Genomic DNA, 144,179 nt, shown 5'->3' on the forward strand with positions numbered 1-144,179 from the left:
ATAGTATTGCGATTGCCATGGTGATTAACAGCACATAGGGCCAATGGGGAACAAGGTACATAGGTTCATAGGTTCATAGCTTCATACTAGGCTATCTGCCCTAGGGCATTTAAGAACCTAGCCAGAATGTGTTTGGCTGTCGCCATCCATTGTAAATATATCTTGCCATGCCCTTTTCCGAGGTTAGTATACTGTGCCTCTGTCTAACAGTGACACAGAAGTGATACCCGGGGTAGACCGACAATGTCCCATCCACTCATCAAGATTCCTCTTGAAGAGAGTCAATGAGGGACTCTGCCTAACCTGGACTGGGATTTTATTCCAGAGTGAAGTGAGCCTCTGGGTTATGAATCTGTCCCTCCAGCATGTCCTATTTATTTCAGTGCTGAGGTTCAGGTCTCTCAAGCGTGTAGCCCGATGGGATTTGGATATTCTCAGGTGCAGCATGCCCATTAATTCCGGGTTTGACATGGCGTTATACATTAGGCACAGATCACCTCTGAACAGGCGGTATGCCACTGAGTAGAGCGGGGGTTTCTTTAACCGGTCAGCATATGGGATTGTACTCAATTATGGGCCTGATGAGGGATGAGTAAAGAGGCATGATGTCCTCCCCTGATGTAGATGTGAATCCCTTCATGATGGGGTGGGCTATATACAATGCCTTTCTAACCACTTTGGCCACGTGGTTGTCAAATGAGAGATTGCTATCAACTTGGGTCCCCAGGTCCCTAATTACTTCTTCTGTACGTAATGGAGTACCACCTATGTGGTACATTGTGGGCACTTTGTTTTTGCCAAAGGGGATGACTATACACATTTTGCATTCAGCTGGAGGCCATGGCTCTGGCACAAGTTGTCTGTTTCTATGAGGCCCCTTTGGAAGATGCTTGTGTCGGCTGGAGAGTCGATTATGGCGGCCAGTTTGCAGTCATCTGCATATTTGGTCAGCCACAGTCCTTCCGTGTTGGCCTGTACCTCCGATAAATATATACCAAACAAGAGAGGTCCCAGGACTGAGCCTTGTGGGACACCACTTGTAACTGGTTTGGAGTCTGGCATGGCTCCAGAAGTTCTAACCATGTGGGTTCTGTCCTTGAGCCAGTGTGCAATCCATCTAGTGACATAGGGGCTCATATTTAAGCTGGTGAGCTTCTCTAGAATTCCCGAGTGGGGTATTGTTTTGAAGGCTTTTGCGAGGTCCAGGTAGGCTGTGTGGACTACCTTCCCCTCATCAATGGCCTTGGTGACTGTTTCAAAGAAATCAACCAGGTTTGAGAGGCAGGACCTGCCCTTAACAAAGCCAAACTGGGTATGAACCAGTGTCTGTAGGTCCCCAATATCTGTATTTATGTGGTCCATGATGATCCTTTCCATAGCTCTGCAGACCAAGCTAGTGTGGCTTATGGGGCGATAGTGTCCAGGATCCATTGAGGCACCACCTTTCTGTAGAGGGACCACTGTTGCAATACGACGCACTTTGGACACATATCCTGTAGTAAGGCTGGGATTGAACAGTAGTTTTATGTTTGGTTGTAGCACGTCTTGGAGGTCATGTAGGACACAGCCCGGGACACTGTCTGGTCCCATTGATGCAGTGTGTATTGCTTTGGAGAGGGCGGCTCTTACCTGAGCATCTGAGATGTCAGGGGGGCAGCACTCTGCTGGGATACATATTTGCCCTTTCGGTGTGGAGGGGGGTGAGAAGTTTGCACTGAACCTGTCAGCTAGAATGTTGGCAATGTCTGTGGGTTTGGTGTTTCTATTGACATTTTGTACTACCTCTGAGCATATCTGGGAATTCCCACCTAGGTTCCTAACATAACTATAGAAAGCCTTGTGATTATCCTTTGTGTCCTGTGCAATTTCTCTCGAAGCTGGCCTTAGACAATCTTATGAGTGCCTGTAGTTATTTGCTAATACTGATCAGTGATGCCTTTCCTTTTTGGGATTTTGCTGTATCATTTAGTAGCTTCCTCCTTCTATTGTGTAGTTTGTTTATGGCTGGGGTCCACCAGACAGGACGTCTGCCTTTGGAGGATTGGGTCTTGGTTTTATTCGGGATCACATGACCCATGCATTCCTGAAGGTGTCCATAGAATGCATTTATAGAGGAATCCGCGGTCTGGTCTGTAGTTTCCACAGGCCTGGGGGCTTTGAAGGTTTCCACCTCAGTTTTGAGGAGTGTGAATTTGCTTTAGAGAAGTTGTTCACTGTGGTGTTCTGGGCAGGGGGTGGGGTCGGGATGTAAATATCCAGTGAGATTAGTTCATGGTCCGATCTTACCAGTGAGGGATACACTTCTAGTCTGGAGCATAGAGTCCCCATGTTGGTGATGATCAGGTCCAGTATGTTTCACCTTCTTGTGGGAGTGGTAACAAGTTGTTCCATAGCATTTGAGCTCATATATTCTAGGAATCTTTGGCCTAGGGTGTTGGAGCTAGAGTCATGCTCCCAGTCCATGTTTGGGTAGTTGACGTCGCCCAGTATAATGGTGTTTGGAGAGACCTTTATATTTCCACTGTTCACAGGACAGCTGGGTGCAGTTCTTGGGTTTGGGAGGGTGGTCTGTAGCAGGCTATAACCTGGAAGGCAGTTTCACCCATTGTTAGTTGCACATGGATAGTCTCTGATGCTTGGTGCTTTGCCACCAACCTGGAGGTGTGGGTATCTTTGATGAATATCAATACTCCCCCCTCCATTTGTGGTTCTTCCAAGATTTGGGGCTGAAAAGCATGGTATGAGGTATAACCTGGTAGTGCTGGGGTGCTCTCGGTAGCCCTGAACCAGGCATCCGTTACTGCACAGATATCGATGTTCTCCATGACAAGGAGAGTTTCGGGTGCATGCATCTTGAGGTGTAGACTTCTGGGGTTGGGTGGCATTACTCTTAGTTTCTTATCCCTTGTGATACCTGTGAAGGTGGGTTTGTCATTTGAGCCTTGCCTAACATAGGCACTATGGGGGTAGCAAGAGCCTTTGACAATATCTGAAAGCCCAGGGGTGACAGGTGCAAGCCGTCCCTAGCAAAGCAGGTGGTTCAACAGAAGATGAATATGTGAGGGTGTAGTGCCTGTGATTAGTTAGCAGTAGCATATATGACTGCTCACATGGACAAATGCCAGGTAAGTCATATGCAATGTGTCAAAGGCAACGTACATGTGAACAGGACAAACAGTGACATTCTGTCAAGTGAGACATGGACATACATATAGTAAGCTATGCAGATGTCACTAGGAGTCCACAAAAGCTCTGTAACTATGCATTGCAGGTGGGATCAGTATTCCAGGGTAATTGCAAGCAAACATGCATGCAAACAAAGCTACAGTAAGCAGTGCTGCATGTAGTCCATTGTACAACAAGCAAGCTGTACCACTTCCAGTAGGTAACACTGCAAATATGCAGGCACTATGCACATGTACATGGAAATACACAGGTCAGATGGCTAGGGTCCAGTCTCAGCACACAAGTGTACAGACCATGTACTGTCAGGATGTACAATAACTGGATGGAAACCCATGTGCTCATACCTGCAGTAATACACATGTCAAATAACAGACACTGAGCCTTCACTCAGTGGTTCCATACGTAGTAGGATGTGTGCTACCTGGCCTGCCACCACAGTATCCCTGACATGTATGGGGACTCTCCCTCCTGTGACAGTTAGTTTTGTGTGTTGGGGCTGTCTAGCATGGTATGAGATGTGAGCTTGCAGTGCTAGGGTGCTCCTGTGTGTCCTGTACCAGTCGTGTAGTACTGCACACATATCAACATCCTCAAACATCCGCATTGCAGAGTCCAGTGTGGGCAACATGCCACTTGCAGTTTACATGTCCATCATTGCGTATTAATACATTCATTACCTTATCCCCTGTGCTACCTATGTATGTAGCCTTCTGTTGGCATCCTTACCACCAGTATGCCAACATGTGTAGATGATACACTATGGTACTTACCATGGGTGTAGACAACAGTACATGACAATCACACCCTTACTGCATCAGGCATGCTGTGATATACCCACAATTATTCCAGCACACAGTACTGTTAACAACATGATACTATTACTACACGTCTATGTAGTCACCCTGTGCATCAGCAACATGTTAACCTGTACCTGCACTGATGTTACAGATTGCAGGAGGTGGCACAGTTTCATCATATGCACAGGGTGTGAACTTGGTATGCCTGAGTCAGCCACCGATACCACCGATTGACATGTATGTGTATGTGTGTTGGTGAGGGACAGCAGTACAAGGTGGGGCAATGTTGATGCAGTGTGTGCGTGTATGCAGTAGCCCTAGGTGTTGTCAATTCGCATGTGTGTATGGCTGCACACAGTTCCACCTCATGGCTGCCATATAGTGGTGTTTGTGGACAACCACAGACTGTACCTGCCAGGTCATACAGATCAGTGTCTCTGGCCATGGACACGGTACCTGTGCCTTGCAGGGGTGCTACAGACCGTATCCGGTACCAACCCAGACTGGGTACTGTCATCAGAAGCAGGTGTTTGTTGACTGGACACAGATCCCTGTTGGGCATGGCCAGAGCCATGTGCACGTGGTCTCCTGGGGCGGTCTGATGACAGCACAGACCCAGCATTGCTGGGGCTGCTGCTGACACTATGGGGGCGGCCACGTCCCTGTTGTCATCCGTGATGACTGCAAGCTGCTGCTGTTGCTGGCATACGCCCACGTCGATGCCTCAACCGTCCACCATCACCCTGGCTCATGGACATGTAGTTGTGGAACCGGTCTAATATGTCCCCACAACGTCTGTCTATGACATCGGTGAAATTACGGATGGCAGCTGCAATGTCACGCATACTGTCAGTCATGGCTGTGCGACATGCTGTCAGCTCCCTCAGACCCTGTCTGGTGTACCGTTCCATATGTGACTGTGCCTGCATGACAGCCCGAAACATAGCTGAGGTTGTAAGACGTCTGTGGGCACGTCTGACAGGGGCAGTACACCCACGGATGCTCCCACGAGAACCCCTGGACATCTGTCTGTGTGGTACCATCTCTGGGCCATGCCCATGGCTGCTGTGTGGGGAGGCATGTGCCACAGATACCACATTACCCTGGTTAATGCCCACTGTATGCTGCCCATCGCCTAGGGATATTGGTGACAAAGGGTGTATTGGCAGGATAACCGTGTGCATTGATGGGGTCGACAGCTGTGTACTGTCAATCGGCTGACCAATGGCGGACCCTGGCATACCTTCCTGTGCCATTACACAGATGTCATCATTATCAGTACCCATGGCACCTGATTCAGGTTCCCTACTACATGAAACCAGAGCAGCACCAGAACCTGTGGGAGGGAAACAGGAAACACAGTTTACAATGTCTACACATTACCAGTGATGCACACATCCACACATGCACAGGTCTAGACATGCACACGTGCACACATGCACAGGTGCACACATGCACACATGCACACATGCACAGGTGCACACATGCACACATGCACAGGTGCACACATGCACAGGTGCACACATGCACACATGCACACATGCACAGGTGCACAGGTGCACACATGCACAGGTGCACACATGCACACATGCACACATGCACAGGTGCACATATGCACAGGTGCACACATGCACACATGCACACATGCACACATGCACACATACACATGCACACAGTTGCACACAATTGTATTATACTCAGTATGCATGATATCAACACACAGACACAGACACACCTACATGCATACAAAGAGCACTACTAAGTGAGCCTAATATTACTATTACTATCAAGACTATTACAGGTATTGTTAATACACACTCACCAGCATGGATAGGCTGCATTGCTGTTACACCGGAGGGACCTGCAGACGTGAAGAAACTAATGTCAGTGGGCACAACTGTGCCATTGTTACTGAGTATGATACAGGTCAGTAGTACAACAGTCGCCTTTCACAGGTCAGCTGCTAATATTGAGGATATCACACTTGCACATTAAATACTATGGTGACAGCTACAAACCAAGGACACACCTCACACATGCATTAACTACCAGTGTACACAACAGTCAACTATACATATGGCATATTACCTGCACCTGTCTTGCTGCTGCGTGGCTCCAGCCTCCATCATAATGCATGTCTGCTGCTGTTGTTGTTGCTGGCGGACTGGAGCCACTACACTCATGAGTAGTCCCTCCAGTCTGGTGAGTGGGGGATGTGTAGCCACCCCACCACCTGTGGCGACCTGTTGCCTGTGGATATCCGACGCACGCTGATGGACATTTCTGATTAAATCACTGCAGTGATGTTGTACCTGCTCATATGTCCTATTATGCGTGCCTATGTCATTTACCCGACGGACCAGGTCTTGCCACAGTGCAGCCCTCTCATGCTGATTCTGGCTGGTGCAGGAAAAGAGTATTGCATAATCCCGTCCCAGGTTCTGGTGTATCTCCTCATCCTCAGCTGTGGAGTAAGCGGGATTCCGCGGGTGAGCCATGTACCTGAAAAAGAAAATAACCTGATATCAGCAATATATGTCAGCAGAATTTGGCACACATACTACACATGCTACGCGACTGTTATGATACAACATATCTCACATATATAGCATCTGTCTGTCTATTGGTGGATACACATGTAAATGGCCAGGTATCAGTGCTCAGCCAGCAACTGTGCAACAGTACCTGGCACACTCCATGCAACATACTACCAAACCCCAGCAGTCAGAACACTGATTCAGGTCCAGAGCACCTCTTCACTCTGGGGGGTTTGTATCTAGGTGCTGTATGGCCTACATCAACTACTGTGAGCTGACCACACACTAATTGCCCTGGATATACATATCCCACCTCCACCACCAGCACAAACGACTATAGTGAATAACATTGCAGATGCAAACTTTACACTTTGTAACAGTGACATGGTATCCTTTCAGCCCACTGGGCCAGTGGCAGATACAACCCAGAATGCTGACCCCTACACAAATGCTTTCTACAGACATCTCTGAGAATGCATGGATCATGCAATCCCATATATGACCAAGACACTCTCCACAAAGGGACAGCATCCTGTCTGGTGGACCCCAGCCATAGACAGATTGTATTACAAAAGATGGAAGCTACTGCAAGACAGAGCATAATTCCATAAAGGGAAGGCATGTCTGAGCAGCACTAGCAAGGGTCTACTTTCCATCATACAAACATCCATGGGCAGCTTTGAGAGGGAAATCAAGAGGGACACTGCAGATAACCAGAAGGCCTTCTTCAGTTATGTTAGCAACCTGGTCAGAATCCATCCTCTATGCCCATAGTTAGTACACAACAACAAATATTTCACTGAAACCACAGATATTGACAACATTGTGGCAGACAGGTTCAGTGCAGGTGTCACCCCGCCCTCTCCCCCAAAATAAGACATAGTTATCCCAGCTGACTGTAACCTCCCTGTCATCACAGATGTACAGGTGAGAGCTGCCCTCATGAAAGCAGAATACACAACATGACTGGGACCTGATGGTATCCCCAGTTGCATGCTACATAAACTCTGACAGGAGCTAAACACACATATAGAAGTGCTATGTAACACTAGCCTGACTACAGGATATGTACCTGTACACTGGCGCACAGCAGCAGCAGTTCCACTCCACGAAGGAGGACCTCAACATACCAATACAATACAACACAATACATTACATTACAATACAATACTATACAATATGCTATTGCCCCTGGGACTACAGCAGCATACTGTTCTGCTACCCTGACCATTGTGCACATGTGGTGTGATGGTACCTGCTGCTGTCACACAGTTACACAGGGTGACTCATATGGCATATTACCTATCTGACTAACATTCAGCAGGGGTATGTGTGACATGTACTCATGGGGAGTCTTGCTTCTTAACACTGTGTGGTTTACTGCAGGGTATGTCTTATCTGTGGGAAGGAACTTTTACCTACACATGTGCTCTCTATTGCAGTGGCATGGACGACACACAACAGTCATTTAGGTTGTGGATGGTGTGAGGTGTTACTATGGTTGTTGGACATCTGTCATGGGTGTGACTTACATATGTAAATCCGGGAGTGGTAACCTCTATGTGGGTAGTATGTGTGTACTCTGTGGTGTTGTCAGTCACTGTGCATTGGTAATGTGTTTGTGTGCATTGTCACAGTGTTGTACATGTCACTGTATCCTTCTCCATATCTGTAGCTGTCATATGAGGTCCATACCATGGCATCCATTATGTGGTGTGGAGGGGTACACCGACATACATGTCCATAGCTGACACGCCATGTCTGCTGACACATACCATGTGCAGGTATTCCAGGAATAGTGTGCCACTGTGAATATCATTGGGGGCATTATTGTACACATTTATGACCCTGTTCACCCCTGACACATGCAGTGGTGGGCAGCCAATCACATATCTGGTGGTTACTGGTTTAGGTGATTTGAAATGGGGTATGGTACTCCAGTTTTGACACTGGTGTTCACTCCATGCCTTTGTCACCAGGCACCTGTTGCAATACATCTGTACACATGTGCCTCACTCAGAATATATATACATCTCTCTCTCTCTCTATTTATATATATATAGATATGTATATAGATATATCTATATGTATATATATATATATATATATATATATATATATATATATATATATATATATATGTCTGTATACATATACACATATATATATTGATGTACATATATTGCTATAGATATGGAGAGGGGGGCACAGAGGGGGTGAGAGTGACAGAGAGGGTGGGACAGGGGGTGTTGAGGTCATCATATACAGTCATACCTGTAGATAGTCAGATCAGTCTGTCTATGTATATGTATCTATATATTTCTATATCTGTATGTGTGCATTACATATATATGTTTGTACATATTCTATCTATCTACATCTGTCTATGTATTCCTACATCTCTCTCTATGTATGTATACATATATGCATATCATATATATATATATATATATATATATATATATATATATATATATATATATACATACATACATATTTTGACATACATATGTATCCATATGATAGACAGGTATATCAACATGTTTGTCCACCATACTGTATACACACATTAACATACTGCTAAACATACATAACTGTGAAACTTACTTTGTACATTGCACTACAACCTACAGTCAACCTACATTGATATGTGCACATAGATGCTCTCACATACAGATGTATGTACAGCCTTCACTGATAGTTGCTGTATGTCCCCTGCCCTTTACACATCTTCATATACATATGGATACAGACCAATGACACATATGGAGGGTTCACAGTATGTAGACCTTTATAGTATTACTTTACATTACCTGTGTTTGTCACAGCTGCTTGTGTTGCCATCTGGTTTTCTGTCATGCTGCTCCACTTGCCAGTTGTCAGCTTTCAGGTGGCTGTTGCTGAACAGTTTTGTTTGTGTCTGCTTAATTTCAATCTTCTCTCTCTCTCTCTCTCTCTCTCTCTCTCTCTCTGTCTGTCTGTCTCTCACGTCCTCCTCAGGGTGCAATGAAAGTATTGCATGTGTGGACTGGGAGTACAGCATACTTTTGTAGGTATCTGTATATGTCCATGTGATGGCCTCTGCACCAATTGTTAGCCAGCATTTGCTAATTGCATGCAGCCAGTTGTGTACTGATTGCAGTTCTCACTGTGATTTCAGAACAGTGCTATAAAAAGGTATGTGAGATAGGCGTAGCCCTTTCAGATTTTAAGGGCAGGGACCATGCTGGTATGCTGTGGACAATGTTCTGTGATTGTAAAGGTTGGTATCTCTCTCATATTTCCAGCTGTGTTGTAGATTAACATTCCTCCATTCATTTCTCCAGTTTCCTGTACTAACTGTGTATGTACACTGACACCTGCAACTACTACTGCTGTTAATGTGTGTGTGTGTGTGTGTGTGTGTGTGTGCTTTCCTTTCACTTTTGCTTGCACTTTGTTGCTAAGGCTTCAATATTTGCCCTTTACAGTCACTACTTGTATGCCTGCTAGGTGTCCTGACTGTAGTGTGCTGCTGTGGCTTTCCTATTTTCCATGTACATTCACACCTTGGAATGCTTGCTATATCTGCTAGGGTGTTACAACATGCAGTGTGGTCTGGCCATGGTGTTGGCCTTGACATCTATTGGGGTATTTGAGTATGCTGCTGAGCAGGCCCCAGAGACTCTCAGGTTCATCTGTTATCTGCCTCATGGAATGGTACATATCAGTGGGGTACACCCATTAAGTTGTCTGGTATGCTGCAGTTGTGACTGTGGGTTAGCATGAGCATATGTATTACTACACTTATTCTGCCATGCAAGTGGTGAATACTTTCAGGACTCCATAGTTACCATTGCATGTGTTGTTACACCTTTCTGCCTACTGTTTGTACATTTCACATGGAGTCTGTGGGGCATCCCTGTAAGTCATTCACTGTTGCTATGTCTAGGCTCTTAACTATTCAAATATGGTGGTGTCAGACCTCTCATGTGTACAAATATTTGCAGGTTGTCCACATTTCCGCCTCATATTTTGGTCAATATCTCATGCACAGCTTTTTCTGGCAAATCACTCTGGGCTCAAGTCAGAATATAGTGACAAACATTCAAGTTTCAGACTTCATACCCTTCCAAACATCCCACAAAATGCAGACCCTGTTACTCTCTGAACTGTCTGCATTTGTTGTAACATTATTTGTAATGTGTCCCTGGGTTTGGGCCTTTGCTCCACATATTTTATTACTTGGTCCGGATGTGTTCCTGTAAGAGGTTGTGGGGTATGGGCAGTGATTATCCTGCTGTGGGGATGTGTGTGGCTTGCAAGGTGCTACAGTGACATTATTACCTACTAGCTACCAACTAGCATGGCTGTTTCTGTTCACACACTACTATTATGGAAATCCACTAGTTTTGACAATAATTCTAAATGACATGCTTTGTGTACTACACATCCTATATTCCCTTTACATTCATTCCTACTATTACATGATAGATTTATTTTAGCACAATGTTCTTGTATAACTGTCATGGCTTAGTGGTAAATCATGCAGACTACTGTTTCCAAGGTCCTGGGTTCAGGACTGCCAGTGGGATTTTATTTTGCTTCTGAACTGACTACAGGACCTGTCAATCAAAGTGACTAAGGCACTTTTAAGCAGTTGTAACCAGGTTAGCGCTGGTTTGCGCGGAGATCATGCATACGCACTGGCGTTAGCTCACAAGACACACGCCAAGACACCACTTACAACCGCTTAAACGTGCTTACTCTTCTTGACACCCGCTATTTTCTTTGAAAGAAATGAAAATGGGGAGACAGGAAAGTGGTGAAAAAGGGGTCACAAAGAGGGTAAGACAGTAGGGAAACAAGCTTGGGTTTTGCAGGAGGGATGTAGGTAAGGACCATAGCTGCCCATTTCTTCATCAGCAACAGCTGTGCATATGCTTGTAATTGGTGTGACATTTGATACCTTCCACCCCTGAGAGAGGTGTAAGGACAACAATAATACTTGTACAGCCAATTGTAATTGATAGTTTCCATGTCTGGTAGACATATGTGCGGAATGGGCAGCTATGTATGGGGCGTAATTTTTTGGTGGGTACAGAGTGCCCTTTTTTTTTTTTTTTTTCAGGTGAGAGTGGTATGTCAGGTGAAGGAAGTCGGTATAGCTGGGGAGGTAGGTTGGGTAGGTCAACAGACAAGACAAACAAGACGCATACAGGGGCGGTGTATGACACGTGTGGGGGGGGTTACACAATTGACGGGGATGGAGGTTTGGATATCCAGAGCCCATGAGCCCACAGAGGGCAACAGTGGAACTGATATCCCCACCCATGGGCAGTTGCCACTGTTCCTTCACTGCCCAGGACGGGGCTGTGCTGGGGGCTGTGTAGGCCGGGCAACAGGCATGCCCATAAGTTGTGCCACCTGTGCCTCAAGCTGGTGTAGGGGCTCAAGAACAGAGTCCGGGATCTCCCTACGCACAACAGTCCGGACGCTACGGAGGGTGAGTGGTGGTTCTCCTCTGGCCACACTTGCAGAGGGGGGATGGGCCCCATCCCCTGCAGCGCTTCCACCTGCAGGTGGCACAGGGCCCCCGGAGGAGGGTCCAGACTGGGCACCAGTGCCAGGTGCACTCGCCAGCTGAGGTGGGAGAGGTGGGTCCGCTAGAACCCGCCTTCCCTGTCATCCTATGTTTTGCATTATGTCATGACAGTTTGGGTTAGTAACATACAATACCATTCGCAATTAGTTGTAACGGCATGCATTAGTATTCCCATTAACCAAACACCCAGATATTCACACCATTGAACAGCGAGCATAACACATGCATAATTTGAACAGCAATACACAGTCCAACAACATGCAGGGTTGATTGATGGCAACAGGCCATCAGGTTTGGATGTATGAACAGGGCAGATGCATCAACAGACATGCAAATATTTATGACCCATCAGGACAAATGTCCAGTGGTGTTAATTGTGATTGCACATACCATTTTCACGTGGAATGGATTATATGTGGTTATAGGGTGGGGTGAAGAAAATATTATTAACACCTTCGAATACCAATACATATGCTGTACATTTCTAATAGCTACAGATATATACACACTACTGTTCTAACTACAGTTTCCTATATGATAACTACTTCAATTTGGTGATAGGACTGTTACTGCTACATCAATATACATTTTATTGTTATTAATACACGTTCATATCTGGCTTTGTTCAGCTACATCATCCTGCTACATTTGCTTTATATAGCTATAGACAACTGTGGATGTTTGATATTTCAGACAATCATACTATCTGCATATTGCAGACTGAGAGCAACATATCCAGATTTTGGGATACACATTCCAGCTGCAGCAACACTTTGGACACATTTCACAGTTTGGTTCTACTTGTCACATTCATTTAATTCAGTACTGACTGCAGTATACTTTATACAGGGGTTATTACTACTTTATTGGTGGATTCATAACTCTTTCTCACACCCTCTCACTTGTTTTCATTTTACTATTCAGGATGGTACTTACTTCTAGGCTTTATTGACATGTTTTACCTGTAGTTATTACAATCCTTTCCAGCAGTCTCACTTCTGTCATGTTTCAGTATTTCAACAGGGATATATTTCACACATGTGAGTTGCTCATCTTCTGCAGCTGTACTTTTCAGCCTGCTGCAGGTTGTGCACTATGATATTATAGGTGGGGCATCTTTTTTTCAGACTTTATTTCAGACATTTTCATTTTTCTGTTTGGATTTCAGACTGCAACACACTTTTGTAATCAAGCAATACTTGCAAACACTTTTACACTGTTACTTGCACATTTTATTACTTAGTGACTACACTGCACTCTTTTGCTAACTGTCATACTTTTATATTTCTTTACAGTTACTGGGAGTGGATTACTGACCTGCCTGGTGGCGCAACCGCACCAGCCTATCGCCATAGGCTCTGCGGTTCGCAGAACAGACACCTGCAGCTGTAATATAAATGAAGTAATATTGGAATACACATCTCCATAATATCAGCTAATTTAATTTCTTACATACATAATAAAATGTAACTTACTCAGTAGTGGGGCATTGGGCATTTGCCGGGCCTCCTGGATCCAAAGGTTCAATTGGTCCTGCTTGCATCTCTTCAGGTCCGCATGGTGGTGACGGACCTGCTCACCAGTCCTTGGAGTACCTGTGGCACTGGTAAGATCATGAGCCAACCAGTCCCATGCCTCAGCCCTATATGCTCCCCACAGGACCTGGCCCTGCATGAGTTGGGCCTCATGATTGTGGACTAGGAGCCAGACCATGTATCTGGACTCCTCAATGCCCCACCTCTATGCTCGAATGCAACTACCCTCACCTACACCTGACATTCTGGCTGCAAGTCAGTTCTACAATCGTTTATGCTGCGTATTCCCACCTATGGGGCTTATATATGCCGTTTTTCCCACACTTATCTGTGATTGGCCATTTTGGAATTGTATCCACGTCACAAAACCTGCTTTGTCATGCTCCACTTTCTATTCATTCCTATATATTTGCTATTACTGCATTTCTGAGTACAGCTGTCGTAGCTTAGTGGTTCAGTACCTTGACTATGGTGCATGGTATCCTGGGTTCAAACCTGGCCACTGTTTTTTATATTTTATGACTGTGTAGACGGGCTAGGGGGTGTGTCTGTGTAAAGGCAGTTTTGTTACAGCTTGCTCAACGTTGCCCGTCGGTTAGCTTGTTGGCGCGGTGTGCAGCTCCGCTCAAACAGGTTGCGCTGGCTTAGGCCTCATTTGGCTGTTAGCATGCATAGTACGCTCAGCTCAGCTAGGGGCACACAGTTTCAGCATGTGAAACCACTGCTCACCTACAGGCACTCATTTTGCACCTGTTAAACCACTGCTCACCTACAGGCAGATGCACTCACCTTGTTAAACTGTAGCTCAGCTATAGGCACATCTGGCACTTTTTTATTGTTTTGTTACCTCACATTTCTTCAAAATAAATGGACTAGTTCATTACATTTTACATAAAATGTGATTTTATATGTGTACATGTTTGTCAGGGACTTGTTTCGTGCTTATTTTTCTAAAAATAAAAGTTGGTGTTGTGGGGGCTCGGACCATGAATGCCTGCTCTTCAGCTGACGTCTCTACCGCTACGCTATTGCTTCTTGGCTTACTTTGCATATTTAGTTCTTATATGCTTTCCCACTGTCTGCTAACTGTAGCTGCGCTACGGGCACGCCCGCGCAAACGAGCGCACTCACAGGCAAACATCTTTACAATTTAAAAAAAATATATAACGTGTTCATTTACATATTTTCTGTTCATAGTCTGTGGGGGCATGTGTTGAGTTGTGTTTATTCACATTTCCGTGGACTCTGTCGTGGGTGTTTACTTTGGGCACTTTTACTCTTTTGGGGTGTGTCCGCTTGCAGGGCTCGGCCTATGGACACGCCCCCTACTGTCTTACATGGACCGTGTTAGCCTTAGGTGTGATTCAGCATGCTCTCATGAATATGCAGAGCATGCTAACATCACTCCGTTTAACTGCAGCCTCCGTGTAAGTGTTATAACTCTTACACGGAGGCTTCACGAATCCTGCCGAATATGTTATGGTATACTTTCAGTAAACAAGGGTTGGAGTTTGTGTATATTGCATTTATCCAATTGTGTTTTTAACAGATCACTCTTGTTTTGTCCTTGTGATTTAACTCCAGCACTCTTGGATAAATACTCTGTATTACCCAAATCACGTGACTGATTTTTGCTTAAATATTAAATGGCACTTATTCAATGAAATATATAAAACATATCTTATAAGTCAAATCAAAAGTATGAGGGTTCACAGATTGAAAACAATGAAAATAACTCATCTGTACAAAATGGTAAGAAATACCTCATCACTCAATAGCAAACCATTCTTTACTAAGATAAGAGGCATGTTGTTACTCCGCCTCTTATTGAAGTCTAATAGTACTTTATATCAATGTTACATAAATATATTTTGTTATTTAGGTAGAAAACATATTTAAGTTCCAGAATACACACTTAATAATGGCAACTGTTACATCATACATACATAATGCAGTATTTTAGAGAAGGAAATTATAAACCGCATAAACTTACATTTCACAGAATAGTAAATCAGGTATCATGAGTCATGGATCACTGACAATACCTCCAAAATTGAAGCAAAGGGACAAGAAATATAAACAAATTTCTTGTTTTCAAACACTGTAACATACAGAAAGTAAAGGAATTTTAGGAATGAAAAAAACAGAAACATATCCAGACAACTGAAAACAGCCCCTCGAAACCACAATAAAAGTTTAGTGGTTTTGTTCCTTTTAATACAAGAACTTTATCAAAACAAATGACAAACCCAATGATACAGCTTTCCTATAAAATACTCCAAGTTAATTAACCAATAAAATGTTTATCCAAGATTAAGTAATTAGTAAAACTATCACTCATTATTTAAAAGGGCAGGCTACAATAATGTATTTTTAATAAACATTTGATGTTAATAACATTTATTTATTTATTTATTTATTTTACATTTGTTGACCGGGCTAGTCCAGCTGGATATATGTCCATTTTCAGCAGAGGCCTGGGGAGAAAAGCTCCTCGAAAACACAGTAAAATTTATATATAAAAATAACAATATTTAACAGGTACAGGTACAATACAAAATTAAGCCATTTTATACATGATAGATTTTACAGATGTGGGTACATTAATATATAAGCAAATATTTTCACTTCAAAACATGTCTGATTACAGAATCATATGACTTCATCATTCAAACATCATTCAAACCTTGCAACTTATTAGCTTTTAATGCAACCTGCCAATTTACTTCTTTAATTTCTAACACATTGTTTAAACTAAAAGTAAAATAACTTTGAATCATACCATCTAATACAAAAAAATTCTTAAAATTACTGCATTCATATGCATGCTTTGCTAATGCATTTGTAAAATCCTTTCTCCTAATAGCAGCACAGTATTCATAAATCCTTTGTGAAAGAGTTTTAACCATTTTTTCCAACATAAAAACTTTCACAACTGCAACAGTTAGCTAAATAGACTAATCCAGTTCTCTTGCAAGTGTGTAGAGTTTACATGTCTTCCCTGCATTTGTGTGGGTTTCCTCTGGGTGCTCTAGTTTCCTCCCACATTCCTAAGACATGCATCTGGTCCATTTCACCTTGGGCCTCTGCTGAAAATTGGCTCTGTCCCAGTTGGACTTTCCAGGTAAACAAATGTTAAATAAATAAATAAATAAAATTTACATTAAGATTATATAGCTTTACCAATATATGCCAATGGGATAGTGTGTCAAAAGCTTTCAACAAATATAAACTTACAACAGCATAGCCTATACCTTTCTTCATTAGACTAGATATTCTATCATAAAATCATACTTAGCATTTCAAATTTGACTGCTTTGTTATAAACCAATGCTGAGTTTCATCAGAATGAGACCTGAATTTATTACTTCTAATTAACTGTAATAATAAGCAACATTCAAAACACTTGCCTATTATTAAGGTTAGACTAAAAAGATGACAACTAGTAGTACTGTGTCTGTCACCACCCTTATAAATAAATACAATACAGGACTTAGCCCATACTTTGGATGCAAGTCCTCTGATAAGCAAATTATTAAAAATTATTGTTAAGTGGGAAACTAAGACATCAGTAATTTTATTAATTAATAGTCCAGATATACTATCAGGGCCCAAAGAGCAGGTCTTGTTAACTTATCTTAGCGATTCCTTAACATCCTTTTCCAAGATACAAGGACAGACTCCTAACGGACAGTGGAGGACATGTTTAGTTATCATCTTGAAATCCTTTCCAGTATTTGAGAAGATTAAACATATTAGTAATCCAAGAATGGGATATTTTTCTGAAAACTGATATACCTGAAGAAGGCCTTGTTATCCTGTGCAAAGGTCAATTTCCTTTAAAAATTCTTATTTTTCTCAAATGTGATTTTTCTTGTAATACTTTTTAATTTATTTTTATTGTTCTTTTTGTTAAACCAAGGTTTTTTATTTGTTTCATGATTGACTTTGACCTTTGTAATACTCTATCCAAATACTCTACAAGTGTTAGGTGCATGTTCCCAATCTTTGTGGGGTTTTCTTAGGTCATTCTTCCCTTCCCAGGAAAAAGTTTTTAGGTCACTTATCAAGCCTGTAGTGTTAAGTTTATTCATTTTGTACTGTGTTATTTTACTTATGTTTGCCTTATACTGTGTTAGATTGAAAGGAATGGAATTATAATCAGAGGAACCCAGGAGACGTGTATTCACTAAGTTACTAATCATTTTCAGGTTATTAACCTGTATTAAGCCCAGGAGATTACCACCTTTTATAGGAATCTAAGCCAATTGTTTCATTCAATGTGAGTTAACAATATCCAAGAAGCTTACCTCATAATGATTTTGAACTTGGCTGTGTTCCACTTTATGTTAGGATAGTTATAATCACTTATGACAATTGCATATGCTGTCCAGATTTTCTAGGAATATTACATGCTCTGAAGTAATAAGGCTTGGACTCCTGCATGCTACTGCAAGTCTGCACTCTGTCCTGGGGTAAATATTGCTTATAACCACACTTATGATTTCTTAGTGTTAATATTTTTCTTCAAACAGGAATTTATCAATTCATGCACTAATAATAGTACATCTCCACCACTCTCACATTGCCTTGGATTTTTAGTATGTTTTAAATCCTTTAAGAATTAAGTTAAACAAGTCCAAGTTTCAACGGTAGCAATAATGTTATACTTATTATGTGCAATTACAAAATCTAACTCATCTTTCTTCTTTCTGAGACAATGGATTTTAGCGTCGTAAAACTTAACTTCCACTACATTATTTAATGTTTCTACAAAGGATTTTTTTGCTTTCTGCCTGAAAGTCAGGTAAAAAATATTAATTTGCTTTTAATTTTCTTTCAGAAAAAATATTTATCTCTTTTGCTTAACTTAAACCTATCTTTGCAAAAAAAAGTCTCTACCCACAATTAGCTCCTTCCATATTGCAAAACAAGGAAGCCTTTCAAACATCCATGTCTTCTTAACCACATGTTAAATAATTTGGCTTTAGTACAAGTATAGTCATTGTAGTTCTGGATTAAGAGGAATTTCACAGAAGGACATTTTGATGTTTTTTTTTCCTTACAGAATTTTAATATGTTAGATGTTGCATTATTCATGTGTTGTAGAGGGATACTAGTCATACAGAAATGTGAGAATAGTTATATGAGTCTGATATCACATTTCTAAAACATTTCACTAACTCCAATGCTTTTATATCACTCACATGTGAGACTGTAATCTTTTCTTTAACTATTACTGTGAGTCTCCAGTTATAAATATATTTGAACATATCTTGGAAGTTTTGTTCAAACTGGTTCCAGGTGGACCTACATCATTAGTAGCTTCACTCACGGGTTGACATCTATTATGTTTGTTCTTATCAAATGGTTTGTCGATCCTGCATCATCTTTTGTTTATTACCTGTTATAAACTGAGATCTCTTGTTCCCATATTAGCTCTACTATTTTATATACTGAGATAGATGAGGTCACAAGTAATAGGGTCCCTGCAGGCATAGAATGCAAGTCACAAGTCTCCCCTCAGGAGCCTACATGGCACTGACTACATAGACAGTGATTCCAACCTTTCCTGATAAGTAACATTTTTGAGGCCTAAGATTATTTTTGTTCGAGAACTCTGCAGCGTTTTGAGTTTTTTAATGTGCCTAGTGAGATACCTGTCAAAGGGGGCATTATTTTCTAGAATGGGTCTAAACAGGGCAGAGCACTGGGGAACAATAACTTCCCATAGTTTAGATGAGATGTCCTTTGTCATTAACAGTGATTAATAAGGAGCTATAGAAGAATGTTTAGACTACAGTTGCCACATTGAGTTCAAAGGAGAAGGAGTCATCAACCAAGCTGCCCATGTCCATAATCACAGGCTCATGCCAGATTGGGGTATCATTGATACAGTAGATGGCAGGAATTTGTTGTTTTCTGAAGGATATAAAATACTGCATTTCTTAACATTTATTTTGTGCCCTTTTTGGTGCAGCAGAAGTTAATGCATATTAGTTCCATCTGAAGGGTATTAGTATCATTGGTTGATTTAAGTACTACACTTAGACATCTTGTTGACAGTGTATAAGTCAGAGAAACGCCAACAAGAAGGGGCCTAGTACATAATCCCAGGGAATGCAATTGGTCAACTTTTTCCTAACTGAAAACATCACCATCCTGGGCAAAATGTGTTCTGTCCTTAAGCCAGTTAGCAATCTGTTTTACCATGTAGAGATCATTGTAGCTTATCAACATTTCCTTTAGGTGGTATATTGTCAAGTGGCCTTGCCAGAACTGTATGACCAATGTCCAGTATCTGTGTCACCTTTTTAAAGAAAGACACAAAATTTCGCAGGCATGGCTTATCCTTAAGACAGGTAAAACTTAAGTTACCTACTTTCACATCTAACTCCTCTAGTGCACACTGCAGTGTTTAGGATAAACCATTTTTTTCATCTTACCTTTAAGCATCCTTGTGACTGGCACTTGCTTTAAAACCTGCCGGAAAGCACTAGGAAGTCTTAAACTGATACAAGCACTCAACTCTCCTTGTTAACAAGGAGAAATTAATTGTAGGCACTAAACAGCCTATAATTGCCAAGTACCTTACTAAGGTAAGGGAAAACAGCTCTTGCACTTTACGAAAAAAAAGCACCAAACAGGCATGTCCAAGGGTCAGCTTCCGGTGATTTCTCCTGTCCACCTGGTGAATTTGGGCATACTGGGGCAATGCAGCAATTGCTTCATGTTCACGGACAACCCTCTCCTCCTACCTTCAACACTACAACCTGTGAGAGATGCACTTACATAGCCAAACTGGAAGCAAAGCTCTCTCCACCCAAGATTGTGCTAGACAGTCAAGAGGAGAAGGTTAACAACCACACTACACCTCAAGCAACACATAGCCCTTCAAAACCCACACCACCAACACCCACACATAGCAACACTAAACCCACATATGTGGAGGCCCTTAACAGTAACCTGTCCAAGCAACAAGGACTTCCGAAGCTGAAATGTAAACAAACACCAATCACAACCAAAGTGTCACATAGCTCACAACACCAGTGTGCCACGCAACAAGAGACCCTAAGGCAAGACAATGTACCCAACACTTTAGTCATAGGTGACTCTATAGTCAGGCACACTGATGTCCTACTCACCAGGCTGAACAAGGAGAAAATTACATTCAGCTGCCTGTCGGGTGCCAGGATCCGCCACATAACGCATGCACTCAAGTCACTCCACAACAAGTAAAAATATGACTCTGTCATTGTCCATGTTGGAGTGAATGACTTGAGACGTACCTCCCTGGACTACATGAAAAGAGACATGGAATCGGATCATGTGGCCCAGGCAGGTATGACCCTAGGAAAAGGAGAAATACCGCTGATGCACAGAGCTGGAACCAAACCTTTATTGCAGCATGATGAAAAAGACAAATTTACCTAGATTTCATCCTGTTACAAATAAGACTTCTTCAGAACTAATCTTGAATGACTACATACTCCTTTTATATCACTTACATCTCCACCCATTTGTAATTAATTACCTACTTACTTAAAAGACTAGTACACTACATTTTTCACACTAAAGGACCTAACCTAGGTAAACTTATCTTTTTCATCATGCTGCAATAAAGGTTTGGTTCCAACTCTGTGCATCAGTGGTATTTCTTTTTTTCCTTGGTGGAATTTGTTATTTGTTATTTAGTTGTAGGTATGACCCTAGCCCTGAGTAGCATCCTGCCTTCACCCATAATGACACCACAGTATAAGGACAAAATGATTGACTTCAACAATTGGCTAAGCTTCTGGTGTCATTCAAAGGGGATCCAGTATCTGTCTGCCTGGGAAGACATGAACGACAGACCACGATGCTTTGCCAGAGATGGTCTGCACCTGTCGCCCCTAGGATTCAGGTTACTGGCTAAGGCTCCTGCCACCCCTATAGTGCTTTTTTTAGGCAAAGTTCAAAGGACAAAACCACCACCATAACAGGTACAAGCATGCAAAATTTGAAGGTAATGCTACTCAATGCTTGAAGTCTAAACCTCAAAATGCACTCTCTCTAGGCACTCCTAAAAATGGAGAACATTGATATCTGTGCAGTAACTGAGATATTGTTCAAGGCTCCAGAGAGCACCCCTGCAATACTAGGCTACAACTCGTACCACACTTTTCCGCCACCAAACTAGGACAGAAATACTAAAGGTGCAGGAGTGCCCATATTCATCAAGGATATTCACAACACCAGGCTATTTGCCCAACACAATGCATCTGAAATTCTCCAGGTGCAACTAACACTAGGTAAGATTTCAATCCAAACTGTAGCTTGCTACAGATTCCCCACCATGCCCCAAGATTCTAACTACACCTTTCTAAACATACTGGAAAATATTAAGATACAAACAAACACCCTAATACTGGGTGATTTCAACTACCCTGCCATTAACTGGGAAAACTACTCGTGTACCAACACCTTTGCCCAACGGTTCTTGGAATTCATAAATTCCAATGCCCTGGATCAACTAATCCTTAGTCCCACCAGGGGCTCCAATATCCTAGACCTGGTCATTACCAACATGGGAAATTGATGCTCCACAGCTATGGTCACCCCTCGTTGGTCAGGTCTGACCATAAGCTAATCACCTTTGACATCCACATCCCACCCCACCCCCCAGTAAGGAAACCTCCGTAATAAACTTCTCCAAAGCCAACTTCATGCTACTCAAGTCAGAAGTGACAAACTTCATGACACCCATGTACACGGGAACTGAAAGTTCGACTGCTGAGTCCTACACTAAGGCACTATATGAGCACATCCACTCGTGCATGAATCGTGCCATCCCCAATAGAACCAAGATGCTCTCCTCCAAAAAAAGGAAGCCAATCTGGTGGTCCCTTGCCATAAACAAACATTACAACAAAAGGAAGAAACTGTTGCAGAAAAGAGGAAAATCCCAGGATGCAAAGAAACTCCCTTACCAGTCTCAGTAAGAAGCTGAGATCCCTCAAAATATCCTCCAAAGCTAGTTACGAAAATAAAATTTCCAAAGATTCCAAAGACAACCACAAGGCATTCTATAGCTATGTCAAGAATCTAAATGGCAATGCACAGATCTGCTCTGAGCTACAACAGAATGGCATTAAATATACTGATCCCAAGAATATTGCCAATATCCTGGCAGATTGATTCAGTGCAAACCCCCCCCCCCCTCACCCCCTAAAGGGCCCTTCTCAATACCGAAAGATTGCCAAATCCCGGTAATAATGGCCACACAGGTAAAAAACACACTCTCTAAAGCTAAGAATACAGCATCCATGCGACCAGATGACATCTCAGGCTGTGCACTACATGAACTACAAAATGAACTGGCACCTCACCTAAGTGTCATGTTTAGTCATGCCATCACATCAGGCTTCATGCCCACTGAGTGGTGCATGGCTACAGTTATCCCACTCCACAAAGGGGGATCCACCTTGGATCCCAGGAACTACCACCCCATCAGTCTGACGAGCCTGATCTGCAAGGCCATGGAATGTATTATCACGGAACTTATAAACAAAGACATTGGCAACCTTCAAACACTGGACCCCACGCAGTTTGGGTTCGTGAAGGGCTGATCTTGTCTCCTGAACCTGATTGACTTCTTCGAATCAGTCTTTAGAGACATGGACAGGGGTAAGGTGGTCCACACAGCCTATTTGGACTTTGCCAAGTCCTTCAACACCATCCCCCACTCTGGAATCATAGATAAACTTGATAAGCTGGGCATTAATTCCTATGTCACTTGATGGGTTCCCAACTGGCTTACTGACAGATCCCATACTGTAAAAGTAGCTGACTCCAAATCCAGCTCCAGGCAAGTGACAAGTGGAGTACCTCAGGGTTCAGTCCTGGGACTGCTCTTGTTTGGCATCTACTTCTCTGAAGTACAGGCCAACACTAAAGGACTCTGGCTAACAAAATTCGCAGATGACTGCAAACTGTGAGCCATTATTGAATCCCCAAATGATGTGGATATTCTACAAAAGGGCCTTACAAAAACAGATGCTGGGTGCCAGAGCCATGGGTTCAAGCTCAATGCCAAGAAATGTATAGTTATCCCCTTTGGGAAAAAACATGTACCCATGAATTACCACATAGGTGTCAGTACACTAAACACCGAAAGTGTGATAAGAGACTTAGGGATACAGGTGGTCAGTGGTCTCACCTTTGATAATCACATCACCACAACAGTCAGGAAATCCTTCTATGTGGCACACCTCATCACTAAGGGCTTTTCATTCAGAAAAAAAGAGGTCATTGCCCCACTGTACTCATCCCTCATTAGACCCATTATAGAATACAATGACCCGTTTGGTATGTACCTCTCAAGACATCTGCAACAACTGGAAAGGCCGCAGAAATACCTCACTAAAAGAATCACAGGCCTAAAGCAGATGCCTTATGCTGACTGTCTAAAAAAAACTCCAACTATATTCTGTCGCATATCGTCTACTCAGAGGTGATCTTTGCTTAACATACAAGGCCATGTCAGACCCAGAGCTGTTGGACATGCTACACGTAAAGAAATCTCAATCCCTCAGAGACACACAGTCCAGGGGTCTAAACCTTGTCATCACAATGAACAAAATATGCTGGAGGGATAGGTTCCTGACCCAGTGACTCCCCAGACTCTGGAATAGACTGCCCATACATGTCAAACAGACCACCTCTTTGGTCCTCTTTAAAAGGAACCTTGATGATTGGATGGGAGATAGGAAATTCACTCCGGGGATCATGTCACTCATCCTGCTAGACATGGGGTCCAGGGAAGTAAATACTGTGGGAAGAAATAGCCAGGGAATTGTTATGGCTAGGCTTGTATAGGCCCTAGGGCCGATAGCCTAGTACCAGCCTATGAACTTATGAATTGTTGTGAGTTGAACCTGATCAAATTTTTAATGTCTTTGTTTGTGTGGTCAATCATGATCAATTCTATGGCTTTACAGACAAGACTAGTAAGGCTAATTGGTTTGTAGTTTCCAAGATCAATGGTAGGATCACATTTCAGGAGGGGATTCATGATTGCAGTGCACAATGAATTGGGAACACATCCTGTAACAAGGTCTTATGATGAACAACTTAAAAGAAGGGATCAGCAAAGACCCACCTGACACTATTTATTAGATAACCTGGTGTATTGTTGGCACTCACTGGGGAGGTGTTTTTGGTGTAGGAGAATACCTTAAGGATATGATCCTTTAAGATGGTAGGGAGAAAAGTGACTCAGAGGTGTCTCTCTACCATTTCCCTTTCCCTGTTTACATCTGACTCATGTCCCCTTCAATGCCTTTGTGAATTCTCACTCAGCCATGCATTCTGGTACTCTCTTATTTGGGTCCATAACACTTTCTCTAAAAAAAAGTATTTTTGGAGATCTTTGGAATACGTACTCTCTGCAATCTGCTGTTTGTTCTTCCTTCTTCACTTTCTGTCCTTCCTGTTAAGAGTAACCCCTTTGCATCTCCCTGACATAACTGCCAGCACAAATATCATGTCCTCTTGTCTTTTCGGGTTTCAGGTAAGAAAAAGTCTAACTCCCCTTGTCTCTGGTACTATTCATTATACACCATTCTATGGATCATTATGATAGACTTTTTTTTTATTTTTTTTCCAGTAGCCTGATATCATTTTCCATATAAGGCCCCCAGAATTGTATGCAGTAGACAGAATGTGGTCTGAAAAAGGTCCTGCAGAGTAGAAACATTACTCTTTTGATTCTGGAATGTATTCCCCAAATGATACATTGCAGTTTTCTGTTTGCCTGTGATATTGTCCTCTCATGTTGCTCCTGGTATTCCAGCCATGGTGTAATCAATACAACCATATCCTGTTTCTTCTGAGTAGTCATCCGTTCTACTCTCCCACTGATATTTCACATGATGTTCACTGTGGCCTATCAAAGGTTTAGCTAGATAATCCAGTTCTCAATGCCATCCTCTGATTTGCTGACCCCTCACCTCAACTTAAAGTTGAGCAGCAAAAAAAAAAAAAGTCAGTTTGCTACAGTTCATGCCATACCTGGAGCTCTAAAGCACTTAATTTCAAACTGCAAATGCAAATGGAAAAACAAATAAAAAATCCACAGCATTTATAAATGCTGATAATGCACTGCAAATTGGAGCGTCCCCTAGCACTCTGCCCTTCGCCATACCCTGGCTGTGTTTCTGTGGCCTAAGTCCAGTACCTTGAATTTATTTGCACTGAAATGTAAATGTTTGCATTGAACTATAAATGATACCATTCTGCCCACTTTTTCAATGTTTTTGGTAATAAAGATCCCTCGGACAGCTGTACGTGGTGCCTTTGAGTTTGGATTTTAGAGTATCAGCATTTTTCAGTGTTTCCAAATACTTCACTACATTCTTCCATCTCTGCCATTCACTGCTGTAACTATCTTTGTGCCATCAGTCTGAGCAAAATCACTGAAGTATACCATACCTAGGAAAGACCCCTGTGGTACTCTGTTAATCATGTTTTTAATTCCTCCCAGTATTCTTCTCACCACATTCCCTGTAGCTCTCTGTATCTTACCATTCTACCATCCACTATTCAGATCTTCAGTCTTGGTTCTGCCCCCCCCCCCAACCCCTCCAGTTTTTCTATCAGCATCCGTATTGTGGCAAAATCAAAGACCTTTACAAATTCAAGGTAGACTGCTGGTACTCTCCTCTCAAGTTTTCTATAACCTGGTCATAAAACTGGATCAGGTTTGACTGACACCTCTTTCTGTCCATGATCCATGTTGGCTACTCTCCTGGAGTTTACTGTTCTCTAGAAATGTTACCAGCTTCCCTTCAGAATTCTCTCCTTAACTTGGCCTACCACTATTGTTAAGCTAACAGGATGTACCCAAATTAAACTTCAGTTTCATTCACTGTGTAATGTATTAAATACTCACCTTTCATTTTTTGTCTCCCAAATCTCTTATGGATTTTTTCTCTTCTGCCTTGTAAACGGTTTCATGCACATTATTTTTGGATCCAATGGCACTTCTGCAGTAGTCATTGATCTGCTGATGTTCTCCACCAGGAAGTCTATGAACACACTGGCCAGATTTCTGAGGACTCTGGGAGGCAGTTCATGTGGTGCTACTGATTTATCCTGTCTAAGGGTAGCAATTTTTCTCTGAACCTTCTTCCTGTCTATTTGGGTACCAGACGACTACTTTTACCATTCTGCTATGCCTATGAACCTCCTTCCTGTCTGTCTAGGTGCCAAACCACTATTTTTACCATTCTGCCATGCCTCCATCCTTATTACCATGTCAACTTCCTCTTGCTTTCTTTTCTGAAGACTAAAGCTAAATATTCATTCAGTACTTTCAATTTTTCCAAATATCGTGTGATCTTCACTCACCTTTGCTCAGTCTGGCCAATTCTGTCCCTTCCATATTTTTGCTGCATACATAAAAGTTTTGCTTCCATTCTTGATCCATTCCGCTAACTTTAGCCTTTGCTGTCCTTGCCATCTCTATTGCACTTTTGCTAGCCTCCTGTACTGTGTGTTGTGCACATCTTCAATCCGCCTTTTTACTTCATGTAGGCTCTATCATTTGCTCTAATTGCTAGACTCATATTCCTTGTAGCCACCTTGGTTTTCTTCTTTTATTTTTCCTTTTTGCCTCTTCCTTGAACCCTACTCTACATTTCTGAGTAATTCTTTCTTAACTCAAGTAGAGTCTCAAGATCAGGAACTTTGTTGTTAGGTTTACTGGTACTGAGAACAGCAACCCTGATGTAGACAGAAATAGGATGCAGTGTCTCTAATTACTCTGTTGGAAAGTCCAGTGGTCAGACATGGCCTAAAAAGGCACTAAGGAAGGAGCAAAAGCTTTTGGCCATTAAACCAATGTCATCTAGTGAAAGTTGTAGGACGTCTCTAGTGAATCAGCTTGATCTAACTGTCATTTCCTTCCAAGCTGACATTTACTGACCCCCCCCCCCACAAATGATTGCAGCAACCTATCCAATTATTGAAGTCAATTACCTTGCATTTGTATTTAGACAGCATTCTGGATGAAAATAGGATTCCACTCAATGCCAGCGCCTTGCCTGTATCTTACACGTTCATGGTGACATTCAGCATGCTTCTCTACATATCCATCAGGGTTCAGACAAACTCTAATTTATGCTGTAGCAGGGACAAAGGATGTGATCGTAGTTCAACAAATGTGAAACTTACATACACAAACACATCAGAGAGAGCAATACATAGAGAACTCAGATGCATACCTCACAATTTATTTCCTCAAAAATCAATGAAAAAGCTAAGAATAATGAAGAACAAAGGCCACAAATCAGGGACAATTTCAACTACTTCTCTAATTCAGCTCCCTATTGAAATGTCTGGGCTTGCATTATAGAGTCCAACATGCCAAAAAAGACCAAAAATGCAGGAGATGAAAGAGTATTGAACATTGCTCTTCTCCTGAGAACTTTGTTTTAGGGAGGGTTGCACTTCTTGATATGGGAACAAGCCTCCACCACCATATATATGTCATCCTCATCATTTTCTTTTGGCTGTTCCCGTTAGGGGTCGCCAGAGCGGAATATCTGTTTCCATTTCTTCCTGTCCTCTGCATCTTGCTCTGTCACACCAAACACTTGCATGTCCCCTCTCACCACATCCATAAATCTTATCTTAGGCCTTTCTCTTTTCCTGTTACCTGGTAGCTTTATCCTTAGCATCTTTTTCCCAATATACTCAGCATCCCTCCTCAGCACATGTCCAAACCAATGTAATCTTGCCTCTCTGGCTTTGTCTCCAAACCTTCCAACCTGGGCTGACCCTCTAATATACTTATTCCTAATCCTGTCTACCCTCGTCACACCCAGTGCAAATCCTAACATCTTTAACTCTGCCACATCCAGCTCAAACTCCTGCCTTTTTATCAATGTCACTGTGTCCAACCCATATAACATAGCTGGTCTTACTACCCCCTTGTAGACCTTCCCTTTCACTCTTACTGGTACTTGTCTGTCACAAATCACTCCTGACACTCTTCTCCACCCACTCCATCCTGTCTGTACTCTCTTCTTCACCTCTCTTCCACACTCAACATTACTCTGAACTATTGATCCCAAGTATTTAAACACATCCATCTTTGCCACCTCTACTCTTTGCAACCTATCAACCTTCCTTCTGTCCATCATATCGGCTAGCTCTCTCCTTATACCAGTCATACTGCCAACATTCAAAGTTCTGACCTTCACTACCACAGTCCTAGCCTTTCTCCTCTCTTCCTGCCTTCAGCCATGCCTTCCGCCTCTTCTCCTCCTTTGGCCAACAGTAGCCCAATTTCTGCCAGCACCCTGTTGGCATACAGTACTGGTGGCGGTCATTATTAACCCGGGCCTTGACTGATCTGGTATGGAAATATTTACCGGTGTCCACATGAAGTATTTGTCGAAGTTTTATGCCGGATGCCCTTCCTGACTCAACCTTCCTCATTTATCCGGGCTTGGGACTGGCACAAAGAAATGCACTGGCTTGTGCATCCCCAGTGGCTGGGTTACCACCATATATATGTATATATGTGTGTGTATGTATATATATATATATATATATATATATATATATATATATATATATATATATGTGTGTGTGTGTGTGTGTGTGTGTGTATATATATATATATATATATATATATGTATACGTTTCCTATTATATAATTGAAGACTCAATCCTTGAACTGTAAACTTGAAAGCACGAAAAGCAAAATAGTGAAATGGCATATAAGCGATTTCTTTCCCTCCCTCCATTACTTTGCCGTTTTCTTCACTGTAGTGTGATCTCGGAGTTGGTATATTTAAGTAGGGGGGGTGTGGGGGGGGGGCAAAGCCCCCAATTTTTTGTAATGTTTTGATGTTTTTATTTTTATTTATTTATTTTTTTTGTGGAACAGCGATTTTTTTCCCTTACATGGGGGTCGATAAATCAGCCTTCGCTTTTTTAAGCATTCGCTGATTTAATATAGACCCTATATATATATATATATATATATATATATATATATATATATATATATGTATATATATATATTCAAACAGGAACAAAAGAAACCATGAAATCCAAGTAAATCTACACAGTTTATTTAGAGGAATAAGTGCTTTCATCTCAAACAGTTAATTTATCAGTAACTTCATCAGGAACTGTATAGATTCATCCTACAACAAATTTATGTAAGTAAAAGATGACATAATATCCCATCTTGGAGCCCAAATGTATAAATACACCCCCTAATATAACTATATGAATATACATGTAAACACTATATATTAGTATCAAGAAACTAAGACTGTATGAATAAAAAACAATTATACACAAAAGGCATACAAGCAATATAAAATATGAAAGAATTAGAAAATTTTAAAAAATGCAAACATAATTACAACAAAAAACTATCTTTTAAGAGATTTCAGTTTTAAAAGACTAGAGATAGAGAGACTTTCATTTAAACCTTGCCAGTATATGGAATTCAGGCTCATTTGCCATATTAATTCCAATTTTTACAAAAGATAGGGCCATGCACCACCTCTTTCTGATACAGATGCAACTTCTAAAACAATAAATTTAAACATGTGTCCGGGATTTAATGTGACATGCTTTGCTAGTGCATTCACTTCACAACAATCTCTAATATTTCTCAGATGTTCCCCAATCCTGTTTTTGAGTTTATGTTCTATCTTCCCCACATAAAAACATAAAGCACAATACACTAATTTCTCACTGTTACAACAACATTGAATGGGTATCTTCACCTTCATATTATTTATTGTAAATGTATTTCCTTCAAAGATACATGAGCAAAATGTACACCTATCACATTTATACATGTATCCACCAGTAAACGGAAGGTGCTGATGCTCAAAGAGGTTTTTTTAAATTAGAGCCTCTTCTAAATACACACGTGGGTCTATCTCCCACAAGCTCCTTAAGATCTCTGTCACCACTTAATAACTTCCAGTATTTTTGCGAGATGTTCTTAATATGAAATGCATAATTTGAAAATGTGGTGGTGAAACTGGAATGGAAGTTCTCTTGTGGCACATGTGTTAGGGTATTCAAATCCAATCCACTTATAGCTGTTGAGCACTGTACAGAACTGGCAATGGTAGTTTCTGTAACAGTAGACCTGGTTATATTCTGATTAGAAGTAGGATTTAAGATCGGTAGAATCTTAAATCCATTACATGCATATGCTTATTGACCCCACCATGAGCTTTAAGAAGGATATTGACTTGTTCCTCAAGCAGGCGGTTGTAGAGGGATGGTGGGCAACCCTAAAAAGCAGTATCTATATTTATTACCTAAGACACATAAAAGTCTGGATAAACCTCCAGGCAGGCCTATTGTTTCAGGTATAGGATCTTTGATAGAACCATCGTCTGCTTTCTTGACACAATATTTGAAACCACTATTGAAATTAATAAGAGCTAGGATACAGGACACTACACAATTCTTAAAAATTATATCTGATACAAAATTGGAACCGATCTGGCTACTTTGTACACTGGATGTGAAGACTCTTTACATAAATACACCCCATTGGGTGGGCCTACAGGCACTTGAATATTGGTTAGAGAGGGCTGACATATATCCGGCAGGTTTTAACACACTATTGGTGTGCATGGCTGAACATGTCTTATCCAAAAATGTTTTCTATTTTCAAGGGGAGTGTTACTGGCAGACACAAGGTACAGCAATGGGTGCATCATTTGCCCCCATATATGCTGAACTTTTTATGGGATATTTGGAGGAACACTTGATATATAATTACACCCAAAACATTTATTTGAATGAGATAGATATTTGGTGGAGATTTTTAGATGATTGTTGGATGGTGTGGCGAGTGGACAGGCATTACTTGTTGGAGTTTGTACAGTATCTAAATGACAACAAGTGGGGGATAGAATTCACATTGAGTTGTGAAGTTCAACAAATTAATTTTTTAGATGTCATGACCATAAGGAAGCCTGATGATACTTTAAGAACTCAGGTTTTTAGAAAATACCCCCAGTATAACAACTTACTGTTTGCCTCTAGTCTGCACCCATACCATATCATCAAAAATATTCCTGAATCTCAATTTCTATGCATAAAAAGAATATGTTCAATGCAGGAAGATTTTGTCTCATTTCAGCAAGACCTGACTCATAGGTTTCAGGTCAGGAGTTACAAACAGTAGGATATTATGTCTGCCAGTGACTGGGCTTCTAAACAAGAAAGATCACAGTTGTTGGATTATAAAAATAAAACATATAAGGATGATTCAGATGCTATCAGGTTTGTGATGACTTACAGGTGTAACCAGTGGAGGTTATGAAGTCTAAAACTCAATGTCTGTCATTATTTAGTGACATCATTCCTAAATGATTTGCCAGAAAACCACAAATTTTATGAGGAGCAGACCAAAAATAAGAAGCAAAAATCTATTCATTCTGCAAAAATCTGGACAGTTGAGAAGTATAGTTTAGCCGGGGCTGTCTTTGAGTTTGCCACCCTTCCCTCTCACAAAATCATGGTTGAATGGAGCCTCCCCCTGCAGCCATTACTTGGCTATTTCACCTCATTTACCATATACACTGTAATGTGCATACTGATTTACTTCAGCGATGATTTGGATTTCATTTGAAAGTTTTATTTTGCATTTTACAGCACAACACTAATAGACATCTGCTAAACAAAACAATGCAGTCTCACAATGAAAATAGACTTAACATTAAAACTTCTCTGCCCTTGAAACTCACATTCATTGAAACAGCATTGAAACCCACATTCAAAGAAAATACATTTTGCCAGTGGCAGATAGATTAACTTTGGGCTGTTATCAAATCATAGGCCCCTTGCACACAAAATGTACATGTGTTCTTTGATACACCTTCCTGACTGCATTAAATTATATTCCTTGTATAATACAGTACAGTTGTTAGAGGGCATTTTAAATGTATTGTTTTGAACATTTTTCCACTAAACAATGAAACAAAATGCATGCATCAATAATGATAAAACTGCCCAATTCAGAACATTTCCATCATAAAAGTCTACTTAAACGTTTACAATCCACCAGTATCAGTAAATATGCACAATCTCTGAAGAAGTAAAAGTCATCCAAATAATTCCACATTAAAGAGATCTGTAACTAATGAAGAGGTTACTGCTAGCAAACAACTTTATATTTCATTGTTTCATCTACAAATAAAGTGTCTGTTGCCCTTGAGGAATAAATTGCCTATGTTACATTAAAAAATGATAAGCTAGTAATACTGCAATAGGAAATGGATGGCAAACTGATAACAAGTTCATAGTTACTAGGTATCTTTGCCACATAGGACTGCAGCAGCCATCTCCTTTACAACACAGTACAGTATCAGCAATACATCTACATACTGTGGGGGTAGAACCCTCAGCCTTCTGTATCAAAAGTAAGCACACTACCTGTTGTGCTATTAACAATGAAAGTCGATTCAGTATGAGCAGCACTAAACTTCTCTTCCCCTGCAGCTTTCAGCTTTTTGTAAAATCTACTTGACACTCAACTGTATCTCTCAACTTTGTAGCACAAGAAATCTGGAAAAAGCCAACATTTATTGGGGGGTGGACAAAAGCCCCAAAACCTGGGACACATTTTAAACATTGCTTGTATAATCTTGGAAAGTTGCTAGAATAAAATGCTGTGTTACCGCAATACATTTCACTGCCAAGTCTTGAACCCAGGACCCTGTGCAAAACAGTCAAAGCAACATACTACTATGCCAAATCATCTGTTTTGTGAAAGAAAGGAAGACTGAAACTTAAATGGCTACCATTTAGTGAATTCAGTTCTCACCATAGCTGTCAACCTCAGCACAAAACACCTGGACAAAGCCAATAATGGGGGAATACTTCCCCCAAACATATTCAGTGAATTCAGTTCTCACCATAGCTCTAAACCTCTTAGCACAAAAAACCTGGACAAAGCCAATAATGGGGGAATACAGTCCCAAAAATAGGGACACATTTCAAATATTCATCTTATAAACTTAGAACATTGCTAGAATAAAAGGGTTTGGGTTACCATGTACTTTCTGAAGAATATGAAATCTGAAATTCAAATGCCTGTAATTTTAATTTGTTTAACATTTGTTAACCAGGAAAGTCTGACTTGGAACAAAAGTGAATTTTCAGCAGAGGCCCAGGGAGAAACACTCAGACATATCTTTGTAACATGGGAGGACACCAGAGCACCCAGAGGAAACCCACAAAAACACAGGGAGGACATACAGACTCCTCATAGAAGGCACGCTAGCTACGAATCAAACCAGAGAACCTCCAGCTGTGAGGCAACAATGCTACCACTGCACCACTAACTGTTTAATGAATTAAAATCCCAGAAACCACAGATTTTATGAGGAGCAGAAAAGAACAAAAATATGAGGCAAAAATATTCAAAGCTTTCACAAATGGTGGTGGTAGGGAATTCATGCTCATGCTACCTGCACTCAAGGTACAGGGTTCAAGCCTGAGGTATTTTCTAATCACCACCAGGTATCCTGCATTCTCTCTAGTCACCAATGTATATCAACTGGGGCATTACACATACACACACACACACACACACACACACACACACACACACACACACACATTTTTAAAAAACTAAAATTCTTAAAAGCTATTCTGGCTGAAGTGCAGCGGTATAAGGTGTGTTTACTATCTTAACAGTCTGTAACTCCAAATGAATTGCTACTAATCACAGTTAGCATTGCAATAAAAATAAATACTTAATTAAAGAAGAAAAAAGACAAGAAAGAAAGAAAGAAAGAAAGAAAGAAAGAAAGAAAGAAAGAAAGAAAGAAAGAAAAAAAAAAGTATGTCTTTAAAATTAGATGTACTTCTTGTTTTGGATGTCTGGTCTTATCAGAAAAATGCCTGTGTGTGTATACTACAGAATCAGTTGATGCAAGCTGTTTAGTTGCAATAATTTGACCAAACCTATAGTAGGACATCAAATATCCGTCCCATGGTTCCAGCTAAATTTTAAGTATATATATATATATATATATATATATATATACATATGTGTGTGTGTATGTAGTTGTATATTTATTTTGAAAAATTACAACTGCCCACCTCGAGCAAGTCTTTTCCAAATTTAACATACTTGTAATTTATGGTTTTAGAGTTCTACATGTTGCATTTCATTCAATAGTATTTTTTTTTCAAGTAAAACAGTACAGACACATTTACTCACTCCGTTGCTGTCTTCTTTTATGGGCAAGCTAAATGAAAAAAATATATATATAATTTGGCGATCTCTCTTTTTATCTGCTGTGTGACAGTGGTTGCTGTTTCCCTTCATGATCAGTTTATATATGGTTACACAAACAAGTTATTATTCTCCACTTTTCACATGTACAGCTGTGAAACAAACAGCTCACTTAAAATTACCAGACTTGTATTTCCTTTTAGTGTGTGACCCTTTCAGCAGTCGTTTTAACCTTTTACAAAACACTGGCTGGTTTCCTACACATACCTTGGCCATTGTCTTGCTTTTTCCCTTTTAACAGTACATTGTTGGGAGCTCTGCTGACTCCTATAACATTTAGTCATTTATAAGGCATGCTGTATACTTTTTTACATGTGCGACCACAAGACAGCTGGTCTGCTTTTCTCCTTTTAAGGGAGACACACAGTTCTGATGAGTCAGCACTTAACTCCTGTCACCTTTATATGCATTCACACACACATACACACACACACACACACACACACACACACACACACACACACACACACACACACACACTTGCACACACATGCACGCACACACACACACACACACACACACACACACACACACACACACACACACACACACACACACACACACACACACACACACTGTGCATGCGCTGGTGCACATACAAACACAGTCACTGCATCTCTCCTTTGTGATATCAGTGCACACTAGTTGCTCACTAGTATAATAAATTCTAAACAAAAAGTAGAAGCATTACAGGATGCTAGATCACCCTACCATGTGTCTGACAAGTAGGGTTACCACTTGTCCCTTTTTGCGAGTGACAGTCCCTCTTCAGGCAGTTGTGCTGTGCAAAAAGAAAACTAAAAAATGTCAAATGTTCTGAGATTTTAGGACAAAAAAATATTTATTTTCTTTAAATGTTGCATAAAACAGTTACTTTGTATCTGAAACACCGAAATGACATAGGAAATAGAGTAAGCAACTCAAATGCTACATGAGTAAGATTTTATTTTGGCAAACAGAGAAGTCTTACCCTTTGCGCTGGACATGGGTATGTTTTGCCCTGCAAAATCTCATGTTTCTACAAAAAATATCCCACTTAGGGCATTTGAAAGGCTGCTAACCCTGCCGACAAAAGGTAGAACAAACACAAATTTTACACTTGGAAACAAAACGCATGCATTAATTTAAATATTTCTCCTCATATGAAGAGATTATTTCAGACTGAGGGAAAGAAGGCAAGAAGAATAGAAAATGTGTCCAGAAAATGCAAACTTTCCTCCAAAATGGAGATAGTTTGGAGAGTCTACTCTAGTCAGTGCTATGTGCATTACTCAATTTAATGCTGGGTACCACTTAATAGTAAATAAAAAAGTATGGTTTTTTTAGTATTATATAAACTTTTATATAAACTTGAAAAACAAAAAAAAAATGATTGTATTCTTAATTAGAAGAAAATTATTTATATAATCTCGGAGTAGTTGTGGCTAATAACTTCTTTGGAGCTAGTACTGCATAAATGTATGAAGAAGGCCGGTACAGTTCTTGTTTGTCCTTGAAGGTAGCCAGTTTGTGTTTGCCTGTACTTAAGACATGGATTATAACCCAAATAAGAGGGTGTATCATACTGCATTTGTAGCCCCATTTCAGTACAACAGTTATAAACAACTGCCGACATACCTGAAACGTACATAACTCTAACACATCAAAGCTCAGACATACCACTGGAACTGCCTTAACTTTGGTCAGCCCAAGAATAGTGACTGTTACAGAAGTCACATTTGGTGTGTGTGTGTGTGTGTGTGTATGTGTGTGTGTGTGTGTGTGTGTGTGTGTGTGTGTGTGTGTGTGTGTGTGTGTATGTGACACTAAATAATTTTTCCTTTATTCTGTGGAATATTTTCTTATGCCTAACAAAAGAAAACGAGACCTACCAAAGAAATATTTAACTCATAAAGTTTAGAGAACTACGATAAAAACACATTTACTCAAAATTACTGTCATAATGGCAATGTAGCATTAAACCAAAAAGACTGGAGGGCAAAATCCAGGCATGCACTCTATTCTGGATTCACATTATCCTAGCTTACATTTGGCACAACACCCCCCACCCCAACACACACACACACACACACACACACACACACACACACACACACACACACCACTTTGTTGCAGTTCAGTTCTCCTACCTGCACAATCCTTCCATTGCTCGTCCTCCTGTCCTTTTAGCCCGCGATGAGAATTCCTTCCCTGTCTCGCGAGAGCAAGCTGCTACTCAGCCGGCAGACGTTGCAGTCCAATCCCTTTCCGATCTATTCAGATGTACCTGCATAGACTTCTGGGATCTCTGCCCTTGAAATGCTGTCTTCCTAATCTAGACTGTCTCAGCAGCAGTCTGGATTCTGTGACCATGCTCGGGGTCCCGATATCAGGAAATGCCATGAGTATGCATGCGCAAAGTTTTGGTTTGTTTTTTATTTTCCTTCCTTCTTTACAGCTGGTGGGGCTGCACTCATGCAGTCCAATAACACAGGCCTCCACTGGGGGTAATGTCAATTTGGTTAAGGATGTAGTGGCCAAAAATTGGAATATATTATTGGCCAATGAGGAATTGTATCAGGTCCTTAACTCAAAGTGCCAATTCTCTTTTCTGAGGGGTGAGACTCTAGGATCATATTTTTCATATTTCAAGCAGGATAGAACCAGGAGTCCCTCTGGCTATCAACTGATGATTACTGGGGACAAATTGCTGGGTTCATTTCCATGCGGCCACTGTACTTTTTCTAAGCTCATGTACAAGTCCAAACAATTTTCTAGTAAAAACACCGGCCAAGTCTATGATATAAGATTTTTTGCTAATTGTGGAACTGACTGGGTTATATATATTTGGCCACTTGCACCTGTTCAGCATTTTATATAGGTCAAACTTCCCGTCTCTTACGTATTTGCATGTCTGAACACTTAGTGATATACATAACAAGCGATTAACCAATGCCCTATACAGACATTGTACTTCCCATAATTCTGCCAAATTTTATTTTATGATTATTGATAAAATCCAGTGGGATAGAAGTAACAAACTTGGCTGGCATTCTATTTTAAATGGAAAAGAGAAGAGGTGGATAATCAAGTTAGGGGGTCTTTTTTCTCCTGGTCTTAATGATCAATTATAATTTAGTGGTATTAGTTTTTGTCCCTAAAGGATATGATGTAAAAGAAAGATGGATTTATTTAATTAATTATTCTGAATAAATGTTTGTGGTGTCTGCTTACATGTTTTTTTCACTGAAGAAGGCAGGAATGACGAAACTTGTATGATGTTGATGGAGCCACTTTAATTCAAGTTAATAAACTATATGTGTGCTTATTACACTTTGGTGCTGGCTGCTTTTTTTGAACTGCAGGATCAGTTTTTTGGCCGTTTGCACCTGCCGTACTTGCGAGTGTGCTTTTTGGTATCTTAAACGAAAGTCTCTCTGTTTCTAGTCTTTTAAAACTGAAAGCTCTCAAAAGATATTTTTTGTAGTAATTATGTTTGCATTTTTTTTAATTTTCTAATTCTTTCATATTTTATATTGCTTTTATGCTTTTTGTGTATAATTGTTTTTTATTCATACATTCTTAATTTCTTGATACTGATATAGTGTTCATATGCATAGTCATATATTTATATTAGGGGGTGTGTTTATACATTTGGGCTCCAAGACAGGATATGATGTCATCTTTTACTTGCATAAATTTGGTGTAGGATGAACCTATACTGTTTCTGATGAAGTTTTTGATAATTTAACTGTGTGGATTTACTACTTTCTGCCTGCATTAACTTCACCTTGGATTTATATATATATATATATATATATATATATATATATATATATATATATATCTATATATATATATATATATTCCAACTCTGAGATCACCATACCTCAGAGAAAAGGGAATATTCCAATAAATGGCACGATGTAAGTCCAGATTTTGCATCAATGTACATTTTCTCAAGAATAGGAAGTGTAAAACTGTAATAGCTGACATTATTGGCTGATTGTAATGTAGAAATTTGTCAGAAAGTGAAAAGTTTTGCAAAAGACTGGGTAAAACTATAAGGCAAAATCAGAGAAATTCTCCAAGATCAGGGATTGGCTTCCTTCATAACATGAAATTATCTATGATGCACAGAATACCTACTTCTGCAGACACTTACCTTCGTGCAGCCATCAGGAGAACTGCTGGTATTTCATAGGCATCTGCCTATCAAATACTATACCCACTCCTTGATGTTATACTGCAGCATGTAAAGATGAATGAGTGATTCCCAAAGTCCACAGAAAAGGACAACAGGACAATGTGGGCATTTTAATTCCATGAAATCCATCATTTGTCTGAGGTTCTAGGGGTTACTGAATGCATCCACATTGCCATCAAAGCTCTTGGTCCACAAGGCAAGTCAGCTGGAAAATCTTTCATTCCTTCATCTGCAAGGTAGAATGCAACACACAGGGCATTATTTACAATGTAGCCATGGACCATTAAAGCAGTTCTCATGATTACCACATCTGGTACATGTATGACCTATGCCAGTGTTTTATGTGGGTGATTACTCATAGACATATGTAATTGGTAAGTGCATTCAGCCCCAGTACCAGGTTTTACAAACAATCCAGCAGGTTTGCTGAATGCCATTCTCTTATAAAGGCAGCTACTTTTATGTGTTGCAGGTGATGCTGGATAAACCCTGGCTCCATGGTTCATTACATGTGTACACAACCCACAGAGCATTGCTGAGATATCACAGAATATCGCACTGACAAAGACCTGCAACAGCATTGAGCATGTGTTCAGAATGCTGGTGGCCCTATTCTGTTGCTTAAATAATTCTGATGGTTCACCAGCAGTAGCATAGCGAGGGTGGGGTGAAGGATGCAACTACCTCGGGTGCTAAGAGTTAGAGAGTGTAATCGGCCATCTGAATCTGATTGACCTTTAGTGCATATAGGCTTTTAAAAGCCAGTATTGCATTTGCATTGCAACCTGAGTGCTGTAACACTCAGACTGTGGTTTAAACTGTGGCGTCTGCTACATTTAGCAAGCAGCTCGCTAGAGTTTCAAACTAACAAACAAACAAAACGATTTGCTGATTTCTTTTTTTTTTTTAATTAAATCCTGTGTACTGGAGCTCTCTGTGCATGATATAAACCATATCAAGTACTTGCTACATTTGCAAAAATCAGTTTGCTGCAGTTTTAAAGAAAAAATATTAGGTTTTTTTTTTCTTTTATACTAAATTAACAGGTAGGAGGGTAGGGGAGGGCCCAGAAATAGGACCTGTTTAGCTCCTGTATTTCAGCACTCCTAGGTACCTGATTGCAGACTTTTTTTTAAATGGCTCCTTAGCTGAACAGTGCTAGGGTGGGACCCAGAAACAAGACCTAGTTAGCTGGGTGGCCCATGGCTCAGCAGCATGAAATTATGGAGCTTTTTTATTTTTTTTTTCCTTCTCAATTGTTGAGGGGCACAATATTGAGGAATGGCTTTGGGGCACTGGATGTGCCAGCTAACCCTCTATTCACTAGAGCATGGTCCAGAAATCCGCAGCAAAACATTTGTCATCTCTTCAGTGCTGCACATCATAGTGTTATACAAACAGCTAGAGAATATATTTGACGTCAGAGTTCAAGGCACACCAGATCCAGCAGCTGATGAGGTGCTGGGTGAGAAGGTGTTGGAGGAACCAGCTTCCTGGGAACCACATATAAGGCTGAGGTGGGAGCTGTACACTGTGGCACTGCAAAGAGGCTTCTAAAATGTATATTGACCTAGCTCAGCAACCATTGTCTCTCCTGTTTTCAACCTGACAAGTGGCTATGGTTTCTAGAAGGCCTGCTTCTGGAAGGGCTCCTGCCTGGTGCAATATGGAAAAAACCTTCTGCATCTGACAACTGGGAGTTCCTGCTAGGCATCTCATATAACGACATCAAGCACAAAGGAGATGTCTGGAACTTGCTTGCCAGGGTTAATGTGTGATACCTTGGGCATCACTCCCTCTGGTCAACAATGCTGGCACCATTACAGTAACCTTAGGAGTCACCACCATGACTTTCTCTGTCAATGGGAAGAAGAGATTAGGGAGAGAGCACCTTAAGAGTACTGCAGCAGGTATGCTGCTGAATTGTCTTAAAAATGCAGCCTTATTTTACAGCTGCAAGCTGTTTGTGATGTCTGTGAGTATGCTGTGTTCATTATTTTCTTCTATGCTGTTTCTTTGATCTTTTGAAGAGATACAGAAGAACAGGATCACCAGCCAGAGAAAGCAGGCACAACTGTCAAGGCTTCAGGATATGTGTACATAACTGTAGCGCTCTTACACTGTATATTTCTTCTTTATCTACTTAGCACAGCACTTCTCCAGGTTTGCAGTGCTACTTCTTCTTTCGGTTTTTCCCGGTTAGGGTTCGCCACAGTGGATCATCTGTCCACTCATGATTGGCAGTGGAGCTTTACGGTGTCGAGTTGCCAGCCTGGTGCCCAACCTTCCACAAAAGGCATACAGATGCACACACACACACCTAGGGCCAATTTAGAGTGTCTAATTCACCTACTGCATGTCCTTGGGATGAAACCGGAGCACACCCACGTGACCACAGGGAGGGCATGCAGACTCCGCACAGAAGGCACCCCAGCCAAGAATCAAACTGGAGAACCTCTTGCTGTGAGGTGGCAATGCTACCCGCTGCACCACCGTGGCTGCCCTCCAGGTTTGCAGTGCTACTAAATTTATTTATTTTATTTATTTATTTTACATTTGTTAACCGGGTTAGTCTGGCTGAGCTTTTGGCTCATTTTCAGCAGAGACCCGGGGAGAAAAATTCCTCTGGACTAGAAAACAATTTATTAAATTTTAGTATAATATAACAATTACATATATTTCTGCAGTGTTTGTATGGGTGTATTTATGTGTGTGTGTGTGTGTGTGTGTGTGTGTGTGTGTGTGTGTGTGTGTGTGTGTGTGTTTTAAATACATGTGCAACTTTGCTACAGTTTTTTTTATTGCCACTTATTCCTGGCAAGTATAGTTGCAAATATAAAGGTTCAGTAGTATGTTAAGGACAGTTAGCAAGATAAGTAGGAGTGATGGAAACCGCTAACATTTCCTTACATTTTATTTATTTCTGTCTTGTTTCATTTCTGTTACACACACACACACACACACACACACACACACACACACACACACACACACACACACACACACACACACACACGCACTGCTTATCATTTGTAAACTGTGCCACTGTCCTACATAGCAATGACAGGTAACATATCCCACACTATCCCCTATTCCTGACATAGATATTTCTGAGGAATTTATATCACCATTGCTCTGCTGGCTGTATTTTGAACTTCATGGACCTTAAAGTGTAGCACATTCTACTGACCATTGCTGTTTTTGTCCTGTTCTCTTTCTCTTTCAGTCATTTTTGTCATTCTATTCTTTGTTCTTTGTTGAGATCCACGGTGGTGCAATGGTAACTTTGTTGCCTCACAGCAAGAGGTTCTCCCATTCGATTCTCGGCTGGAGTGAAGGGAGTGCCTTCTGTGTGGAGTCTGCATGTCCTCCTCGTGGTCGAGTGGCATTCTGAAAGACATGCATGAATGGGCATGCCTTCGTTGAAGGTTGGGCGTTGAGCTGGCAGCTCGGCACCGTAAAAATCTGCTGCCAATCATTAGCAGACCGGAGTTCCGCTGTAGTGACCCCTAACCAGGAAAAGCCGAAAAACAAACAACATTCTTTGTTCTTTTGTTTCTCTCCATATTCCTTCCTTTATGTTGTAGAACAGTATGTGGTACAGCAGGAGCAGCAGTGTCCAATGCAACCTGAAGCAGCTTCTCCACTACCTCAAGGGTCACCAGCAGTTCCTGGTCCAGAATCTCTGTGGACTGATAAAGGTTATCCTGTGGACATTGATCAGCAGGGCTCACTGGTGGCTTCTGATGCTACTTCCCTATTTGGGGGTGTAAGCTCCTCATAAGTGAGTTGCACTGAGGGCTTGTCTTTGGTCATTTGGAGCAGTTTCTGGAAGACTTTCCAGCCCTCACAAGAGGGTGCCTGCATATGGCAAAATCCACACCCTCCATTCCTGAGGAAGGAGAACTGATGTCAGCTCTCCCTTTACTAACTGGACCTCCAGCACCTCATCTTAGACTGCCTGCAGCACAACTTGATGCACCGGGCCAGAAGGCCAGATGAAATATCTTTATAAGCTGTTCTTGATCGTCTAACTCATTCATTCATTCCTGAGCAGCAGAAGGCTAATTAATCTTCTTGCTGCCTGTGTCTTTTAAGATAAGAAAGCACTTGCTTCCTGACAGGTTTTCTCTCAAATCTTCTATTAAGAGTATAGTGCAAATGATTTGTAATATCTTAGAAACAATGCAAGCTGCAAAAATGTTCCATCCCATAATGATGTTTTTATTCAGAGTAGGTACCATATTCTGTTAGAATGCAAATGCCATCATGGTTTCTAACCCATAACCTACTTTTCATATGATATCAGTGTCAGTATTAGTATAATATTAATATTAATATTAATATTAATATTAATATTAATATAATGTAGCTAAAACAAATCATTCAATTTTTGTTGTTTCTCTTGTCCAGTGGTAATTACCGATATTAGTTTTCTAACATTTACTGCTTGTGAGGGCCCTTCCTAACATGACAACATCACACTTCATTTCTAATTTATTGATGCAAATATGGAAAATATTAAAAAAATAGCTCTGAACTGTCTAGATTTTTGCCTCATGTTTATGGTTTGTTCCACATAAAATGTTTGGATTTCTGGCAACTCACTGAGGATTGAAGTTATTAAATAAAAACAGACATTTGAGTTTCAGACTTCATATCCATCAGAAAAATGCAAGCTAATGCAAATCCTGTTATTCTAGCAACTTCCTATGTTTATAAGAGCAATATCTAAAAGTTATCCCTATTTTTGGTCTATTGTCCCCCAATTATTTTTGGCTTTGTCCAGATTTCTTGTGCTAAGAAGTCATGAGTTATGTTCCAAAATATTTATAACCTTTTATAAACAGTCTTCAGTAAGTCAAGCTCTGAACATCCCACAGTAATGTTTTCACTGTGGACACCTGACATTTCTCATCAGCTTCTATATATCACCTTGTTTCCTAATGCACAAATATATTGACCAACAGATATGAGACTTAAATTAGAATAACATTAACATTAATAAAGAGTATGTCAAAAATACATGTAGATCTGACTGCTTCTTTTAAAAAAGTTAGTATCACTTGTTTTCCCCAACGCACATTGCTTCCCTATGCCCATGAACGTGACAATGTGATACTACATGTTTTGTTTTATTAATGTAAATATGTAAAGGATTTCATATTTTTCATATTTTTTGAAAATAATTTTCAGCAACTCAAGCCTTGTACAACTGAAAGTTGTACATGTAATAAATATTACAGCAGAACTACCACAGTGCCACATAATGCCTTGATGTACAAAAAGTGCTCAGCTGGTGATTAGCCAGCCATGAACAACTTTATCATACAGTACTGTATTGCCTGCCACTCAAAACAGTGTGTGTGCGTGTGTGTGTGTGTGTGTGTGTGTGTGTGTGTGTGTGTGTGTGGTGGGGGGCAGCAATTACAGAATAATTGTGTATATTCAACACAAATCTATGTATGCTTTATATTTCTAATGTAATGATAACTCAGTAAGAAAAAATGTTCACAACTATTACTATCATATTTTTATAACTTTTTTGCAAACATTCCTTAATAACTACAGCCCTGTACATCCACTCTGATTTATATGCATAATGACCACAACATTTATATAATAGTTTAATGGATATCTATATAGGCAGGCATGTCACTTCCACTAGGGCAGATCACAAAAAAAGCTTAGAAAAACCAACACCCACACTCAGGCAATGACAAAATTGTATCTGTTATAATAACAAATCCTTGAAGCTATAATAAAATATTCAGTAATCCACTGGAACTGCCACAGGAACACAGGTATGTTGGCAAACATGACAACCAATTGCAACCATTTTATTGACTGTGAGTATTCCTTAGATATCTGTGATTAAATTAATAATTAAATATCAAACAGTAGCCACACTAATACATTATAACTCCCAACACATCAGTTATAGCTAGAGAACTGGCATTGCATACCTCAGATTTCTCATTTTGAGCTCAGGGACAAATAAGTACAGAATGGCCAAATATATAGTATAGCTAGAGGCTGTTGGATGCATACTGTGCAACTTATTACACCCTCGTCAAACAGTTATTCCCACCTATTACATCCACTTTATTGGTTGCATACACTTCCAATTTATAACTGTGCATAAAGGAATAAATAAACATATAACTGGTAGCTGCAAATTTCCAACTCATTACTGCCAGATGCATTCAATGCAGCCCACTAGAACTGACATGTATCAGGAATGAGGGACAAATAAAAAAAATGGTGACAGGGACCCAAAATCATGCACAGATTTTAAATATTGCTCTTGTATATAGAAAGTTGCTATAACATTCTGAAGATATGAAGTCTGAAATTCAGATGCTTGGTTTTACTTAGGTACTAGAATCCCTTAGGATTTGTCAGAAAGTCACAAATTTACTGACCAAAATTGTTAGGTGAAATCAAGGACATTTTGTGAGCAAACAACTGACAGAAATTTATCATGGTTACACATCTCAAACTACCTAACTTCTTTGGAACCCCCAAACATTAAAAAAAAAAAACAAAGATTCTCCCTACAGACACAGACCAGTGAACACAAGCGGAGGTGCCATCACAGACCCCATCTCCATCTTTCTAGAGGTGCAAATCAAACCCCTTGTTGGGAAGAACAAATTCTTCATATTCGACTCCACTGAATTCTTTTGAAAGACCAAAAACATCAACATCACCAAAAATTCCATTTTGGTTGCCATCAACATTGAATCTCTGTGCACTGTACTACCCTATGACTACTGCATCAGAGCCATACTTGAAAAAATAAAGAGTGGAATGCTCTGCCTGAAGAAACTGAAGCCATCAGCAGGTTTCTTAAGCTCCTGCTCAACAATAACTACTTTCATTTTGAAGACAAATGTTATTGACACACTATCGGCATCACCATGGGAGCAGCTAAGGTGCTCAGTCTGGCAAATAGAGTACTGGGCAAATAGGAAGAATATCACATCTATAACTTCCCATACTTCACCACATATGGGATATTACCTCAGGTTTATTGATGATATCTTTATCGATTGGAACAACAGCTTGAAACTCCTTCAACAATTTCTGGACCACATTAAAAAAATCAACTAACTTTCTTAAGTTCACCACAACCCACAGCCTCACTACTGTCAATTTCCTTGATCTACGCATAAGCAAACACCCTCAGACTGGTCTACACACCAACAATCTATATTGCAAGACTACTATGGTCAGTGTACTACTACATAGGAAGAGCATTCCATGCACCCTTTTCAAATCAAAAGGAATGTGATCAAATTACAAGGTGTACAAATAGTGAGTTTTTTCCCCAAAGAATTGGAAAAGTTTGCCAGAAATATCATTGACTTGGAAAAATACTTCCTCACCAAGGGCTACAGCAAGTACTTCAAGGGTGAATATTCAACCCAATCATAGAATGCAAAAAAGGAAAATACCTAACACTGCTACCAACCACACAATTTGTTTACAAAGACATAGAGATGATTTACAGCAACACGATAACAAGAAATTGAACTCTAGCTGTACTCTCACATTTTCAGTGGACTACCTTGAAATCAGGAAGGCCATCCTCAACAACTAGTCTATAATCAGTCAAAACAGAACTCTGAATAAAATGCTCCCCTGAAACCCAGTTTTACCACAAGAAAAAAATAAAAGCATCTGGAACTTTGTGGAAGGCCCATACAACTCTCCAGTCCTTAACCTAAGAAAAGGTACATACCCATGTGGCCCTCCAGAGTGCAACTACTGTAAATTTATGAGCAGCAGCACTAGTTTCATCTATTCCAAAAGCAAGAAGGAGTATAAAAGTTAATTTTTTGGCAATTTCAGCAGTTCCATGGTAGTGTACAGAGCCCAGAGTGTATACACTGCCAAGCATTTTACATTGCCAAAGCCATAAACCAATTAAAATAAAAAGTCCACAAGCCACAGAGACTCCAACAGGTACAACAGCCAGTACATTTGTAGTAATATACAAAACAGTACAAAACAGTGGATTAGTGCTTTCATTTATTAGTATAAGCTTCTTCAGATAAAACCACATTGTTTGAACTCCATTAAAATAGCAGCAGGTAAAAGGTCACATGGTAAAAAAAAATCACATGATAAAAAAAATCACATGATAAAAAAACACATGGTAGAAATCACATGATAGTAAAACCAATACCTCCAACTGCAGTACTCACATAAAGGCTGTCCCTTCAGAAAAAGTACACAACGATGCACAAAAATATATATATTTTTTTCCATAATAAATCTTTATTATTATATTATTTTCATACATCATTAAAAACAAGAACAACATTTTTTAGAAAAAACTACTAACTAATATCACTAACCATCACACCAAACAAATATACAATATTTACAAGAATGCTTCCATGTGAAACAATAATAGAAGAAAAACAAAGAGTAATTAATAACATTTCAAGTAATAAACAGTTTGATTACAAAATTCTCTCCAAACATATAAATAATTGTTAATACCTTCAAGTTAAAAGTATTATAAATATTCTAATTATTATTCCAACAGGATTAAGTGCTTTTGTCTCCCAAATCAGGAAACTTCATCAGAATCAACAAACATCAGTTCCTGTCACATTTTATAGCCATTCAAGCCATCTCATTGGTTAAGAATTATTCAATCAGTAAAAATTATTAAATAAAAATGCCACATTAAATTACTATTCATTTAAAAATATTCCCACTAATAGGAAATCATGGTACTTACTATAATACATATATTATATATAATATGTATTTAAAATCAAATATCAAATCAACTTATATTGATTATTTGATTGTTCTAAGCTTTAAGGCTAGAACTATAGAGGTGTGGTAATTTAGTCCTGGAAAAACACAAGCATCCAGGTGCAACTGCCACACTAACTCTCTAAATTCTAGCCTAGTTTCCCAATCCCCACCCCTGTCATCTTGCTTAACACACACAAGAACCCTAAATTTAAAATCAGCCCTATTGCATTGGAGAACATGTCTATACAGGGCATTTGATTCTCTCCTTCAACTAATGTCATACATATGTTCATGCACATGTGATCTCAAGTTCCTCTCAGTTTTTCCCACATAAAAGGCCCAACAGGCATTGCAGTAAGCAAGGTAAACCACCACTTTTGTAAAAGAAGTGAAATAACCTGAAGCTCTTAAAACCAGGGGCAAACTAGATAACGTTAGCATGTTGATGTTAGCTAAAAAAATACATTGAGAACACCTACCACACCTGTGTGTTCTCTTTTCCCCCATGAGTTTCTTCCCCTTTTAGTTTACTTTTCTCCAAAATGTCCTTAAGATTATGATTTCTCCTATAACTATATGGCAAGCATTTATTAAACACTTCCAGTCTATTGGGCATTCTGTGAAACATATCCCAGATACGATTGATGGCTTTTTTTTACCCATCCAGTATCACAATTAAATGTGATAATCATATGGGGTGTTTTTGCGATGGATTCCTGGTGGTTACCCACTTGGGAGTGGTTGTCATTAAGTCTTCTGATTTTATTAGTCAGTCTATGTCTAAGAAGGGGTAGATAAATAGTCCCCCAACCATTGAGAATCTCTTCCTTTAATGATTTTATAAGTTCATCAGGATAACTCCTTTGTAAAAATAAAGAGTGGACATTATCCAATTCATTCTCTAATACCTCCCATTTCATTGTCATCCTTGCCACCCAGCCATCTGACCTTTTATCATATAAGATGACAGGGGTAGGGATTGGGAACTAGGCTAGAATTTAGAGAGTTAGTGAGGCAGTTGCACCTGGATGCTTGTGTTTTTCCAGGACTAAATGACCACACCTCTATAATTCCAGCCTTAAAGCTTAGAACAATCAAATAATCAATATAAGTTGATTTGATACTTGATTTTAAATACATATTAAATGTAATATACGTATAATAGTAAGTACCATGATTAATTATATTCCTATTAGTGGGAATGTTTTTAAATGAATAGTAATTTAATGTGGAATTTTTATTTAATAATTTCTACTGATTGAATAATTCTTAACCAATGAGATGGCTTGAATGGCTATAAAATGTGACAGGAACTGATGTTTGTTGATTCTGATGAAGTTTCCTGTTTTGGGAGACAAAAGCATTTAATCCTGTTGGAATAAAGATTAGAATATTTTTGTGCATTGTTGTGTACTTTTTCTGGAGGGACAGCCTTTATTGGACTTATGCAGTTGGAGGTATTGGTTTTACTAATTGTGGTTGCTGCCTTCAATTGTCCTGGTGTGTTGTTTATTAGAAATCACATGATCACATGGTTGCCACACTCTAAGCAAAGCAAAAAATGTAAGTTGACAAAACCCATTTGAAACAACCAAGTAAGGCAGATAAAAAAACTTTAAATAATTCTTAAATGAGAAAAGGGGGTGGGTTGGTGGTGATGGAGAACCCTCAGTATTTTAGCCAAATGCATGAGGTGATGCTTATGTTCAGGTCTCACTCAATGAACTTAATACAGCATATAAAAGAGTGAGAGAGACGTTAAATGATCTGTTCTTTGATGGACAAACTGATGTACATAAATTTAACTATTTGAATTTACCTTCACCCAGAATACCAACTATTTTTGGACTTCCAAAAATTCATAAGAGCGTCATTTCACCATCTATTTGACAGATTGTTGACACAAAAGGCTCCATCACAAACCTATGAGCTTACTTTCTTGATGAGAAATTGAAACATCTTGTTCTGAGTGAGGAACATCTCTGTAGAGATTCGTGGCACTTTTTAGAAAAAAAATTAACCATCTGGAGTACAGTGACAGTTACATGTTTGTCACTATTGACATAAAAGACCTTTATATGGTTATTCCTCATGACTTGGGAATTCAGTGGTTTTCAGAATATTTATTTGATAAGGGGTTAACACAAGAAAGAATAAACACTTTTGAAATGCTTTTAGAAATTGTGTTAAAGAACAACTTTTTGATTTTTGACAAATAATTTTTTCTTCAACATTCAGGTATGGCTATGGGTTCTGTCTAAGGTGGGTTGTTCGCAAATGTTGTTATGACTAAGTGGGAATACACCCACTTGTTTGCATCTGATTTTATGATGTTCTGTAAACTCTATTTCCATATCCTGGATGATATCTTTATTGTTTAGAATGATGACAGCAATTTACTTCAGGAATTTCTCATCAGTATTGATCAGACCACAGAATACCATAAATGTTCTTATGTGGTGGAAAATGACAGTATTGCTTTTTTGGATATTTGGCTTTATAAGGACTCCATCAACAAAAAATTTGAAATCTACCTTTTCAAATATACCTGCATTATAGCAGCTCTCACCTCCATCACCAGATGCATGGTGCTGTTAATGGACAGTTGTTAGAGCTGCATGCATGCATGGTTTCTGACTTTGAATTTTTTTTGGATGAATGTGAGCACATTAAACATATGTTTCTGGCAAGAGAATATCCTGTTAGATTTGTTAATTCACTGATGTATGAGGTGATCTACAAAATAGAGTGTGGCCATTTTAAACTCATTTTACAACATACCTACCCTCAGGAACCTGCCAATACTCCTGATACTACTGTGGACTCAATGGACCAGAGCATAATTTTGTATAACAACATTTATTTCTATACTGGCCCTTCCAACAATGCTTGCAGGACCGATGCAGTTTTGGTCAGTTTGTTTATTACCCAGTAAAATGTGGGTAGTAAACTGATTAGAGATATTCTTTATACAAAATGGGCTATTTTGAACGATGATAGCCAAATTGCTGGTAAAGTGAGTGAAAAAACTCTCATTACCTTCAGGAAACAACAGAATTTTAAATACTCAGTTGCGCTTTTTGGCAGTCATAGCAGGAAAAATTATCTTACAAATTTTAAGATGTCTAAGTGTGGGAGCTTTGCTATGTATAAATTTATTCTTTGTTGTGAGCAATTTACTAATACTGATTTTAATAATGATATTAAGCACAAACAAGATAGCATTGCTATAGCTAGACACACTAGCACCTTTTCTGGACATATCTTTAAGTTTGTGGTTATAGAGAGTGTGCCAATGGATCTGCGTTGTGGTCCCTGGCAGCTAGTTTTAGAAAAACATGAATTGTATTGGCAACTGCAATTGAATGCTGGTACAGGCCAGGACTTAATGGTTTTACATCTATTTTCTGTTTAGTAAATGTGAAGGCTTTAGAGAGGTAGTTTTTTATTTAGATGTTATTTAAATCTCATTGAAGAAGTATTTAAAGTTTTTTTATATGTCTTATTTGGTTGCTTTAAATGTATTTTGTCAGTTTAATTTTTTTGTTTTGTCTAGAGTTCAGCAACCAGGTGATCATGTGATTTCTATAATATGATTTATTTTTATTTTTATTTTTATCATATGATTTTTTTACCATGTGTTTTTTTTACCTTCTGCTATTTAAATGGAGTTCAAACAATATGGTTTTATCTGAAGAAGTTTCTATCAATAAATGAAAGCACTAATCACCATTTTTGTACTGTTTCACATTTTACTGCGCATTTACTGGTCGTTGTACCTGTAGGAGTCTCTGTGGCCTGTGGGTTTCTTATTTTATTAGTTTTTGCGTTTTGGTTTCAAAACTATAAACAAACTCAAGACAGAATTGCCCACCACTTCACTGACATTCGACAGGGATCTCAAATGAATTTAGTGACCAAACACTGTAAGGTTAAACTAGGACATCACACTTTCAAATTTCTCATCATTAACCAAGTGGAATATGAGCAAATAGATGACAATAAGAATGATAAACTGGAAAAGAAAGAACTAGAGTGGAAAATCTGACAACAAGCAGGAAAAGTGACGTCACAACACAACTTTCTTCATCACCTTTATCCTCAGTCTTAGAAAGCTTGACCACCATCATTTTTACTGAACTTTTAAAAAGGACCTATTAATTCATCAAATATTTCTATATGGCAAGGTACAATTGTTTCCAGTCTGGTTTTATGTATATAAATAATGATGTATAATTGTTGTTTTATAGAGGGCTCCCACTTTAAGGTTTTTTATAATTTTATTTGGACTAAATATTATTACTATTCACTCAAACAGTATATATTAGAAGATTCCCCTTTATACTGTGTAACCCATTCAGTTGGGAGATCCCTAGGTTAAACTTGCCATGCACCGAAGTCTAGGTCCCTTATATCACACCATATCATACATGTTATGCAATTAGTTCTAGCTATAGACACAGAATTTAAACTAGACACATGATCCCCCAAGATAGTTCCTTGTTTGGGATGATGACATCAATTTACTTCAGGAATTTCTCATCAGTATTGATCAGACCACAGAATTCCATAAATGTTCTTATGTGGTGGAAAATGACAGTATTTTTTTTTGGATATTTGGCTTTATAAGGTCTCCATCAACAACAAATGTAAAATCTACCTTTTCAAATATACCTGCATTATAGCAGCTCTCACCTCCATCACCAGGTGCATGATGCTGTTAAGGGACAGTTTGTTAGAGCTGCATGCATGGTTTCTAACTTTGAATTTTTTTTGGATGAATGTGAGCACATTAAACATATGTTTTTGGCAAGAGAATATCCTGTTAGATTTGTTAATTCACTGATGTATGAGGTGATCTACAAAATAGAGTGTGGCCATTTTAAACCCATTTTACAACATACCTACCCTCAGGAACCTGCCAATACTCCTGATACTACTGTGAACTTAATGGACCAGAACATAGTTTTGTATAACAACATTTATTTCTGTACTGGCCCTTCCAACAATGCTTGCAGGACTGATGCAGTTTTGGTCAGTTTGTTTATTACCCAGTAAAATGTGGGTAGCAACCTGATTAGAGATATGCTTTATACAAAATGGGCTATTTTGAAGGATGATAGCCAGATTGCTGGTAAAGTGAGTGAAAAAACTCTCATTACCTTCAGGAAACAACAGAATTTTATGTATTTAGTTGAGCTTTTTGGCAGTCATAGCAGGAAAAATTATCTTACAAACTTTAAGATGTCTAAGTGTGGGAGCTTTGCTATGTGCAAATTTATTCTTTGCTGTGAGCAATTTACTATTAATGATTTTAATTTTAAAATGAAAGAAGCATGTAATTGCCTTCCCAAGGGTGTTGTTTATGCTGCTTTATGTGACTGTTATTCAACCTATTATACAGGCAAAACTGAACGCTGTTTTACAGATCGTATATAAGAACATAAGAATGATATTAAGCACAAACAAGAAAGCAATGCTATAGCTAGACACACTAGCACCTTTTGTGGACATATCTTTAAGTTTGTGGTTATAGAGAGTGTGCCAATGGATCTGCGTTTTGGTTCCTGGCAGCTAGTTTTAGGAAAACATGAATTGTATTGGCAACTGCAATTAAATGCTGGTACAGGCCAGAGCTTAATGGTTTTACATCTATTTTCTGTTTGGTAAAAGTGAAGGCTTTAGAGAGGTAGTTTTTTATTTAAATGTTATTTAAATCTCATTTAAGAAGTATTTAAAGTTTTTTATATGTCTTATTTGGTTGCTTTAAATGTATTTTGTCAGTTTAAATTTTTTGTTTTGTCTAGAGTTCAGCAACCAGGTGATCATGTGATCATGTGATTTTTTTTTTTTATCATATGATTTTTTTACCTGCTGCTATTTAAATGGAGTTCATACAATATGGTTTTATCTGAAGAATTTTCTATCAATAAATGAAAGCGCTAATCACCATTTTTGTACTGTTTTACATTTTACTGTGCATTTACTGGTTGATGTACCTGTAGGAGTCTCTGTGATCTGTGGGTTTCTTATTTTATTAGTTTTTGCATTTTGGTTTCAAAACTATATAAACAAACTCAAGACAGAATTTCCCACCACTACACTGACATTCGACAGGGATCTCAAATGAATCCAGTGACCAAACACTGTAAGGTTAAATTAGGACATCACTCCTTCAAATTTCTCATCATTAACCAAGTGGAATATGAGCAAATAGATGACAATACGAATGACAAACTGTAGAAGAAAGAACTAGAGTGGAAAATCTGACTGTAAGCATGAAAAGTGACATGTCATAACACAACTTTTTCCATCACCTTTATCCTCAGTCTTAGAAAGCTGGATCACCATCATTTTTACTGAACTTTTAAAAAGGACCTATTAATTAATCATATATTTCTATATGGCAAGGTACATTTTTTTCCAGTCTGGTTTTATGTACATAAATAAGTATGTATAATTGTTGTTTTATAGAGGGCTCCCACTTTAGGATTTTTTATAATTTTATTTGGGCTAAATATTATCACTATTCACTCAAACTGTATCTATTAGAAGATTCCCCTTTATATTGTGTAACCCATTCAGTTGGGAGATCCTTAGGTTAAACTTGCCATGCACCGAAGTCTAGGTCCCTTATATCACACCATATCATACATGTTATGCAATTAGTTCTAGCTATAGACACAGAATTTAAACTAGACACATGATACCCCAAGATAGCTTCTTCACAATGGAACTTTCCCTAATAGTATCACATAGACTTCACCTAGCTGTAATGACTAAAAACATCTTTATCCAAAAGCTTTTAGCTGGTACCCATCTGAATGGCAATATTGTCTTCAATTTCCACAGCTAACATCTACCATTTTACTTTAAAACTGCTGTCCAAATTGCCCCTTTCAAGCCAAAAATTGGACACATGAGCAACATGGTCCATAGCATACCTGGCAACAATTATTCCATAAAATTCTAAAACATCACACCTATGATCCAACACTAGCCTTAAACTGAAAAATATGAAACAGATCTGAAGAAGCATTTGTGAAATTACTGCAAAATCTCCATCCTAAAATAATGGCTGTTCAAGATAAGGATATAAATATGGACACTATTTAAAGTACTAGTCATAGTACTACAAGAAAGTAAAAGACTACACCAAGATTTATTGTTGTTAAATATATGGTTTTAATATTGATGGTAATTGACTGGCTTTAACTGTAACAGATTGGGTGTATAGGTAAGTATCTGCTTTGCACTGTACTAGACTGGTTGTGTAAACTGAAGGACTAATAGTCATAAAAGCGTTAAGCTTTGTAAGAAGAACACCTCCCATGGCCAGCTCCTCAACAGGGCCTTGAATCCACCCTGCTCTCAGGGTAGGCCACACCCAGGGAAGGACAAGCCTAGGGAACACTCATTCCTAAATCACATAAGTTCACAAAGGATCCTTAGTTAACAGTTAGATTTGTGGCAGCGCTCATCTGTCTCAGCAATCAATAAAACATTTATGAAGACACAAATGGCTCCTAAGGTTTCTTCAGCTTCAATAGGTTAAGTTTACTAACCTCTGTAGGTTTCAACAGACCACAAGAAATCAGAATTGATGTTCACCTCTGAATAAGAGCACCACCGGGAAAATAGAAAGACACTACCTTGGAAATCAGAACCAGCCATATGGCAACTAGACACCATCCCTGGTCCGAAAATGGCCAGGGATTTTTCTTAGTTCATTGATGTTATTTTCACCCACTAACCCTGTAGGATGTGAATGTGATCTACTGCCAGGAACACCAGGAACTGGGAGACACACTTTTCAAATAATAATGCTCTTACATCATTTAGAAATTGAACATATACTATTCTCTCACATTTAGAAATTAAACATATGCTATTCTCTCACATTTAAAAATTAAACATATACTATTCTCTCACATTTAGAAATTAAACATATACTATTCTCTCACATTTAGAAATTAAACATATGCTATTCTCTCACATTTAGAAATTAAACATATGCTATTCTCTCACATTTAGAAATTAAACATATACTATTCTCTCACATTTAGAAATTAAACATATGCTATTCTCTCACATTTAGAAATTAAACATATGCTATTCTCTCACATTTAGAAATTAAACATATGCTATTCTCTCACAATGCTCAAACAGAATAAAAAAGAAATGGACACATTTGACACACACTCACCCTGGGCCTTGCATGCCTGTGATTATGCTTACTGTCAAACAAAACAATTAAATATATACACACAGATAACCATTTGAAATTTCTGGACTGTCTAGAACAAGTCCTGAAACATGTACACTGCATGAGCAAAAGATCAACCTTACATATACTAAGTCTGAGATGCCATTTTTCAGAATATTCCCTTTTGCCAGAGGTATGCTGATCTCAAAGTTGGTATATATAAGTTAGGGGGTGTGGAGGGTGCAGGGGGATTACCCTTCCTGCAAAAAGAACTTTTAAAGAAAAGAGTGATTTTCAACAATTGCTCTTCCTCTGTGTGTGTGTGTGTGTATTTTTTTGGCTTTTCGTCGCTTGGCATTTTGAGTGCCTAAATTTCAGTAGGGAGCCAAGCAACCGCTACCCCAAAAAAAAAACACGTGCAACACACAGCTCACAAAGCCACTGTGCCGAACAGTCACAGCTCTTAAGGTTAAACAACACACCTGATACACTTGTAATAGGTGACTCTATCGTCAGGCACACTGACGTCCCGCTCACCAGGCTGAAAAACGAGAAGGTCACGGTGAGCTGCCTGTCGGGCGCTAGGATCCACCACATAACACAAGCACTCAGGTCACTCCAAGGCAAGTACAAATATGACTCAGTCATTGTCCATGCTGGTGTGAATGACCTGAGACGTACCTCCCTGGACTACATGAAAAGAGACATAGAGGAGCTCTCTGAGCATGTAGCCCAGGCCAGTATGACCCTGACCTTGAGTAGCATCTTACCCTCACCAAGAATGATGCCACAATATGAAGACAAGATGATCAATTTCAACAACTGGCTTAAGTATTGGTGTCATTCAAAGGGGATCCAATGCCTGTCAGCCTGGGATGACATGCTCGACAAGCCACGATGCTTCGCTAGGGACGGCTTGCACCTGTCACCCCTGGGCTTTCGGATATTGGCAAAGGCTCTTGCTACCCCCATAGTGCCTTTTTTAGGCAAGGCTCAAAAGACAAACCCACCTCCATAGGTATCACAAGGGATAAGAAACTAAGAGTAATGCTACTCAACGCCAGAAGTCTAAACCTCAAGATGCACGCACTTGAAACTCTCCTTAGCATGGAGAACATCGATATCTGTGCAGTAACAGAAACCTGATTCAAGGCTCCCGAGAGCACCCCAGCACTAGCAGGTTATACCTCATACCATGCTTTTCGGCCCCAAAACTTGGACTGAACCACAAAAGGTGGGGGAGTATCAATATTCGTCAAAGATACCCACACCACCATGTTGGTGGCACAGCACGAAGCATCAGAGACTATCCATGTGCAACTAACAGTGGGTAAAACTGCCTTCCAGTTTATAGTCTGCTACAGACCACCCTCCCAAACCCAGAAACTCCACTCGGCCTTCCTGAGAACACTGGAAAATATGAAGGTCTCTCCAAACACCATTATATTGGGCGACTTCAACTACCCAAACATAGACTGGGAGCATTACTCTAGCTCCATCACCCTAGCCCAAAGGTTCCTAGAATTTATAAACTCAAATGCTATGGAACAACTTGTTACCACTCCCACAAGAGGGGAAAACATACTGGACCTGATCATCATCAACATGGGGACTCTATGCTCCAGACCAGAAGTGTATCCCTCACTGGTAAGATCAGACCATAAACTAATCTCACTGGATATTCACATCCCGACCCCACCCCCTGCCCAGAAAACCACAGTGAAAAACTTCTCTAAAGCAAATTTCACACTCCCCAAAACCGAGGTGGAATCCTTCAAAGCCCCCGGGCCTGTGGAAAATATGGCCCAGACTGCAGAATCCTTTATAAACGCATTCTATGAACACCTTCAGGAATGCATGGATCATGCAATCCCAAATAAAACCAAGACCCAATCCTCCAAAGGCAGATGTCCTGTCTGGTGGAGCCCAGCCATAAACAAACTATACAATAGGAGGAGGAAGCTACTACATGATAGAGCAAAATCCCAAAAAGGGAAGGCATCTCTGATCAGTATTAGCAAAAAACTACAGGCACTCATACAATCGTCTAAGGCCAGCTTTGAGAGAAAACTTGCACAGGACACTAAGGATAATCACAAGGCTTTCTTTATTTATGTTAGGAACCTGGGTGGGAATTCCCAGATATGCTCAGAATTAGTCCAAAATGACAAAAAAATACACTGAACCCACAGACATTGCCAACATCCTAGCTGACAGGTTCAGCGCAAACTTCTCCCGCCCTCCCCACCAAAAGGGCAAATATCTATCCCAGCAGAGTGCTGCCCCCCTGACATCTCAGATGCTCAGGTAAGAGTCGCCCTCTCCAAAGCAAAAAACACAGCATCAATGGGACCAGGCAGTGTCTGGGGCTGCATCCTACATGAACTCCAAGAAGAGCTAAACCCAAACATAAAACTACTGTTCAATCTCAGCCTTACTACAGGATATGTACCCAAAGAGTGGCGTACAGCAACAGTGGTCCCTCTCCACAAAGGTGGTGCCTCAACGGATCCTGGAAACTATCGCCCCATAAGCCTGACTAGCCTGGTCTGCAAAGCTATGGAAAGGATCATCATGGACCTCATAAATAAAGATATTGGGGACCTACAGACACTGGATCCTACCCAGTTTGGCTTTGTTAAGGGCAGATCCTGCCTCTTAAACCTGGTTGATTTCTTTGAAACAGTCACCAAGGCCATTGACGAGGGGAAGGTGGTCCACATAGCCTACCTGGACCTCGCAAAAGCCTTCGATACAATACCCCACTCTGGCATTATAGATAAGCTCACCAGCTTAAATATAAACCCCTATGTCACTAGATGGGTTGCAAACTGGCTCAAGGACAGAACCCACATGGTTAGAATTGCTGGAGCCATGTCAGATTCCAAACCAGTTACAAGTGGCGTCCCACAAGGCTCAGTCCTGGGACCTCTCTTGTTCAGTATATATTTCTCTGAGGTACAGGCCAACACGGAAGGACTGTGGCTGACCAAGTTCGCAGATGACTGCAAACTGGACGCCATAATCGACTCTCCAGCCAACACAATCATCCTCCAAAAGGGCCGCATAGAAACAGACAACTGGTGCCAGAGCCATGGCCTCAAGCTAAACACCAAAAAGTGTAGAGTCATCCCCTTTGGCAAAAACAAAGTGCCCACAAATTACCACATAGGTGGTAATCCATTAAGTACAGAAGAAGTAATTAGGGACCTGGGGACCAAAGTTGATAGCAATCTCTCATTTGACAACCACATGGCCAAAGTGGTTAGAAAAACATTTTATATAGCCCACCTAATCATGAAGGGAATTCACATCTAGATCAGGGGAGGTCATCGTGCCTCTTTACTCATCCCTCATCAGGCCCATAATTGAGTACAATGCCCCTTTTGGGATGTACCTTACGAGACACCTGCAGCAACTGGAAAGACCCCAAAAGTACCTCACCAAGAGGATCAAAGGGCTCAAACAGATGCCATATGCTGCCCGGTTAAAGAAACTCCAGCTCTACTCAGTGGCATACCACCTGCTCAGAGGCGATCTGTGCCTGACGTATAAAGCCATGTCCAACCCGGAATTAATGGACATGCTGCACCTCAGAAAATCCAAATCCCATCGAGCTACATGCTCGAGAGACTTGAACCTCAGCACTGAAATAAATAGGACATGCTGGAGGGACAGATTCATAACCCAGAGGCTCCCTTCACTCTGGAATAAAATCCCAGTCCAGTTTAGGCAGAGTCCCTCTTTGACTTTCTTCAAGAGGAATCTTGATGAGTGGATGGGAGATCATAGGTTTACCCCGGGTATCACTTCTGTGTCACTGTTAGACAGAGGCACAGTATACTAACCTCGAAAAAGGGCATAGCAAAATTAATTTAAAATGGGTGGTGAAAGCCAAACACACTCTGGCTAGGCTTATAAATGCCCTAGGGCAGATAGCCTAGTATGAACCTATGAACCTATGTATATATTCCATTCTGACTGTTGCCAAATACTTAATGAATATTGATGAAGCCAGTGAGGAGTTCCACGTGAATATTCATTAAGTATTTAAACACTTCACAGATTGGGTTTGCTACTGTGCATTGGGGGGGGGGGTACAAGGATTCACTATAACCCAACTGAAAGCTATTGCACTCACAAGTATCTCTGGCTGTCTGTTTTTTTCTCACTCACATACAAGCACACACACACACACACACACACACACACACACACACACACACACACACACACACACACACACACACACACACACATGCACACACGCACACACGCACACACCCACGCACACACCCACACACACACACACACACACACACACACACACACAAACACACACACGTCTCACCAATCACGCACACAAACTTTCACTACTCTTTCTCTTTCTTACACATACACACAGAAACCATACATAATTATCTCAGTCATGCCTAAAGCACCTTTTTTTAATACTTCCAGTTCACACCCATAGCACCTTAAGGTGTCCAGAACTTTTGTGGGTCTGGTTTCTCAACTAATTCCAAAGGCATGTGTCGGGAGCATTTGTCCCCGGGCCTTTGCTGAAAATAGTCATACTTTCCCGATCAACAAATGCTAAATAAATAAATAAATAAATAAATAAATAAATAAGTGACTTGCAGCTAATAACAAGAAGCATTAGAAAGGGCAAGGAGTTATTAACAAAATGACACTAAGACTGTTAGTCTAGGATATCCTTTGGTTAAGAAATGAATGTTTGTCACTTATTATTCATATTTTCAATTTTATGTTCATATTTTAATAACTGAGAGACCTAAATATTATTGAGGTGTATTGTGTGAAGCACCAATGTGGAAGACAAGTGAATTTACTGTCAGTGCTGGTTTATATCATGCTATACAGGAAATATTGTTAGTTGTTTGCTAATAATTATGAAAATAGGCAACATTGGGATGTGTAACTAATATTTCAAAAAACAAGTGACTTACAAACTGTTGCATGACATTAGTAGAAACCTTAGATGTTGTTGAAGAAAACTGTCTTTGTACACTGTAAGTTGTACATCATTAAAGATATGCAGCATTATTTGTTTTATACGCTAATTATACAAATAAGCACATGTTTTCACATTTCTGTAAGTATCTTAGTAAACATGCACTTTAGAGGAATTTCTTGCTGCCATGTGAAAGCTGATGATTGGTTAACAATGTTATAACAATATATGTCTGGGTAATTCAGTTTTCAAGATATGTTGATTTGAGAGTTTACAAAAAAATTATAATTTGGAGTTTGTGTGCATTATAATATATTACGGTATTTATGGAAAAGTCTACGAAAGCACCAACTATTGCCATTATAAAGAATAGTTCTTACTGATAACTTTGCTATTTGTACAGTTTTAATAGCTTTTATTGTTCACAAAATATTTACATTTTATTTTATTTTATTTAACATTTGTTGACCGGGAAAGTCCGACTAGGTTCCACAGATCCTGTTTTCAGCGGAGGCCCAGGGAGAAATGCTCCAGAAGCATGTCTTTAGAATGTTTCTCTTATGCTTCGTTTCTCTTATGCTTTTTAAGTTTATTTTTCAGAAAATGGTCTGGAATGCAAGTTGTGTGTAGGCTTCCAGAGGTGTGACATTCCACACCGCATAGGTATTGAGTTATATAGAGTAGTTCAGTGAAGTTCAGTTTCATCTTTTTCCTACACTCAACTGAAATGATTTGATTTGCACAGTGGATTAAAAAACACTGCAAAAAAATCTGAAGCCTGTTAGTAATTTCACATGCAATAAATTAAATAAAAATTAATACAAATGCACTAGCAAACACTTTTTTTATTTGAAATGCTATAGACCTGATTTGGTGAACCATCATTACATGTCTCTACAGATCCCAGTCAAGATAATTTACATATGAGCTCAAAAGGAGACAGTCTCTATTGGACGATACAGTCATGTGGGCTGTATGTGTAATAGCTAAGTGGTTGTATGAGAAACAGCAGCTGCCCAAATGCTAAGATGCTGACTGTTTCAAAAAGAAAATCAATGCTTTCATTATTTTATTTGTTAAATGTAGTTAAAATAATAGCAGATGCAATCAGAATGTAAATATATTAACATAAACAAGGCTCCACTTGCAAGCAAAAAACAAAACACAAAACAAACAAACAAAGAAAAAAAAAGAATGAGAGTGTGAGATATGTGGTTTTACTAGTTTTAATTTAGATTAGATTTTTTGCTGGGGTGCTGGTATGGCTATGAAGTAGCTGTTTTTTCTCATAAAATCTAATCAAAAGCATATATTTTAAACTAGTACAACCACATATCTCATACTAAGGCCTTAGTTTGACTTATCTGTACAAGTTTCTTAGATCTAATAGTTTAAAAGTAGTGACAAGCATACTCATCACAGGTGTACTGAGAACTCTCCTGGGAAGACAAGTACGCTCATGTAGGCTACACAACAACCTGGTTTTCACTCTGTGTGTGCTCATGTAGGATGCAATGAGTTAATCTGTCTCCCTTCTTATTTATGAAATTTAAAAGCTTTTTAACTTCAACTTGCACATTCTTAGGTTTCTAGGTAATTACTAAGCTACTGATTCTATGAGGATCTTAAGAAGCCCAGCCTTATATTCCCATGGTAGTTTTTAGTTCTTAATATTTCACATACGAATAACCTAGAGATAGGCCGAAAAAGGATATGTTTGGACATTTACATGTTTCTCGCTAGACCTATCATAGCTGCACCTTGCAGTTAAATAACCACAAACAAACACACACGTTATTAATTAATTATTTAACCTGAGATATTTTCCTGTTCTTACTCAGGTGCCTCAGATATTTTGCTCCCATCCACATGCACCATGCATCTTCCTTATGTTTTCTTTTTCAGAAATGATTGATCAGACTGTGTGTGATCTTCAGACAGCTTTCCAGTTTTTTGTTAATATTTCTTACCCTGATTGTCATAGTTTCTCCCTTTTATTTTTCATTCTTATTCACTTATTTAATTTGCTTGATGATTATTTTTATAGGTGCTTTGCATCCATTTTCACTGTCATTTATTTGCCCATCACTAATGCCATACCAGTACCTTTTTATTCAGTCTACCTGATTGGCATATTTGCTGCATTGCAGATCTTTATATTATCTACAGACAAACATAATTTTATTCTAGTTTGTGTACAATATAATATTTAATGACAATAAACAAAACTGGTCTTACAAAAGTTTCTGACTTGCAACTTCATTCTTCAATGTGGATTCTATTTGTTATTAGTCTGTGTACACTGGAACCAGTTCTAAAACTGCCTGCCAACCAGTGACTTATTTCACATCTACACCAGGCCACCTGCAGTTTAGTTTTATGTCCAGAACTATATTAAATGCTTTACTAAAGCAAATGTAGGACATGTTCACAATTCTTACCTGATACTTATTTGGTGAATCAGTCAAATGAATCAATTTTATTCATCAAATGTGGTTTCTCTGCTTTGAATCAATGCAATTTCATATTTTGAGAACTACTAACCTTTAAACACACAAGGATGTTATATTAAATAATAGGCTACAGGGGTTTCTCACCTTGCATGGATGTGTGAAGGGCTTCTCTCCCACATCACACAGAGCCTCTTAGGTATTTTGGTAGACAGCTTTTCAGAGAAACAATGCCTCAGTTTAGCACCGTTACAGAATCACCATTTCCCTACCACATCTGTAAACTATCTGGTTTCCATTTTTACTTCTTCTACTTTCTTTCCTATCTTTGAAGTGGAATCAGAACTGCAACCAGCCAGTCCTCAAATATCACTGTACCTTGCTATAAATTAAAAAAAAAAGTGGTGAATGAAGTTGACTGCATTGTGGAGTTGAAGAAGAAGGAGCGGGTAACTTGTTTTCCACATTCTGCCTCTCCTCTTAGTTTTATGTGACTTCACAGTAAGTATATTTAGAGACATGTGCAGCATGAGGGCTTGTCCCACACTGGAGAGGTACAAGGTGTCTTGCTCCCTTTAAAAATATTGTTGTGTGTTTTATAACCTCAGGAGCATTGCTGTTTTGTGACTCTGTCATGTTGAGGCTTTAGACTTTTAGTTTAAATTAATTGCATGTTGACTAAATGGCACACAATTATTGCAACTGAGCTGTTTATTAGGTCAACACTGCAACATGATGTTGCAATAGTTTTGTTTTTTGCAGGAATGTAAACCTTGTCCAACCTTTCTTAAATTTCACATGTACAGGAAGAACCAGAAAAGATCATGGCTCTCTTTTCTTAATCATGTTATACTCTTTGTAACAAAGATACATGCAGTGTGAGTTACAATGAAGATATCATTTTCATTAACAGGCTACAACTACTGAATAAAATTAAAATGTCTGACATAACTGTCCACATCCAGGCCATGAGCGTTGCATATTGTATGACCTTGAGCAAGTCTTATGCCCCTTCTTATGTTTTAGCCCGTCACATTTACAGATTCAGGTAATGATGAAGTACCCCAGCAGAACAGTTAAAATGCCTCAGAAGTTGCTTAGATAAGGAAGGTTAATGTCTTAATAATTAGTTATACATTTTGTTGACTGGTATAGTTCCTCTAGGTTTGTGGCCAGTTTTTAGGGGAGACCAGCGATGGTAGTCTTAATAATTTGGACAACTCTGGCCTGGACACTTGGAAAATTACTTTACTCTATGTAGTATACTATTCTATACTTAATGGCACCACAGTTTAACATCTCATCTGAAAGACAGCACCTCAAAAGTGCAACACTGTGTTATGTTGTATATTATGTTGAACTGCAACATTGGTAATGCAAAATGAATCCAAGCACCTTGTGTGGGAATAAGAACCCACTGTCTTCTGATATTCCAGCATCAGGGACAAACATGTTTTCTTCTGAGATACTGACAGTTTCACCTATCACTTCACCATACATTTTAAACTGTTAGCATATGTTTATATATATTACCTAACCTTCATTTTTCCAACTAAAAAATATTGGTTGAAGCAAGTAATTAATTTAAAGGTGTTCATCCCAAACAGTTTAGCTGAATAATTTCTTTCCCAGGTTTATTGTTGTTGTTTTGTTGCCTTTTTCCTTTTTATGGCACCTTTGACTGTCTGTTGTTAATATTTTTGTTAAATTAATTTCTGTAATTATGGCAGAGCAGATTTGAGTTCTTTGCCACTTGAACAAGTCTCAAGTGAACAGTTTTGCACATACACAGTGAGTGAATTAACTCACAATCACAAGAAATGCAGGAAATGTACCTAAAAGACATAATAAACCGAAAAGCTATGGTTTGCCAAAGTGTAGGTAACACAGAGAATAGAAGCAGATTATTCCTATTAGAGTTTACAAGTAGAACTGAAAGCTGTTTGCATGGCAGCTTATTATTTTAAGTTCTTAGAATGCTTAGGAGCAAACAACCATCACTATGCAAAAAACAATGTCTATGGTTTATAATGGTGTACTGCGAGAGTACTGGAACAAGTGACAGGTAAGCATGTATCTCAGACAGCCAGTGCTGGATTAAAACCACAAAGCTCGTACAAAGCTCCTAGCACTTAAAGATGACTGACAGAGCGTACCTGGGCTTAAAGCATCCAAACTAGTCAGACCTCTTAATATAGACCTCCTAGGCTGCCTGTCTTTTATTGGTGGAAGATTCTGAGATTAGTGGGTCTTGTTTGTATAGTCAGACCCACCTGAGAGGCTGCAGCTATGGTGACTGAAGAAGAAACACAGCCAAAGTTTCAAAGTATTTTGTTACCTAAAGAGGGATTTGGGTGCATCAGAAATGTGTGCAATACTTGTTTTAACAGTTCATTTTAAATTCCCGGACAGACTGGCATCTGCAAAGACTAAGTCACAAAGCTAAAGAACACGGTAGCTGACAAAGATAAAAGATTTATTTTGCCCATTGTCTGCCCATTTTAGAACTGTCTATAGCTTATACGTTTTCCATTACTATTTGCAGTGTGAATATTTTGCTTTCTATACTTAAACCTAGAAATGTTGTGCATTATCATCCACTTCTTTCTCTCGCTACACACACACACATGCACGTGCACACAAACACACACACACACACACACACACACACACACACACACACACACACACACACACACACACACATACACAGTGTAGTAGAATTTATTTGCTAATCAAAATGTAATGGTTAATAACATTAAATTTCACCCTGTAACATTCTTTCCTTATATGCTTGCCATCCAAGCTGTAATGCTTTCAATCTAAACAACTCACAAACACCACTGCCACATCCATTTAACATTACAGATAAATTATGTCTCTCTTCCAGCACTATCTTATTGCTTTCTGGTAGCTGTTCAGTGTCTTATTTCATAAGAAAATATATAGTAAGATGAAATAATGCTAAGGCAATATATGTTTATATTGTAGCATCCTATTCAATTTGGCATAGATATCATGAATTTGACTTTACGCTTTAAACTAGCCAGATCACTCATGGAAGAGTTGCTTTATGCACTATACTTCTGAGAGGCGACAGCATTCATCTCTCCAGTCAGAAATCTATTATGAAGAAACTTGCTTGCAGAGGTGTGTGTGTGTGTGTGTGTGTGTGTGTGTGTGTGTGTGTGTGTGTGTGCATGCGTGCGTGCGTGCGTGTGTGTGTGCGCGCGCGCGCACTAGGAAGTGAAACCTAAAATTGTGCTTTAATGTTATTTTAATAAATGTCATTATTTTTGAGCAATGGTCCTAATACTTTAAATTCAGTGCTCTGATAAAGAAGCTTGACTTATTTATGCCATGCAAGGAATAAAGCTGAGTGACGTCTTCCTCACATTTATCTTTTCTCTGTTTCCTCTTTTAGATGTTTATGAGTGTTAATGTATGTCTAATCAAAATTTTGCAATAACAAGAATTTTGAGAACTTTTTTAATGTTTCACAAAGGGCAAAAGGCTGACACCTCCTTCATCAAAACAAAGATACTGAAAAGTGTATCTTTTGCAGAAGCACATGCTCAGAAACAGTTTGCTTCTGAAAGAAATATTTGCCAGAAATATTTAGAAAGCTACTTACAGTTGCTCTTGCTTACTTTAATTATATATAATACTGTAATACCTTAAAATTAAAATTCACTTTCAATGCTTAAAAAGTTTCAAACTATAAGTTTCCTGACTGTTTTCTAGTTAGTGTTTTGGGTTTAGTAAAGTGGATGTGCCTTACACAGAAACAAATTACACCCTGTCAAAACTTTGTCATCTCTAATCATCTTATTATGGATGAGTTTCCACTCATTAAAGTGTGCTCAGATATACGACAGTGTAATAAGAGTATTTAGTTTATTATTTTAAAATATAACTGTTGCCTAACTCCTTTGTTTTTTCTCATACATAACAGGAGGAAAGTTTTCACCTTGCCATATATGCATAAAGATCAGGAAAAGATCAGGATTGTTTTCTGATTAAGTGACTCAGTTTTGACAAATTTGTATTTACTTATATTTTGAGCTCTGGTTTGTATAGTTGATTAAACCATTTTTTAGTGGGGGCCTGGGAAGCAAAGCTCCAAAGGTAGCATATGAATACGCACAAAAAACTACGGAAGACTACATGTTAGAACACACATTAATAGGAGTTATAGAAATGTCTGTGTAGGCCAGATTCAGAAAACTTTTCTGCATCATGTTAAGTGAATGTCATGATGAATGGTCATGTACAGAGTGTGTGTAATTCAGAAATACATGTGCTGCAAGCTGGCAGTCTGAGCAGTACAGTCAGGCACAGCATATGCTAATGGCCATATAATGCAATGGTAATGAGTAACATTATCTCGGTGAGCATCTCAGGGTATGCTAATGAGGTAAAAAAATAATGTATTGATTCATAAATGTGTGAATGATTTGCAACAGGGATGAGCCCATTGTATAGTTGAACCTGAATGAATGTTTGTGTTTAGACTAAGGAAATCATGAATGCTTGTTAGGGGTTGCAGCAGGATTAGTAAATGTTTTTATTGCTGCTGTTGTGCCTGATGGTAAGTGGTGTCACCTCTGGAGGCATTAGGTCAGCCCACTGCACTTAATGTTTCATGGACTCAACAACACCAACATTGTGGACCATTATCATGTACATAGGGACACCATCCAAGAAGCTGTGGAGTGGACATTTTTAGCCTCATCTCACAGAGTCATGAAGTATCTAATGCAATGGGCACTAATGTATGCGAGTCTTTATGCATATTAGATACAGAGGCTCTTCACTGACCTGCTGAAGACACAGTGGGGGTATTTCATGCATCTGCCTCAAGAATACTCCATCAGTTTCTTGATACCATGCTTCAGCTTGTGAGGGAGCATATGTGAGTCCCACATACCACAGAGGTGAGGTAAGACCTAACACTATATGGGATGTCTATGATTTAGCCCATTTCTCTGATGTACTGGGGCCATATATTGTACCCTCATTGAGATAAATTCCCTAGCAGGTGAATTGGGAAGGAGGTACCTGAATTGCAAAAGGTATCACTCCATCCACTGCCAGGTGATCTGTAATCCACAGGTTACAATGTATAGGCATGTCACATATGTAGTTATTATGACTTTCACAGATAGCACACCTGAGACCTGTACTAACATTTGGTGAGGGGGTGACCTCTCCCAGGAATATCTTGCTGGTGATGCAGGATATGCTCTGGAACCCTGGCTCATGACAACCATAAGAAATTAAAAAAAAAAATCAAACAGAGCAGGTATACAACTGTGCCCAGTGAAATTACTGACCTTGTCCTTGGGAACTAAAGGCAATCTTTCACTGTCTGGATTCGTCCAGTGGTGCCCTGTAGTGTGATCATGGCACATGTGCAAAAGTAGTGCCAGTGTGTGAAATGTACTCAGTATCATACTTAGGAGGCAATTACATTGGGATTGTCATTTGCAGGAGCAGCAGCCCCAATAAACCAGACAGTGAAGACTGAGTCAGATGAAGAGTCAATGATGGAGTCAGCAGCAGGGAATAATCATGCCAGATAGAGGTTGGCACAGTATGCCGTAGCACTGGTAAAGAAGCAGCAGTTTGCACATAACTTCAGAAATCAGTAGACAAGAATAAAACAGATAAAACAGTAAAAGTGATGCATGCAAAACCAACACCAGGCTGTGTTTATGCATGCTTAAGCTGATCACACAATGCACCAAACATAGACAACCCAAGTAACAATGTACAAAGGACGGGGCACTTATCATCATTTGCTCTGGTGGGGAAGGGACCGCAGGAGTGTATTTCCATCCCAGGAAAATGTGTGAGTGCTGATCATTATTAAATTAAAATGTGCTATTGTGTCTATTGCCTTTTAGAGTGCACGTGTGTGTGTGGGGTGGTCAATGTAAAAGACATTATGAGGAGCCAGTATCAGAGGAAGTTTGTGTGGGTGCATGATGTACTAGTGGATGTGGTGGTGTGGCTGTAGATATGTTAGGATACATCTTCAGCAGAAGATGTATATATATATATATATATATATATATATATATATATATATATATATAAAATAGAATTAGCAAGTGGTGTGGAGGGCATGGCCTCCAGATGGGAGGATGTTGTTTAAGTTTTTTTTTAAGTAATATTTGCATGTGCCAAGAAGCAACCTCAGTGGATGTGTACCGGAAACCTGACATTTCTGTTTTTGATGTAGAATAGTTTACCTTCAGGAAGTCGACATTTGTGTTAGTCAACCAACTGGAGGTAAATCATACACACACACACACACACACACACACACACACACACACACACACGTGTGTGTGTGTGTGTGTGTGTGTGTGTGTGTGTGTGTGTGTGTGTGTGTGTGTATGTGTCTGGTGTAATGTATACAGCAGATAGATTATTTTAATCAAATATGGTATCACAAGTCCACCCAGAAAGTGCTGAACTGTGCTCTGAGTATGAACTGATGGGTGTGTCTCCCATTATTCTTAACAATCATTCAGCTGCAAGAACTGCCTTACCCTTGCAGTCCCCCTCTCAACACACCATCACAAAACAGTTACAAGTCTTAACAAATGCATTTCAAATTATGGTAACAAGTCCAACAGTAGTTAAAAGCAGCCATGTGGCTCAATACATTCTTCTGTAGAGCAATTCAGCTCTGTGCCTCATGTCGTGCTTATATCGTGCAGATTCACCTGGCTAGACACAATGATTATGCTAATTAAAGTCCAAGTCAATATTATTTCTGAATTTCTCAATTTGTGTGATGTGAAAGCCTGTTAAACATTATGTTCAGTGTCTTCAATGCCATGCGCATGCCTGGTCACTGCAGACAGCACTGCGCATGCATGGACCATCCCTTGCCCTTAGGGGAATATTTGTAATTCCATATATAGCCTCACAGGTATAGAGTTGCTGTAGTGTCTGCTTTCTTAACAGCATACAAAGGGATAAGGACTGTCATGTTTCACACCTTAAAGCGACATTGTGGATAATAATAAAAATACCTATATTATCCTAGCCTACCATCTGTCATGCATCTGAGGTGCCCATCAATACCTGTCAAAAATGTGGCTGATAGTACATATACAGATTGCTTTGGATGCTAATTTTCTGCCATGTTTCCCCATGATTCTTCAAGGTTAGACATCATGGCTGAAGAAAGAGAGGGTAATCCTCCTTATAGAGCACAAGTGATGTGTGGAGGAGACAAACAGCTTTCTCCATATGAGAATTATAGCCAGAGGCACCTGCGGGAGGGTTATCAAAGGCCTCAGCACAAGACTGAAGTTTGGAATAGTTTATGTCAGGCTGTCACCCACACCACTGGCATTCTATGCACAGTGAACAGTGCCATCACCAGTTCCATGACATAAGGTGCTGTAATCCTGACATCCAGGGCTGATGGTGGAGAAGTTAAATGGCAGCCACCCATACATACTGTTGGTAGAATGCATATCAGATATACATGTGAGCTGCCAGTTCATGCCATTCATGGATCCAACATTAGGCTGTTTTTCTCTCTATATCCTCTGAAGACATTGCAGTGAATAAGCAGCTGCACAGGAGATTGAGTACCTGAGAGAGCAAAGGGGTGTGTATACTTGCTTCATAATGTACAGCTTTTAATATTGAAAGTTTCATTCAGTATACCTGTCATAAATCACTACCAATTCTGTGATAGGTTCCATAATTCAAAAGCAGCAATATGACTGTTGAATATGTTGTGTGTGCATATATGCTTCTTCTGGACACGTGACTTAACATGTTTAGGATGTATTCCCACACTATGATGATACCCATAGGTTCATTTTCCCCTCACACTCACATTCTGATATTTTTATAAGTCAAAGTGTCTGTCATGTTATAGTAATTGCAAGATTAGATATTGGAAATATGTATGAGGAACATATTTTGGGTGAGTGAACATTTGTTTAGATGTGAAAAATATGCATGAGCAGCATTTTTGGTGGGTGGAGAATTGTGTCATAGACTCTCTTTGTGAGTGTACTTGTTTCTGTTAAGTTTGTAAATAAAGGAGTTCATCTCTTGGCAGTAGTTCAAAATCTTTATTCATTACACATGCATGTGGGAGACAAAGTTTCAGTAACAAAGTCTCCCCGAAGAATAAAAATCTTCAGCTTATATACCTTTTGGTGTGGAGCATCAGCAGTTTGTTAAGACATAGAAATATAATACTGACCAATCAACTTTGATCAAGTTTCAGAACATATATAGGTTCATAGGTTCATAGATGTGTACTAGGCTAATGGCCCTGGGGCCTTTACAAGCCTAGCCATAGGATTACCCTGGCATAGTGCCACCCAACCTTAGTTCCCAGTGCCTCTATCAAGTAGAGCCACTGGAGTTTTCCCCGGGGTGAATTTTCTGTTTCCCATCCACTCATCAAGATTTCTCTTGAAGAGTGTCAGCAAGGTGGTCTGCTTGACATGTATGGGAAGTCTGTTCCATAGCATGGACAGTCCCTGGATTATGAACCTGTCCACTTGTTGCAGTTGTCTAGTGAGGTATATGTTAAATGGGGCATTGTGCTTGGGGTCTATATCATATGAGCAGATCGCACAAATTGCAAATGCTCATAATATCAAACATACCAGACCTCAAACTTCCTATTGTGGGGGGCTGTGCCCCTCACACCCCCCACTAAATATATATTCCAACAATGAGATCACACTACAGTGAGGGAAGGGCAAATATCCCATTCTTCACTGTACTGCGATCTCAGAAAAAGCACTTTGAGGTCTGGTACATTCGATATTATGAGCATTCGCAATTTGTGCAATTCGCTCATATGATATAGACCCTTGTACTCAATGATTGGCCTAATGAGGGAATATTCAGTACATTAATATCTTTTTTGTTAGGTTAGGTAGATTTGGATATTTGACCAATTAGCTCTGTACACATTTCAGAATGGATCAAGCTGGCCCCTGTTGCTAGGGTCTCAGGCAGAAAGTATAACTTCCTTAAAACATGTTTATCAGTTAAACTCCAGCTGTCAGCAGTTTTACACAGAAACACACTTGTCATCAGACTTCAGCAATTGCACATATAAGATTAATGTTTCCTAAAGACAAGACCCTTCCTAAAAATGACAAAACACATAGTGCTTAGTAGACGTCCAGTACTTTGTGCTTCTTTCTATGTGCCTTCAGTGACATACTCAGACCCTTCTACAAAAACATACATTTCTGTTTTATTTCCCCCATTTGATGCTGTGTAAGCATCACTCCTAATTTGCTCATACATTTTCCCAAAATTCTTCATTACATCATCTTCATTTACATATGCTTCAGTATACCTTCCATTAACATTCTGTGCAGTTAGTAACATTTTATCACTTTTGTCAATGATTACTTGCTGTAGTTTTACAGGAGCCTTCACACTTAATTTAAAGCATAATGCTTTTAGGATAAATAACAATGCAAACAATGCTATAGCGATAATCACTATGAGCATAAAAAACTCCACCTCCCCATCCAGAAAACAGGTTAGTGAGTTAAGCCCACTGAGAACTGTCCGCTTCTTTAGCATGTGGCAGTTCAGCAACCATTTGTATGATTCCAAGATGGCTATCTATTGTGTGCTCGTTATCTAGAAGAAATGTACAGCACTCCTCATGCACGAGCGCACATACACCCCCTTTAGAAGAGAGCACAAAATCAAGTGTCATTCTGTTTTGCAGTACTACAGTTTTCATTGCAGTCACTTCGGTATTAATTAAACTGAGACTTTCAAAAGTAGCATTTGCAAGCACTTCTAACAATTTAGACAATTTGTGGAATTCCAAAACTGCTTTGGGAACCCCATAGGTCGGGAATATACCTGCTCTGGCAATCATATCATCACCCAAGTCCATATGGGTAAACTCTTTAGACCAACATGGACTAAATCATGGTGATATATCCATGATGCATCAGTCTTACCCACTGGATTATTGGCAGGCTTAACTTCTCACACATTTCAAATTTTTCCTGCTGGTAAAGCATCAGTATGTCGAATAGCAGGAATGAAATACCCTAGAAAACAACTACCTGACCCATTTTCAGGCATCTACTTATAGGCTCTTTTGCCACAAATAAACTAACAGTCTTCAGTCATTGTTGAAATATTCACAGAAACATAACGGGCAGCTACATTTACTTTTCCATGAAACAATTTTACATGTATTGTCTCTGTTTCCTCTAACAATTAAATATAATTATCATTTTCAGTTCCATTTTCCAGAAAAATATGCAGTTCTTCGTAACTTGCATTACAGTAGTAATTGCTATAACATTGATATATAACAGTTATATTGCAAAAGCTCCAGCTAACGTTGATATGTCCACTTTTTTGAAAGCACACAGTTCCATTTTGCCTCCTTGGTAAATGAAGTGATACTTTTTCTACACTGGTAATATCTACAATATTGTTTAGTAGCTGCATCTAAGTGTCATTTACACCTAAGAGTGCTGTGGCAGTCATCAATCCGTCAGAGACAGTCGGAATGGCAGTACATACCCAGTAATTAGAAAGACTGAGTGAGTCAGCATAAGTCAGTTGTAAGGCATAATACATATTGAAACTGGGTGCCATGAAGAGGCCCGTTTTGCAATGGCCAGATCATTTTTTTCAGCAAGCGAGTGAGTATAGGTGATGACAGCCGGAAATAGAAAAAGCCAAAGTAGTATGAGGAGCAGTACAAAAATGAAACAGAGTACACATAACCAATGTTGTTGGGGAAAAGGAGTCCAAGTTGCTGACTTTATGGATTGCGAGCCACCAAAAGGTTTAAACTGGGTAGAAGGTGTGGTCATTGTATCATGAGTAAGGGGTATATGGTCAGTCATCATTGTAGTCAATAGGCTTTTGTCTTCTTGTACGATTCTTGTACGATGACCTCGGTGAGGTCTTCTTCTGCAAAGGTGAGAGGTTGGGGACTATCCATTGGTAAAACCTTTCGGACATGGGATACGTGGATCCAAGTCGGATGAACCTTGTGAATGAACAGCTGCTGACACCATCAAGAGAACTAAAAAAGGCCCTTTCCATCTTTCCATCGAGGCTGCAATGCATGTTTGCGTCGAAAATATTTGACGTAGACTCAATCACTCGGCTGGATGGAATGCATAATGTCTGGATCAGGTAACTGTAGGGAGGAGGCAATAGTCTTGTGGTAGCACTGTAAAACAGAAACAAGGGTTTGGCAATAATCCTATAGAACATCATCAGTTAAGGTAGTTTCTCTGTTTACTGGAGGGGAAGCTGGGAGCCACATAGGGCGGCCCATTAAAATCTCATGAAATAACAGCTTTCTAGTGGCACTCAGTGCAGACTTAACAGAAAACAATACCAGAGGCAAAGCCTCAGTCCAAGTTAAAACTGTTTCAGCTGTAAGTTTTGCTAACCTAATCTTAGTTGTCTGGTTGGCATGCTCAATTATGCCAGAGGCCTGTGGCTGATAAAGACAATGCAAAGACAAGTTTACTTTTAATATAGTACAAATGTCTTCAAAAAGTTTTGCTGTAATATGCTGCCCTCTATCGGGTTGAATTTTGCAAGGAACCCCAAAATGGGGAATTACTTCAGTTGCTAGTTTCTTTGCAACTGTGGTTGCATCATTTTTGGCACAAGGAAAAGCTTCTATCTGCCCAGAGAAGACATCTATTATCACAAGTACATATCTAAATCTAGTACACTGTCAGAGGTCTATGAAATCCCACTGCACAATACAGAATGGTCCCCATGGTTTCTCAATATGTTGTGGGGAAATGGAGGTGGATTTAGAAATATTATAGGCTAAACAAACAGAGCATATTTGAATCAAATGTTGAACGGCCTCGTAAAGGCAAGGTGCATACCAATTAGATAATATTTGTCTAATCAGAACATTTTTACCTGTGTGAGCTGGTAAATGGTACATTCGGACCAATTGGTGGAGGGAATTGTGTGGTGCTACAGGTCAGCCATCAGGGTGCTGCTAAAGATTATCCATTGACCGAGTGCAGCTGTCTTGAATCCACCTTACCTTTTAATGGTCTTCAGCGGCATTTTGAAATGAGAGGACATAGCTAAACAATCAAACAAAACATTATTAGAATCATTATTTACAGTTTGCATTGGCTGCAATTGTATTGCCTGAACAGGATATTATAATGCAGCCTGTTTTGCTGCCCAATCAGCTAAATTGTTTCCTTTCATTTCAAAAGAAGAGTCTGTTTTATGGAAAGCACACTTTACCATGGCTATTTGCTTCAGCAGAAGCAAAGCATTTAACAAATCATGCACAAAATAAGAGTTTTTTACTCATATTCCAGAGGATGTTAAATACCCTCTCTGCTTCCATAAAGTTCCAAAATTGTGAACAACTCCATGTCCATACCTGGAGTCTATGTAAAATGTAACAGTTTTATCCTTTGCTAATTTATAAGCTTCAGTCATTGCAGCCAGTTTAGTTGCTTGTGTGGACACTTGTCCTTGCAGAATTCCAGTTAACAGGATATATTTTATGGTGCAGAAAGCAAACACAGCAACTAGTTGACCATCCTCTCTTAGTAGGCATGAACTGTCCACAAAAAGGATTAAATCAGAGTTTTCCAGGTGTGCATCTCATAGATCACTTCTAGGAGAAAGCACAAGGTTAACAGCAGACAAACAATCATGTGGCTCACCTTTCCCAGAGATAGGTATAACAGAAGCTGGATTTAAAGGTGGGCATCAGACTATTTTAAGCGAAGGGTTATTTAGTAGAGCTAGCTCATATTTAGTAAGGCATGCAGCTGAAAGGTATTGTGTCTTTGACTTGAGCAGGAGAGATTCCACTGGATGGGGCATGGCCAAAAAGGTATTGTGCCCGAGTGTCAGTGGGGAAGCCATATCATAAAGATGTGTGGCTGCAGCCACCACACACAAACAGGGAGGTAGCACAACTGCTACTGAATCAAGGGTGACACTGTAATAAGCTGCTGGGTGGAACCCGCCAGTTTGTTGCTTTACCAACAGGCCAAGGGCCGCTTGGTTTCTTTCATAGCAAAAAAGATAAAATTCTTTAGAATAATTTAGCAACCATAGAGCTGGAGGGTTAGATAGGAGAGTTTTTAAGTGACAGAAAGCTTCCTCATGCTTGTCATTCAAAGGAAGGGGTTTGGGTACATCCTTTTTAAAAGCTGTAAAAGTGGCTTAACTACTTCAGCATAATTTATTATCCACTGTCTACAGTAGCCAGTGAGTCCAAAGAAAGAATAAAGTTGTTCCAAAGATGTAAGGTGAGGAGCAGACTGGATAGCAGATACTCTAGAAGGAAGCACTTTTCTGGTGTTGGCTGAAATAAGGTGTCCAAGATACTGGACCTGAGGTTTCCAAAGTTGTAATTTTGTCTTATTTACTTTGAAACCCAATAATGCAAGTTGTTGAAGCTTAAAAAGCGTATCTGTTTTGTAAGCTTCGATGGAGGGTGAGGCAAGCAGTAAATCATCCACATACTGTATCAATGTAGAACTAGAAGGAAATGTGACTTTGTCTAATTGTTGCTTCATTTCCCTAGAAAAAAAGGGTTGGGGACTCTACATAACCTTGTGGCAACCTAGTCCTTGTATACTGTTGGCCCTGATAGGTGAAAGCAGAAAGATACTGACTATCAGGTTGCAAGGCAATAGAAAAAAGTGCAGAAGAAATATCTATCACAGTAAAAGTCGTGGCAATTGGGGGTATAGAACTAAGGATAGTTGCTGGATTTGGAACTATTGGGAATGCTGTTACAACAAATGAATTTACTGCTTGAAGATCCTGTAAAAATGATGTGTCCTTACCTGGCTTCTTGGCCGGTAATATAGGAGTGTTACAAGGGCACTATAATGCCCTGTTGTAGAAGAGCCTGAATTACTGGCTTGATTCCTTGCTCAGCTTCAGCTGACAATGGATACTGATTTACTCTGGGCAACTGCTCATTTTGTTTTAACACGATTTGTACAGGTTCTGCATCAATTACACAGCCAACATCATTATCATGGGTGGTCCAGAGACATGAAGGTAGTGCATTTAGGAAATGCACATCTTCTTCTGGAGTGGGAGGTATCAGGGATGAAAGGAGTGAGAAAATAGCATCTTCATGTGATAAGGGAATGCCTAAGAGACAATGATTTTCAGGGACGTCCAAAAAAACTTCCTCTGGGGTGCAAAGGATAGTGCAGTTGAATTCACACAATAAATTTCTCCCTAGCAGGTTTAACAGTGCAGAAGTCCCAACTAGAAAGGCATGTTCAGCTGTGAAAGGACCAAGGTTAATGTACACTGGCTGTGTGAGAGGGTAGTCAGCCAGTACACCCGATACCCCAACTCCCTTAACACTAGTTGAAAAAAGGGGTAAAGAGGTAGCTGTGGAAGCTGTAATCATAGATCATGTCACACCTGTAGCTATGGGAAAAGGAATAGATGGATTCTGCACTTGTAAATGGACATAGGGTCCTGATGGGCATACTGGAAGCAGAGGAAATACCTGTATATCCTGTTCTAGGCTATCCTATTGGCTACTTTGCCAGGTAGGTGCTTGCCATTGAGTAGAGATAACAGATGGCTGAGATGGTGGTGATTAGGGAGCCATAGACTGAAAGGTTGGCTGGGGTGACCCCTGATTAGTGGCAGACAATTGCCAGGGCTGTGTATGTTGGTTGGAAGTAGATGGCTGCCAGGGTTGAGACACTTGCTGTAGATAAGGGCAGTTTTGTTTCCAGTGGCCTGTTTGACCACAGTTGAAACATGGGTTTATGTTTTGCTGCTGATATCCCTGATTTGCAAGGAATCTCTGCTGCTGTGGAGCAGAGAACTGAGGCTGTTGATTTGCATTTTGTCTTCCCCTATTGCTGAGTGAGCATTGGTTAGGGTGTGGTTGCTGTTGCATAAGGGAAGTTAATACTTGTAAATGTGCCTGCTCTTGCTGTTTCTTTTGCTCTCTCTTTTCCCTGTCCAAAATGTCAGCTAAATATTGCACCTGAGTGACCAGCTCTTGCAAGCCCAAGCTCAGCCAATTTAGGCAAACCTTCTTGAGTTGGTCCCTGATTGGGGTAATAGTCCCTCCATGAAGGCAGCTGAAAGCCCACTTGCCGCTGGGCCATCAATTGCCTCCAGGTAACCAGATTATGCTTCAAATACATTTGTCATGCATTTTAAATATGCATCAATAGTTTCCCCTTCCCTTTGCATGACTGCCTTAATTTTAGACCAATTAGGGACTGGTGGACAAACCACCATAATGGCTTGTAAAATTTTATCATGAATCTCAGAAAAAGTTTTATCAGTATGCTGTGGTATTTGGGCTGGGACTCCCGCATATTCCCAGATGCACTTTAGGAGGTCCGGTGGCAAAGCAAATTCCAAAACTGCCCTAACTTCTTCTATAGTGGAGGTTTGCAGTTTGACATGTCCTGATAGTATTTTAGCAAACTTGGCAGGATTTTGCCTAATATAAGGAAGCGACTGAATTATAGCTTGAAAATCTGCAGTGGACCAGGCATGAACCACATTTATGGTGGAGGGTGCTTTATTATCTCTGCCATGGCCAAGGTTAGGTACCTGACATAATGGATGTAACTGAGCTGCTTGGGTCTTTGTTTCTAAATTTTCATCTTCCTCTCAAGAGGAGCTATCCTCATTTTCACTTGAATTAAACCTGTCAGGAACAAAATAGCCATTGCCATCAATGATTATGGGAAAATGAGTAACATATTGTCGAGAGCGTAACTTTGCACATCTAGAAAAGGGAAATAGAATTTTCTATTTATGCAACTTAGGAAACCCTAAGTACATTTGAGAAGAATCTGCATCTGTTATTTGCTGATTTTTTAAATTATTTGCAATCTTTTTTGACTGTTGATGAAGCATATGTTTAGACACAGGAGAGTTACTGGATGCATCTGGAAGGAGGAAATGATCACCTAATTGTTTAGTTACAAGGGAAGGGGCTGGTGTTGGAACAGTGGAAGGAGTACTTACAGAAGAACTAACACTCTGAGAGGGTGGTGAGGATGGTGGAGAATGCACGGACTGTGATGGGGTGAGTCAGAAGAATCTGGTTGTTGGTATGGTAGAGAGGGGGCAGAGGGTACCACCAGGCTACACATATAGTCGTCTTCTGATGACTCATCCTGAGTAAGTTGCATTTTTTAAGTTCTTTAAGAGGATAAAAACCAGAATCCTCTTGAGGTTTAGTATCAGCATGTTGGAGATGGCCAACTGTTCTATTTGCCACTTGTAACTGAGATTTTAACCTTGTGGTATTATATTTTAGGCTATGAACAATAGACTGTTTTTTCTCGATCTTTTGATTCTACCTGCCAGGAATTGAAAGCTGACCAGCAGCCAGCAGGAATCTTTTTACCTTTTTCTTTTAAACATTTTTGTAAGTTTTGCCCTGTGAGAGGGAAAGCTAATTTTCCATCATTTTTTGTCAAGTTAATCCATACATCTAAATACAAACAAGTATCTCTAGAACATTTAGAATACATGTAACCTGCACGTGTGCCTTTTTCAGGCTCTTGTACAATAGTTCCCACATTCGCACCCATTTTTGCAAATTCGTCAATAAAATTGACTACTATCAAAAAATGTTTAAAATAATACCCGTTCTCATACAGAATCAGAATTATCTGAAAAGGTACCCACTGTCATTCCAGAAACAATAACCCACAATCACGCCTATAATAAGAAAGAAAATATAAGACAAACCTTACCTTGTCACATTATTACAGAAATGTTTCTGCCGAGAGAGGAACCAAAAAGAAATGTGCAGTTGTGAACTGATTCCTCAGGCAAAAAGAAAAAGCAGAAAACCTGCTTAAGGCCTTTTATTTATCTGTTTGTCTGTGGCCACAGCTCCTAGAGTCCAAAAATCCGAGTCATAGCACCAGCTGTTAAGGTTGTAAATAAAGGAGTCCATCTCTTGCCAGTAGTTCAAAATCTTTATTCATCACACATGCATGTGGGAGACAAAGTTTCAGTAACAGAGTCTCCCAGAAGTATAAAAATCTTCAGCTTATATACCTTTTAGTCTGCAGCATCAGCAGTTTGTTAAGACATAGAAGTATAATACTGACCAATCAACTCTGGACAAGGTTCATAACATATATTCAGTACATTAATATCCTTGTTGCTAGGTTAGGCAAATTTGGACATTTGACCAATTAGCTCTGTACACGTTTCAGACTGGATCAAATTGGCCCCTGTTGCTGGGGTCTCAGGTAGAAAGTCTAACTTCCTTAAAAACATGTTTATCAGTTAAAGTCCAACTGTCAGCAGCTTTAGATAGAAACACACTTGTCATCAGACTTCAGGAATTGCACATATACGGTTAAAGTTTCCTAAAGACAAGACTTTTCCTAAAAAGGACAAAACACATACAGCTTAGTACATGTCCAGTACTTTTTTTTTCTATGTGCCTTCAGTCACATACTCAGACCCTTCTACAAGAACATACATTTCTGTCTTATTTCCCCCTTACATTTCTTTCAGGTATGATACCAGTGAGGGAAATGCATGTCTGAGCAGCATTTTTTCTTTGTATATCTACATTTGTCTCAAATGTGTCTTGGATGACGGACCCTTGATGTCTTGCCCAAGTAGCTCATCAAGTTAATCTTTTGCCCTTCAGAATGCAGGGGATGGTGTTTTGGGGTTCAAGCCCACTTGTCTGTGCTAACAGCCTTGTTAATTTGAGAAGTGTGCTTGTTGTTCATTCAGAAATATTAGGTGTAAGTTAATCATACTACAAGTACATATCAGCTGTATTTTTTCATTGTATCTACTTACCTCTCCCCCATTTTCTTTGTTGCTGTCCTTTCTATCACACTCATTTATTTTTTATATTTTGTTTCTCTCCATTTAGTTCACTATTACATGCAGCAGCATCATGACCTGCACCCATCCCTCAGGCAAGGCCTGTCAGCTCTCCACAGGTGGCATCAACAACACCACTGCAACCACCAAAAGCAGAAAAATGCTCTGGGTCTTAGCCTGCCATGAACAGCTCCACTACTGGTTGTACAATCCTCCCGTCACCATTGTATACTCTATGTTTGCCTGATGTCTCCTTCATCACTGTGTCCCACCCATCTTCCTTGTATTACAGTACCCTGTCAGTCTTGTCTGTCTTCCCTTGCTACCTACCTTAACCATCTTACCTTCTTCTTACTTCCTTTACTTTCTTCTTTCCCCAACTTACTTTCTGTTTATGCATGAAAAATGTGCACCTGTTTCACAAGAAAATATTTACCCCACCTTCTGCACTTCCATCCTACTCATTTTTTAGTTGTTCAACATATGTTCTAGTCTCTGTTTCCATCCCATTTTCATCACTTTCCTGTCCTCCCATTTGCAACCTTTAATCTGCTCAAAAATAGATAAAGCTAAGCCCTCATGGCCATTGTATGCTTCCAAATCACTTTTTCATGCTTGCGCATACTGTACATGTGGATCATGTAGAGAATGTCGATGCTGGTGTACAAATGATGAGCACCACTACTACTGTTCATTGGATAGGAAGTAGCTAGACTGCCATATTTCAGACCTCCAAGTATTATATACAACCACTGTCATACACTGCTTATAGTGGTGTTGAGTGTTGTTGCATGGCAGTAGCGAGATACAAAACTGGATGTGATCAGAAATTGTTAAGCACTTCTTTTTGTGAAGTATTACATTACCAACAATGGCTTTGGATAAGGAGTGTAGATCACAAAGTGGGTGCACTGAGGAATTGTTCTATCTTTTATTTTTTCATTCTGCAGGTTTGTGACACATAAGTACTACATGTTTTCCTGAGAGTTTTATTTTGGTCTGCTGCTGTAGCTCAGCATGTATGCATGGTGCTTTTGACAGTACATGTGATACAGGCAGTGGGATCAAATCCCCTTAGGAGGCTGCATGTTTTCTGCCCCTTTTGTCTTACCTTCTACAAGTCTATGACACACAACTACTGTTTGTTTCCCTAAAGGCTTCTTTCTGACTGATGTTATAGTTCAGCATATACATCAAGTACCCTTGACATTACAGATGATGAAGGTTGTGGGTTCATCTCCTGTAGGGGGTGCATGCTGGCATCATCATTGTTACAGTGGTATGGTTATTTCATGGCCTTTGGATGCTGCTGCTGCTGTATTTATACTTTTCTCTCACCCACCATATTTCTTGCTATTCTTTCTAGTATATGCATTCTTTTTTTTAATGTTTTTTATTTTCTGTTGTTTAACATTGATATGCAGAAGCATCTGGACTGGAACCCCCAACACCATCCAAGTCTGTCACACCACCACCACCACCAGTGGCTACTACTGCACCACCAGCAACATCACAGCCAGCGGTGTCCCCAGATACCACACTCACCTACACCCCCCTCTGCAACACCACTACCGGTCTTCTGTGTGCTTGATTCCTATTTCTGTTTTCCGCATCACTGATTGTGTCACCACCTCCCCATCAGTCTTTTCTGCATTAGATGTTTGCTTGCATACCCTTACTATCTACCTTAATCCTCTTACCTGCATTTCACTTCCCTTACTACCTTCCCCAGCTTAGCTTCTCTTCAGATATATCATTAATATCATAAAATACATCAGCACTCAAGCTTCTGGGCCCTTTAAAGCTACAACTGACTTTTCTTTCTTGCTGCCACTGTGCACACAAGATCACACAGAACACCACCGAGGCTTGTGTATGACAGATGAGCACTACTGCTGCTAATACTACCCTGTAGCTGAAGTATACTCCTACCTGCTCTTCCTGCAGTTCTTGCTGTGGCAGGATCTTTATTTAGTTTTTCATCATGCACAACTGTCCAGCCAGCTCACTGCTGAAATGTAAGCACTTGCAATGCACAGTGGTGCAGCAGTTTGTGTTGTTTCCTCACAGCAAGGGGGTTCTTTGTTTCAGTTCTTAGCTGGGGTTCCTTTTGTGCTGAGTCCGCATGGCCTCCCTGTGTTTTTGTGGATTTCCCCCGGGTGCTCTTGTTTCCTTCCACATTACAAAGACATGCATCTGGAGCATTTCTCCCCAGGCCTCTTCTGAAAATTGGCTTGTTCCAAGCTGGGCTTTCCTAGTAAACAAATGTTAAATAAATAACTAATGCCTAGTGTTGACACACTGAAAAAAAAGATTGATGTTCCAGGATAAAAGTAAATGTCAAACATCTCTCTTTTCCCTCAAACTTCTTTTTTGCAGGGGTGGGCAAACACCATTTCCCTGGACCCCCTGATGTAGGGACAAGCCCTCCACCCCCCTCAAACTTATACATACCAATTCTGAGATTGTTATACCTTGGAAAAAAGGGAATATTCCAGGAAAGGCAGTCTCAGACTTAATATATATGTCTATTTTTTTTTGGCCATTCAGCAGGTCTCTCTAATGGGTCCCAATATTTCAAATGGTTACCTACCTATCTGCATTCATTGCTAATGATCAGTCGGGTTCATCACTCACGCACAGTAAATAGAGGTGGGGTAACCACAACCATGATTACATTGTTTCTGAATCTGATGTCTGAATCTCAGATGTCTGCATTGCAGTGTATAATGGAAGATTACTATATCAACATTTTACAGTACGATAAGATTCAAATTCGTATACTTATTAATTATAATCCAGTAAGGGGTAAACAGCACTAAATTTGAAGAGTTATACGAACATAATTTACAATCTGTATTTTTAAATGCTTATCGTCTTTGCACTTTGTAGTAAAACATGAAACAATACAACAAATGAAAGAAGCTGATAAATAGCATAGCTAAGAGAATAAAACATGAATAAAAATGGAATAAAAGTAAAAAGTAACATAAATAAAGAAACAAGCAATAAATAACAGCAGTAAAGAATGTCGAATAACAATTGTTCCATAGAATGATTTAAGTACATTAGATTAAACAACTAATACATGAAGGACCTCTTGAACAATGACTTGGCCCACATGGAGCAACAAATACTTGTTCCTCATATCTATAAGGAATAGGAGGGTTAGGCCTGTGGTGAATTTACAGTGTCCCATCTGGTTTATCTTTGAAATGTTGAAAATCATGTTGTCGATCGGCCCATTGGGTGAACCGAAATTCTAAATTTTGGATGTTGAACGTCATGGAAGTTTGAAACTCAGCAAATCGAACAGCAGATTCACTGAGTTTCGAACTCCAATGTCAAACACACAATGTAATTCAGGGGAGCAAGCCCCCCTGCACCCCCACACCCCACCTACTTTAACATTCTAACTCTGAGATAGCACTACAGTGGGGAAAGGGTCCATTTCCCAATCCCCACTATAGTGCAATCCACACTCAAAATGCTGAATCTGCAGTGAGCGAATGACACTGTGCATTCACTCATTGCACATTCGATGCGTTTTATTCGTCTGTATGAAAACTGGAAAACATCCTTTCACACAATCCAGTTTCCCATATGTGGACTACGCATACATAAAGGTAAACCATCCCATCCACTTGCCTAAGTCCAATTTGAAGACAGTGAAGGTGTTTTGCTTTACTAAAACTGGGAGTTTGTTCCAGAGGTGTGCCATTATTTAGGAGAGATATCTGTTAGCAAGAAGGCCTGTTTATGTTGTGATATAGATTTAGGTCCCATGATCTTGTATTTCTGGTTAATACTGGTCTTGAAGATATGCAAGAGTGGGTCACTTACAGCTTTGTAAACTAGAATTAGAAAACAATGTAGGAGTCTGTAGGCGCACAGTAGAGAGAGATCAGATTTTTAGATGTTCTGACTGGCTTAGAAAGTTCAACCCAAATATTCTTTTGGGTGAAGACCTGCTGCAGTGTTTCAAGCTGGGTTAGGTGCTTGGTACATGATAAAAGGTGTTTTTTTTTTTTTAGTATGGGTCTGATGAGGGTTGAATAGAGGGGAAAGGTTATCTCTTTAGACTGTATGCAGTCCTGACTGGTTCAAAATATACACATGTGCCTGTATATACCTCTGTTCACTTTTATACAGTAATGTCTGCTATTATTTCCTCAGTCAGCCCAGCAAAAATCCACTCTATATCATGAAGACTTAACTCTTCTTGATATAGAGTGGATTTTTGCTGGGCCGACTGTTTTTGTTCTTGTTCTACATCTGAAGAAGTTTGGATATTTCCCAAACGAAAAGCACTTAATTTTATTTTGTTTTGGTATTAAAGTGAATAAGAACAGCTTTTTACATTTATCTCTTCATCGAGCTGAGTGAAGTGTTGGTGCTTATTCACAGTGTGTTCTTTTCTTCAGTTAATACATTGCAATTATGATAAGGTGTACAGTCACTCCTTCTCCTCTACCAGATGCTACATTAAATTTGCTGTACAGTTTGCATGAAGCGGAATGTTGCTAAATTCTAGATTTGTTTTCTTTTTTTCTTCCTTACGTGGCACATGCTGAACCGATAACAGGTAAGCCTTTTTGTTGACAGGAGTGATAATAACATGTAGTATGACACTGACAAAATATCTCCAGTTGTGAGGTTTATAATATCTTATGAAGTCAGCATAGAAGAATGGCACAGCAATTTTCCAGAGTATTTAAGTTTGGTTTATAGGTCCACAAACCCTCAAGTTCCAAAAGGATTAGATAATTTTACAGAAGAGTTTATCCTGCAACTGCTGTCATAATGAATCTTTAAATGACAGCTCATACAATTTCTGTTTTTTAGAACTGAACGTTTTATTTGCTTGAAATTAAAATTCTAAAAGATGACATTTAACAAAATGTTACAATGCCTGTGGAAACTATATTTTAATTAGTTAACACCCAGCTAGGTGAATTGTGCCTCATTCCTATTGCATTTTCTACTGTATGTCCAGCAGTTACTCCTATTTTGTTAGTAATTGGGAGAACTAGTATGTCATTCTAATTTTTCTGTTAGAGGGAGCACACTCTCTTGTGAAACACATAAGTCCTCTCACCTGTTTGTTATGTCTGCATTATGGACCTTTGTAATCAACTCAGGAAATACACAACAATTTGGAATAATGCTGCTTATTATAAAAAAGAATACTGCATAATATAATATGTCCAGGCAAAGTCTTAGTATGCATGGGGCTGTAGTACAAATACTCTACAGCTGGTAGTATTGCCTGGTGAGCAAACAACTGAGCTGTGAAAAACATAAATCCTGAATATCTTGTGTAGGCCGCAACTTTTACATTATGTAATGACTAGCAAGTCACTTTAACAAGAGCATAGCTTCTGGTTAATATGTGAAAACAAGGTGCTTTGCTTAATTTGCCTTATCCATTTACAAAAGCTGTCTAATTAAAGATGGGAGCATGACAAATAAGCCAGTTGTTTTTATGTTCCAGAACTCTGTACAGCAGGCCGATAATAATATGCTGAAAATGTGAAGATCAGAAATTAGTGTTATGAAGGAAAATTATTGGAAGTCAGAATCCTACCTGTAATATTATTTGAGTTTTTGTTATTAATACTGATTGTGGCCAAGTACAGATGAATGCCTTTTATTAAAGAACCTGTGAGATTCCTATTTATGTGGAACCACTATACACTGGAAAGAGGATTTCTTTTACCCCCCACTGTTGCATAACTGTGTTAATTAGTATAAATAAGTGAGGGTTTTAGGGGGGGATTCCCACACATTGGGAAAACAGTGAATGTTTTTTTTGTCTGAGTATGTTTAGATTGATATTTATAATTTCAGAGTTTGAACAACAATGTCAATTAGGTTTTAACATTTGGTTTTCAATTTTGTTTTTCCTATAAAATGTTACACACTCTACACAATACTTCCCTGTGGTCAATTTCTTATTTCCAACACAAAATAATGTCAATTTGCCAGTTATCAGCCCCATCATTTATATACTCTGAAGGAAGTTTGTGATTTTTTTCTATTGAGGGTTACTGTGTTCGCTGTGTGCCTGCTTCAAGCTCGTAAGGAAGTGGTCAGAGAATGGTATGTAGCTTAGAATTAAAAAGGCAGTTTGGAACCCAGCTGTGTGGAATAACAGGCTGCATCCTGGCCCACGCTTTGTATGCCAGTCTCAGAACTTTACCTGTACAACTGGCAGTCTGTAAAATGGTGGAGTTAAACAATGCATGACAGACAATCTGTTATTTATTAGCCAGTTAAAATTGATCCAAATATTAGTGCAGAAAGACAAATGTAAATGGGAGCTCATGTTTCAGCTGAAAAACAAATGACTTGTAGGTGGTAAAGCCCTTAGGCATTTTGTTGCAAACAGCCATTGTCATCTGTGTATTCAGTCATTTCCTATCAGCCACAGATTTGCTTCTTAATCCTTTAGTTCCAGGACAGCAATGTGAGGATAAACACCAGACATTAACGTGTAGAATCCTTGTGTGTTTCAAGCATATAATGCGACCTTTGCTCATAACAGTGACCCACTGCTCACACAAGATACATCTTTTTCAACATGTTTGTTTTCAGAGTAGGCTGCAGGACTTTGGAACAATGCAAGAAAGTGACTAGAAGGAGAAGCAGGAGACTGAGTTCTGAGTAAAGGAATAGGTTCCTAAACATAAAAGACAGAACCATTTAAAAATCTCCTGCCTTAGTGTCCTATAGTAGGAATCCATGATCACGAGACAATGCTCACTGGTATGGAACATTCCCATATGTGTTTGATTCTTATGGATCCCACCCCTTGAAAAAAATAAGCTACTTGCAGGACTCATTGGAAAGGTAACTTTTAGCAAAACAAGCAAAATAGAATCATTCAAGTGACAGTATAAGGATATGCATTATATATTCAGCCCATTATCAATGTCAGAAGCATAGTTTCAACAGCTGCCAAAGGCACAATGAATAGAGATGTCCATGGAGAAGTGAATGAGAAAGAAACAGCAAGAGAGCCATCTTATGTGGCCTCACTGTGGTTAGACATTTCATTAAGTACAACTTGAGCATAACACTTATCTAAGTACAAGTTATCCTGAATACATGGCTGCCATAAAAGCTTTGAGTTCATAAGAATGTGGGAAAAAGCTCCTGTCTGAGATAACTGCTTCACTGGCTGATGGGTATATCCATAAAACTGCATTCATATGCAACTTACCCTCAAGTTCACAGATATAAATACATAATGGTGTGAGACACACACCTGTTTCTGATGATTTCTCACAGTTTCATCACTTACCCCACAGAAGTGTGTCTTACTGTGCCATTCCTTTTGCTAGGATTCTGTTTTGCTAGTTTTATAAGAAGTTAAATGCTAACACACAGACAGGGTATATGCAGAGTACTTCATCATCATGTCAGTGAGCATTCATCAGCACTTTAGGAATAGCCCCCCATGCTAATGTGCATGCATGCCTCTATATATAAGCTAGGAAAAGGTGCCAAAAATTCTCAGCTTAAAGGTGCTATGTGCTTGGTAGATTTTGTAGTGCTCCAGTCTTATTGCATTTAACTCCTGACATCCTGGAAACTTGCACAAAACAAATCTTTTTTTTTACTTTTGTTTTGTTTCATCAAATACTCAGCCCCCTTTTGTCCTCCCTTGTATGGAAAGTTGGTGTCAGCTGCTGCATGTGCTTTGTGAGGTACATGCCGAAAGGGGAATTATACTCAGTAATGGGTCTTATAAGGGAAGAATACAGGGATGTTATGACCACCTTGTCCCTGTATGAGATACCTGTACTAATGAGGTGGGCCATGTAGAAAGCTTTCCATACAATGGAGGCAATATGGTGGTCATAAGTCAATTTGCTATCAACCAGGATGCCCCAGTCCCTCATGACTGAATGCATGCTTAGGATCTTATTATTAAAGTGATAATTTCTGGGGACATCACCCTCCCCAAAGGGGATGATGATGTATTGTTTGGCATTCAGTTTGAAGCCATGTTTCTGGCACCACTCATTTGTTTGGGTGAGATCCTCTTGGAGCATGTCCACATCACTAGAAGAACTGATGACAGCACCCAACTTGCATTCATCTGCAAACTTGGTTATCCATAGCCTACTGGTTTTGGCCTACACCTCAGAAAAGTATATCCCAAACAACAGAAGCCCAAAGACCGATGCCTGGGGTACACCTATCATTATGGGTCTACTGCTTGAGGTGGCTTCCCCTATTTTAACTAGGTGGGTTCTGTCAGTGAACCAGTTTGCTACCCATCTGGTAACATATGGATAGATGTCTAGTTGAGAGAGTTTATCTATTATACCTGAGTGGGGAATAGTATCAAAGGCTTTGGCCAGCCCAAGGTAGGCAGAGTGCACTCTCTTCCCCTCATCCATGGCTTTGGTGACTGTCTCAAAGAAGCCGACCAAATTTAACAGGCATGACTTCCCCTTGACAAAAACAAACTGTCTGGGATTGAGTGTTTGGAGGTTACCAATGTCCTTGTTAATGAGGCCCATGATAATCTGCTCCATGGCCTTACAGATCACGGTACTTAGGCTGATGGGTCTATAATTTCAAGGATCAGTGGATGCTCCACCTTTGTGCAAATGGATGACAGTGGCTGTCCTCCACTCAGCTGGGACAAAGCTGGTATTCATGCTTTGGTTGAATAGGGTGCCTAATGGTGCTACAAGTTCCTGCCTGAGTTCATGTAGGATGCAGCCTGGGATGTTATCGGGTCCCATGGAGGCTTTATTTTGTGTCTTTGAGAGGGCAGTGATGACTTGCTCCCTAGAAATAATGGGAAGGGGACAGGTACTGGACAGAGGGGTAAAGTTTTCACTGAAACTCTCTGCCAGCAGGTTGGCTATATCTACAGTGTTTGTTTATGTGGTGTCCTTGACCACCAGTTCTGAGCAGATCTGGGTGCTTCCCTTGAGATCATGGACATACGTTAAGAAGGCCTTATGATCGTCTTTAGTAGATGTGGCCAGTTTGGACTCAAAGTTTGCTTTGGAGGATTTCACATGTGCTCTTATTTGCTTGTTCAGGCAAAGAGAGATTGATTCTAGTTAGGCACATGCTCCTTCTTGATCATGGACAGCAATTTTTTTCCCTTTTATTATAGGATTTATTTATTTCAGATGTCCACCAGACAGGTTTACTCTTCCTTGAAGAGAATGATTTCATCTTGTTGAATATTCCTGATTCAATGCAGCTATATAAATGCTCACATAGTACCTTGGTGTAGGTTTGGACATATGTCCCAGTTCCCATGGAGGGGGAGGGGGCTGTGAAGTTGTTTATACCTTCCCTCAGGAGGTTGTAATCAGCTTTGGAGAAGTTTTTTGTTTGACCCTAGCTGGGGGGGGGGGGGTCAGGGGAGATGTTGACTTCAAAAGTGACCACTTTGTGGTCGGATCTTACCAGGGATGATTGCACTGTAGGGATGCTGCAGTGGTTACTCATGTTGGTCAATATCAAGTTCATGATATTTTCACCTCTTATGGGGGTGTTGACCAACTGGTCCAAGGCATTTGCATTGACAAAATCAAGGCATCTCTGGGCATTTGTGTTTTGGCATGAGTATTTCTTCCAGTCTATGGTTGGATAGTTAAAGTTGCCCAGGATCAGGATAAAGGGTTGAATCTTGATAGATCTGAAGAGGTCCAAATAGGTGGAGTGGGCATCTTGAGTCAAAGTTGTAGGCCTATAGCTAGCTATCATTTGAATAGTGGTCTTGTCATTTATTAACTACACCTGGAGTGTTTCCTGTGCACCATACTGCTTCACCAGCCTAGAAGTGTGTATGTCTTTTATATATATTGCAACTCCACCTCCTTTTGCTTTGCTGCCATGATTTGGAGTCTGAATGTGTGACAGGATGAATAACCTGGTATGGCTGGGGTGATCTCTGCAGCTTTGAACCAGATTTCTGTGACAGCATAAATTTCAGCATCTTTCAGGGTTGAGAATGCTTACAATGAGTGAAGTTTCATGTATAGACTCCTACCTTTTAGCAGTATGACCTTTAATTTATGTTTTTGGCTCATATCAGAAACATTAGACTAAAATCTAACTTCTCACCTTGGCTATCATTTTGTTCTGATAATCTCCCCCACCGTCTATCCATTACCCAAGACTGACTTTTATCTGTTGAAAAATGGCTAAACAGTATGAACTCTTACTTAATCCTAAAAGAACAAAACTTCTTCTCTTCCTCCCTAAAATGCTACAATATTGTAAAAACTCCTTCTCAGTCATATTTCTCAACAATACTACTATCTGAATTTAAACTCATACCAAACTCCTTGGCGTTGTTATTGACGACCAACTTAAGTTTGGCATCCATATTCTACAGGCCATCAAAAAAACACACCAAAGACTAGGCCTATTATATAGGAATAAAAAATACCTGACTAAGGACACAAAATGTTCTCTGGCACAAGCTTTCCTACTGCCTACTCTCTATTATGATGCACCTATACTCACTAATCTACAAACCAACCTTATAGCCAAAGTTGAATCCACCGGAAAAAAAATTGTTAGATTTGCTGCAAATCTTTCTTGCCACTCCCACCACGGCACTACCCTACAAAATCTTCTATGGTCAGAAGCTCAAAAGCAACTCTTACTTCCACAACTGTACATCACTCACTCTAGTCTAGCTAATCCTTCCCTCTGCCCTGCTCTCTCTACCCTAATCTTTTCCTATACTCCCAAATGTTGTCTCTGAAGTGTAGACCAACATCTCTTGGAAGTCTATAACCCTATTAAACAAATTGGTAAACTTCTGTATAGTCATTCAGTAAACTTCTGTATAGTCATCCAGTTGCTAATACCTGGAATAAACTTCACTCAGACCTAAGAGCTACCACTAGTAATTTCAGTTTCAAAAAAAGCTAACAGATTATATGCTCCAAACATGGTCTTGCCCCTGCCCCACTCCAACCTGACCTATTCCTCCTCATCTTCTCCTCCTCCTTTATCTCTGTTAATACTATGTTATGGTAACTATACCCTTATTTTCTTTCTTTCTGCAGACAATCTGCCTAAATATCAAAAACTGTTTACTGTCAAATGTTAATTACATTCCAGATTTTAATTGCCAATTGTTCACTGTACTCCTACTCTCTGTGTATATGTTACTATTTAAGCTTTTGTTTAGAAGTCTGTTAACTGTTGGAATACCATATAAGTTCCTTGTTGTTATTAATAGTTACACTCGATATTTGTATATCTTTTGTTTATGTTTTTATGTTTTGGAGCTTTTCCTCCTCAGGTCTCTGCTGAAAAAGGCTTCTTGCCCAGTCAGACTAACCCGGTTAACAAGTGTCAAATAAATAAATAATAAAATAAATTATGTCATTGCGCATCAGGTATTGGCACAGGACAATGGGTAAGGCATATGAAACAAACAAACAAATCCCTATAGCCACAAGAATGATGCCTTAACATCTCAGGCAGTGAAAGATTTAGTTTTCAAGATCAAGGATAGGCATCAATGACAGCTGATGGTCTGCTTCATGGAGGGCCAAAAAGATTAAAAAATAATTATCTTCCTGAATCTGCCAACTTCTTAAATTAATATAATAAAGCACTCATAAAGGAAAGAAATATTTTCAGCTAGGCATATTTTCCTACTGTATGTTCTGCGGGATTACATAAAGAAAGTATGCAAATAACTGATGTCAACAAAGTAATCATTGATTTTAAGAAAGGTTGCTGGGGTAGAGGGAAGGTAGTACATACCGTAGTCAGTAAAAGCTAAATCTTTAATTTGATGAAGTCAGTTTATTTCATATTCTTGTAACATAAATTTATGCCAGATTTAAAATAAATGTTTTAAATAATGTGATAAACTACAAACTGCATTAAATTTATAGCAAGTTTTAAAAGTAATGCTGCAAATTTATTTTACCACTATGAATGAGTACTTACCAAAGCTGTATGACGAATTAATTAACCACACCCAAAATAACTTGGAAATAATTGTGTTATTCAACTGTTTTCTTAGAAGCAACCTGCTAAGCCACAGGGCTATTCTTTTCGTGAAAGGAGTTAAGATGCTTATCTGTTACAGGTCTTCCAGTCCTACTGACTCTGTTCCCAGTATGTTAAATTTCAGTCGCCAAATGTGGAATAGAAACCTTCCCCAACAGAAACCTATATAGCCATTCAATGAGATAATGATGGTACTTTGTTTTCCACAAACACAGTATTAAAAATGGGAAACAAAAACAGCATCCTAAAGTATCCTTGGAAAGCTGACAGTGGGTATGGATTTTTTTTAACTATTATATTTTCAAATCAGTAGAACTCTGCTCTACAGTGAAATTTCAGGTATGTTTACAGCATTAGCTCCTCCCCTGTCCAGTATTCTCACTGACTACTGTTCTGTAAAAAGCTTTTTACTTTTAGGTTCATTTGTTAAGTAGTTAATCCCAATGGAATGAATTGCCCCTTTTCTGGAATGACCTGAAATCACTAACCTCCAAAAATGCGATTTGTTCATTTATCAAAAGATGGTGTTATCCTTACCATCATGGAATTAGACAAAGTCTTTTTACACAAAGGTAGTGACCTCTTCTAAAGTACTTAAAACATAAGCAAGGATTCATGAAAGCTTACACTTTTTACTAAACACGTGTGTGCACTGAGCAGTGACATGCATGCTATTTGCCATGCATTAAACAGTTCTACACTTTGCGCCCAACTTCCAAACAAGGATAAGTGGCAGAATATGCTAATAAATGAATAAGTAGGTGAACTGCATGCCAATGAAGAAATTCAGCATGGCTGAGCAATTCAGGAACTTATAAAAACTACATGTATATGCTGTGCTCCCATTATCTCTCATTTCTAATACTCTTTGGAATACAGACACAAGGACAGTTAGAAAAAATGGAGTTGCTCCTGCCATCATTAATCTGTATGTGAAATAGCCTTTAATACAAGCTGCTGCTGCTGCTGCCTCCAGGCAAAAGTAAGTGATAAACCTGTAGAAATGAGATAAGAATGATTACCCTCATATGCAAGTATTGGATGTCACTAAAATAAAACATGGCTCTACCGTACAGGAATGTCAGATGTATCTCACTGGGTGATATATGCAGCATAAATAGTGATATATTACAAGGAATATAACAATGGCCTTTCACGGCACATGGTATACAACCTGTCCTTCAAGCTAAAGCAATTAAAAATGTCATTAAGTTACACTTAAAGACCAATCATATAAATGAATACAACTAAGAAATGTATTCCTATACCATTTGCAGTTGGTTGTGGAACCTCTGTACCAGATACGCCTAGACAGACAAAATGGAGATGGATAGATGTATGATAAACATTAAACAGAAGATGACACATGAAAGACAACACCAATATTTATAACTCTAAACAAAGTTTTATAAAGTATATCTCTATTCTTCCACCCTCCCTCTCTCTCTTCCCCTCTCTCTTTCCCTGTCTTTACATATATCTGAATTGCATGCCTATAGCATCAGCAGTAGACAACCTTTGGTCATATTCCACCTCTGCACCCAAAACCAGTATAACTTTGGGAAAACTCATTCAGCTGCCTGGATCCCTTACTGTGGACTGGAACCCTTCAATCTGATAATATATGTGTCAGAAAAATCAGCATGGACTGATCAGAAAAAAAGTATGCATTTACGCAAGCATCCCTTAAAAACGTGTTTATCTCAGACATTACTGTAACTTCCCAGTGCCCCTCTAGCAATAACAGATGTGAATAAGGATAATGAAATGTGCTAGACTGGAATATATGTAACATAATTACCAATGAAAGTATATGTAATAATTATAAAAAAAAATTTGCTTTTTTATATTTTTATATCTGTTAACAATGCTAAGGTCATGTGGACAGAACAAATCTGTAGTAGGTAATACAAGTCAGTTCTCCTTTTATAACAGTAACTGTTGAACCCTCCTTACAGAACGGAATTTGCAAATTATAGACAATGCTTAGTTAAGTAATGGAAATCAAACACCCCCAGTGAAACAACCATTCCTCCACCCACTCCAGCAAACACAAATGTCAAGGACATAACCCCATTCTAATGGAATAATACTTGTTTGTGTTAGGCATAAACAGCTGCTTGCAATAGAATATGTGCTGAAATGTAACTTTGATATTGCTACTTCGGATATAAAAGTTCTTAAATGCATTTACATTCTCAGAGAAATGTTGCATGCAATACTAGATGCAGACAATTTCAATACCAATTTCTCTACCCTCTAAATAGCACAAGTGGGTAAAGTGCAAACATCACAAAATTTCTCTGAAAAAAAAAAATAACATCATAACTCTGCAACTTTTACTTATAAAGAAACATCACATACCTTGACAGGATTTGTAGTAAAGTTTGCCAAAAGTAATGCAATTGTAGCAGTCAAGCAGCAGTATCTGAAGTTGGTGAATCCAAGCAGTCTTCCCTAGTATAATATACGTTATTTAGCTCCAGTTTGTGCTTATATAGTGCATATTAACCCCCTCTGGACATGGTGAATATGTAAATCTGGTATCAGCTCATTATCATTCACGAATCTCACAATCTGCTGAAAGTGCTGGGGAGGTAAACATGATGTGAGGAGATATACAATGTTGTACATATGCCCCAGCAGTACAAGATTGAGTATTGAGAAGTGGGGTTAGCTAATGGCTTGCAACTGTGACTCATTAGCAGCAGTGCATGAATTATTAAATGTTTGATGTATACTTACAGAGGGTATGTCAGGGAGAATACACTTACAAAAGACATTTGCTATCACATTGACTTAGCAGACAACTTTTATATCACCTTTATGAATATATGCTTAAAAGGTAATTGTGCCTTTCAGTACAAAGTGTATGCAAGTTTTATGAAGTACATAAAACTTAATATACAGAAAAGACATTTCTAAATAACTGAAAATCATAATGTACTCATTTTATAAACATATCTAATGAGAGTACTGCTCACAAACAAAAGAGAAGGACACATTCTTGTACTGCATACATCTATTTTTACTATGGCGTTATTTCTTAGGTTAGCTGATGAAAATATCATATTCATCTAAACATATACTGCAAAATTGTAAAATAAATTCAAATGCCGCTGAGCAAAGCAATGGAGGATGCCAAAAAAGCACAGTCTCAGAGGTTCTCTAAATCCAACGGCTAGTAATCCAAAAACAAGCAGAACTTAATAGAAGGCAGGTTTATTAATAAAATCAGGTTAGCGCTTTCGCAATAGCTTCTTCAGACCTTATCACATAAAGCATCAGAAATCACTGCTCTATATAAACATAAAGGCGCCAAGATCCCATCAACATCTTAAAGGTGTATAACTCATAAAAGCACATTAAAAACATTAAATATACATAGCCATGAATAGTGAATGATGCAAAAACATAAGAATGCATCTTAATAAAGCCATGTGAACAAGCAACTATAATGTAATTAAAAACAAAGACTATAAAGCAATATGTAGTAACAAATGTATAGAAAATATATATAGAGTAGAAAATAATATTTAATATGATGTAGTAGTATAAACATCCTAACATCTCTTGACCGATAGCCTCCTGGATTTCAGCAATGGACGTAGGGGGACCCTTCCATTCAGACCTGGTGTTAGGTCAGCCTATACTGCAAAATGACAGAGGACATCTTTGAGAAAATGGCTATATTCTTCCATAAATGTAAGTCATTAGAATGTCAGTGCTTGAGTATATATGCTCCACTTTGTCTGCCTTAAAAACCTCTCTGCATATGGCACATATCTTTAATTTTCTCAATGTTTCATGTTAATGTGATAGTTTCAACATTCAGATCTAAAGGGAGGGGTGTGTGTATGTGTGAACCTAGGGATCCTTAATTTCCACATTTATATTGTTTAAGACAGCAGGGTTGAGAAATCATCACACAGAAACATTTTTCTTGGCTTCATCCTTTGGAAAATCTTGGAATTGTGTGTTGGCAACTGTCAGTGGTCACTAGCAGTGAGTGAAAGTCCACTTCCCAAGGCCAAAACTCAAAAATTTAAATTGGAATGCCATCAGTACCAAAAATAGTTAAGAAAACAGAAATGTTATGTAACTTTCATTGTGGTTCACTGTGTTAATGCACTAAGTTTGGTGCAACAGCAGATGTAATGTTGTTTTCAAATTCAGATAGTTTTACTGAGGGATCAAAATAAGAATTGTCACAGACTTGTTATTAGGAACTGAACACAAACTGTCAAGTTGTAATATGAAATGTGTAACCCATCTCTGTGTAATGAATGCTAAATAAGTTAAATTTACTTTGTGTAAATTGTGTTAAGCATAATAATACATACATACAAATATTTCAAGCATGGACAGTAATGCCCTTCTAGCTTGCCAATATGCTGGTAGACTTGTTCCCAGAATAAGTGTCTAGGCTGTTTTTAAATATATCTAAACTAGTACTTGGTTTAATGTAATTTGGTAGTCTATTCCATGCACCAGCTACTCTGTTAGAGAATAAATTAGTACACTTCTCATTCCTATAGAATCTCCTACATAGGTTGTCTGATGATTCTTTAGTACTTTTTGATAACCCCAAACATTCCCAGAGGTAGCTGTCTGTAAATGCCCTATATACCTAAATAAGATCTCCTTTTTCATATCAGTAAGAGACATTGTACAAGTTCAGACATTTTAGTTTTTCATGATAACTTAAATTTTCACATCCACGGATGCCCTTGGTATATTTCCACTGTACTATTTCCAGTTTACTCATACTTGTTTTCTTATAGGGTTTCCGTATTGATATTCCATTTTCAATTTGGGTGTAATGTAACTAACAAACAATGACTTCATCATTTTTAATTTCCTAGACTTTATAAATCTTTTATACAACCTGTGAAGAAACTGAAAACACTGTCATCTGTGTTAGCATGTCTGGCAGGAGATTTATGTATATTCTCAGATTATTTTGTATTGTATGCCAGAATGTCTAATTATGACAATGTAAATACATTTTTTAAATGTTGAGTATTTCCCTGTTTAAACAGAATTTTTAATTAATTTGTCAGTGTTTTGGTACAGTTCTAATTGCACATGCTTTAGAGGGACATTCTAAAGTACTGTGGAGAATCAATAATATTCCTGGTTGCTAGGTGACTATTTGAACAGCTGATTGACAAGAAAAATAACTTTTTCAAATAGCTGACTGTTATTTTTAAAATAAGACAGTTGAGACTGTTAAACTGTGCAGTTAGTCAGGTACTGAGCAGTTAGTCAAGTGCTGAGCAGTTTGTGAAAAGCAGCAGTCAGTTGCAGTGCTGTACAGTGATACATGAAAAAAGAGAACTCACATAAGCTGTAAGCCTGCCTTTGCCTTGTTGTTATGTGTTAGATTAGATCAGGGCAGCATCCTTTAGTTAGATTAGGAAAGTTTAGTTACACAGATAAAGCTTTTCTAGAATGATGAACTTCTATCCTACAGTTTAATTTTATATTTCTAGTGATTGGATTCTGGTGTTTATTGAAAGTTATTGACTTACATTCCTGTAATAATTTTACTTATTATTAAATGATTTAATTTACTTTACATTGTGGATAGAAATCAGTATGTTTTTTAGAGATTAGAGTGCTTATACCTGTTTGATACCCCCAGGTCACCTCAAAGGCCTGGCTGCTTCTGGTCATAGCTGTCATTTCTTTGATATTTAATTTTCATAGTTGGACACCCCTTTAGAAGGGCATAAAGACACATTGATTGGTGGCAGCATTACTGAATTATTTTGAGGAAGGCACACAGCTGGAAATCTGTGTCAGCCTTTCCCAGAAGTCTTTGGATATGTATGATTTAAATTTACATTGATTGTGAATATATCAGAGGCTTAAACTGGAACACATTGCTCTGAAGTGTGTAATAAGAAAATACATTTGGGATGGACAGAGGTATATAGTCCAGTCCCAGGAAAATACAGCATGTTCCTATTGTACTCTTGTTGAAATATTGCTGCTAAGTGATAGTCTCACATTGGAGACAGTAGTGAGGGTTGAAGCTCCTTAGTTACTGACCCAGGATCATAAGGGATGTCACATTTTATTGTTGGCAGTCTGTTGGGGGTATTGGCTGGACATCAACTTTAATTGGTGGCAGTCTGGTGGTCTATAGCCAGATGTCACATTTGTTGGTGCCAGTGGTGTGGGATTTCTAATTGAATTTCAGTAGCCTATGGGTTGTTGTCATTAAGGTGTGCACTCTTGACAGCCACAAGGTAAACATTCAGAATTTCAATCCACCACAGTTTTTTTAGTTAGATAGTCAGGGATAGCAGGCAAGGATGTCAGCAGAAGATTTTAGCAAGCTGACAACGATCCAGTTGGCTAAAGAGTGTAAAACCAGAGGATTGGTGCATGCCAGCCTGACCATAGAAGCAATGATTTCAGCCTTGGTTGCAGCCACAGCTCAGACCAACCTTTTGGAGGATATCCAGTTTGGTTTTGGTGGAGTGCAGTCTGCCAGGATAGGACAGGCCACATTTTCTTCAGAGGACCTGAGAATTTGCCTGGAATTAAGGAGACCCAGAAAAAAGGAGGTCATTGTCCCACTGTACTCATCCCTCATTAGACCCATTATAGAATACAATGCCTTATTTGGTATGTACCTCTCAAGACATCTGCAACAACTGGAAAGGCCGCAGAAATACCTCACTAAAAGAATCACAGGCCTAAAGCAGATGCCTTATGCTGACCATCTAAAAAAACTCCACCTATACTCTGTCGCATATTGTCTACTCAGAGGTGATCTCTGCTTAACATGCAAGGCCATGTCAAACCCAGACCTTTTGGACATGCTGCACTTAAAAAAAAATCTCAATTCCTCAGAGACATACCCTCCAGGGATCTAAACCTTGTCATCACAATGAACAAAACATGCTGGAGGGGTAGGTTCCTGACCAAGACACTCCCCAGACTCTGGAATAGACTGCCCATACATGTCAAGCAGAGTGCCTCTGTGGCCCTCTTCAAAAGGAACCTTGATGATTGGATGGGAGATAGGAAATTCACCCTGGGGATCACGTCAGTTGCCCTGTTAGACAGGGGTCCAGGGAAGTAAATACTGTGGGAAGAAATAGCCAGGGAATTGTTATGGCTAGGCTTGTATAGGCCCTAGGGCCGATAGCCTAGTACCACCTATGAACCTATGAACTGGAGGGTGAGGAGAAGCAGTGCCAGTATGAACTGGAAGCCAATTGATTGGAGACTGAAGACAGACTGTGGCTGGAAGCCCAACAATATGAACTGGAGGTCAGACATTTAGAAGCCAAGGAAAATGACAGACAGCATGAGGAGAATGAGAGACAGCATCAGCATGAAGTGGAGCTTCTTACCCTTCAAGAGGGTCATGAAGGTAATGGGGGAGGGAACAAATGGACCCCAGAAGCCATAAAGGTTGGTAAACCTTTTCCTCAGTACAGGGATGGGGATGTCTTTGATAGTTTTATTCATACCTATGAGAGGGTATGTAGACAATATGATGACTGTAAGCTCTGGGTTTGGGTCCTGACTCCCTTACTCCATGGTAAAGCTGTTCAGGCCACGTCAAAATTGTCTGATGTAGATTGTATGAATCATGTTAAAGTTAAGAACTGTCTTCTAGATTATTTCAAACTAACACCTGAAGCTTATTGAAAAAAAGTTTCATGAATATAGACACAAGGCAGATGGAAGTGTACATGATTATATTGCTAACTTAAGTATTTAATTTCAAGGATGAGTGAATGGGTGTGAGGTCACCACTTCTGAGGGACTGGCAGACCTTTTGCTGAGAGAACAAGCCCTCAGTGCTTTGTCTGATGACATGAGAGTCTGGTTAGCAGACCATGCATGCAACTCTGCAGAGGAGTTGGGGAGAAAAGGGGATCTCTAGTTGGCAAGTAGAGCACCACTGCATAGGAGAAAGATACCCAGTGCTATACATGTACATAAGGGAACCCATGGGGGTAGTCTAAACTACTCCAATAGAGTACACCAGTAACTGGGGAAACTACTAATCTAAGTGCACAATTAGAGATTAGATGTTTCAAGTGTAACCAGAGGGGACACATAGCAACCAAATGTCCATTGAGGCAAGGTGAGAAACAGAAGGTGAGGGAACCAGTAAGTGTGGATGACAAACTGCCAGTAGTATGTTGTTTAGAAACAACTGTGGTGCCAAATTATTACCATAATTTATATTCAATCTCAATAGATGTTAAACAGGTAACTGCTAAGAGGGACTAAACTTCTGATATAACCATTGTGAGGCCTGCAGTGGTTGGAGAAAGCAGTACTTGCTTAGGCAGTCCACTCTAGTCAGACTGTTGGGAGGGACCTCATTCCAAATACCTTTGGCTAGGGCTCATCTTGCCTGGGAGGGTGGAAGAGGAAGTAAGCAAGTAGGTGTGTTTGAGGATATTCCTGAAGATGTCCTGATAGGGAATGACTTTGATGATGCAGTACCTTGTGTACATGCAGTGACATGCAGTCAGGCTTGGAGAAAGGCATGTAGGTACGGTAGTCTGAGAGAGACCCAGAAAGAGCTCATAACCAAAGCTAGGACTGGTGTAGTGGCTGTTTCAGAGAAGGTGTTATCTGGTAGCAGTAAGTCTGAATGTGAGCCACAGCTGCTGGTGGGTACTGATGTTACCTTGGACACGGTGACTGTGAGGATGGAGGTGAGTAGTGATATCCAAAATGACAGCACGGTGCAGCTGTTGGAAGTAATTAGGTTTCCTGTGGAAGGGGAGCTAGGGAAGTTCATGAAGGTAGAGTTGAGACAGGCTCAACTTACAGATCCTACATTATAAAGTTTGAAGGAGATGGCTAAGGAGGCACCTGAGGCTCAATGAAGAAGGAGTCTGTATACTGGAACAAAGGTTTGTTGTATAGAGAGTGGACTCCTGGAGGTGGTCAAGAAGGTGAAGTAATACGGAAGTTGTTAGTGCCTAGAACTTACTGTCTGCCACTTTTAGCCATAGCACATGACATTCCTTTCTAAGGTCAAATGGACATAAGATGTACTAAGAGATGTATTATGCAAAATTTCTATTGGCTTTGGATTGCAAGGGATGTGGTAGAATATTTTAGGACTTGTGAACAGTGCCAAAAAGTTGGTAAAGCAAGGGACAAGGCTATGACTCAATTAATGCCTTTACCTGTTATCAAAGAGCCATTTCAGAGAGTGGCCCTGGATATAGTGGGACCCTTGAGTACTACAAGTTCTACAGAAAAGAAATACATCTTGGTGGTAGTAGACTATGCTATCAGATATCCTGTGGCAGTGACTCTGTCATCTATTGAGGCAGAAAAGGTGGCAAATGCCTTGCTAGAAATATTCAACAGAGTAGGTATTCCACAGGAAATACTGACTGACCAAGCTGCCAACTTCATGTCAGACCTGCTGACTTGTCTGTGGAAGTGTTGTGGGGTGAAACATCTAAAGACCACGCCCTACCATCCGCAAACTAATAGTCTTGTGGAGAGATTAAACTACATTGAAGACTATGCTATGGTCATTTGCAGACCAACATCTCAGGGAGGTCTTGAATAGATTAAGTAGGGCAGGATTAACCATTAAACCCAGTAAGTGTCAAGTGGGTATGGCAGAGATCACTTACGTATCACACAAAGTGGAAAAGGGTAAAATTAGTCCAGAATCTGTGAAGGTGGAAGCTATCCAAGCATGGCCAGTTCCTGTTACTAAGAAACAAGTGAGAGCATTTATAGGGATAGTGAGGTACTATAAGAAATTTGTGCCCAATTACAGTACCATAGCTGCAATCCTTACTGACCTAACTAGGAAGAATAAATCAGACAAGGTAGTGTGGATCACAGATTGTGAACATGCATTCCAAAAACTAAAAGAGATTTTGGGAGGACCCCCTGTGCTGCCAGCACAGATTACAATAAAGAATTTATTGTACAGGTAAATGCTTCAAATTATGGGATGGGAGTTGGCTTAGCCACATTTCTGCAGAAGGAGAAGAGCACCCAGTGGTTTATCTGAGCTGTAGACTCCAGCCTAGATAAGAATGTTATGCAGCTGTGGAGAAAGAGTGTTTGGCCATAGTGTGGGCATTGCAAAAGCTGCAGTCCTATCTTTATGGGAGGAAAATTCACTGTACTCACAGATCATAACCCTGTAAAATGGCTTAATAGAGCTAGTAAGCCAAATGCCAAGTTACTGAGGTGAAGTCTAGGACTGCAAGAATATTCTATGACCATATAGCATGACAGTCATGTTAATAATGCCAATGCAAATGGATTGTCCAGGAGAGCAGTGGGTTAATATTCTCAGGTAGACTCATTTTTCTCAAGTGTTGGTTTTAAAGGGTCATTTAAAATTGTTCTTGAGTCTTCTGGGGGGGGGGGGATGTGAAGAAACTGAAAGCACTGTCATATGTGTTAACATATCTGGCAGGAGATTTGTGTATATTCTCTGCCAGCATATCTAATTATGAAAATGTAAATATGTTTTTAAATGTTGAGTATTTCCCTGTTTAAACAGAATGTTTAAAGAATCTGTCAGTTTTTTGATACATTTCTAAATACACATTTGTGAGGAACTTTCTAAAATACTGTGGAGAATCAGTTGAACAGTAGGTGATGTCATTAGAATGTTCCTGGTTGTTAGGTGATTATCTGAACAGCTGATTGACAAGAAAAAGAACTTTTTCAAACACCTGATTGTTATTTTTAAAATAAGGCAGTTAAGACTGTTAAGCTGTGCAATTAGTCAAGTACTGAGCAGTTAGTCAAGTGCTGAGCAGGTTGTGAAAAGCAGCATTCAGTTACAGTGATACCCGGAAAAAAAAATGGTGGCTGTCGGTGGGATATAGCTGGATGCCACACAACCTATAGTTCTATAACTATCATTAACCAATTGGTTGATATGGGCAAAAACAAAACCACTGCATCAGATAAAGTCCAGACCAGGCTCCAAAAATATGATGCAAGAGATCCAAGCAGGCAAAGGACACGCACGGCATAAAACCAAACAATTTATTTAGTAAAAAACATGTAAGCACTTTCGCATAGTAATCCTACGCTTCATCAGACATAAAATTCTATCATTAGTCTAAACATTTTAAACACTGTTAAACCAATCACTGCTAGCAATCTTTTCCCCTCCAATTAAGTAGTTGGTGGAAATCAAGTGATTTAAACTAACCTAACACTTTAGCAAAATAAGTACATTTTTAGTATGTTCCAACCACAACTTATATAATAGATTTCAGATATAATAAATAAGACATATATTACAGATATCTAAACAGTATAATATGCATCATACATAAACCATTTCATCATGCTGTTGCAAATATACTGATGTTTTAGAAAAGATTGATGAGTGTTCATGTAGCAGTTCAAGTTTTTTATTGTAAACTTCACATAAGGTGTATACTTAGTTAACTACCTGGCTGGCAGGACTGTTTCAGTCTTTGTTGATGCAGTTCTGCTTTAAATTTTCCTATATTTGCAAAATCATGTTGAAATGGTTTATGTATGATGCTATGTATGTAGGAGTACTATGCGAAAGCGCTTACATGATTTTTACTAAATAAATAGTTTGGTTTTATGCCGTGCGTGTCCTTTGCCTGCTTGGATTTCTTACAATCGGTTGATATAATTAGAAAAACTCATAGCTGGATCTACCCATGTACTCACAGTTTCAACCACTGTGTGCATTAAATATTCACCTTACAATGTATGTCTCAAAAACCTCATATGCTTAGTTTTTGATGTATTTATCAGCATATTATTCTCCTGTGCTCAAATGCTCAATTTAGTCAAGTTATTTTGCAGACATGCCTTATCTGTAACACAAGTAATCAGTTTTCCCAATTTCAGGTCATCTGCATATAGACTGTAGAACACCTCAGATGAAAATGTTAGGTCTGAAAGATGCAATCTAAACAAATAAGGGCTTAGGACAGTGCCCTGTGAGGCATCCTGACTGTAACCAAGGATTTCACCTGTTTAGTTGCTGTACGATACTTGCCATGTCCTATTTGTAAGCCATACAACAATCCTTCTTATCAAGAATACATCAATACTTAGTTGTTCTAATTTATTGATTAGTGTTTTGTGTATGACCCTGCCAAATGCTGAAGTTAAATCTATATAAATCACATCACTGCAAAATTTTTCATTCATTGCTGTTATTATATTGTTATAGAACATCATGTTACAGGTGGTAGTAGATCTATTTTCAACAAATGCATGCTGATATATGGTTTCAAGTCCCAACCTATCCAAGTCTGACAATAAGTTATCCAATATTATCTTCTCCATTAGTTTTCCAGAACATGAAACTAGACTTAAGGGTCTATATGACTCTAGGTTTGTCCTACTCTGCTTTTCCTTAAAGACAGGTTTAATAAGCACATGTCCCAATCTTGAGGAATTTCCCCATATTTATATGACCTAGTGAATAATAAATATAATGGTACCGTAAGTTCTTGCTGAAGTGTTCTCAGGTCATTATTACTAATTCCGTCTCCTCTCTGTGCTTTGTTTGGATCAGTTTATGCAGTTCTTTTTTAATATAATCTAATTTGATCTAAGTATCTGAGGTTGCCTAGATGTCACTAGGACAACTTATCATCCCTTTTCTGGAGCCAAACTGTTTTGCATAAGCGTTTGTAAATATATCTATAGCCTTTTGTGTCTGAGAATAAATTTTAGAATCTGCACACAGTTTAGCAATTTACATGTCTTTACTCCTTTCACATCTTATGTATCCATAAAAAGGTTTCCTGTTATGCTCAATATCTTTATATAAATTTTCTTCAAAATTTTCTTGATATTGTATTATAGGTCATCTGCACTTGACTGTCATGGTCTATACACTCCAAGAATTGTTATATGTTCCAGAGTTGTCATTATTGTCACAGTTACACAGTCTATAGTATTGGTATTATCACTGAACATGTAATAATCACAGGTCTCATAACTATCTTTAATCCCTATCATAACACATCCACATGATTTTTTGTTAGAATGTATGTTACAGTAAAAACAATTATGCCCCAACAGAACTGGTTTCCAGACATTGTTCTTTAACCATGTTTCACAAACAACAACATCAGTCTTGTGGGAACTGTAGAGGTTAGAAAAATAAATAATAAAATGAAATGTACGTGCATGTTAACAGGATAGTGTATGTGACTGAAAGAATGTTTTGAAGTTATGGAAAAGTACTGGTGAAGAAGTTTCCAACATTTTCTTGTACCTTAACCTGGGGCCCTGCTTTCCCTTGCAGACACAAAGTAGAAGAGAAAGATTTCCCTTATTAGGTTAAAATATAGATAAGTATGATATGTAATTTCTTTCAGTTTGGCAATTTCTTATTGGACATAGAGTAGTGGTCTGATGTATGAAATGCACCTCTTTGTCTATTCTCTATTGGATAATAACTACAGTTACATAAACAACATTTATTATTATGATAAGATTTTCTATATAACTTGTGTGAAATCCTTTGTTCTGGGAAACATGACTTTCTGAGTACTGTCTCCCACATGTGTGTTTTTCTGTTTTAATCATTGAGTTTGTACTTTGAACTGCCAAGAGGCTAATTATTTATTTAAGAACACTTTTACCATAACAGAACGTAGCAAATTTTGTAATAAAAATTTATTATTAATGCTCCTAGCATTAACAACAATTGCTATCTGTAAACTATTACATTTTCAACCTGGCAAAAATCTTGCCTAGTGTTTGTCAAATATTGCAAAATATCTGCTGCAAAAATTCTCTTCCCTGATCTTGACAAATGCACGCAATCCTGTCTAAACTGGTGTGCCCAAAACTAGGCTTGGATGCTCTACACATTTCCACTTTTTAAAACAGGAAATCTTTTCATTCATGGTGACCTGATTATCTTTTCTGTAGGTGATTTATGAAAAATATGTCCTAACACCAGTACAAGCTATACTATCTAAGAGGGCTGTCAGTTACCTACTAACAGATAGAGAATCCTTGTGGAAGAGATCATTTGTACTGACATGAATAAAAACAGATCTGTACTTCCTTATGTTAAGGCATTCCAAGGCTTGTCTCACCATCTTCTATTTTTGCTCCTGACAAGCATAACACTATTCGATGTTTATTATCTTCTCTGCAAATGTAAGTATCAGTTCCTCTAATAATTTAATCTCCAATTTCAAGAATATCTTTGCTGACCAGCTCTGAAGAATCTTGAACTTCTAATACTATAATATCTGCTCTATCAATTATTACAAAGGATAGATCTTCATTACCATGCATTTTATTAATCCCACTGTTTTTATTGTTATTAAGTTCTCATCCAGCTGGCATTGTATATCCACACTTGAGCCATTTAGTTAACATCTGTCTTTCTCTTCTTTTTTCTTACAGTAATGTTCTTCAATCCTTCCACGTCCAATTTTGATTTCTTCCTTTTCACATGCCCCTTGTCTCTTTTTTCTACCTTCTCTTTTGGAAAAATAATGCCTTTTTATGTAGACTGAATGTTTTCCATATAGAAAAGTATTGTCATTCCCTATAACCAGTGTGTTATATAACAAAGCAGTGCCCTTTTTAATATGTATTATCTTTACTTTACAGACATTAATCAGTTTCTTTTCCTTTATTGTTATTTGTTGTGAAATTCTTCCTTTCTTTTGTATTTGTTTCCTTCTAAACAATCCTGGATCCTCAGATTGCTGAATACTTGCATTCAGAATTCCAAAGTTGTCAGGGGCATCGTCTTGCTTCATAGGGGTTGAATGATCTTTACAGGTAATAGAGGCATCATTTCCTAAATGTGTTCTATTTGTTTACTGCCTAACATTATTTATCTCACCAGTCCATTCATTAATATATGAAAGAACAGTTCTCCAAGTCATGCCAATTGCACAAGTGCAATCATCATCATTAAGTCTAGATTTACTTCTAACAATAGTAAGCAAATCATCCAACTTTTGACATGAGGAACACAGATCACCAGTGTTACCAGCTGTTAAATATGCATAGCATTTATTACACTGTATAAGATATTTGTGCATTAGCAAATCATTACTTGCATATTCATTTAAAAAAGCCATATTCAGCTTCAAATGAATAAAATATTGTAAAAGAAAAGAATAATCAAAATCAGTAACAACAGAATTCAAAGAGAACTTAAGTCAACTTCTATGACAAAAATCACACAAGCAATATACAAATAAATACTAAGGTAAGTACAGTAAAGTTCTTGTGACCGTACATGTTCTGCAAGCCAGACAAAAGCTGTAATTCCTTTATGTCACTATTGCTTACAGTCACACTTCTTTTTAACAGCAAAGCTCAATAAATCACAAACCAAGGATTGTTTAGATATGATCATAGTTAAATTTAAGTACACTTGCTTATGTATAATTTTGGCAATACTTAAGAGTGATTAGGAAAAAAGACATGTTATGTGACTTTCTCTGTGGTTCAACATGTTAATGCATTAACGTATGAGTAACAGCAACTAATAATGCAGAGTTTGATTCCAGCGTTTATTTTGAATGTACTATTCACAGTTTCACAAATGTTTTGTTGTTGCAACCTGAACTATTGTTAAAAGTGATAACAAAATTGTATATGCATGATGTAATAATTATGACATTTGCTAAAGTGTGAGGAAATAAAATCAGTAACATACTGAATGTGGAAATAAGAATAATTAATCCAGAATATTTGAAATATGTCCAAAGTAATAATAACTTTGGAAGTATAATAATCAAGACAGTAGTACATTTCCTTTAAAAAGACATAATTCTTACTTGTATATGCTGTGCACAAAATGAGTTTAAATAATCTCCTATGTAGCCCTTTCCTCAAGAATTAAAATTGCATGAAGGCATGATGATGTGTAACAGAAATGCAAGTTATCATGTGGAAAACACTGCTGAGACATTGGATGAGTTAGGAAAATGCCACAGGTGCTGTGTTCTGTGCTAGATATATATTTTTTGTTTCTCTTTTAGCTTCTAACTTTGTGCAGCACTTGTCATTGCATGTTGTTACATGTCAGCATTTACTATCAGTGACTGACAGTTCACATCTGAAAAAAAAACTCAAAAATTTAATTGGGGCTGCCGTCAGTAGCTTGAATGAAACTGGTGCTGGTGCACTTTAGGCAGCACTCTAGATAATACTGAGTAAAGAGAATACAGCTGTTATGTACTTTTCTCTGTGGCTGAAGGTGTTAATGCAGTGTCTGGAGCAAAAGCAGGTTGCACTGGTTTCAAAACCAGATTATAGATAATTTTACTGTGGCAGTCAGAATACCTATTGTCACAGACTTTTTATTAGGAATTTAACATGAAGGACAACTGTCGGTACTTACGTATTATCGCAACCACATTTCAAGTACGTGTTCACAGTCCATTTTCATCCTGAACAGTACATTTTCTGGGGCAAATACATTCAAATGTAGTTTACAAATCATTTCAAAACAAATGTTAAAAGGACAGCAGTAAAAAGGTATTTAGTTGAAAAGTTTCTTCAACTGATGTCCAGGGGGCATTTCCATGGGGGCCCACAGACTGAAGGGTCATGCTTGTGCCCAGTCGTACATACGACAGAAAAGGCGAGGGCCAGAACTGACACTGTTTTATAAAACTCGCCAGTGTTGTAAGATAACGGAATATGAATTTCTGGAACACAAACACCTGCACATCCAAACGGGTCATCAGAACAATGTGCTTTGTTTCGGCATGCATTGTCTGAACAGCAATGATTACATGCAAATTCCCGGAGACATGGAATGTCTGTCAGGCGGCCCGTGCTTTAGTTGTCTGAAAAAAGCAAGCAATTTCTCACATTGGGGTGGCTTGGCTCCAGGAGATTCAGGCATATAGCTGCAGTTAAAATAAAAGGATGATTTCTAAAGGTGACAGTAGGTCACTTAAAAAATGAACAGAACAATGTGTTTTGTTTTGGGATGCATTCTGTAAATAGCAATAAGTAAATGCAAAGTCACGGCCACTTTAAATGTATGACAGGCACTGCTTGGTTCATTTTTGTGAAGAAAACAAGTAATTCCTCACATTTACATGTCAACTTGTTTTCAAAGACTTGGCGACCTATATATGACACATTCTGGAAGGAGAAGGGCTTGGAAATGAGCCACTTCTCCTGTTCGGAATGTGGTTGCGATAATACGTACGTATCCAACTGTCAATTAGAAAAATGAAATTTGCAACATGACTCTGTGTAACAATTGTTAAATAAGTCAATTATAATCTGCATTAAGTATGTTAAGCATAATAATAGTCCTTGTTAATTTGAACTATATTTGCATGTGTATATTTGTCACAATAGTTTTTTTTTGGAAAAAAGTATGACTCAGCACAAATATTATTAGGTGTATAAGATGGGTCTATATTAAATTAGCGAATGCTTAAAATAGCGAACACTGATTTATCGACCCTTTAAAACCGAAACCTGAAAATCCCGAAGACACGAAACAGAGATATTTTTCCCAGGGAAAAAAATTGCTGTTCCACAAAAAAAAAAAAAAAATTAAAAACACAAAATAAAGAGGAGGACTTTGCTCACCACCCCCACACCCCCTTACTTAAATATAACAACTCTGAGATTGCACCACAGTGGAGGAAATGCAAAGTCCCGAAAAAGGCCCAGCGATTTTTTTTTCCTTGGGAAAAAAAATGCTGTTCCGTGTCTTCGGGATTTTCAGGTTTCAGTTTTAAAGGGTCGATAAATCAGCGTTTGTATTTTAATCATTCACTGATTTAATATAGACCCTATAGGATAGTGTGCTATGTAAAGTATGTAAGGCACCTTCTTCAAAATGTTTTACTCAGCTTATTCAAATCAATGCATGGGAAACTGATTTGCAGCAATAAATACTAGCTTATACATGTAACTCCAGTAACATAACAAGTGAAAGTCAAACACATAGAGACTTGTCCTAATTTGATCTCCACTCATGTTGAAATTGTTTCACTTCATCTTACAAACGCAGAACGTTGGCTCTCCTATGGCATTAACAGATAATAAACAGATTGTAGCAGTTTAGCTTTATTTTAAGTCATGGGTTCAATTCCCAGGTGTTAGCAGTTAAAGTTTGTAAAATGTTAAGTCCTCACCATCCAATTATGTCCCAATTTAAATATTATTTATCTGTTATCAACACTGATTATTATGAACATCATAGATTTTGTCATGTCAGTGTGGGAACAAGAATGTATCCACCATAATAGATAGTATGTTTAGAGGTGACAATATATCCTTTGAAAGGTAATCTAGACTATTATCATCAAAAAGCATTTGAGGATTCCAAAGTGGAACATGTATAAAAACATACAGCAATACACATGGCCAAGTCTCACTGCCATATGTCACACCTGCAGGGAAGTTTGAAGCAAACATTCCCAATTTCTCTGCTAGGCTATTTGTGTGCTACCAAGCAAATGCATTTGTCAAAGTTGTACACTGTTTCGCGTGACTGGAGGTACATGCAATATCTGAACTGGGTGCCAGTTCATTACCATATCGCTAGATATGCTTCAGATGCTATGCCAGGGAAAAGTGAGGTTAGTGCTTGATTTAGAGCCCAAAGGTGGTGTCAAGAAGAGTCCAAGATCTTTGTGATACTCCTTGTAAAGTGTTACAGCTGAAGGCTTCTGCAGGAGGACTATACCCAGTCTCAGTGCAAAGCTGAGGCTTGAAATGGCTTGGCCAAGCCTGTCACCTCTGCAACTGGCATTATGTGCACTGCGAACAATGTCATTACCATTGTAATGACATGAAGAGCTAATGAGAAGCATAATTTAAAACCGTTGACAACCAGAGTTGTTTATGTATAGTGAGCCATCACTGGCCAGATAATAAATAAAATTTTCCAGGATTTTTATGGCACTCTTCATAAAGTGCTACAGCTGAAGGCTTCTACAGGAGGACTAAACCAGGTCTCAGTACAAAGCTGTGGCTTGGAATGGCTTGACCAAGGCTGTCATTAGTGCAACTGGCATTCCATACACTGGTAAACAGTGTTGTCACCATTACAGTGTCACAAAGAGGTGCAAGCAGGACCTCCACAGTCAATGGGAGGCAACATTTAGAACTGGTGACACCCTGAGTTAAGTATATTGAGCCATCACCAGTTAATACAAACCACTGATTGACCAGACAATACACTTTTTCATAATGCTTCTTTTTTTCTGTTTTCAATTCTGTATAACTGCTGGAGGCATAGCTAGTAATAGGGAAGCACATCAGGAATGACTGGAACACCTCACTGAGGCACAGGGTAGGTATGGCTCAGGTATGAATGCAAACAAGGTTATGATACATTTGAAATTTAGTTAATTGTACCAAATATTAGGGCATTAGTCCACATGGACTTGAGACGCACACAACTGAGTACGCAAACCATACCTATATATCAAGCATAGGTACATCCTCCACTAGCTCTTGATTATTGCATTGGCAATGTGTACATCAACTTATATGTGTATTATTATTGTAATCATTAAATAACATTACCCTTTCCATCTTTATAAAATAATATCTTTGCTAGGAATGCGTATATCACATATGCCATAGTCACCTACATATTTGGGCAAAGGGTATCCTAACACTGAGATTGATGCATTTTGTGACACATTTATGACTTCACATCATATCTGCATATGCCAAAGTTTACCATATGTATGCAACAATTTGGTTATATTTTGAAATATTGAAATGACATGGAATTGATATTCATGTTTTCTCTCCCCAGTCATATCTCTCTCTCTCTCTGTCTCTTTTTCTTCTGCATGGAAACATTGCTCCTACAACACAAATGATCATCATCATTGCGAGCCAGACCGACCACTGGGGATTGGACCACCATACCTCCACAGGTGGCTGTGGTGGCACCATCACAAGCTGCACAAAACACCCAACACATCCACATCCCAACCTGTCAGTGCTGCCTTCACAACTCCTGCACTACCTGCTCCAACTGCATGAGGAAGCACTTCCCTGGGGGTGGCATAGTAGTACCCACCAGGAGTAGGACTAGTGGAGGTGATGATTTTATCATCTACCGGGAGCTGACAGGTCTGGCAGAGGATATTATGCAGAGTGGTCTTGGTGCCCAAATTGGAAGAGTAGAAAGATTTCTGTACTGAATAGCAAAGTCGAAGCCCTGTCCAACAGTGACCCAGGGATCTGTGACAAGAGACAGTGATGACAGCTCTGAGGGTGAGGACTAGATTCTCACTTTGCTCATACTGGATGTAGCTGCACCTCCAATGTTCCCTACTTAACCCTAATTGTGATGGTCCCCAACCTTTTATGTGCATCACCATCCCTGTCTGCCTTTTATGTCCTTTATGTCTGCACCTGCTATCTAACCAACTCTACCTGCCTTACCCTCTTATTCCTAACCATCTTCCCCAACAGTCCTTTTTTTACATAAAAAGAAAGAAACGAGTATCTGTCCCTCAAAAAAAAAAATGTCACACCCCATACATAGCTCTCCACATTGGCTATGAGTCTGTTTGACAGACTTAATTTGGTGCAGTTGAGCATACATTATTCAGTTGTTGTCACAAAGTCCTGATATGGTAACTATTCAAATTCATCAAATTCTTGCTGCAAGTATAAATTTATCTTGTGAAGAAGTGGATAACTGTGGTACATCATCCTGCAAATTCCTTTATTCTTCCCATTAGTCCTGCCTCTGCTTGCTCCCTCCATTTCCACCACTGTCCTACCAACCCCTTTTTCCCTGATTTAATTTGGATAAAAATAGAACCATGCACAACATTCATTGTCAGAGATGGCTGATAAAAAAAACTTTAATTTTATCCTCAACATTTGCATAATACCTGGCATTGCACACCAATACTTTGTCACTGTAAATGGAGTTTTATGACCTACGACAAAAACTAAAGATTTGAATTTCGACTGCAGTAGCACACTTATCATCTCACATATATGTGTAGCCCTGCTGAATATAAAAATATAGAGTAATAGCACTATGAGAAGACAGTTACCCTTTATTATTCTACTGTATGTAATGTAGACCTTTTGAGTTGTTACAAAACTCATTATTGTGATGAAGCCTGATATCTACATTACCCCCTGCTGCAATATTTTGTCACTGTCCCTTCAAATGTGTGATTTTTACTGTGTGAAGTATGACTTTCTGTGTGATCTTCTCAGATAATGCTCAAGTTTATAGAAAGCATTTGTATAGTGCCAAGGTTTGAATCCAGACGTATGTCAAACATTATTTCATGTTTTTCCCATATTAACATTATTTGTGTAAGTGTTGGCTATTTATGTTATTAACCCACCAGTATCATACTGAACTCATTAATGCCTATAGGGTGTGGAAGGTCGCACCTCTTGCCAAAGCCAGATCTAGCACTAGGCAACCTAGGCCACTGCCTGGAGCCTGTTTTGGCTGGGAGGGCCTTGCTTCACTATAACAAAAAAAAAGACTTCTGTAAATAAAGCAAGCCTCATTGTAGATACAGCAGGGTTTTAAGACATCACAGGAGACTTCTGCAAGCCCCAGAAACCTCAGCATTAAGATACTGTCCTAACATCATGTTTGGAAAAGAAACTGTTGGTAATTCAAGTAACCAAGTGAGCAAACAATTTTTAGGGACATCTGTGGTAACAGGTAGATATGCAGAGGGAGCAAATAAAGCTAGTGACAGAGCATCCATTCCAGTGTGTGCAAGTTAGGTGTGTGTGTGTGTGTGTGTGTGTGTGTGTGTGTGTGTGTGTGTGTGTGTGTGTGTGTGTGAGTGTGTGTAAAATGCCCCAGTTGGGGGCGGTTGTCTATTTAAGTGACTTTGCTCCGAGTCAAATCCTGAACCTTAACTAGTGGCAAATGACTTAAACATCCACACCAACTGCCTGGTCTCTTTTAATTTTAGTTAATTATTTACTTTTTTTGCTTTTATAAATAACAGAGGATTACAGTTTGTGAATATCAGACACAGAGTTTCATACCTGTGTTGTTCAGTGTCATTGGCACAACAGGTAGCAACCTCACACATGAGGTAGGTCGACTGCTGACACTACCATGCAGGATAAAGAGGTATGGTATGCTGCACTCCTGAGTGTGTCCTGCTTTGGATGACATGCCTAGTAACTATGAACCTGTTGTTGGTTTGTCAACCATTACCTATTGCATATCACCAGTATACCATTTTGTTAATGTAACATAAGCAGTTTAATCTTCAAGGGCAGGAACCACTGAATTTCTAGATGAAGCACTGAAATGCAAAGTTGTTTGCCAGAAGCAACTCATTCATTAGTTACAGTTCTCTTGAATGTGGAATTATTCAGGTTAATTTTATTTTTGCAGAGACTGTGCATATTGACTGATATTGGTGGATTATAATGGCAGTGAAACATTTCCCTATGACATTTGCGGCTGGGGAAACATGGCTAAAGTGACATTTAGCTGCACAGAAATATGACTGCTGTGAATTTCCAGTGGGCAAAGAGAAGAATATGGTGCCATGCCCACAACTTCAATAGCCAAATGCACTGGGGAGGGGGGTAATGTCTATGGCTCCCAAGGCAACATGAGATAGCAGGCAGTATGGCAGGCATCAGAAGCAAGTTGGCCAGTGGGCATATTATTCACAGTAAAAATGCAGTGGACAATGGGCAGTCTCTTTATAATTGTGTGGACTACTACCCCTTCTCAGTGTCTAGGGAATATTTCCTAAAATGCATGCAGGAACATAAATGTAATAAATGTGACTATAGTATCTTGCAGGATTTCCTCCATGTTGTAGCACACCTCTACAGGCTGTAGTAACATTAAGTATATATTATAGACTGAGTACAACACTCATTAGTTTTTCTGCCCTGATGTACTTGGTTATTAAAGTTGTGGGCATGGCAGTATATGCTTCTGTTTGCCCAGAAGGAATTTCCAATAACCATATTTCTCTGCAGGTGAATGTCACTTCAGCCAAGTGTCTCCAGCAAAACATATGACAGGGAAATGTTTTGCTGTCTGAATCTGTACTTAACAGGCATACCAACAAATCAGACAGAAATAAGACCATCATTCATGCATTGATAGTTCTAAAATGTTGAAGCTTACAATTAAAAATCAAATGAGAAATAAAGAGGTAATTCAAACATAAATATAAACATTATGAATACTAACAGTGTTGTAACCAATATTCCTTAGACTTGCTGGTTTTCTTACAGGCACAACCCCAAATAAATTTAGAATTTTTTTTCAAAATATCCCAGCTGTTAGTGGTATAAGGGGGAAAAACAGATTGGGTCATATGAAACAAACTTTAATTATGGTAAAATCATATCCCATTGGTGACAGAGTTAAGCAATAAAGCAGGGGAGAGGGGGAGAGAGCGAGAGGGAGAGAGGAAAATGAGACAATCATTATATAAAACTGTGATGTCAAAATTAGTTTTTGTTTTAATTGTTCGCCCACCTCAACTGCTGCATACGTTTATTTTGTGATTGCCTTCCCATGCACTGCCACCATGGACTACACTTAAAATGGAGTGGTAGGTGTTGTTCATACAATTATAACAAATTAAGCTACATGGCACTTATAAATATAAAAATGCCACTAAATAAAGATATTAGACCTAATAGGTTATGCACTTAAAACTGAAAATATGTCATCAAAACAAATACAATTAATGCTCAAATACACAGATATGTTTTTGCTAAATTATGAGGGGTCAGGCTTGAGAAAGTAGAATTTTTAGCTCATTGCATTTCACTGTTATTTGTACATTTCTAAGAGGATAAACGTATATAACCACTGCAGTTTGTACACTGAAGCACACATACATATATAAGGATACCTTACTGGCTTGGTGTGTACTTTTATAATTTCTGAAATATTATAAGTGTGATGTAATATTGTACAATTGTACATTAATCTGGTCACAAGACCAACTGATGTGTGTAAGAAGCATAGCTAGTGGTAAAAATAAAATGTGAAAAAGATTTAGCTTTTGACGCAACATTCAAGAAAAAAAAAACTATGCTGATCAAAGTGGCAGAATACATGAAGTGTCAACAGTAAAGGGGTTACAAATTATTTTATAGCACCAAAATACTTTCAAAACCATTTACATTGTTAAAAAACTGTCAAACTGTTTGATTTTGGGCCAGAAATAACAAAATGTACATGTATATTGTGCAGTTTTAAGATAAGAATGTACAGACTTTTTGGGTAATACCTATAAATTTGTCAATCAGAGACACAGACACGATATTGCAACACTTAATATACATTTGATTTTGTAAATAAAATGTATCTGAAAGGAAAGAAATCACTCATAGTTAGAATGCACTCTTCCTGTGCAGGATGAAAGAAAGACATCACAGGAGAGATCTTGAGCAGAGGAAATAAAAGTGTGTCCTACCCATCCTGATGAAGAGATGAATTGCTGATGAGAAGTGTGCCCTGAATGTTCAGTGTGGACATACATTCTTTACCTTAGCACTAAAGATTGGCATTTCTTCAACAAATGTTATACTTGAGTTTAAGAGGAATAAAAGCCGAGTAAAACATGAGCATCAGAAGCTACTCCCTTTCCAAAGTTTCTAAGACACTTAATTAAAGAACATTCTTTTAAAAGACAATATACTGTGTGGAGAAACTATATTTTTGAAACTTTCCTGGGCATCATTTCAGAACCTTGAGGACTATTAGGATAGTTCATCAAGAGGGCTGCATGCTATTGGCTGGATGGGAATGTTCTATTACCAAATTTTTCATTAACTACTAGAGCTGAAGCAGTGGTCTGTTTTTTCCATTTTACATTTCAGTATTTAAAAGAAAATGTATTCAGTAAATATTTGCTCGTGTTTCTTGAACTGCTCCATCTGCAAATAAATGATATTGTGCTTTGATTAAGAAATTCACAAATTGTTCCCTTTTTCAAAGATTCACTGGCTATATGAGCTGTGAAATGATACTTACAGTAGCAGCTGTTTGTAAGTATAACTTGTATAGCTTGTTTTTTCACTTTGCAGGTTTTGTCTTATTTTAACCAGACATTAGGAGAAATTGCTATTATATCCAATAATCATATTTTTGCGTGACCTTAAAGAAAATCAAAGTAGCAATTCTTTTGACTTTCATAAGTAAGCTAATAAAAGTAGAACAAGTATACATAAGACCTGTTCGAGAACACAGGCAAGTCCAAAATGTGCAAAGTCTGTTACAGAGGCATTACAAACACCCAGCTCTGGTCCAATAACAAAACTCTTGAAAGCCCATCCCAAAAAATAGTTTAGTGTTGTTTTGAATGAAATGAAGAAAGAGTCTGTTATGAAAGGCAAAAGATGATAATTTTCTGATAAGTCGACTAATCTTTATTACCTCCTTCATGCACCTAGATCCAGTAGGTTGTTTAGGATTTACAACAAGCCCAGGAAGCTAGTTGTAGACACCACACCAAATAGACAGGGATGGAGAACTGGGTAATTTTTTCACCAATACACGGTAGCTAATAGCATTTCCCAGATAGAACAGATATGGCCTTGGGGTCAGATCTGAGAAATGCAGCACTGACAATGGAGTAGAGTTCTTCTAGAGAAACCTCAGTTTATTAATTCAAATCTGGAGAATGCAAAAGTATAATTTTGTCACATTCCAGTTTAATAAACTACTCAAACACCAAAGACCTTTGATGACCTTTATTGTTTAACATAATAACTGATAAATGCATGACATTTTATTAAGTATAACACAACTTCAATTCCTTGGAGGAGAAAGCATAAAATAACTCTACATAAGGGCTGTGTAACCAGTCATCCTTGGAATAACCAGTGTCTCCCATTTGCTCGTTTATTCTCACACTTACAAGGCAGCATTCCACTGCTCACCTTCAACATCTCCTCATCAACCCAAAACCACCAAGTTCAAACAACCTCCACCATCAATCTTTCACCACTTCAAACTCCTTCCACCAGTTATCCACCAGAGGGGGAACAGAAGAAGGCCAAGCCTGTCCCTCTTCTTCGCTGTCTCCAAAATAAAAAGCCCCCCCCCCCAAACTCCAATATGCAATACCTAAACGGGACGAGCCGGGAGGGCAACAAGATCACACCAAATGTGACTCCCAACAACCAAATCCCACCTCAAAAGCCAGCAAGACCCTCCCCCTGCCTTACCTCACTTCCTCCCTTAGTCTCCAGCCTACTTAACCCTTTCCTGCCTCCCCCCTTTCCAACCTCTCTTAACTACCCACTCTACCTGCTTCTTACACGTAATCTTCCTGCTTCAACCCACCCCTCTCCATTAAAGATGTACCCATGACAACTTTGTCTGTTCCAAACTTCATTTGTCACATTCCACTTTAATAAACCCCTCAAACACCAAAGACCTTTGACAACCTTTATTGTTTAACATAATAACTGATAAGTGCATGAAACTTTATTAAGCATAACACAACTTCAATTCCTTGGAGGAGAAAGCATAAAATAACTATCCATAAGGGCAGTGTAACCACTCACTCTTGGAATAAGCAGGGTCCCCTATTTGCTTGCTTATCCTCACACTTACAAGGCAGCATTCCACCGCTCACCTTCAACATCTCCTCACCAACCCAAAACCACCAAGTCCAAACAACCTTCACCATCAATCTTTCACCACTTCAAACTCCTTCCACCAGTTATCCACCAGGGGGAACAGAAGAAGGGAAAGCCTGTCTCTCTTCTATGCCCACAAGCCCCATGAGGTGTTCCACCTCACACCCTACCCTCACAAAACAGTCCCTCCAAAAACAACCCCAAATTCAAATGAAATAAATCAAGTCCAGATACACTAAGGAGAACCCAATCTGCCCTAAACCACATAGGATTCCTATCATAAAAATCACTGTGCCAAATAGTACGCACCCCCATCCCTTTTGACTGTTTTTCTAACATAAAATTCACATACCTATGAGCCCTTTCAACTGCAGAAAACATCTTTGCATCCCTCCAAACTAACTGAGGAATAATCCCCGAACAAACAAGACACACCAATGTATAAAGCTTCCTTAAGGCTAAAACGTATTCACAAATATGATAAACTAGCTCCTGTTTGGTATCATGCCCAAATCATTACCTGCTAGGTGAATCAACAAAATACGAGGCAACCCCCACTGCTCTGTAACATCGTAAATACCTGAAGTAGCTGGTTCCACTTCAACCCTCTAATACCATGCCAAGTAACCTTCCATCCGAAATGTTGCAAGCCCAAGTCAGTGCCATTGCTCCTAACACAGCCCACCTAGCTGCCCAATACAGGAAAGAGTGGCCTAAAATGATAATCCTTTTCCCTAAAAAAAAATGCCCTACCACCTACGGATGTAAAAACTAATTCATGTGCCCTACCCTGCATGCAATCTCCTTCTCCATGCTACCGATCACATCCATTCTGACCTAACTTCCCCCAAAACTATAGATACCCCTTTCCCTTCCTGATTGGTTTTCGATGACCTCAACCTAATGTGCACCACCCTTGGCAACATCAGAACATCATCCCATACCAGTGACCCCAGCAACTCTGACACTCAAAAAGCTCCACAGTACATCCATACACTCAACGTGCCCCACATCACATATTCCTCTGAGCTTCCACATACTCTGCTTAAACCCTGTAACAACATTATTAAAATTCCTGTAGTCACCGGCCATCTCCTGTCCCTAGTCAGGGCTTCCCCTCTACCCCATCCTTTCAACACTCGCCCAACTGTTCAGGACCTAGTCCAATCCTCCAATTTGGCCGAACAAGCAAACACACCAATTGCTGCCAAAACCACTCTCAATGATCTCACTGTCTTGCCCTGTACCCTCAGTGCTGCTAAATAACACAACACTAAATCTTCTGACCACACACATTCCTCTACTGGTAATTGCCTCAAAAAACTATCAAAATCATACAATGCCCTACCGTACGCTTTCCTGGTGGATACCCACATGACTACTGAACTAACCTTCTGATCACTGCTGCTCAATCTGCCAAACCTCATCTGGTACTACCATTGGGTCCCTTGCTGCTGTTGGAGCCACTTGCCAAAACCTGAAAAACTGAAAGCAAGACAGGTTATCAGCAATCTCATTCTTCACCCCAGGCACATGTACCCCTGTGAAAGAAAAATTAATCGACAAACTCTGCAACACTAGCTTACGAAGAACCAACAACAATTGTGCAGATTTAGCTGTCTTAACTTGCAAAACTCTCACAACAGCAATATTGTCTGAGTTAAACACTACCTTACACCCCATCCCTTAAATGATCCTGCCACACCACTGATGCAGCCCAAATCAGCATAAGCTTCAGGAAGGCAACATCACACTTCCATCCCTCCATCTAATGAGAAGGCCATGGCACTGATAACCATTGCCCCGCTAAAAATGCTCCCATACTCAAACCCTCAGCTGTATCTGTAAAACAACTGTAAATCCCCTTGTCCTACCCAGTCTGTCTGCCAAAATGTGATCCCTTTAAACTGCTGTAAAAACTGCAACCACAAAGCTAAGTCTTCCCATGCTACCTTTCTAACACTTACCCTGTGGTGCTTACTTTTACCTCCTTTCAAAAGAAAAGCCACCGACTTACAAAATGTACTTCCAGGATGCACTGCCCTACAAGCAAAATTCAACAACCACAACAGCTCTATGACATCTCTCACCCGAACCTTAGTCCTAGACCTCATTTATACTATTTTGTCATATAGTCTAGCTATCTTCTCTTCCAGCAAGCAAAATAAACCTAGACCCATGTCCACATTCAAACCCAGGAAATCTAGCACCTTTGCCGGGCCCTCCAGCTTATGCTTAGCCAATGGCACTCCCAACTCCTTGCACATCCCCAAAAACTCACGCATCTCCACCCTTGCCCCCTCTTTCCCCTCACCACTATCAAGAAGTCGTCTAGGTAATGTACTGTTCACTGCCCTTCCACCCTCTGTTGCCATATCCAGTGTAAGGCTGTACTAAACTTTTCAAACAAGGAACAAGCCACTGCACATCCCATCAGCATGGCTGTGTCAAAATAAAAACTGTCCCCCACTACCATGCCCAATAATGGCCAATCCTCCTCCCGGACCGGCAAAAAGATGAAAGGCTGACTCAATGTCCACCTTCACCAGCCAGGGGTCCTCAAAACTTCTAATAATGCGGACCACATCATCCAAAGATACATACGTCACTCTAACCTCCTCCCCAGAGGCAAAATCATTGACAGAGTTACCTTCTGGGTAAGATAAATGATGTATTAAACAAAACTCAACATGCCTCTTCTTGGTAACCAACCCCAAAGGTGACACTGTAAACTGGGTAAATGGCGGACTATCAAAGGGGCACAACAACCTACCCATCTGACACTCCTTCTCAATCAAAGCTCCCAGCACATCCTCCCTCCCTTGCACTGACTTCACATTTTTCTCCACCTTACCATCCCCCACTAAACTAGACTTGATCAAAAATCCCCTCAAAAAACCCACAACCAATTCCCCGGTCACAGCTGGCAGTGGATACTATGCCAGCAGCTCCCCCAGGATATTCACCTTAATAGGTGAATGGGTCCCCTGGGTGCCCCCTCATTCTCTGAAAGGACCCCCCTTTGGCCACAAAAATTGGCTCTGCCCCGCACCCCTTGCAGTCCATGGGTAGCCCATTCCATCCTCTCTGACCTGGAAAGGATGATGCCTGACCCCCAAACTGACCCTCACCCCTACCACATTGCGTTGCTGAATGCCCACCCATACACTTTGAACAAGCATGGGTGAATCTGCAACCTGTCCAGGAACATCTCTCCGCATTAAAATCCAAACATACTCCAACATCCCCTTCTGCAGGCTTACCCATTCTATTTTTCAACCCGAAGTTATCCATCATAGTGGACAGTCAGATATCAGGGTGTCTAACCTCCCAGCACATGGATATGTCAGCTGCCTTCCTTTTGCAGAATTTCTGATCATACCATAGCCATTACCTGGCCATATCCTTTGTGCCTCTTGTATAGTCAGAAAACAGGCCAGGAATGGAAGGGCCAAAGTACTATCCCTTTCTAACCACACCACCACCATGTAATGTATGAAACCCAAGACCCAATTTTCCCATGTCCTCTGCCGAAACTTACCCACACACTTGTGACCTAATGCCACCAAGGCAGCAAAAAGGTCTTTCCCGTTTGTCGTTGCAGCTTCCATCAGGCACTGCACTCCATCAACATCAATTAACTCAAAAATATCTACGTATTTTCCCTTCCAGATCTTCTCCTTCACCCTAAGCGAGATGTGAGGAGACAAAAGGATGGCTGCACCCTCCTATCCTAAAGCCTGCATCATCCACCAATCCCCCTGTTGTGTCCTAAAGTCAGACACTACCTCCTCTAAACAAGGGTCCATGTCTTAATCCAGCAATGAGAGAGTACTATCAAAACTCAAATCATGACCCACTAATGTCTGCAAATCCGCACCACTGGCCCTGCTTCCACCGATATACTGCGGGAATCTGGGCCATCCATTAACCCTGCCTTACAGCCCCACACTCAACCCCGGGCACACACTCCCTGCTACCTGTTCCTCAGCTTCCCCCCTGGCAGAGACTAACAAATCATTACTTGTCAGGGCTGAAGGTGGTGCCACTGGTGATGCAACCTCTATTGTCCTCTCCTCCACTGTCAGCATCTGCCCTGCTTGCTTGGCTCTGGTTGCTTGTGTATTACTCCCTGTCTGCCATCTGTTCCGAGTCTTGGGACCCTGCATGCTGGTAGCCGTATCCTCATTCAGCATCTCCCAGAACAGGTCCTCCGCTTGTGCCACGATGCTCGCCTATTTCTGCCTTAACACCCGTACCTCTGCCATGATATTTCAGCTCAATACCTAAAATACAAACAGACACTGCAAGTACATAAGGGGAAAAAAAACACATCTTTAAAACACATAGTAATCCCCTGCCAGTCTTTCCATGACTTATAACAGCACCCTCCACTCAGTACTGCAACATGTGCTCACAGCCCCAGCCCAGGCCCAAAGAAAAGGTACAAGATCCATTCAAACTACTTTTACTCCTGCTCCTAAAATCCTTATATACCTTTTTTTTTTTTTTTTAACAAAACCAAGCTCTCCTTTGCTTACCTCAATCCAGCTGCACTCCCCTCACAAACTGCATAACACCCTCTCCCTCCTTTCACTAACCCAACAGCAGCACTACATGGGCGAGGTATGCACAGCCGCCAGTGACATACCTTGCCCTCCTCATTCTGAAACCTTTATTTATTTATTGTTTTAAAACACTGTCCCTGCGTGAAACCTACCTGTCCCTCGAGCCTAAGCCTGGCCTAACTCTAGCCTCTAACTCTCACCCTTTAACTTATTATATTATTATATTATGTATATTTTTTTCTTTAAATAATACCACCTGTGTTACTGCGCATGTGTGAACAGCCATTAACGCCCAGAGGGAAGCCTTCTATGCGCTGTCTCCCCTCTGCCCACTAGCCACCAATGAACACCAGGGAAATGAGGAAGATTAAAATGGGGGCTAGCTTCATTCCATAAACCCCCCCAGCAGCCATTCCACACTCGCCTCTCGCACACAAGCCATACCAACACCTCAGACACCACCAACAAGCAGAAACCATTCAACGACCAACGAACTACAAGGAGCAACAACTGCAGAGGAAAAAAGGTAATTAACTGACTAATGATCCCTACACACACTCAGCAGACATTCTACACATGCAGCCTTCACCCACTACTATACCATGAGGCTCTAACTATCTTACTCTCTCTCTTTGTTCTTTTTTTTTATATTTTACCCTGCCTATACCCCCTCCCCCCACCACCACCCCCCTAGTATCCCAGAGTCCCAACTATCCCCCAGGAAAAAAAAAAAAAATATATATATATATATATATATATATATATATACATATACATATATATGTATATATATATATATATATATATATATATATATATATATACATATCCTCCTGCCTCACTTTACCTTCTTTTATAACCACCCAAGGCCTACCTTACTTCCACCTCAGGTCATCTGGGACGTGATTCTGCTTCCAACAAGATCACACCAAATGTGACTCCCAACAACTAAATCTCACCTCAAAAGCCTTCAAGACCCCCCCCCCCCCGCCTTACCTAACGGCCTCCTTTAGTTTCCAGCCTGCTTAACCCTTTCATGTCTACTCCCTTTTCAAACTCTCTTAACTACCCTCCCTACCTGCTTCTTATACTTAATCTCCCAGCTTCACCGTCCCCTCTCCATTAAAGATGCCCCATGACAACTTTGTCTGTTCCAAACTTCATTTAGAGTTTCAGTGATTTATCTTTTAAGTAAGACCAACTCCATGTTAAAACAACATTTGTTACAGGTTTTCAGAAAAAATAATGTTATACAATTCTAGTACAATCAACAATACGTGAATATTGCAATTATACATTTTGGAGTGAGACTCTTTCGATATCTTGTGGGGACACTATGAACCCTGTGCAAAGGTATTGTCAGATCTTCTGGCGACTCCCTTTTGAATTGTTGCGAAGTTGAACAAAAAAGACAGAAACTATGGGAGAAGAGTGAATCTCAAAAATCACATTTCTCCTTTAAATTTATTTTATGCAGGAGGTAAGCCTTCCTACACCCCCGATGTATTGGTGATTCCCCCAGACCTCCAAACTTATATATAGCAACTTCAAGATCACCATACTTCAGAAAAAGTGGAGTATTCCAGGAAATGGACATCTCCGACTTAATATATGCAAGTCTGTTCTTTCAACCACTCAGTCTGCATGTTTCAGGACTCATTCTTGCAGTTCCCAACATTTCAAATAGCTACAGCCAGTTCTAGATATTGTGCATGTGTTTTCTGAGTACTCTGTCCCAGGCCACATTGATTATTCTAATTTTGTAGAACATCACTGAAACTTGCCAACTAATGGAAGGATTTTCCAATAAAAACTACTGATTGGGAAGCCAGATCTAGAATAAATGAAATAAGGTTCAATATACCTCTGCTGAATTAATGTAGATTTATCTTAATGTCATTACTTAGATCATTGTTTATTGGCAACAGAGCTTTCAGTAGGCAATGGAGGTTCCAGTTGTTGTAGAAAATCATTTCTGGTTATTTACTAACTTGACCAGAAATTCATTGTTTGTTTGTCTTTTCGGCTTTTCTCGGTTAGGGGTCGCCACAGTGGAACTCCGGTCTGCTAATGACTGGCAGTCGATTTTTATGGTGCCAAGTTGCCAGCCTGACGCCCAACCTTCAGCGAAGGCACGCCCATTCACACATGTCTTTTGGAGGCCACTCGACTGCGGGGAGGACATGCAGGCTCCACACAGAAGGCACTCCAGCTGATAATTGAACAGGAGAACCTCTTGCTGTGAGGCAACAACGCTACCGCAGTATCATCACTGCTTGACCAGGAATTCATTGACTATGCCAAAACAAGACTAAAGTGGTACATTTAGGAAACACAACCCAGTCTGTTTTCTTTATTTTTTTGGGATTCACTGAAGTTATTTTATACGATTTATCGATAAGATTAAAAGATGAAGAGAGACTGTGAAAAATGGATTAAATCTTTGGACTTGCCATTGGACTCCCTTTTTAAACTACTTTTTGCTGCACATGAAAAGCATTGAGGTGTGTAGAACTTAATTCCAAAATAAAAAAAGTATTCAACAATTTAGGTATAAATAAAACTCAAAAGACAGTGGCCTGGGTTCATGAACTCCATCTCATTGTGCTAAGCTCATGTGCACTAAAAGAAGCATCAAACAAGCAGTATGCAATTCAGGAATTAATAAATAGAACAAGTTGTGGTCAGCTGAATATGTTAATGACTGTATAACCAGCCATGATTTATGCTAATGAAACAAAAACATGGCAGAAGGATTTAGAAAAGTATACAATGAATGTGAGCATGTCTCACTTGCCTTAGCTCCAAATTCCAGTACAGGCTGGAATACAGCCATGGGAAAGCTTTAAAAAATGTCTAGGGTTGCCACAGTCATTACGGACCTATATGTGCAACAGGGTCTCATACAAGGTGCTGCTGCCAGACCTTGGCCTAAAAGAAGTAGGGTATTTAGACCATGTTTGATTTACCATGCTCTACATGAAACTGAAATTCTAGTGCACTACAGGATGAATAAGAATACTATACAAGAAATTGTGGACATCTGTGACCCTAATCTGTGGCTCCTTGGTAATCATGGAGAACCCATCCCAGTGGAAACCAAGGTATGTGTAGCTTTACACTTACTGGCTACAAGGATGTTTCAGTGATCTACAGGGAACACATTGGGGATTTGACATGCTTCTGCCTTAAGAGTACTCCTCCAGTTCCTCAGTGTAATGCTGCTATATGTGGGGGAGCATATCAGGTTTACAGATACTCCAGAGGAAAGAGCCATTCAAAAATGTTTATGCAATAGCCCATTTCCCTCAGGTAGTGGATGCCATGGACTGTATCCACATTGAAAGAAAAGCCCCACCTGGTGAAGTGGGAAAGAGGTAAGTGAAAAGAAACGGGTATCACTCCATCATCTGTTAGGTGGTTTGTAATGCACACGGTATCATATATAATGTGAGTGCAGACAACTTTGGCACTTTTCATGACTTCTACATATGGCACACCTGTGACCCATATCTAAGCTTTTCAAGGGGCAACTTCCCACAAGGACATCTTATGAGGATGCACAATATGCACTAGAATCTTGGCACATGACTCCTATAAGGAACCCACACAGCCTCACTGACCAAGGTTACAAACTGCACATTCACAGTTTACAAAATATCATATGGCGTGTGTCTGATCTGCTGAAATCATGTTTTCACTGTCTAAATACATGTGCAGGTACCCTGAAATAAGACCCTACTACCTCTGCCAAAATTCTGTTTTGCTGTCTTACGTAATATTACACTCAGAAAGCAGTTGCAGCAGTGTGCAGGTCACCCTGTTGGTTTCCATGACTCCCACATATGGTACACCTGTGACCTGTACCTAAGGTTTACAAGGGGCAACTTCCCACAAGGACATCTATTGGGGGATGTACAATATGCATTAGAACCTTGGCTCATTACTCCCACGCCTTGCAATATAACCCTAACACATCTGCTAAAATAGTGACTCTTTTGCCAACTCACATAACGTACTCAGAAAGCAGTTGCAACAGGGTGCTCTCAGTAGTACAGACAAGGGCAGCTGATACAGATGAGAACGCCCAGATGGGGATGATCATGCCTTATGGAGGTGTGCACAACATACCATGCATTGGCTAAGGGGCAATGAATAGCACATACACTCACCACTTGATTAAACACAAGAGCTAAGCAGATACAGACAGTAACACTGATGAATACAAACAATGCAGGCTGTGCTACAATGGCTTGCTATTATGAGCATCAGAAACAGGCAACCCCAGGCTATGATGTCTAATCAGCAGTAACAAAGGTTAGCAAAAAACCCTGTAATGAACAGATACTAATCAGAAGAATTAATTAAAAAAAACAATAAGCATCAGAAATACGCAAACACAGGCTATGATTTCTCAGCAACAGTAACAAAGGTTAGTGATGAACCTGTAATGAACAGATGAAAAACAGAAATTAAAAAAAATAATGATTATGTATACAGGAGTATCACACCAATGACGGATATATGCAGCAAATACAGTCAAAACCAACTATAATGCATTCAAATGCAACACAAACATTTACTTTCATATGTATTGTGTTGCCACTCTGTGCATCAGGCAGATGCAAATGAGGGAGTAGGGCAATGTCAACATCATAACTTTATACAACCTTATGACCACAAAAGAAAAAGATAGATTAAAACACAAATGACAAATTTCAATCCTACAGCATGAGGTAAAAAATGCATTTGTCAAAAAATGCATTGCTAACTCACTATGTGCATCAGACATAAGCAATCCAAGTCAGACACCTCAGCAGGGATCAGAGCAGTCTCAGCACTATCTGTACAAAGGGCTGGGCAAGCTGTACTACAGAAGTATTACTACCTACTTCTACTACTACTACTACTACCAGTTTTACTACTATAACTACTGATTATTACTACAACTGATAACACTACTGAAGTTAAGCAGACTAAAGAAAATTTAAAATTCTTACATATCCTAATGAAAACATAAGCTTTTATTAAACAAGCATTAGCTGGACTCTGTGCATCAGACATAGGCAACTCTAAATCACAGATTGTTCAAAGGGCAGGGCACAGTCATCACCATTAGCACAGAGTGTGTGCATGCGTGTGTGCGCGTGTGTGCGTGTGCGTGTGTCTGTGTGTGTGTTTGTGTGTGTGTGAAATCAATGAATTATACATCTTGTGATAGACCTGACTTCTCAGGTGTACTGTCAGTGTGCATAGGTTTGAATGAAAAAATATCACTGTGGAATCCGCAGAGATGCAATATTGGCAGGCACATACATAACTCTTCTGTGTAGCAGTAAAGAAGAAAAGAATAGTTAATAAGAAATTACCTTTCATAGATATGAAATAAAATGAATCACAGAACATTTAGATGCTCAGAGGACTCAGCTGTGTAACTACATATTGACAAAAGCTTAGTAGGGGTGTCTACCTGAGCTCTACTTAATCTAAATCTAGTCTTACTCAGAGGTGTGCAGAGATCACCATAGCTTGTTTAGAGGGTGTAAACAGTGTGGTCATTATTTATTTAACTTTCCTTACAATCAAACCTCAGAGGTATGTAGAGAAGGTCACCTTATCTTGTTTGGGACTGGGGAAAGTGTGGTCATTACTTCTCAATTTTTCTCAAAATTAAACCTCAGAGGTATACACACAAGGCCATGGGATGGTATTAAGGACCCACTAGCTATGTACTGTGCATTTTAAATTACAACCTTAGTTTTAAGAGCAAGAACCAGTTGAAAGATTGGGGTATGGACACCATGAACAGAATGGGATGTCAGACAACTGTATACAAAATATATAGGCAAAAGCTTGCTTTTATCTCCATACCTCTACAAATCGTTGATCATCTGATTAACACTATTGAAAATGCCACTTCATTTAAATAGCTAGGATTTGGTTGGACCCCTTCCTAAATTTCCATCTCCAAACACACACACACACACACACACACACACACACACACACACACACACACACACACACACACACACGCACGCACGCGACGCGACGCATACGCACGCACACACACACACACACACACACACACACACACACACACACACACACACACACACACACACTCACATTAGCTCTCCTATTCTGGGATAATAGGATCTCCTCTTTTCTTTCCTGACTATGTAGGAATACCATAGGTAATCCTATACTGCCTCAACTAGAATATGGTCTCCCTCTGATTGTTGCAGACTCTGGAAGGAATTAATCTACCATTCAAACCATACCAAATTCCATTTGTATAATCTTCACTCTCTTTCCAATAAAATCCTTCCCCCAATAGCATCCAGGCTATTCAGAGATGCATTAACATACAGCCTTAGAAATTTTAATCACTCAGGTCCTTTCTTCCAAATCTGTAAATCTAGGCTGAAGTTTTCAGACCATGCTTTCTGAAGCATTTGCCCCAAAGTGTAGTAATCTCTCCCTTCTCTTTAAGATCATTCCTCTCACACCTTTTTCTAATCAGAACTAAAAGGCACATTACACGACTCTAGGAAAATGCAACTGCTCTCTCTCTTGTCAAATAACTTAACCTCATCCTACCCTACTTCCTTCTACATAACTTGTTCTGACTGTACTTTTCATTCTGATTCTTTCAACATGCTAATTCAGATGTCCACTTGATGCATATTGCATGCATACACTGTGTTTTGTCAGTCACTTTGTATATAAGTCATGTATCTATTGTGTATTTTCCTGGGCTGAGAATGAAATAGGTACAGTTCTGAGGATGCACATGTTGTACAACAGTACAACAGTACTATGTAACTGTAGGAACACAAATACTGTGCCCACTGTCTTGACTGCATGGAATCTGCCTATGCTCCCTACGTAGAGCTGTGATGTCTGTCTGTGTTTGTCATAGTTTCATAGGTGTTTACTAGGCTATTGATCTGTAAGAAACATGAGAAACTTAGCCAGGGGTTTTAGCTCTTATATTTTAACTATGACTAAGCCACAGACAAGAGTGCTAAACCAGGGATGAATTTGCTATTACCCACCCATTCATCCAGATTTTGTTTGAATATTGTTAGAGAAGTACCTTGCTTTATGTCGAGAGGAAGACAGTTTCAAAAAAGTGGTATTCTCTGTGATAGATACCTGTCCTTCCAACATGTTCTAGTTATTCTTGCAAAACATTTAGATCTCTTGAGCATGTGTTTATGCCTCCACTGGAATTGTGAGTGTGCAGAAGGTCTGATAGGATGGGATCTGCTGAGGGTCTGTATGCGAGGCAGAGATTGCTCTCAGTAGCCTGTATGACACAAAGTAGAGGGACAAAGCTTTGTGAGGGTTTGCATAGTATTTACGATTTAGTCCCTTGATCTTAGTAAGAAAGCATTGTGGGCATTCAGGTTGTGTCAGATGTGTGGACAGGTGCATACTGAAGGGAGCATTATACTCAATGAGCTGCCTGTTGAGTGTGGAATACAGTGGAATGATCATATCCCTGTACCTGGACATAATACCTTTAGTAATAATCTGTGCAATGAAAAATCACTTTTTTTTCAGTAGTGGATATGTGGTGATTGAAGGACAGCTCATCGTCTACATAGGTTATATGGTCCCTAACTACTGTATCAGGTATCAGGGGTGTGCTGTCTAAAAGGTACTGTTATGCATTTCTTAGCATTCAGTTTTAGTCCATGGCTTTGACACCAGCTACTGCTTTTGGAAAGGCCATCTTGGAGGATCTTGGTGTCTTCTTGGAGGTTTATGATGGTATCAAGTTTAAGTCCTCTGCAAATGTGGTCATCTACAAACCCTTAATAGTAGCTTTGACCTACAAGATGTAAATGCCAATGAGGAGTTGCCAAGGACTGAACCCTGGGGTACATCTCTAGTGACAATTTTTTTGGAGGAGGTACAACAATCTGCCCTAATTTCCTAGGTTATGTTTGTGAGCCAATTTGCTTGAAATGAGTTACATAAGGATTAACATTTAGCTGAGATAGCTTGTCTATGATACCCAAGTATAAGATAGAGGTGAGCACCTTTGTGAAGTGAAGATGTGCAGTGTGTACAGAATTCCTCTCATCCATGGCTTCAGTAACCCACTCAAAGAAGTTAACCAGCTTAAGTAGGCAGGATCTACCCTTAAGAAATCTGAACTGGCATGGGTCGAGAGTTTGTAGGTTACCTATGTCCTTATTTATTTCCATAATGATCCTTTCCATAACCTTACAGATGAGGCTAGTCAGACTTATGAGTCAACAATTTTCTGGATTGGTTGATGCCCCATCTTTGTGCAAGGGGCTGACAACTGCTGTCCTCCATTCATCCAGCAGAAATCCTGTTGGGAGGCTGACCTTGAATAGCTTCTGTAGGAGATCTAACAGGACCTTTTTCTTTTTCAGGCTGGCCAGGAAGCAGTCTCGTTTGTTATCTGTCAGTATTCTTGGTCTTGAATAGTGTCTTGAGGACTTCTTCATGGAATACTTGAGGGAAGTGTAGATGCAGGTATAAGAGCTGGGATTGTAGAAGAGGAAAGGGGGTGAAATTAGAGCAAAATTTACCTGCAAGTAGATTGACTGTCTTCTAGGTCCAACTATGTCATATAATTTCCTATTAGCTCTGCACAGTGCTGGGCATTGTTTCTAAGGTTTCTAAAATAAGTTAAAGAAGGCTTTCTGGTTGTTTTTTGCCTCATATCTAGCTTTGGTTGATGTGATCAGTGTATGATGTTCCCTGTTAAGTTTTTTTTTTTTTTTTTTGCATCTTGAGCGCTACATCTATTTTTACATACAATTATTTTTTCTGTTATTATCAAGCCTGTTTATAACTGGGTTCCACCACAGGGGGTTATTTTTACATTTGGCATTATATTTACTTCAGAGGAGGAAAGATGTATCTATGCAGCTACTCGTATGTGCAGAATTTGGTAGTAAAGGATTCTGCATAATCAGTGGGATCATCAGTGTGGAAGGGGATGTTGAATTCAGCCAGGTCATCAGTCAGTTTCAGTAGATTAGCCTTTGTAGCATTTCTGAATACTGAGGCAAAGTCTGTAACATGTGTGCAGCAATCTATCCTCATAAATATGTGTAGCTTTTCTATGGGGCAGGTGTGTTAAACTTACCTTCATCACGGTGCATGCCACATAGTTTATAGCGGGTTGGGTCATTTTCACCTGCATAGGCAACAACAAGGACATACACTTATAGGTGATTTACAGACATTTGTACAGCAATTTATCCCCATAGTTGTGTGTAACCCCTTACGGGACAGGGGTGCCAGACCTACCATCATCTTCATTCTTGCCACAAAGATTATAGTGGGTAGTATAATTTCCACATGCATGAACAACACCAAGGTGCAGTTATATAGGGTGATTTACAAGCATGATTGCCCTAGGGTGCTATGCAGCTAGCAACATGGGACATGTTATCTCGCCCTCCCTGTAAAAAGTCTTGTGAGCATGTTCTAAATTTGTAACTCCAGGCTTATCCATAACATGGCCCCTAATATGTGATTCAAGCCTATGTGTCACTGTTCTGTATGATATACTCTTGGTAATGCCTTGACTTTTATATGTAGTTGGGCCACTGGATCACAACACTGCTGTGCCCTTACATGGCTCTATGGTATAGGCAGTTGCCTGGGTGACATGGGAAAGATTGGCAGTATCCCACTGGATATCTGGGGGTAATCATATGGTGCATTGTACAGTACTTCTGTATATGGTACAGTTATGTGCCTCATGGGTGGGTGTGTCATTATATTGGATATGTCATGGAACATGAGATAATACATACACTGACTTAAAATGATGTATCACTCTGCCCATAAGCCCCTGCTTTTTGGCATGCGCACGCACACACACACACACACACACACACACACACACACACACACACACACACACACACACACACATACACACACATACACACACACATAAATATATACATATATATATATATATATATATATATATATATATATATATATATATATATAAATCCAAACAAGAACTATGTGCATGAACCAACCACAAAATAGGTGCATGTGGATGAAAGAAGATATTCCAAAAACAACAAACCACAGCACCATAAATCTTGACAAATTTTATTAAACAGACCACCAAAAAAAATGGCATTTTAACCATGTTTCACACCCAGAAAGGGAGCTTCGTTAGTGCATACAAACTTAACAATCAACCTAAATAAAAAAGGGAGGGAAGCATCAAACATTAGTGCCATGTTAAAGGGATTGATAAAATAAACAATGACCTTATTAGTATATAGGAAAACTCATGTATAAATTACTGATCACATATCAAATACCATGTACTAACTGTCATACTTAAAATATATAAATATGTATATAACATGAAATAAGTAAAGAGCAACTACTAATATTTAAAACCTTGCCCTGTGCAGCACACAATAAGCTAATTCATTTTCTCTCCTTTTCATGTAGTATACATAATCTATCAAAGTTTTTAGGAGAGGAAGAAATAATCATACCGATTCTTATAAAATGAAATATTGCACTTGGATGTTATAATTTATGTCTAACCAGTGCACTTTGATCCATATTACAAAGGAAATCACTGGTATGTAATATCATATCTTATTCTGAATGGACCCAGTGTTCTACCCACATAGAAGGTTCCACATATACTTTGTACAAGATAAATCACCCATTTAGTAGAACATGTGGTGACAAAGGGGGATACTACCAACACAGCTATATGGAATTTTGTAAATAATTATATGTCATTTGTGAATATCAACATAATGTATACAAGATGTTTGTGTTACATATGTATTAAAATTGTATGTCATTTGTATATCAAACTGCTTGAAGGTATTTGCAAAGTGATGTTTGAAATGTAACCACAGTGTACCCCTGCTGGAAAAGAACAGAAATGTACATGCAATATTGTAACTGGTGAAATGTATATATTTTAACAGTGGAAACTAGGATACAGAAAGTTACCTCAGTCTAGTAAATTTTAGAAAAATAGCTGAAAATAAATTACTTTATGGCTATGCAATAAAAGAAGATATCTTTCAGTTTCAATGTAGGATGGAGACACAATGTTTAAACTTAGGGAACTTTCTGTATTGTCTTGGACGTGTTTTATTGTTTTATGACTTCCAGTATCTGCTAAAGATCTGAGGAAAAGCATTTGTCTATGTATTTTTACAGGTAGATGCTAAATGCTACCAGCTACCACCAATGACTGTTTTGGGCCTTGGGACTAGAAGTCAGATGACAAGAAATTATGTATTTCTGCAAGCTAGCCTAGCAGTAATATCTGATATATTAATTTCAGAGGTCTCTGACAGAGACACAGCATTTTGTATTCTGTCTTGGACCTGACAGCAACAAGATCCATTAACCACACATCTGCCTTGCTCTGATGAAGTAAGTTAATAGGGAATAGTATAATTCTCTTAGATATAATCAGAAATATAGCAAAGCTTAGTTTAGATATTTTTCTTTATTTATTTGAGACTGTCCTGAAATGCTGTTTTAAATATTTCCTGTGACTTTGAACACTGATGTCACTGTAATTATAAACTGTGTAGTTTCTTGTTCTTTTATTTATTATTAAATGTATTTAAACCTTTCATTGTGGCTGATCTGTTAGAGATATTTAGGTTTTGAGAGTACTTGCATATTTTTGGTGACACTGTGTGAGCTACTCCCAATAGCTTTGCTCTTTGTCAAACTACCATTTGTATTAATAGTAACATTACACAGTAAGATTGGACACCCTTTGTTAATGGCCTTAAAGTAGCTGATAAGGAGTTGGCTGGTGGCACTGATAACTACCTTATAGTCTGGGAAAAAAGGGGGCATAGCTGGTCAACCTGTGATAGCCTTTCCCAGATGTGTGTGTGTGTGTGTGTGTGTGTGTGTGTGTGTGTGTGTGTGTGTGTGTGTGTGTGTGTGTGTGTGTGTGTGTGTGTGTAAATCAAACCTCAACAAGTTTGTGTGTCAAGATACTTGAGCAGGGACATGAAGCACTGGTTGGGCAGAGATGGTGCTGGAGGTCTTGGCCACTCAGTTGAGATCTCAACCCTATAGCTGTGTCAGTGAGGAGTCTTATTGGGGATATGGAGAAAGAGGGAGAAACCAGCCCCAGACTGACTGTGGTCTCTTTATGCTCTTAATGGAAATTGCACTTGATCCAGAGAGGTACATTTGGAAATAGTGTGTGTGTACTTGTCATCATCCCAGTATATGTCACCCACACTGGTGCCAGTGGTGAGGACTGAGGTTCCTTCAGTACTGTCCCAGGGGTGGGATGCCACATTATTGGGTGGCAGTGGTGGGATATCCATGTATTGGGATTCAGTGGTGTGGATACTGAACTCCTGTAGCCTGTAAACAGTGGTCACTAAAGAAGTTGCTTTTACTCTCAAGCAGCCACACAGTAGATATTCAGAGTTTCATATCACAATAGTTTTATTTATTTTGTGTTAGCTTAGCTAGTCATGGAGAGTAGGCAAGGATGTCAGCAGAGGAGTATGGCAAGCTGACAAGGCGCCAGTTGGCTGAGATGTGCCAAGACAAAGGACTGATGCATGCTAACCTGACTAATGAAGGAATGATTACAGCCTTAGTCACAGCTGCATTACAGGCCAGCAACCAGGAAGACAACCAGACTGGCCTCAGGGATGTACAACTCTCAGAAAATGGACAGTTTATCCTTTCCACAGAGGACTTAAAAATCTGTCTTAAGTTAAAGAGACTTGAACTGGAGGCCAAACAGCTGGAAACAGAATCTGTAGAGAGGCTGCGACATTTAAAGGCTGACGAAAACAAGAAACTGTGGCAGGAGAAAAAAATGGAATTAAAAGCAGCAGAGGCAATATGAAATGGAGAAACTGACTCTTCACCAGGGTCTTGGAGGGAATGGGAAATTGAATAACTGAACCTCAGAACCAATAAATGTCAGTAAAGTTCTTCCACAATTTACAGAGGGTGATAATTTTGATAGTTTTACTCATATGTTTGAAAGAGTATGCAAACAGTATAATGTTGACCAAGGGCTCTGGGTATGGTTCCCGACCCCCTTACTCCATGGTAAAGCTGTAACTGCTATTTCTAAATTGTTTGATACTGATTGCTTAAATTATAATACTGTTAAAAATTGTTTATTAGAGTGTTTTAAGCTAACACCTGAAGCTTACAGAAAAAAGTTTCATGAGCACAGGTGCAAAGTAAATGAAAGTGTGTGTGAATGTATTGCTGACTTAAGCACTTATTTTCGTAGGTGGGAGAGTGGGTGTCAGGTCACCACTTTTGAAGGGCTGGCAGATCTTTTGGTGAGGGAACAAGCCCTTAGCAACTTGCTTGAGGACATGAGAATCTGGTTAGCAGATAGAGAATATAATACTGCAAATGAGTTGGTGAAAAAGGGAGACCTATACCTAGCAAACAGGGCATCACTGTACAGGAAAGGGATACCCAGTGCTGCACATGAGTTTAAAGGAACCCATGGTGGGTAGCTTAAACCACCCCAACAGAGTCAGTCAGTAAAAGGGGAAGCCACTAGTTCAGGTACATGGCCAGGATCAAGGGTTAAATGTTTTAAATGCAGCCAGTGGGGCCATGTATCATACAGATGTTCACTGAGGCAAGGTGGGGAAAAAAAGGTGGGAGACGGATACCTGGTGTCAAAATCATGGCCTCAAGCTAAAATGCCAAAAAGTGCATAGTCATCTCCCTTGGAAAAAACAAAGTACCTGTAAATTACCACATAGAGGGTAGTCCCCTAAATACAGAAAATGTAATAAGGGATCTGGGGACCCAAGTAGATAGTAATCTCTTTGATAATCATATTTCCAAGGTGGTTAGAAAATCCTTTTATGTGGCCCACCTAATCAGAAAGGGTTCGCATCTAGAAAAAAAGAGGTTATTGTGCCTCTCTACTCATCACTCATTAGACCCATCATAGAATACAACACTCCATTTGGGATGTACCTTACAAAACACCTGCAACAGATGAAAAGACCACAAAAGTACCTCACCAAGAGGATTACTGGCCTCAAACAGATGCCCTGTGCAGCCCGACTCAAGAAATTCCAGCTGTACTCAGTTGCATACCGCTTACTCAGAGGTGATCTCTTCCTGACATACAAGGCCATGTCCACCCAGAATTGATGGACATGCTCCACCTAAAAAAAAAAAAAAACCCCGGAGAGCCACACGCTCTAGAGATATAAACCTAAACCTCACCACAACGATAAATAGGACATGCTGGAAGGATAGATTCCTGTCCCAGAGACTCCCCGTGCTATGGAACAGGATTCCAATATACATCAGGCAGAGCCCCTCACTAACACTCTTCAAGAGAAACCTTGACAGGTGGATGGAAAACAGAAAATTTACCCTGGGGATCACTGCAGTGGCTCTGCTGGGCAGTGGCACAGGGAACTAATGGATCTGCTGGACAGAGGCACAGGGAACTAATCTAAGGGGATGGTGAAAGCCAACACATTCTGGCTAGGCTTATAAATGCCCTTGGGCAGATAGCCTAGTACTTACCTATGAACCTATGAACCTATGAGAGCCAGTAGGTGGGAATTAAAGAATGCCAGCAGTAAGTTGTCTGGAGACAACAAGGGTGCCAAACTACCACAAGAGGTTATACTCTATCTTAGTAGATGGGAAACAGGCCACTGCTAAGAGAGACACAGCCTCTGACCTAACCATTGTGAAACCTGCAATGTAAAGAGGAGCACTACTTGCTTGGGCAGTCTACTCCAGTTAGATCCTTAGGAGGGACTCCATTCCAAATACCTTTGACTAGGGTTCACCTTGACTGGGAAGGTGGAAAAGTTAGCAAGCAAGTAGGTGTGTTTGAGGATATCCCTGTAGATGTCCTGATAGGGAATGATTTTGAAAATGCAGTACCTTGTGTGCATGTAGTGACATGCAGTCAAGCTTGGAGATAGGCATGTGGGTGTGGTAGCCTGGAAGTGGGCCCATACTCCAGTCAGATCCTTAGGAGGGACTCCATTCCAAATACCTTTGGCTAGGGTTCACCTTGACTGGGAGGGTGGAAAAGGTAGCAAGCAAGTAGGTGTGTTTGAAGATATCCTGTAGATGTCCTGATAGGGAATGATTTTGAAAATGCAGTACCTTGTGTGCATGTAGTTACATGCAGTCACACTTGGAGATAGGCATGTGGGTGTGGTAGCCTGGAGGTGGACCCATACTCCAGTCAGATCCTTAGGAGGGACTCCATTCCAAATACCTTTGGCTAGGGTACACCTTGACTGGGAGGGTGGAAAAGGTAGCAAGCAAGTAGGTGTGTTTGAGGCTATCCCTGTAGATGTCCTGATAGGGAATGATTTTGAAAATGCAGTACCTTGCGTGCATGTAGTTACATGCAGTCATGCTTGGAGATAGGCATGTGGGTGTGGTAGCCTGGGGGTGGACCCAGACACACCGCACACACTTGAAGCCAGGACTGGTGAGGTGGCTACTTCAGGGAGGGAGCTACCCTGTAGCAGTGAGACTGAAGGTGCGCCACAGCTGCCGGTGGGTACTGATGTTCCCTTGGACAGAGTGACTGTAATGGTAGAGGTGAGTAGTAGTACCCAGGCTGACAGTGAGGCACCACTGTCACAGGATACCAGAGTTCTGTGGAAGGGGAGCTGGGAAGAGTTACAAAGAGAGAGCTGAGACAGGCTCAGCTCTTAGACCTTACATTACAAGGTTTGAGGGAGGTAGCTAGTAAGGCACCTGATTCTCAAGGAAAGGAGGAATCTGTAAACTAGGACAAAGGGTTACTGTATAGACAGTGGACCCCTGAAGGAGTTCTATAAGGTGTGAGAATACAGCATTACTCAGACCCTACAGTCTGACACTTTGAGCCATAGCCCATGACATTTCCTTTGCAAGTCATATGGGCATAAAGCATACAAAGAGACATATTATGCAGAACTTTTATTGGCCTGGGATTTCCAGGGATGTAACAGGGTACTGCAGAACCTGTGAGCAGTGCAAAAAGGTAAGCAAGGCAGGAGATAAGGTCAAAACTCCTTTAGTGCCTTTGCCCATGATTGAGGAGCCATTTCAGAGGGTAGCTATGGATATTGTGGGACATCTGAGTACCCCAAATTCCACATGGAAGAAGTATATCCTAGTGATAGTAGATTATGCTACCGGATACCATAAAGCATTGGTCTGTCCTCCATTGAGGCAAAAAAGGTGGCAAATGCTTTGTTAGAGATTTTCAGCAGGGTAGGTTTCCCAAAAGAAATACTGACTGGCAGAGGTGCCAATTTCATGTTAGACTTACTGGCTTGTCTGTGGAAGCACTGTGGGGTGAAGCACCTAAAGACCACCCTTAACATCCCCAGACTAATGGTCTGGTGGAGAGATTAAACTCTACACTAAAGGCCATGCTACAGGCATTTGCAGACCGGTTCATGTAGAAGTGGGACATATATTTGCCCCATCTATTGTTTGCCTACAGAGAGGTGCCCTGGGAATCCACAGATTTTTCACCCTTTGAGTTGCTGTAAGGGCATAGGGTGAAGTGACCTCTAGATCTGATTTGTGGTGAGTGGGAGGGTGAGTGTGAATCCCACAAGAAGCCTGTTGTGGCATACATGCCTTAAACCTCAGGACAAGGCTCAGGGAACACATGGGCTTTGCCCAGGAGAACCTGGTAGAAGCCCAACAGCAGAAAAAGGTCTGATATGACAGGAATGCTCAAGCTAGAGAGTATGCTGTGGAGTAGTAGGTTATGGTTCTCATTCCTGTCAGACAACAAGCTGCAAGCAGCTTGGGTGGGACCCTTCAAGGTGGTAACCAAGGTCAGTGATGTTAACTACATGGAGTGATGTTAACTAGGCAGGAGGCAGGGGCACAAATTTTACTATGTTAACATGATGAAATCTTACCATGCTAGAGAGCCCTTGTGCTGACTATTTGCAGTGGATGGCAAGAAGAGTCTGAGGATGATTTAGAGACTGATCTCCTCAGTGAAGCTTGGACTGACACCTCAGTGAAATGGGTAGCAATGTCCCAGCAGCTATTTCCTACCCATGTTCCAGAAATCCAAGCAGTGTTACAGGAGACTGTGGGCATGTTCACTGGGAAACCATGGTGCACTCACCTGGTGCAGCACCATGTGGATACAGGACCTCAAAGGCCTATTAAGCAGGCCCTTTATTCTGTTAGGTCAAACAGACTCTGAGAGGGGAGATACAGGAAATTTTGGAAATAGGGGTAATCCAGGAGTCCAGCAATCCCTGGGCCTCCCCAGTGGTGCTGGCACCAAAGAAGGATGGCAGCACCAGGTTCTGTGTGGACTATAGGAAATTATATAGTTACACAGAGTCAGATGCTTACCCCATGCCTAGGACAGATGAAGCCCTAGATAAGGTGGGCAAGGCTAAGTATCTTACCACTATTGATCTTACTAAGGGCTACTGGCAGGTGCCCTTGACTCCCAATGCTAGAGAGAGGTCAGCCTTTGTGACTCCTTTCGGCTTGTATGAATTCACAAAGATGCCCTTTGAGAAGAAAAATGCCCTAGTGACTTTTCAGAAGCTGTTAGCTTGTATCCTAGCAGGAGCAAGAGATTTTGCCCTTGAAACCTGGATGATATTGTCATCTACAGCCATCCCTGACAAGAGCACCTTCAGCATGTTAGAGAGGTGCTGGGCAGACTACAGAGGGCAGAGTTGACCATTAAGCCCAGTAAGTGTCAGGTAGGTATGGCAGAGGTCTCCTACCTGGGACATAGAATGGGGAATGGTACGGTCAGGCCAGAACCTGCCAAAGTGGAAGCAATTCAGCCATTGCCTGCCTGTGTTACTATAAAGCAGGTGATTGCATTCTTAGGGACAGCAGGGTACTACAGAAAGTTTGTCCCCAATTATAGTACCATAGCTACTTCCCACACAGACCTGACCAGGGAAATCAGGCCAGATAAGGTAATGTAGACCCCAGCATGTGAGCAGACATTCCTGAAACTTAAAGGAGCTTTGGGAGGACCCCCTGTGTTAGCCAGTTCAGATTACAGCAAAGGGTTTGCTGTACAGGTGGCTACTTCAAACCATGAGGTGGGAGCTGTACTCAGCTAGGTTTCCTCAGAGGGAGAAGAGCACCCAGTGGTATATGTTAGCCATAGGCTCCAACTCTGAGAAGAATGCTATGCAGCTGTAGAAAAGGAATGTCTAGCCATAGTGTGGGCATTGCAGAAACATCAGCCTTATCTGTGTGGAAGGAAATTAACTGTAGTTACAGACCACAATTCCTTAACATGACTACATCTAGCCAGCCAGCAAAATGCCTAGCTTCTAATCTGGAGCCTTGGGTTGCAGACATGATATGACAGTGCAGCACTGCAGTAGGGTTAGCAATGCCAATGCCGATGGGGTCTCAAGACAGTGAATGTGGTAATGCATTTCAAGATAGGCTTATCCTTCTCAAGCAACATTTCTCAAGAGTCACTTGAAAAACTGGCTTGAATCTTCAAGGGGGGGAGAAGTGTGACACAAGGGGATACTGCCAACACAGCTATCTGGAATTTTGTAAATAATTATATGTCATTTGTGACTATCAACATGATGAATACAAGTTGCTTGTGTTAAAAATGTATTAGAATTGTACGCCATGTGTATATCAAACTGCTTGAAGGTATTTGCAAAGTACTGTTTGAAATGTAACCACAGTGTACCCTACTGGAAAAGAACAGAAATGTACATGCACTATTGTAACTGTTTAAACTTATATATTTTAACAGTGGAAACTGGGATACAGGAGATTAACCTCAGTCTAGTACATTTTAGAAAAATAGCTGAAATTAAATTACTTTATGGCTACGTAATAAAAGATGATATCTTTCAGTTTCAATGCAGCAAAGAGGCACAATGTCTAAAACTAGAGAATTTTCTGCATTGTCTTGGAAGTGTTTTATTGTTTTATGAATTCCTGCAACTGCCAAAGATCCGAGGAAAAGCCCTTGCCTATGTATTTTTACAGGTAGAGGCTAAATGCTACCAGCTGACATCAGTGGTTGTTTTGGGCATGGGGACTAGAAGTAAGATGACAATAAATTATGTCATGCTGCAAGCTAGCCCAGCCGTAGTATCTGAAATATTAATTTGAGAAGTCTCTTAGAGAGACACAGCATTGTGTATTCTGTCTTGGACCTGACAACAACAAGATCATCTGCCTTGCTCTGATGAACTAAGTTATTAGGGAATAGTATAATTCTCTTAGATATAGTCAGGAATATAGCAAAGCTTAGTTTAGATATTTTTCATTATTTATTTGAGACTGCCCTGAAATGTTGTTTTAAATATTTCATCTGATTTTGAACTATTGCTGTCACTGTGATTATATACTTAGCATTTTCTTGTTCTTTTACTATTTACTATTAAATATATTTAAACCTTTCATTGTGGCTGATCTGTCTTGAGATATTTACGTTTTTAGAGTACTTGCATACTTATTTGGTGGCACTGTGTGGGCCACTCCTAATTGCCTTGCTCTTGGTTAAACTA

Source organism: Protopterus annectens, chromosome 10.part0, assembly GCF_019279795.1.
Source record: "Protopterus annectens isolate FY-2018-M chromosome 10.part0, PAN1.0, whole genome shotgun sequence".
In the NCBI taxonomy this organism is placed as follows: Eukaryota; Metazoa; Chordata; order Ceratodontiformes; family Protopteridae; genus Protopterus; species Protopterus annectens.